The sequence below is a fragment of the Mytilus galloprovincialis genome, chromosome 10 (genome assembly GCF_965363235.1).
Source record: "Mytilus galloprovincialis chromosome 10, xbMytGall1.hap1.1, whole genome shotgun sequence".
Taxonomy (NCBI): Eukaryota; Metazoa; Mollusca; class Bivalvia; order Mytilida; family Mytilidae; genus Mytilus; species Mytilus galloprovincialis.
The window spans coordinates 12,111,480-12,220,902 of record NC_134847.1 but is presented as its reverse complement, the minus strand read 5'-3'; the positions used below and the strand labels follow the sequence as shown (position 1 = coordinate 12,220,902).

General features: G+C 33.6%; 1 long non-coding RNA gene across 1 annotated transcript; it reads right to left on the bottom strand.

Moving 5' to 3' along the window:
* Nucleotides 1-3,497: 3,497 nt before the first annotated feature.
* LOC143049856 (uncharacterized) lies at nucleotides 3,498-82,206 on the bottom strand. Its single transcript, XR_012970336.1, has 5 exons — nucleotides 82,077-82,206; nucleotides 44,410-44,697; nucleotides 12,351-12,572; nucleotides 10,611-10,770; nucleotides 3,498-4,355 (listed from the first exon to the last, which is right to left on the bottom strand). It is a non-coding gene; the product is annotated as an uncharacterized LOC143049856 (long non-coding RNA).
* Nucleotides 82,207-109,423: the final 27,217 nt, after the last annotated feature.

The window sequence follows — 109,423 nt, the reverse complement described above, 5'->3', positions numbered from 1 at the left end:
GAGAATATATTGTTTGAATCAGAGTGATCCTTTACAAAGTAGGATTTATCCATTCCTAAGACAAGATACTTGTATCTACGTTGGCCATTCTTATTTATGAAACAAAGCAATACCAACTCTTTCAATTTGTCTTTTAGTTTGGAATGTGGAATACTTGTGTAAAGTGTAGAAAAGTCAAATGTTTTAATACTATTACAACATGAAAGAGAGTTAGATTGTATGTACTCTAAAAGATCTTTGTTTTTTTAAGGATCCACATCTGATTCACGCCACCTCTAGAATAGGCAGTTTCACAATAACTTTAAAGCCTGTCTTTGATTGCTGATAAAATAGATGTTAATAATTTAGAAACAGGTTTCGTGGAGCACTTTGAAGACCCAGCAATATACCGTTGTTTTTAACGACACTTATGTAGTTTATGTATCCAATACAGTGATGGAAGATCGATTTCTTCATCTTTGGTTGAAATCCCAAAGGAACATAGAACAGACCTGCGATTATCCAGGATTTCCTCTTTGGTAAGTTATGTGAGGGTATATGTTGAGTTTCCAAGTGAATTGTTAATACCTAATTCGTTTATCAAACAGTTAATGTAATGCGTTTTACAAACAAAAACGATGTTGTTTTGGGCTTTATCTGCGGGGACAACAACATATTTGTCATGGAGGTAGGATAAGTGTTTTGCAACATTTGAGTCTTTAAGATTGACGTAGCATGGGCATTGATAGACACATTCAGTTTCTTAATTCTAATTTGTATCAACGACCTCACTGCCTTAATCCATTCAGAAAGAGTGTCTACGTCTTCCTTCTCGCGTTTTGCCCATTGCCTGGCATAATCCTCGACTGAATCCATCAAAATTTTAAAGTTGTATTTCCAATTGATGGATTTAGGCTCACGGTATTTCGGACCTTTTGATAACACATTTCGTAGAGAAGTGTTATTAACAATGTTGAGGTCACCGTTAATAACGTGGCCAGCCGGATTATATGTGAATTGGGAACTAGCACAAGTGCAATCAGGAGGTTTAGACTTGAAGTCGTCAATATTGAGATCCTGCAAAACATGTTTGTAATTAAAAAAATTAGTTGCAATAGGTGTGGTATAGGTATAAGAAATGACTGGTACAGACTGATCTTTAAAATAAGGAGGAATTTTCGATTGAACTAATTTATGATGAAGGATATTGCCTATTTGACGCCATCGAGACCTTTGTTGGCAAAGGAAAGATTAAGGAAAGATCTTTTCTCTTTTTCATCTTTTTCAATGCGGACTTGCTTGAAAAGTCTGTGACTTGCAATATCCGAAATTATAGGTGTAAGTTTGTATTGGTTTGAATGAGGGTTTGTAACAGTTGTTTCCGAACATAAATTGAACAAAGAATGAAGTTTAGAAAGGGGTACTAGTAATGAATAAAGTTTCGTACGAATGTGATGAATACCTAACGGCTTTTGTATAAATGGCATCAAGTCTTTAATAGAAACATCATGCAGAGTAGGTGATGTATAATGACGATGACCATGACTGCGTCGAGGAGTAGAGTTGAAAATATTCATCACATTCACCGAGCTACACAAAGGACTAGATAGAATACCTATACCACAAACTTTGACATTGCAACGATATGGTGTCGCAGTTCCCAATTGTCTAATCAAGTAGTCCTTTTTTGTCTACGGAGAGGCGTTGCATGATTAGGATTGTTAGAGCTATGGTATATTTTTTCGATAATGCGAACTGTCATAGAAACGATGGAATGATCGGGCTGAAAAATGATGGTAAAGAAGGTCATTTGTATAGAGAATGTCGGATTCACATACGTTTGTTTAGCCTTACTTTCGTTTCACCCACGGATACCAATCCGCAAAGGTTGCACTCTAATCCGTAGACGACATTTATTGATTTACAATTTAGATCATCGTAACTTCTGGTAAAATATGACTTCTTGGTTAAATTGCTAGTGAATTCAGCATTTGTAAATTTCACAAGTTTTGCAGCCTTTGGTCTCACATTTCGAAATGCTACAGTGTTGTTGTGAGTCATCAAAATCCATAATGTCTTTAAGGAGAACTGAACATGGCTGTATATGTGAAATGTTGCTATTTTCACTTGTATGATGATCTGAATGTGTCATATTTGAGATATTAGTCAGGTCTGGTGATGAGGGGACACCTGCCGTATCAGACGACACCGTGTCCATGGAGACTTCGGACCTTTTTATACTTTGCGACGTCCGAGCCAGTATCCTGTTTGGTCTTCGTAATTTCATGCAATTGTAATTTTGCTACTGGGCGGATGAAAGTCTCGGGGACAAAAAGTCCACCAGCAGAGACATCGACCCATTGGTTTTAAAAGAGGTATGAAAGATACCAGAGGGACAGTCAGTAGTAGACGAATATAGTAGACGAAACACGCGTCTGGTGCAAATTTAAAATTTCAATCCTGGCATCTATGATGAGTTAATTGACAACCACTAGGTCGATGCAGCTGCTGGTGGAGATTTTATTCCCCTAAAGCATCTCCAGCCAAGTAGTGGCACTTCTGTGTTGACATAAATATGATATAGTCATAATTATAAATTAACTGTTTACAAAACTTTGAATTTTTGAAAAACTGATGCTTTTTTACTTCAGGCATAATTTACCTTAGATGTATTTGGCAAAACTTTTAAGAAATTTTGGTCCATAATGCTCTTCAACTTAGTACTTTATGTAGCCGTTTTAACTTTTGTTATTTTCGAGAGCCACAGATGAGTCTTTTGTAGACGATACGCGCGTCTGGTGCAAATACAATATATCAATGGTTACTGTGAAACATAGATTAAAATTTACATTGTACACGAAATATTATGAAATATGTTATGTCCCACACTTTGCATGATTGGAAAACATACATATGAGTTGTCTCATTGGCACTCATATCACATCTTCCGTATATCATGTTTTAGCATAAAATCGTCAAAAATGTTTTTGTCTCGCTATTAGCGATGATATTTTGTTAATTTTAAGGAATTACGAACCTTTCAAAATCCAGGTTCCGCCACTAAAGGTAAGAGTAATTTTGAACAGTGCAGTACACTTTTGCTGTGCATTATCCAGATTATAGAACAGTAGGGACAAAGAGATTTCACCCATGTCATGTGTTAAATTGGGCTATTTCTGGTTTTATTCGTATTTTTTATTTTATACTTGCCTCAAACGTTTTACTGTATTGTATGAAAATGTATAATATAACCTGTTCCTTTTAATTGTGTTTATCCTACTAAACAATTTCCACCCTATCTATATTTTTTACTTTTAATATCAACATTGTTTGTAACTACCTTGCATCTGATGTTTAACATACATCCTCATTATTGCGTGAGTGTTTGATTTAATAATCAGTGAGATTCCATTGCACTCTTCATAAAACTTGCCCTTGAATTACATCGTCAGACTTCTTACAGACTAACACATCCTAACCATGGTGTTTTTAAAACATCTAGAAGCAGTCAATTCAAAGCAAACATTGGTTATTTTATTGTAAAAATGATATGCACAGTTTACCATAGTTGTTATATATTTAGAATAAAGTTGATAACCATGGATGATCGGATCAAAACATGATGTTAAAAAGCTGATATTTCTTATCCAAATAATTTTAAATAATCAATTAACATACACTCTATATAAAATGCATTATCAAAATCTGTTGTTATCGAGCAACTATTACTTGTGCCCCACTACAAATGGATGACACTGCTATAGGTTGATATCCAAACCACATCGCTCCCATTAATGCTGCCTCGTTTGCTCTATCCGATACAACAATTTGTTTGCTTGGGAAAGCTGTTTGTACAGCATGTACCAGAAGACCAGATCTGGCCATATCTCCAGCTAGTATTAACGTAGTGACCTCCTTGTCAGATTTGGGGAGAACATGTTCTATATCATTAATGATTTTGGAGAGGCACTTGTCAAATAAGGTCTTTATAAGACTTGACTTCACTCTTAGTCTTGCACCTGAAAATCTTATGCTTGATGCAAATTTTGATTTTTCTAAAATTTGTTTGAGTGTCATGTTTGTGTGTTTATCACAAATTTCATTCAAAAAAATAAAACGTGTAGAAAGTGTTACCATGCATTCAGTGTCCATCTTATATTCATTCAAAAAGCCAATATGTGTAACAATGTCTGGCCATAAATCGTCACAATTCTGTTTTCCAACTTTCCACAACCAGGAACCAATAAGATCCTCAAAGAAACTGTCGAATGCTCTCATTATAAGGCACTTTGAACTAGCTCCACTGAGAAAGTTGACAGCCTGTTTAAATTCCCGATTTCCCTTCTTCTCGTATATATTAAAACTATCAACCTCATCTGTGAAAAAAAATCTAGAGGCTTTTGTTCAGTTAATGATAATATTAAAAAGACGCAATATAAATGAAATAATATATGCTGCAGAAAATTTCTCGAGGAAATATTTTCAATTATCTTTTTTGTGCACACAACATGAATGGGATAAAAAAAAATCTTTTTTACAACGAGTCACAGCTAATAGGAAGTCAATCAATTTATTAAGTTTTTGAAGAGCGGTAATGCTCGATCACTTGTAAATAATCATTAATCAATATTGTATAAACAAAAATTGCTACAGCATAATCACGACAGTGTAAACTTGATTCAGAAAATATGTGCATGTTGCAAGTTGCATGTTGATTTTGACAATGCGGTCTTACCGAGGAGAAAACTTCAGGTGAAGGTACATTACTAATGTTTATTGTTTAAATCATTTAGTCATCTGAAACGATTAAACTAGTTTTGAAAAGAATGGATTGTAAAATTCAAAAATGATTCCACAGAAAATGCATAACGTTCCATTTTAAGCTAAATTAATCCGGAATATTTGTTCCAAAAATACATGAAATATGAAAATTGGTTTGATTTGAAGAAGCAGTTAATGTTTTGATAAAAAATAAAATAAAATAAAAAAATACGTAGAATTGTTGCTAATAAACATGATAAATTTGTATGCTTATTCAATAATCTATTTTCATATTTGAGTAGCAGAAAAATATACTTTTTCATTTTTTTGGTCTTTTGGAAAGTGTTGTTTGTTCTGTATTTAGACCCCTCTACAACGAAATTTGTTTTGCATGCACACGTATAAAAATTGCAGGTCTAAATACAGCACAAACAACATTTTCTAAAAGACCAAAAAAGTTGACAAAGTATATTTTTACAAAACGCATTTGACTAACAGGTCGAACAACTGATTTTCTTAAACTCCGCTGACTGCCATTGACGATTGCCAAATATAAATTGATCAGAAGATGTAAAAATAGATCTTTATATTAATCTAACACCAAACAGAAAACAATAAACTTGTGGCAAAGATGGTAAACCACAAACATGAGGTGCTAAATGTTTTTACACGATATCCGGATTTCGACAATTAATGTCTCTTCAGTGATGTTAGGGATCGAAACAGTATTTGGAATGCCATATAATTTACCTCAATATAACATAGACTCTTGAATTTTAAAGAGTCGAAATAGGATAAACGGATTGTATAAACCGGAGGAAAAATATAATACAAGCCCAATCGAAATAAATATAAACAAGTCTAAATTGAAAACAATATTTCATTTGATATACTGTTGAATGGTCTATAATGATTTTGGCTGCTTATCTGCAAAATGTTACTTTCTTGTGTAAATCACATTACATAAACTACTTGACAAGGTGTTTACAGTTAACATCAACATTCAACATATACCCGTGCCACTTACCTTAGAGAAAACCTGAATTATTTAACGCAAGAGGCTCATGAGAGCCTGAAATCGCTCACATGGCTGTAATTTCAGTTTCAAGCATTTGACTGATTTGTAGATCTGACTTTGCTGAACAATTTTGTCATTTACACTTTCTCTTTTTCTTTAATATTATTAAAGGTAATACACAACCCAAAACTATATAATTTCCTAAAACTTAACTATTTCTGGACAGTAACCCAACAATACTTGGTCCTATTGGTCGGAAGATTACTTGACAGGTAGATCTAAACCTGTTTAACAATTTCACCTATGTCAGTTTTGCACTTACTGCTTTAGTTTTTGTGATGCCAAAAACTCATTTGACCCTTATGTTTTATTTTTAGAAACTGCCGCCATTTTTTTGAATGGATCTAATCCCCGAATACAATCTATAAACAAGATACCCTACGGAACATTCAATTAAAGTATTTAAGTATTTGGCAAATTGTTACAGAGAAGAAGATTTTTTTAAAAGTAAGAGGAATTTCACAAAAAATGTAAAAATAAACTGTCATCACAGAGATATGTCTCGCCTTTTTGTAATTTCAATAATGCAAATGATGAAATTAAAATAGCAACACTTTAACATGCAAGTTTTGTAAATATTCAAAGTCAATGAACCATTACTGAAGGTACATGACTAAACAATCTCCATGGAAATGAGATATGTCTGCACACCAAATACCATTGACTTGTCATAAGGAGTTCCCTTTAAACAAACCTAAACACAAATTTATAATGGTAAATTAAGCAAAATTTCATAGTCAATAAGCCATAGCTGAGGGGACGGGGTCAAATAATCCCCATGGTAATGAGATGTGCCAATGCTAATACAACTGCAAACAAAATATCATTGACCTACCACTAGTGGTTCCCCATAACCGACCTAATCACAAACTAATACATACAACTAAGCAAAAGTTTCAATGTCAATAGACAATAACTGAGGTGGCGGGGCCAAACAATCTCCATGGAAATGAGATATGCCAATGCTTATACAACTGCATACCAATTATCATTAACTTACCACTAGTGGTTCCCCATAAACTGACCTAATCACAAACTAGTACATAAAAACTAAGCTAACATTTCAAATTCAATAGACCAGGACTGAGGGGGCAGGGCCAAATAATCTCCATGGAAATGAGATATGCCAATGCTTATACAACTGCATACCAATCATCATTAATATACTACTAGTGGTTCCCCATACACTGACCACTGACCTAATCACAAACTTATACATTAAAACTTAGCAAAAGTTTCAAAGTCAATAGACCATAACTGAGGGGGCGGGGCCAAATAATCTCCATGGTAATGAGATGTGCCAATACTACTACAACTGCATACAAAATATCATTGACTTACCGCTAGTGGTTCACCATAAACTAGACATAATAACAAACTAATACATTGTTGACGCCGCCAACGCCGCCGTCGTCGCCGTCACAGACTGCCGCCGACGCCGGAAAAAGCATACCTATGTCTCAGTCTCGCTTTTTGACTCCGTCAAGCGAGACAAAAACCCAACGTTTTAAGGGCAATTACTCCTCAAAGGGTCAATTGACTATTTTGATCATGTTGACTTAAAACTAGATCTTACTTTGCTGAACATTTATTGCCATTAATACTTTCTCTGTATTTATTATAATATTAAAGAAAATAACCCAAAACAGTAAAATTTAATAAAAGATATACTATTTCCAACAGTTTTCCAACAATGGGTTGTCGAACTCGTGTGAAAATTTTAAAACAGATTGTTCATGACCCATTTATCACCTTAACTCTCTTTCACTTTTGGTCTAACTGCTGAAGTTTTTGAAATATAGGCCAAAAACTGCTTTTGTCCCCTATGATCTATTTCTAGCCATGGCGGCCATGTTTGTTGATGGATCAAAACCTCGGATACAATTTATAAACAAGATGCTCTAAGAAACATTCAATTTAAGTTCTTGGCCCAGTAGTTTCAGAGAAAAAGACTTTTGAAAAAAGTAATAGACTTGAATGAACAAATTTAAAAAATAAACATGTCAAGTGCAATAACTCCTTCGGAAGTCAAATGACTTTTTTGATCATTTTCCTTATTTGTAGATCTTACTTTGCTGAACGATTTACACTTTCTCTCTTTCTGTTATAATATTAAAGATAATAACCAAAAACATTAAAACTTCATAAAAAATAAACTATTTCGGACAGTAACCCTACAATTGGTGGTCCAATTTGTCTAAAACTTTCATAGCAGATAGATCTTGACTTATTCATCACTTTAACTCATGTCACTTTTGCTCTAACTGCTATAGTTTTTGAGATAAAAGCCAAAACTGCATTTGACCCTTATGTTCTATGCTTTGCCATGGCGATCATGTTTGTTAGTGGATCAAAACTACGGATACAATTTATAAACCAGTTAACATAAGGAACATTCAGTAAAAGTTTACAAGTATTAACCCAAGTAGTTGCAGAGGCGGAGATTTTAAAATGTTAGCAAACTGTCTTTAAAGGACAATAACTCCTTAAGGAGTCATTTGACACTTTTGGTCAGAAAACTTTTTTGTAGATCTTACATTGCTGAACATTTTTGCTTTTACAGTTTATCTTTATCTTCAATAATATTCAAGATTATAACCAAAAACTGCAAAATTTCCTTAAAATTACCAATTTAGTGGCAGCAACCCGACACTATGTTGTTCGATTCGTCTGAACATTTTAGGGCTAGTAGATCTTGGCCTATTAAACATTTTTACACAGTCAGAGTTGCTCTAAATGCTTAATTTTTGAGATATAAGCCAAAAATTGCATTTGACCCCTATGTTCTATTTTTAGCCATGGCGGCCATGTTTGTTGATGGATACAATTTATAAACTAGTTACACTAAGGAACATTCAGTTACAGTTTGAATGTAGTTTCAAAGCAGAAGATTCTTGAAATTAGTTTCGACGACGACGACAGATGACGACATACGACGACGGTGACGGAAGACGACGGACGCCAAGTGATGGCATAAGTTCACATGGTACCCTTCGGAAAGCACTTTTAGTTACATACGTATCCTTACAAACAACGTTTCGTTGCAGGGTCTTCCAGGTACTCGACGTAATCTCTTTCAAAACTTTTATCGTCAATTTTGTCAGTAAGTAAAGCCGGGCCTCAGAGAAATTATGTACTCTATGGTGGTATGAATGAGTTGGATACTTAAAGATTCCAAAACTCTGTTAGAGTACACAAACTATAAGTATTTTTCCTCTTGAAATAGTATAAAACATTTGACTTTTTTTACCCTTTATGCAAGAATATCCCGTTCCAAACTTTAAAAAAACTTAGTATACCCGTGTATGTAGTGACGTTTTGAATTTGTATGAGCGTAATTTATATATTATTAGTAAATTTTTAAGTCAGATATTTCGTTACCACAAATTACATAAAACCCTTACTTAATTTTTCCATAGATACAAATATTTGCTTTGCAAGATTGGCTGTACCTGTAGAAAACTCATTTCAAATTGAATAGCACATCCTAAATTTTACGGTGATGTTATTTACCGAATACGGATTTAAATACGATCCGGATAAACCGGATCAATCCTTTACAATACTTTATTCTAAAAGGTTACCAATTCCACACTGTAATTACATTTTGGAATATTGTTTTTATTTGTATAAATATTGATTTTGTAAAATCAGTAAATTAAAGCCGTACTTAACTTTATTGTTATACACAAATGCACTTTTATGGTACTACAATCGGTCTATTCCTATACTTTGGCATTGCACAATGTCAATGTTTTTCTCTTAATGTTAATGTAGACTTTAGCAATTGATTTTTGTAGTTTGTTCTTATGTTGTACGGTCCCAGGTTAGGGGAAGAGTTAAGCGGCCACAGACATATTTAACCCTGTCATATTCTTTATTTGCCTGTCTCATGCCAGGAGCCTGTAGTTCAGTGGTTGTCGTTGGTTCATGTCTGTTATATATGTTTTTCGTAAATTGTTTTGTTATAAATAAGGGCCCTTATTAAATCGATTAAATATTTTCATGTCGGGGCCTTTTATAGCCGACTATACGGTATTGGATTATCTCATTGTTGAAGGTTGTACGGTTACCTATAATTGCTAACATCCACTTCACTTGAACTTGGATGGATTGTTGTCTCATTTGCAATTATGCCACATCTCCTCATTTTTATATGTAAATTTTAATTCACAGCCGAAGCTCGTCGACAATATAATCAATTTATAAAAACAAAAACGGATTAATTAAATAATTTTCAATGTATTGCACAATAATGGTTAGAGCCGCGCACTTTTCCTTCTGAACTACCGAACGCCTAATTACCCTGGATTAAAACTCGCATTTTTCGTCGGAAAACCTAAAAAGATCTTAAGTGAAATACTTATGAAACACAACAGACGCTAGGGGGGAAATTTACAGCCCTCCAGACCACTTCAAATCATCCCGGAATCTTATGTGATTTGTAATACACAATATCTTGCTTTATGGCTAAATCCAACCTTTCAATACCCCTTTGACTTATCACAGGATTTGTTCTTAAATGAGAAAGATCTGCTAAACTTTTTCTGAAAACCTGAGATAACCTCGATTTGGGTTGATTTCGTGTTGCTCAGTCTTTAGTTTTCTATGTTGTGTTTTGTGTACTGTTGTTTTTGATTTAGTCGTTTATCGTCTTTTGCCATGGCCATGGCATTGTACTTTTGTGTTCGATTTATGAGTTTAAATTTCCTTTTGGTATCTTTCGCTTCTCTTTTGCTTTCGTCTTTACTTTTGTAATGTATTGATATTAAACTATGTCAAAAATAGATACCTTCAAAGCAAATTACCATCACTCTTTCTCCAGTCCGAATTTTGTCGATACATATTCCGTTACATTGTTCTGGTGGTAAATACAAATAGTAGGTTAGAGCTGCATCAGGAAAGACAACTATTGCTACATTTTCTCTCATACAAGTGTCATTCTTGAATACCTGATTTAATTGTGGATAAAAGAATTATTTTAGAATAGATGCAATATGATTGTGTTCCTTTCAATAGTTATACAATTCAATGTATGTAAAATCTTGTTATACTGATTTATATATGTTTATCTTTAAATGACTGCATATCGATGCAAATTACATATACACAAAGGACCTTATTTTCGTTCAAGACCTTACTTAACAGTACTATGGTATCATTATATGCAATTTTATGTATGTATCCTATAACATGTATAAGCTGTGTTTACTTTTAGAATAAAGTATTATTATTACAAATGTCTTGCCTTTTTTACTATGCATCTTTATTTGATCAAATTGACTGGACTGGCAACCAAAAAAAATCTTGATGAATGGCTTTCACTTTTTTTTAAGCTTAATTAAGTAAACTCCAAGTTTCGGTTATGGTGATGCATTTGAAATTAATGTCTTTAAAAGCTTCTACAATTGTTAATAAAACCATGGTACCGATATTAATCCTAACTATTAATGCATACTAAAAAAAGACTGCAATTTAACCTTTAAAATCTAAAATGACAAATATTTAGTGCGTAACCTGATGAATCGGTATACCCTCTCTAATAAAATTAAAAGCGTTCTGTTGCGTGTTGCTAAAATGAAATTGGAAAAAAATCACGTAATAAAAAAAAAACAGAAATTCTTTCCGTATGCCAAATAAAATAGTTTTTTTCACATATTCAACAGTATGGTATATTTCCTCAAAATCGACATTTTTTCATAACAATTGTTCGATTCCGCCATTGTCATGGGACCTTTAAGAATAAAGTAAAATGTTTGTGTTATAACTATTTGATGAATATGTCACTTAAGGTGAAGAAATCAAGAAAGAAATCAAGAAAATATTTTGAAAATAGCGATTTTACTACTGTTATACGTGACTTTAGGGCAGCTCTTCTCAAATATCGATCACGAATGCGATGTTTTCGCATTAAATCTTATTGGAATAATATTAAAATGTTCGTCTGAATTTGCCAAGTTACTGCAATCAAAAGTGTGTAACGTACTGACCCATTTTTATAAAAACAATTCCTGAACACATTTTTGCTCTTAGTAATGGCACCAATTTTTTGGCACCAAATACGCATTTCCACAATAAACGTCTTTTCAGTGCTGATCGATGCTAAATATTTGAAATTCCATAACTTATTTACAACAATGAAGAGCTTTTGAACCAAACAGTAAAGAAATATAAGCAAATAGGAGGAACCAGAGTTTAAAACGGGGAATTGGCGTATTCCAGTGAAGTATAAAGATAGTAAAAAAATATTTTAAGTTGGAACGAAAGGAATTCATACCAATAAAACAATTTCAGTTCAATGTTGCCGATAACTCCCTAATCCTGTTTTCTTCATCACGTACTATATCAAGACAGAACTAATATTTTAAATGGTAATTTTGTTTTTGTTTTTTATATTGTTCACTATTGTTTTTGTTTTTTGTTTTTGTATTGTTCATGATTACTATTTGTTAAGGCCGGTTTCTTAAAAGCGTCCTCGCGGAGAAAGCTCAAAACATTACCACTATTTTTGTGCAATTTTATTTATCCTTACCTCAGTCCATGCTTTCTCAAAAAATGCCTTTACTCCTCTCCCAGCCCTTACTGATGGAAACATCAACACCCATTTGATTTCAGAGAGGATTAAACCACTTTTTCTGCGACTCAATTCATGCCATACGTAATCAAAAAGTATTCGAAGAAACTTTCCACAGATATCAAGTGCTTTATGTTTACCCCCTCTTGAGTCTTTTATAAACGTCTCATCATCAAAATCCTGAAACAAAGTAGTTTGAAACGCATGCTAAGAACGACTAAAAAGTAATGATTTAACCTACTTGTCAGGTGGCGGTTAATGAAATCAAAGGTATCCTCTTGGATTGTAACCAGTCCTGATTCGCTTGTATGTGTTGCAATAAAAACTAGAGGCTCTGAAGAGCCTGTATCGCTCACCTTGGTCTATGTGAATATTAAACAAAGGACACAGATGGATTCATGACAAAATTTTGTTTTGATGATGGTGATGTGTTTGTAGATCTTACTTTACTAAACATTCTTGCTGTTTAGAATTATCTCTATCTATAACAGTAGTTTCTGTGGAAAATGTAAGTGGAAATCTACAAATTTTATGAAAATTGTTAAAAATTGACTATGAAGGGCAATAACTCCTTAGAGGGTCAATTGACCATTTTGGTCATGTTGACTTATTTTTAGGTCTTACTTTGCTGTACATTAATGCTGTTTACAGTTTATCTCTATCTATAATAATATTCAAGATAACAACAAAAAACAGAAAAATTTCCTTAAAATTACCAATTCAGGGGCAGCAACCTAACAACCGGTTATGCGATTCATCTTAAAATTCCAGGGCAGATAGATCTTGACCTGATCAACAATTTTACTTCCTGTCAAATTTTCTCTAAATGCTTTGGTTTTTGAGTTATAAGCCAAAAACTGCATTTTACCCCTATGTTCTATTTTTAGCCATGGCGGCCATCTTGGTTTGTTGGCCGAGTTACCAGACACATTTTTTAAACTAGATACCCCAATGATGATTATGGCCAAGTTTGGTTCAATTTGGCCCAGTAGTTTCAGAGGAGAAGATTTTTTCTAAAAGATAACTAAGATACGAAAAATGGTTAAAAATTGACTATAAAAGGCAATAACTCCTAAAGAGGTCAACTGACCAATTTAGTCATGTTGACTTATTTGTAGATCTTACTTTGCTGAACATTATTGCTGTTTACAGTTTATCTCTATCTATAATAATATTCAAGATAATAACCAAAAACAGCAAAATTTCCTTAAAATTACTAATTCAGTAGTTTCAGAGGAGAAGATTTTTGTAAAAGTTAACGCAGGACGACGACGGACGACGACGGACGCCGGACGCCAAGTGGGCCAGGTGAGCTAAAAATGCAATCCTGGGATCTATAATGAGTTTATTTGCATGCATACAAGAAGTTGCTTATTTTGTTGGTCTTGCTCAATGAGAAATAATAAGGTTTTTTTTGTTTGTTTTTTTTTTGTTTATATCGTCAAAAATTTGGAAGAATAAAAAGGGATAGTCAAATCCCTTTCACTTAGCCTCAGTACACGTATTAACAGCTCACACTTTCTATATCTCAGTCAAAATCATACATGCGTGATTATGATTCAGATCAACGTATCTTATACAACTTTAGTATCTTATCTTACCATTACATGGAACAATAAGATGATTTATTGTTCGCATCGCCGATATTTATGACGTTGCGTTGCACTGAAATGTTGAAACACAAAAAAATCAACAGGATATGTTCAATGTGTATAAAACTTCTTATATGAACATAAAATGATGAATTTACCGAGTATTTTGACAGTCATTCAAAAAGGAATCAACTTTCTGCACTCTGGCTTTATCATAGCGGCCATGTTTTATTGGTGTAGGTGTCATACCACCAATTAAAAGTCCCTATCTGTTCAACCAAATTTTACAATTTTCACAGCTTTCTAAATATTTTACCTTAACTTAAGTTTAACTTCATAGAAACCAGGTATATCCTGAATTTTACATGTATCAGTTTTCTACATGCCAATTTTTAACAGGTGTTTAAAATCATATAAAAAAGAAAAGGTCTTCCGAATAGAGGTATTACTAAAAATAACCCCTGGTTTTCTGGAAATCTTAAATTAGTATACTATGGAGTGCATTAATCCTCAATTTTGAATGCAAACTCATAAACATGTAAATTTTAGCTCAAAATGGTCTTAATATATTTCTCTTTCACCAAAAGTTTCATTTCTGCCAATTTTTTGGTTAGTTTAAGTAAACAATGACATCAAATGCACTATTTTTTGTCCGAGTAGGCCTACTTTCACATACGTTCTAAATTTGAGGGAGTAATTGGTGGTATGACACCTAAAGAGACAAAAAAGTTTCTTAGAAATCTTTTATTTTGCTTTATTTTTAATCCTTAGTCAATTATACGTTCTAAATTTGAGGGAGTAATTGGTGGTAAGACACCTATAGAGAGCCGGATTGTCCAGAGATAAATTTCTACCTTCGACATGAAAACTGGCAATCCTACTCCTTATATCTTAATGTTGTGTTTCTGTTGTGTCGTAGTTCTCTTATATTTGATGCGTTTCCCTCAGTTTTAGTTTGTAACCCGGATTTGTTTTTTTCTCAATCGATTTATGAATTTATAACAGCGGTATACTACTATTGCATTTAGTTATATCAACTTTTAATTATGAAACATTATCCACCTTTCTAGTATTCTTTTTTGATATTCTCTTTTGATAGACAAAAATGCATCAAATCCTTTCATATTCTGGTCATATAAATAATAAGATTTATTAATAAATTGAATATCCAATAGTATTTATGAGATAGTTAAAACCACAGTAATTTTTATCTTGACAAATTATTTTTTCGCTATAGAATTACTAAAAATACCATTTTTGTTAAAAAAAGTTATTGTGCATCAAATTTATATAAAAAAAAGTTTTAGCCTTCATAACATATCTTTATTTATTATTATCGAAAAATTTAAGATTGACGTGTTATTTTCTCCGTGTAAAAATACTGTTCAAAAAGGTACTGCAGTATTAAAAACGATTATCGAAAAAGCCTTTGTTTCATACTTTTTGATTGAGCCAGCCATTCTTTTATAAGAAAATGAACATATAAGAAAGGGTTACCGTACAAATGTACCAATATTGTAATTATATCTCTGAATATAGTTTACATTGACACTAATATCGATTTTGTCATTAGCAAATTAAAACATAACTAAATTGTATCTTCTTTTGAGGCGGGATGTATAGAGACACAGACACGTTAATTTTTATCTCTATAGAAGTCGCTCCTCACTATCCTACTACCTGTCGATACATTTATTTTTGGCATTGCACAAGTCATGTCTTCTCTGACTGTTCATGACGTTAAAATACTAAAACCCTGGGATGTGTTTGAGTTGATTTTAGTCTCTGATGCATTTTTTATTATTAATTGTTTTTGGCTTTTAACTAGCTGTCAGTAACTGTGAGTACTCTCAAATCGTATTTTCTTGTTAATTCGACCTGTAGATACTGTTTATAATGCTTTTTTGTTATTTTATATTAATATTGATCTGGTCTATATACCAGCTTTGATTATTTGAATATCTTCTAATTTTCACTTATTCGTACTACATTTGTATATAAACTTCAAGATTTACCTGTATTATTAAAACCGGTTTTTTTCAAAAGTGATTATTTTCGACGGGTTAAATATTTCGCAGTAGTGTCTTGCCATGGCTTTGTTTGGACTTGTTTGTTGGTTTTTGGCCTTGAATGTTTGTCCCTAATATTTTATTAACTGTGCATTTGCATTCAGATATCGCCGATCAAATTTATTCGTTCATAGTGTTTTAATTTACGTTTTTTGAATGAGTTAAGCCTGCCAGTTGATATTTTATCGGGTGTTTTTCTATGTTGTATGTTGTGATGTTATGCTATTGTTAAATCAAAGAGCTGATAGCTGTGAGGTGGAAGAAGGTGAATAAAAGGTAACCAAATTACCACAAAAGCAGCCCCACTTACCAAGGCTGCTTTGATCCATTATCGTTATGATGTATTTTTTTTTCTTCAAACAAGAAAAGGTCATAAGTACATGGATTTCCCATCCGTACAATCATTTTCTATGTTCAGTGGACTGTGAAAATTAGGTAAAATCTTTAAATTGGCAGTAAAATTAAGAAGATCATATCATAAGGAACACATGTGCACTAAGTTTCAAGTTGATTGGATTTCAACTTCATCAAAAACTACCTCGACCATAAACTTATTACCAGAAGCAGGACGAACGGACAGACCAGAAAACATAATGCCCATAAATGGAGCATAAAAATAGTAAGGCTTGTTACATACCCGCCAACTTTTGAAAGTTCCCATAAGGGTTTTTAGTGCACAACAACAATTTTAAGATTACAATTTTAAGCAAAGTATTTTGCACGATCTGGATTGTCTAGAAAAAGTGTCATATTTGTATGATGAACTTACATGCCTTTTTCTTAAGTCTGTTTTCATGATTCTAGTTATTAAATCGGTAGAAGAGATGAAGCTAGCAGATCAGTGTTTATTTTCTTGCGTAAGAATATTAGATGCTTGTTGAAATTTCCAATTTTGAATTATGCACACAAAGATGGACCTTTAACAGGTTGGGAACAACACTCCAAATGAGGGGTAACCTTATTGGAAGAACATTACAACCCACTGTAAATCAAAGTGCTGGATAGCACCTCTGGAAAGTTTGCAACTGTAGCTGCGTATTATTCCAAAAAGGTTATAGACGTGTATTATTTCAAAAATGTATTTCATCACAGCTTGGATGTTTTAAACTAAACCATTGTCTCGTCAGTAATTATCAAAAATAATTTTTTTTCATGTTTGTCATAAAAAGTTTTGATATTTTCTATTGCAACCTAAAACTGTAGATCTAAAATATTGAAATATACAGAAAGCTCTTTTAATTTCTTTTTAAGTACCCATGACATGTCAACATCAAGGGCCTGTGAATTAGTATTTTTCAATTGGTTTAGATCCTTCATATTTGTTTTTAGTAAATTAACACGTAAGTTTTTTTGTTTGATAAGTGCTCCACATATTTCCTATCGGGGCCTTTTATAGCTTTCTTCATGTATATGGTACAAATGTTTCTCATTATTGACGACCATATGGTGGCCTATAGTTATTAATACATTTTCCTCCTTTGAACTCTTTTGGATAGCATTGGTTCTTTGCAAAAAATACCGCATCCTTTTTTATAAACAAGACAGCAACAGTAACTTAAATCAATACAACTGTAATGAAAGTGAATTTATATTAAAGGCTTTTATCAAAAATTGGGAACGTGTCCATGGGACACAAATGATGCCCTCGCTAGAATTAATGTTATAAAGGGTCACAACTCAAGAACTGTAAATGTGACGCTACCAAAATGTGTACTTGATCTGAGTTATGGGGTAATAAGCATTGTATATACATTCTAATTAGACAGTATTGCGCAATAGATTTGTAAGATCTTGCCATTTGTTTTGTGTCAGAAACCTATATATTAAGTCAAAAATTTGATCGCAATCCAAATGCAGAGCTATATCAAGCTCGAATGTTGTGTCCATACTTGCCCCAACTGTTCAGGGTCTCGACCTCAGCGGTCGTATAAAGATGTGACAAGCAGAGCATCTGGTTCCATTTGTAACAAGACACAACCCTAGAGCAGTTAAAATTGACTCCACCAAAATTCAAACTTGATCTTTGTTTTATTGTTAAAAGTATTACAATGTATAAGTTTCATAACATTTGGTTGAGCGAGCTAAAGTTAGATAACTGAAACGAAAATAGTCAGCAATTTTTTACATATGTAAAGGGGCATAACTCTAAAATGGTATAACTATCGCCACCAAAATTCAAACTTGATCAGTGTTTGTGGTAATGAGCATTGTGTATAAGATTCATAGCATTTGGTTAAGACAAACTAAAGTTAGAGAACAGAAACTAAAATTTCCAGCATCTTTCCTATTTGTAAAGTAGCATAAAACACTAGAATGGTAAAAGTGACGCAACTAAAATTCAAACTTAACTTGTCAATTGTGGTTATAATCATTACCTATAAGTTTCATGCAATTTGGTTCAGGCAAACTAAAGTACGAGAACAGAAACGAATTTTGGGATGCACGGAGGTACAATGTAAATGTACATACAAGTAAGGGAAGGAGGTACATACTTACAGCATAACAAGGATAAAACTCAATGCGGTGGGAGCATAATAACAGCAGTATGACCACAGGAATAAAAAGTTTATAATCACTAGATTCATAGAGTGCTTACTGTATAACCTGTAACACATTTTAGTTGCTGTTGTGAAATTAAGCATTGTCTTATGAGTAAATAACATTTGAGAATTTTTGTTTTAAGTCATTCATTTGATATATTACGGTAATCATTGCCTCTATGTTTGGATGACAAAGCAATTGAAATCTATTTATATAGGGCATGGTATGCCTTAAAACTTTTCCAGTTGCACAGGTTTGTCTGTCATCTATCTAAATTTTGAGGTGAAATTGATGCAGCCATTTTAGCCAAAGGGTACACATCATGAACCTTAATCATTTCTACAGAACTTGTCTTGATACCCTGAGCTATAATATTCGATGAAGTAGATGCTAACTCGGTTGCTTTTAATACGGATGCTATATGATACAAATTTACAATAATACACCAGAAGTGGTATAATGTAAATTATTGGAAGAAGACTGAAGAAGAACTGACGTTGGGTCAAAGTTTTTCTGCTGTAAGTTTGATCCACTTGAGCATGCTAAACGAGTAAAGTTCCTTATATCCACATTGGAATGTGAAACAATTAGTAACTAAATAACGGAATTAAGTTTTCAAATGATTTTTGGCAACAAAATTTTCCGATCGATGTTTTGACAAAAACAATGCATTTTTTTAATTTTTTTTTAATCAAAGCGAGTATTTACCTTTACTCGTCCTTGGCGTGAGACGTTAGACATATTATATAATTATCGAGTATTTTATATTCTTTCACCTGTGTTTTGTTTAAACAAACCGTTATCACTTTTCAATTATCCGACGTCTTGGTCAAAATGTCAACTTGTTCTCGCATTTTTATCAGTCATTCCCGATTCTTTCGATACACTCGGGATTTTACCACGTTAACGTACGTACATATAGTAAACAGGTAAAAGTAGAGCGGGAAAATGTTCATTCATGAAATATTCATGAATGAATGAAAACGTAATCTCGCGTAGATTTCTTGTGATTTTCTCTTCAGTGTTGCGAAAGTTCGCAATTATAAAGACATTGGACTTTTATTTTGACATTGTGTATATAAAATTACATTGTTATTTTAATTATAGTAAATGAATCATACTAGAATATTCTAGATGGATAGTGAAAGTACTTGTGTATATTTATGTTCAAGAAAGTGTTGGCAAATTCCGGAATTTACCCTGTTACTAAAAATAGATTATTTCCCATTTCTCTAGTTAATTATAGTTTGTTCTAGATTTAGAATGTTCTTATGATTTTAGTATATAAGTTAAGGGTTTTTATGGATAATTATCATTGTAAAAATAGTAGTAACAGAAATAAAGAAGTATTATCAGTTGAACTAGAAAGAAAAAGACGGATTATTCCAATGTGGTATTTATTAACTGTACATACTGTAAATAACTGTTAGTTATTTGGATTAAAGATATAAAACGATTCCGTGTTAGACTGATTTCGCCACATTGTATGGTGCCGGAACCCGGGAGTTACAGAAAAAGAAATTTATAAAGAACACGGAAAAGAAGTATAACCACAGAAAAGATGGCAGTCTCATATTTGAAAGGACTCTGTACAAGGTACAATTATTTGTTAGCTAAAGAATTAGATAAAAGTGGAGGTATAATAGCACAAGGGATTCAAGATGAAAGTGTGACAACACAATTAAGGCAAGTTTTATCAGCAGAGAGACGATTAAAGGATTTTGCAGCAAAACTTGAAGATAGTATGAAAGAAATTTCACTTATATTAGAGGAAAAAGAAGATAAAGAAGGTGAAATTGTAAAATTTACAAAGGCAAGTGAAATATATTTTAAATTGCTTGACGGTGTAACACAGCGCTTAGACGAATTAAAAATATTCGAGGAAGAAATTCAGGATAAAATTACAGATACTAAGAAAACAGAATCGGCCACGGACCACAAGGTGGAGCATTTATTACAATTACAGACACAAATGCAAGAACAGATATTACAGTTTCAACAGTTACAACTTCAAGAATTACAGAGGAAAAGTCAACCTTCAACAGTAAGTGCAGTTAAACTTCCTTAATTAGACCTAGTTTCGTACAATGGAGATAAGTTAAAATGGACAGAATTTTGGGATTCATTTGAAGCAGCAGTGCACACAAATCAAAGCTTGACAAAAATAGAGAAATTAAATTACTTGAAAAGCAAACTTTTTGGAACAGCTAATTCTGCTATATCTGGCTTAACGCTCTCCCATGAAAATTACGATGTAGCAATTTCAATACTAAAGGAAAGATTTGGAAATGTTCAATCTGTTGTCAACAAGCACTATTCAGATTTAATAAACCTTCAGTCAGCTTCAAATCAAACTACACATTTACGTAGACTTTATGATGACTTGGAACGACACTTACGTAGTTTGGACGCAATGCATCAAGATGTAACCCAAGATGTATTCATCTCGATGATAACATCTAAGCTACCAAAGGAAGTCCTTATTCAACTTGAAATACAGAAAGGTAACAATGAAAGATGGACAGTAGGGAAGTTAAGACAGTTTTTCAATACTTACATAACTGCTAGGGAAGCTGCAGAAAGTCAGTCTAAGGAAACACATACTGGTCCCAGTTCTGAAGAAAAACAGCAGTCTAAAATCCAGTCGAACAACAGTAATTTTCAACCAAGAAAACACTTATCTGCAGAAGCTCTGATGACAATAAAGCCATTTGGAAAAAACTCAGGCAGTGGAAATTCAATGGTTTGCCGATATTGTGATGGACACCATTGGAGTGATGAGTGCAGAAAGTTAAGTACAATTGAAGACAGGAAGCAGAAAATCAAGGGTAGTTGTTATACATGCATGAAACCAGGACATGTTAGTAGAGACTGTAAATTTGAAAAAGCATGCTATCATTGCAAACAGAAAAAGGGTCACCATAGAAGTCTATGCCCAAAGAAAATTCCCTCTCAACAGAAAGAAGTTTCACATCTAGCTGATGAAATGTGTGAAATAGCTTCAAGTGAGGAGAACGTACCAGAGAATAGCTTGTTGTCCTCCGGAGATATAGTTTTGATGCAGACAGCTCAAACAACTGTGTCAAATACAGAAGTTAATGAAACAGAAGTAGTAAGACTATTAATGGACTCCGGATCTCAGCGAACATATATAACAGAAAATTTGGCCAAGAGATTAAACTTGAAGAAGAAAGCTACGGAGGAGATAACTCTTGTAACATTTGGTGCAGATAAGCCAAAAACATTAAGAACGCAAAAGGTGTCATTAAAGATCAGACTAAAAGATGGAGTTTGTATGCTTATTGATGCTAATGTTGTTCCTAAGATAACAGGATCAATACTAAGAAGACCTTTACAAATGGATGTATGTGAAAATGTGAAATACTTATGTAACAATCTGCAACTTGCTGACACGCTGCCCAGTTGCTCAGAAAGTTCAACAATAGAGATTCTTATCGGAAATGATTATTATTTGGATATCATATTGACACAGCAAATAGAAATTCAACAAGGGCTTTATCTACTTGGCTCTAAGCTAGGATGGATCCTTACAGGAAGGTCACAATTAAGTGATGAAGAAAGAGAGAACAAAATGACCATGACAGTAAATGGCTTATTATTTATAACAGAATGCTGTCTCCACTCTACAATTGACACATGTCTACAAATCAAGCCTTCCATTGAAGATTTCTGGAAATTGGAAACTATTGGAATACAAGATTGTCCATATACATCAGACGACGAAAATACTTTGAGTAACTTTGTCACCTCACTCAAAATGGAAAATGGAAGATATCAAGTAGCCTGGCCATGGAAAGAAAAATTACCTGAACTTCCTGAAAATTGGGAACTTGCATACGGAAGACTAAAGTCACTTTTTCAGAAAATGAAGAACAATCCTGACCTATTAAACAAGTATGATGAGATTATTCTAGACCAGTGCAAAAAGGGCATCATAGAAAAGGTGTCAAACCAATGTAGTAAGGATACCGGAATCAAGCATTACATACCACATCATGCTGTAGTTGACCCAACCAAACCTACAACTAAAGTAAGGATAGTTTATGATGCGTCTGCCAAATCAAAACAAGAGAATAAAAGTTTGAATGATTGCCTGCACAGAGGACCTGTAATGTTACAAGATTTATGTGGACTCTTGTTGCGTTTTCGAATGAACAAAATTGCAGTAGTTGCTGATATTAAAAAGGCATTTCTCCAAATTGAACTACAAAAAAATGACAGAGATGCAACTAGATTTTTTTGGCTAAGAAACATTAATCATCCAACTGTAGAAAACAATGTACAAGTTTACAGATTTTGCAGAGTGCCATTTGGAGTTATATCAAGTCCTTTCCTACTTGCAGCAACTTTGGACTACCACCTTGACACATACAAAAATGCAACAGCAGCAAATATTAGAGAAAACATTTATGTGGATAATGTAATTACTGGAGTAGATTCAACAGAGAATGCAGTTACATTATATAAAGAGGCAAAACAAATATTCAGTGATGCATCAATGAACTTAAGAGAATGGGCATCAAATTCACAGAAATTTTTAAAATGCATTCCCAAGGAAGATCAGGCGAATAGAGAAAAATTAAAGGTTCTTGGATTAACTTGGACAATAAAAGATGATACATTAACAGTGAACAGTGCAAGAAATGATAACATGTTTCCGGTCACCAAAAGAGAAGTATTACAGAGAGTGGCTTCTGTGTTTGATCCACTTGGATTTTTTACACCTGTAACTTTAAGAACCAAGCTTTTCCTCCAAATGTTGTGGAACAAGAAAATGGAATGGGATGAACAACTGACAGAGGAAGATATTCAGCAATGGAAAGAAATCTCTTTTGATTTAGATGAAATTCAGGAATATCATATTCCTAGAGCTATTGGGCTACCAGGTACAGTTACGTTCAGATTACTATGCTTTTGCGATGCTTCAACCAAAGCCTATGCTTCTGCTGTTTATCTACATCAACTCAGGGAAGACAACTTATGTAAAATTGATTTACTGTTTTCCAAGACACGCTTGGTACCAAATAAGAAAATAACTTTACCACGACTTGAGTTATTAGCAGTTGTCATTGGTGTCCGTTGCATTGACTTTGTTAAGAAGCAATTAAAACTTCCTATCTGTGAGACGATTTTGTGGACAGATTCTCAATGTGTTTTACACTGGATAGGATCGAAAAAACCTCTAGCAACATTTGTTGATAATAGAATAAAGGAGATTAGGCAGCAACAAGACATTCAATTTCAGTACGTCTATACGAAGGAAAATCCAGCTGATATTGCAAGCAGAGGCACAACAGTATCACTGTTAAAAGAAAACAGCCAATGGTGGTATGGTCCCTCTTGGTTAACAAAACACAGAACTGAGTGGCCTAGATGGGATCCTCACAATATAAGTGTTGACAATCAAAATTCGATTGAATCAAAATACAATGTAGCAAAATTGCTTGCTGGAGAGGGTCCTGACGGAGAAACAAACAGTGTTGGAAATTCGAAATCTAGTGTTGGGTATCTGTTAGACATTGATTGTAGCAGATTTTCCTCATTTATCCGCTTGATCAGAGTATCAGCTTGGGTATTGAGATTTGTTAAACGGTTAAATAAAGAGACAATATCTGGTCCTCTAACAGCTGCAGAGCTAGAACACGCAAAGTTATTGTGGATAAAATCTGTTCAAAAACAATGTTTTGGTGAAGTGATGATAGCAATTAAAGAAAATAAAAGACACAACTTAGTAAGTCAGTTAGGGCTCATTTTAGACCAGGAAAATGTGATCAGGTGTGTTGGTAGATTAGGAGCTGCTCAACTGTCAGAAGGGGCAAAAACACCAATATTACTTCCAAAGAAAAACAAAGTTACTGAACTGTTAATTGAAAGCATGCACAGAAAAAACTTTCATGTTGGTGTCTCACAAACTTTATCAGCGATGCGTCAAACGTACTGGATTCCACAAGGACGTTCAGAAGTAAAAAGAGTTTTGAAAAAATGTACAATCTGCAAACGGTGTGAAGGCGGACCATATAAAATGCCATTAATGCCTCCACTACCAAAGAAACGAGTGAACGAGTCAGCTCCATTTACATATACAGGAGTAGACTATTTTGGACCAATTTTTGTGAAATCAGACACTGGAAGCAAAAAAGTATGGGTTTGCTTATATACATGTCTAGTGGTTCGAGCCATACATATGGAATTAATGCAAGACATGTCAGCAGAGGAATTCTTACTAGGCTTTCGAAGGTTCATTGCTCGCTGGGGTAACCCAAAACAAATAATTTCAGATAATGGATCCCAGTTCAAGTTAGCTAGCAAAACTTTAGAAGAAGCATGGAATGGTGTAACAGTCGATTCAGGTGTGCAAACATACATGGCAAATGAAGGAATTCAGTGGCAATTCATTGTTGAGTTGGCACCTTGGATGGGTGGATTTTATGAAAGATTAATTTGTATTGTGAAACGATGTTTACGGAAAACAATTGGAAAGTTATGTCTAACAAATGAACAATTTAGAACTCTCTTAGCTGAATCTGAAGCAGTGGTGAATTCTAGACCAATTGTTTATATTGGAGATGACATAAATTCCAATATTATTCTTACACCAGCACACTTTCTAACTCTGAACCCTAAAACAGGATTTCCAGATCATAACGAAGAAGATTCTACAGATCCAGAATATTTACCGCAAATCAGTAGTGCTAAAAAATTGCTATTGACATGGAAGAAAGGACAGAAACATCTAAATATGTTTTGGAAAACATGGAGAGATGAGTATCTCCTTAGTCTACGTGAAAGAACTGCCAACAAACTAAGGAATGGAAGAATTCAGAGCAAAACTTTAGCTAAGGTTGGTGACATAGTGTTAATTAAGGAAAACCTTCCACGAGGAAGTTGGAAAATTGGCCGTATATGTCAATTAGTAGTCAGTCGAGATAGTCAAATAAGATCTGGAAAAGTTATGCTACCTAAGAAAAAGACATTAAACAGAGCTCTGAATATGCTTTATCCTATAGAATGTGAAGAGTTAGATGAGGGCTTAAAAATCTCAGATACGGAAAAAGATACTGAGTTGATAAATGACAATACTAGTACTACACGAGAGAGAACACAAAGACAAGCAGCCCGAACAGCAATGAAGAAGATACAAGAACAGTTGGAATCATGATAGACTTTCTTTGGCCTCTGGAGTGTTGCGAAAGTACGCAATTATAAAGACATTGGACTTTTATTTTGACATTGTGTATATAAAATTACATTGTTATTTTAATTATAGTAAATGAATCATACTAGAATATTCTAGATGGATAGTGAAAGTACTTGTGTATATTTATGTTCAAGAAAGTGTTGGCAAATTCCGGAATTTACCCTGTTACTAAAAATAGATTATTTCCCATTTCTCTAGTTAATTATAGTTTGTTCTAGATTTAGAATGTTCTTATGATTTTAGTATATAAGTTAAGGGTTTTTATGGATAATTATCATTGTAAAAATAGTAGTAACAGAATTAAAGAAGTATTATCAGTTGAACTAGAAAGAAAAAGACGGATTATTCCAATGTGGTATTTATTAACTGTACATACTGTAAATAACTGTTAGTTATTGGATTAAAGATATAAAACGATTCCGTGTTAGACTGATTTCGCCACATTCAGCGCATGGCAGATCTGCGAAGTAGTGTTTGTGATACTCATTTTAAAAAATGAAGTTAAATTTAAATTCATCTGAATCGTCGGTGAACATTCATTTCTTTTTTATTCAAGCTGTAATCTTTTCATTCAAAACAGTAGTTACTCAAAATTTAAAAAGAATCTTCCAAGAATCAGAATTCAAACACTAGTACTACATCATCTCGGAGCAGAATATATTGCGATAATCTGTCAACCGGAAGTTTGAGGCCGACGCCTAAGGAAAGTAGCAATAGCAAGCTATAGCAAACTTTCCAAAAATGAGCATTTTTATTCATATTATTTGATGAAACTTTCTCCCAAGAACTATGCATCTATTAAGTACTATTTGTAAATGGTCAAAATATGTCAAAAGAATTTTCTGTTGTTTCTAAACTTATATCTTCTTTATTAACTTGACCCCTCATTCAGAAAAGTTGTACCAAATATAAGAATTTTCCCACTTTTGAGTTTAATAAAAATCTTAAAAATGTTCTTTCTTTTTTTTTCAACAGTAAAATGACCCCTTGTTTTAGGAACAGTCCCTTATTTAAGGGACACCACTTATAATTGGGGGGGGGGGGGGTCCCAACCTGAATACAAAAATAAAATATGTTACAACCAGTATAATATGTCAATAAATTAGTGAAGAAAAAAAACTATTTACTATCTTTATCATGTTTATGGTAGTACAGTAGGAATCCGGGTCCGTCCGCCCTGATTCTGGTTCGCCCTAGTTTCTGTTCGCCCTAATACCTGTTCGCCTCGAGTCCGTTCGCCCTGATTTTATTTTTTAGTATAGTGTTGCGTTGTGTGTATATAATTGAATGTGGTGAAGTCAGTCTACAATTTGGCCGAATATTTACAATATTTTTAAATGTGAAACAACTGAAGACTAAATTGTTGTCTTGCTGCTACGAGGATAAGTTTCTGTGAATTCAAAGACTACAAAATATTTGACATAAAACAACTAAAGACTAAGTCTAAATTTAACTTTATTGATACATTTTAACAATATAAAAATATTCAGTAACAGTTATACAAGATCAATTCCGAACTGTACTTCGCACACCTTTATTTCCTAAACGAATATTTAAAAGCACTAATTTGAATTACTATAAGTGAAACAAATACCAAAAACACAGTCACACTGCTGTACATTGATCACTTGTCATCAGTGTTTTTACCCATCCAAGCTGACTATTTTATTTGAGAAAAAATGTTATTTTCATTATTAATCCATCAAAGACAATTCATATAACAATCAGTGATATCAAAGATTTCAAATGATACCTTATCAGCAATCAAAATTCAATCAACAGTAATTAAAGGTAATTATAAAATAAAGTGTAACAACGCAGTCAAGAACTTTATTTAATTAATATAAATTTGGCAAATATTCTGTATTTAACTTTTAATAGATATAGTTACATAAATTTCAATATATAAATAAATATATATTATATTTCGTTCGTTAATGTAATATAAACATATCATAAATGCATATAGGGCGAACGAACCCAGGGCGAACGGACTATCAGGGTAAAGGGGGGTTCCAACTATATGCTCCCATTCAAATGCATTGATCGGCCAAAAAAAAGGGGGGTTCCAACCCCCGGAACCCCCCCCCCCCCCTCTTCTGGATCCGCCACTGACCCGATATATTCAATTAGACGATGAATGTATATTCAATGAATATTCTACAATAATAAGTAGATCTATTGCTTAATATGTGAAAGAGCTGGAGGATTGATGGAGTGATTTTTATCAGTAACATCACCACGATGTTTGCGAGAAAAATTATCAGCTGATTATGTAGCTAATGATTAAATTTGTTTCCACTTGCATTTTTTAAATCCTATATTTATTAAAATCAATCAAATGTCCTGAAATATTTATGTAAATTATTATCTTCCATCCATAGTTTGTCTTTACTTGTTTAGTAAACAAATTATTTACATTTTCACACAGGTAAACTAATTTGGCTATAAATAGATCATTCACAGGATGTCTGAGTAGAATCTCTTATCTAAAATCGTAATTGTTATAATTTTATTTCTTTAAATAATCAAATTTAAATTTATGAAAATAATCATGAATGATAAAATAGTATTGCATAAAGTTTATGCTTTCAGAGACTATTTATGTTTAGGTCATGGTACTCAGGCTTCTTCACATATTTGTAAACAAACCAATATGGCCGCCACACGTGATTACCTTTGCACATGTGAAAAAAATATTTCTGACAAAAGTCAGATTTCTCTTGTCAAAAGGGATTTATATTTATATTGCAATAAATAATTCAGAAGGAGGTACATTCAGTTTCAATTATATTTCTTATTCTATGAGCATTTAGAGTTTAATCAAATTCTCCCAACAGTAACGTACTGCTCTTGTCAACTGAGTCTTGAATAATTTTTTAAATAGATTCAAACCATTTGAAGTAGAAAGGCATCTAATTCACATGACAAGGAAAACAATGAATAAAAACACCAATTTAATAAGAAATAGATCCTTTTTATTTATTAAAAACAAAATCTTCTTGTCTGCAAGATTGCAAATTCGTAACTTCAAGGGCGAACTTGTATCAGGGCGAGTTGTCCCGATACCAAATCCACGCATGCGTACTACAAATATCTACAGTAAAAACATCCGGTTACAAGTAAACAAATAACGTTCATGGATTTCATGTGGATGAGATGAAATCTATCAATTTACATAAATAAAAAGGTCATATTTACGATAGTGATTGTTTTTCAATCCTAATTTACAAATTAAATGATTCAGATGCTTAATCATGTGCAAAAATCGGTGTCAGGAATCTTAAGTTGTTATGAAATTGTAATACACAGAAACGAATGCGGCATACGGAGGCTCAATGAGTTTAAAGTCGGTCCCATAGGTCTTCAGAAGACTTGACGTCTTCTTCCACCAAAAAAGGGAGAAGGTTTGGTACCATTAAAATGTTTAATACCGCTGCAAATGTTTGCACTTGTCCTAAGTCAGGAATCTGATGTACAGTAGTTTGTTTATGTACTTTATACGTGTTTCTCGTTTCTCGTTTTTTATATAGATTAGACCGTTGGTATTCCCGTTTGAATGGCTTTACACTAGTAATTTTGGGCCCCTTTATAGCTTGTTGTTCGGTGTGAGCCAAGGCTCCATGTTGAAGGCCGTACATTGACCTATAATGGTTTACTTTTATAAATTGTTATTTGGATGGAGAGTTGTCTCATTGGCACTCACACCACATCTTCCTATACCTAGTGTTTGTTTTACGTTTGTTTTTTTGTTTTTTGTGTGAGTCATTGTCAACTTTTCGAAACCTACCAGCAATACATGTAGAAAAGCAACATGCATATACCACTTAGGTTCATTTGTTCCCGCCAAAAAATCCTTATTGGATGGGTTTTTTTTCAAAATAGTTTCTGATATATTATTTTTGTATTACACCATCAAAAATCATATGGATTGAAAAAAAAGCTTACTTATGTAATAGGAAGGAATTGGTTCATTTGGGACAACATCCCTAATGCGCCTCGAAATGAGGAACTAATGCGCCTCAAAATGAGGAACTCAAAAGTCACGTGTAAAGAAAAAATCTCTGTGAAGTGATATTGGACATGTTTCTATTTTTAACAAATGACTGAACTTAATTATTTGTGGTGATTAGGAAAGAAGAGGAACATAGATTAAATGTGTAAAAACTATGGAGCTATTGAATGTGTTCAAAGTATTAAATTTTCAAAGAACTTATTGTGTTTATAAACAGCTGCGCCATGAGAGCATGATACGCCCGACGTCTTAAGGTGTGGAAGTTTTATGCAATAATCATAAATAGTTTCTGAGAAAGTTTTAAGCAATAACCATATATTGTTTTTGAGACACGGCGGGACATGTGAAACCCCCAACCCTGTTTTTTTTTACAAAAAACTAAATATCACTAAAATAAAATTTTGAATCAAAACCAAAAAGTATACAGATCTTTAGATTAATATAACAAAGAAGTGTGTGAAGTTTTAACTTTTAAGCAATAATCATAAATTATTTTTGAGATACTGCGCGACATGTAAAAAAAACTCCCCTGTTTTCAAATACTCAATAACTCAAAAATAAAATTTTGAATCATAACCAAAAAGTATAAAGATCTTAAGATTAATATAACAAAGAAGTGTGTAAAGTTTTAAGCAATAATCATAAATTGTTTTTGAGATACGGCACAACATGTTAAAAAACCCTCCCCCTTTTTTACAAAATACTCAATAACACAAAAATGAAATTTTGAATCATTACCAAAAAGTATACAGATCTTTAGATTAATATAACAAAGACATGTGTAAAGTTTTAAGCAATAATGATAAATCCTTTTTGAGATATGGTGCAACATGTAAAAAAAACCTCCCCCTTTTTTACAAAATACTTAATAACTCAAAAATAAAATTTTGAATCATCACCAAAAAGTATACGGATATTAAGATTAATATAACTAAGAAGTGTTTAAAGTTTTAAGCCATAATCAAGAATCGTTTTTGAGATACGGTGCGACATGTGAAAAAAACACACCCCTGTTTTAGTTACAAAGTGCCGTAACTCAAAAAGTTTTAATCTTATTTTCACCAAAAAGTATACAGATCATTTGACCATCATAAGAAACAACTATCTCAAGTTTCATAAAATTTGGATAAGTCGTTCTCAAGTTACGGTGCGACATGTTTACGCCGGACAGACAGACAGACGGACGGACAGACAGACGGACGGACAGACGGACGGACACCGGACATTTGTATACCATAATACGTCACGTCAAAATTTTGACTGGCGTATAAAAAGGGGATATTTTACCACAAGGAGCCGCATCACAAAAGGATGTTCGGGGTTTGCTAATTTACGGGAAAAGTAATCTCACTTCGTACCCCGAAAATTTAACCACATATGTGAAAATGTCACAGCTTCGAAACGAGCTATCATACATATCCAAGTTTACGATATGGACTGAGCTACAGGAAAAAACGTTTCCATTACCGCCTATGTAAAAACAATTAAAGATATTGAACCATTTCAGAACAATAAACACCTTTAATTGCTACACAGTTTTAGTATTTATTTTCACCAACACAAATGACACTTTGTTTGTAAAGTCAAACATTTATCCAAATCGTTTTAATATTTTTTAGCTTTTCTAATTTGTTATATTATAACGTATATGGCTAACATCCTGTGAAATCAGCGTTTATCGATGTTTTTAAACCTTAACTTTTATTATCAAATCTATTGTATTTATCACCAAAGAATTTATCCTTTTTTTTTTCTTAAAAAGATTTTTGGGTCATCCTTTTGCTTTTATCCAGCTCTTTAATACGCTCCTATAACATTTTGGAATATTTGGTAAATATTGATCGACTCTCAAATTGTTATAATTGATATTCCTTATAACTTTAAGTAACTGTCATACAAGTGGGAGGTTTAGCTAGCTATAAAACCAGGTTTACGCCACCATTTCCTCGGAAAACGCATGTACGAGGTCAAGAATAGTGTAGTTGTTTACCACTTGTTCCGTTGATTGATATTGTCTGGTTTTGTCAGTTTTTATGGACTTCCCTTTTTGAATTTGCATTGGAGGTCAGTATAATCAAAGATTTCATTATAAAAAAATTTCCTAACATAGTGAGATCCCGCTTTTTCCAAAGAAAGTAACAGTTTGTCCAACTTCTCTATTTTATTTTCAATATTTGATATTTCACTCTCTTCTGATCATGTCAAAAATAAATTCCTAAAGATTTATGGTTTATCTGTCCACATGAAATTAGCTATTTTATTCTTACAGTTGTTTTAGTTTTATCTATAATCCTGAGTGAGTACAAATATTTCAATTTCATTCAATGTTAGTTCGGTGTCACTTTCATCATTAATATATATAAAATATCATATGGCCTTTTTCAATATCACACCTGTATCAACCCGAGACCTAAATACTCTGCTCATATTGATTATATTGGTTTAGTATTGATAAGGAGTTTGATATTGAAAAGCCATGTGATATTTTCTATATACAGATTACAGATAAGGGTTTTATAAAGCGTTTGCATATCATTACGGTACGATTACCATTAAGTGTATTACATATACAATTTACTTGTATTATAAACTAAGTATATAGCAAAATATTGTTTCATCAGCTAATTGGCTTATTTTAGTATCATGTGGTTTCGTATCAATTTTATCTGAAACCCTTTCATATCTGTTATTTCGAAGTCTCAGTGTCAGTATCTCAATAGATAAAACAAACGTAAAAAAGACAAAGGACACCCTTGGCACCTCTTGAATTATTAACACTTCTGGACTTCATTCATTCTTTGTCAATAAATGGATTTTTGACCGAGAAATTGTTTAATGAACAAATGCTTAATTTTTGTACTTTATTGCTCGTTATTCAAACAGAACGTGATCACTAACACCATAGATAGGTGCATGGATCTCAATAACATGTCTACATCTGTAGTATTAATATTGTTTATAGCTGTTGTAGCGTATCTGTAACTTTTGTATGGTTATAGCCTTTTTGTTATCAACCATCAACATGTTCTGAATGAACCAACAAATGTATTATCTACCTGTAACATTATAATCTCTATTAGAAGTATAGCAGGGTTCCCCTTATTTTCTGTACTCCTTTTCCGGGCCATTTACTCGTCAAAGGAATCTATTGAATCACATATTACAACGATTTCTTTTATAGTATTAATAAATGCAGTGATACATGGTTCATCAACCATCCTTTATATCAAATGATATTTTTCATTTGGTGTATTTCGTGTTTGAGTTATTTCTTTTTGCTGATATGTTATAGTGTAAACTGTTTCATATTTTACTTACCAATTTTAGTACAAGCAAATCTGATGAAAGAACCTGACTAAATAGCAGAGGACAATTATAAAAGGTTTATTCAAATGGAAATTGTTCCCAAACTATATTTTGCAAAAGTGTTGCAGTCAATATAATAAGTTTAATTTTGTTGATTTTATATAAAGGAATATGTGCATGGTGGCCCTTCCCAACATGGCAGCAATGGGAATACAATTGTTTTTCTACCAAACCAATTCGCATGACTGTTCATCTATGCATTGCAAGAGACATTTTAACTTTCGACGAACACGGTCTTTTTCCATTTTATGTATATTCGATTCCCTTCGGTGTTTTCTATCGATTGTACATTTAAACAACAGTAGACTACTAATACTTTTACTTTTCCTCTTATCTACTACTGCTATTTACGTTTTACATCACTATATTCAAAATATGTACAATGTTTATAGTGTATAATTTTTCACACAATCGATTCAAAGAAATATATAAGTTAACCAGAACTAAGCTGTCAATTACATGTCAGCAAACTAGGTTTTATTTTTTTGAAAGCGCTTTCAGGCTTAGAAACTATGACCTTTCATAGACAATATGAGTACTGCGAAAAGGGGTCATCTACATATTGGTGCAAGAAAGGGTCTTTGTGACTTTAAATAATTAAAAATTTGGGAAAATGTATTAAAATTAAAGTGGTACTTAATCGTAAAAAAAAATCATGTTTGAGTCCAAATATACATTTTACCTATATCTTTTTACATCGAATATGATTTTCATTTGTGCGGTTCGAGTTGAAGATCAATAAAATTGAGAAAGGAAATGGTGAATATGTCAAAGCGACAACCACCCGACCATAGAGCAAACAACAGCCGTTTGTTCAAATTAAATTTTAAGGAATATTTCTGACTATACTGAGCATGTTGTGTGTTTTAGTCGAAGTTCGAAATACAAATGAGTCATAGTTCCATTAAACAGTCAGATGATACTTGTAAAACAATAAAAAACAAGTGAAACTGCGAGCTACTGCTCACTGATGATACCCCCGCCGCAAGTGGATAATATTAATAGTGTAAAAATATGCAAGTGTTCGGTAAACAGGAAGTTGTCGAGTGATGATTCTGAAAACGCATCACACGGTATAGTTGACTTATATAAATCCTGAAACCAAATTTCAGAAATCCTTATATTGTAGTTCCTGAGAAAAATGTGACGAAAATTTTCAACTTGGCTATCATGTGTAAAATCATACAAGTGTTCGGTAAACAGGAAGTTGTCAAGTGATCAATCTGAAAACGCATCACACGGTATAGCTGACTTAATTTAGATAAACCCTGAAACCAAATTTCAGAAATCCTTGTATTGTAGTTCCTGAGAAAAATGCGACGAAAAATATTCATGGGACGGACGGACTGACTGACGGAAGGACAGACAGAGGTAAAACAGTATACCCCCCCTTTTTTAAAGCGGGGGTATAAAAAATCATACATTGAAAAACAAACCGACGAAAAGACAGTCTATAAAATTCATCATAAAAACTAAAAACTGAGCAAAATGAACCACAAGATTTTGCGGAAAGGGTACAAATAAATACAAATATTTCATTGGCACAAACTCAATTACAATAATTGGCAACGGCCCATACAACTAGTATACTAATAGTAATGATGCAGCAATTATAAATATCAATATATATATATAGGTTAATTTGTAAGAATAGACTACTGACATAAGTATATTGTATGTTATAGCTTCAAATTGTTCATATTACTCATTTATAAGTACATTTTTCTTTAATTCAAATGATTGATTAATAAAAGATGATATTAATCTAAGTGTTTTTCTACACTTGTTATTAAGTAATAGTTTGATATATTCATCCTCAGTTTTAGATTGCTTGTCATAATTTTTAAAATTGGACAATTTTGATATAAGAACATTTCTTTCTGATTCATATTTTGTGCAATGCAAGATAAAATGTTTTTCGTCTTCTATATTTTTATTATGACATAATTTGCACAACCTTTCTTCTCTGTTAACTTGCATGTATCTACCTCTTTCAATTTCAAGATTGTGTGCACTTAGCCTTAATTTTGCCAAAGGTGCCCTATCTTTCAACATATTCAATTGGTCAACATAGTGTGCACGTTTATTTGAAAAACAAAAATTTCGAAAAAATGATAGTTTTGATGGTTCTGTAATATATGAATTCTGTTCTTGTAAAATTTGGTCATGAATTCGTTGTTTTATTTGAGCAAGCATAAGTGTAATAGGTACATTAAAAGATGTTAAATATGAGAAACCCAGATTATGGATACATTTCTTCATATTACTTGTCCATAGGTTGTTTTCTCTTGTTTGAATAAATATGTCATGAGCTAAGATTTTATTAGATGAGATTAAATGATCTAAAAATTTCATGGAAGACAACAAAATTTTAGCTTTTAAGGGGACGGACGGACTGACTGACGGACTCTGACGGAAGGACAGACAGAGGTAAAACAGTATTCCCCCCCCCCCTTTTTTTTAAAGCGGGGGTATAAAAAATCATACATTGAAAAACAAACCGATGATTTTATGATTTTATTATTTTATTATTTATGTATGTCCTATTCCGCATGTAGCATCCATCGTATTGCTCATGGCCAATACAAATTCGGTGATAATTATCATTCAGTGATGTAACAATCGAGGAAAATTGGAAATAATCGAGGCAACGACAGTGAGAGGATATTCATGGTCATCGGTGAAATAGATATTTCATAACGCTCAACTAATACGTGATAGATTCTGTTAAATTTTTTACAGTGATCCGTTATGAAATATTTCATAGGGGCTAAAACTTATACTCATTTTACCACGGGTTTACACATTATGCAAAATGTTTACCATGCGCGATAGCTGTAGCATCGTCTTTTCAAACACAATATAAAACATGTCATTAATTCAGTTTTTGTGTTAAAATATTTGAAAAAAAGGATAAAGCTGTGGTACAATGAATATATATACAATTTCCCAATGTATAATTATTAATTAATTACAATCAGAAAGTGAGCTGGCACTAGGTTTTGTTCCAACAAGTATTTGTGCAAATAAATTCCTTACCTGAAAATATTTAATAATTCTGAATTTTATTTAAAGGGCATTACCTATCAAATCCATGTTCTCAGATTTGACTCAAATATTTGATTTATAACATACTAAAACGTATATTCAAATTTTAAAATTAATAAACACGATGAAATGTATCAGCATTTCCTGTGTACTTAAGTTTTGACGCTATCTAATTTACCATCGAGGTGACCTCCGAAGAATGACAGTGGTCATATAACGCAATGTCAATATAAATATAGATATAAACGGATAGCTAACACGTGCAATTGGATTTGTCTATGTCTGTTTGATTTCATATTTATAGAACAAATATGCTACTCATCGTTTTTACATGTATTTTGTGTAAAGGACCTTAATATCGTCCCCGTCAATTATTAATTGGAATGAGTGTCGTAATATCATCCACGGCTCACTCCGTACTTACTGTTTGAAATTGATAAAACGAGAAAAAGCTGACAAAAAATCTTTGAACTCTTTTTTTAATTCAGTAATGAACATAGTTGATATACATATACAACATTTTTTGGAACATTTTACTCTTAACAATAACCATAAAACCCCTATTTCTCGTATCAAACATAAACTAAAAGAACTCGCCAAGAAATTTGTTTTTGTCCCGGCTAATAAAGCTGCTAATGATATCATTATTGTTTGACGTTAATTTAACATTGAAGTTCTGCAAAAGGAAATAACGACCTTACTAACATTCCAACTGACTCCATTTTCGGAAAACGACATTTGTATCAAATATAAACTTTGAGCTACTTATTTACAAGCAGAACCAAATACAATGAAAGTTCCAACTATGTACTGGCTTCCAAAGCTACACAAAACACCTTTCAAATATAGATTCATTGCGTCTTCAAGCCATTGTTCCACTACTAAATTGTCTATTATAGTTACTAATACACTTGGTACAATCAAATCCCTAATAATGAATTGTTCAAATAAGGCCTTTGAAAATAGTGGTATTATCACTTTTGGAGTGTCAAAAATTCGTCGGAAGTACTTGATAAATTGCATGCTTATATTGGTGATTTTGAATCTGTTCAAAGTTTTGATTTTTTTTACCCTATATACCACTTTGCCTCATATTCTTATAACGATAAAATTCACACACCTAATTGAATGGGCATTTAAAAAGTCAGAATGCGAATATATATGTTCTTACTCTTTTATGTCATTTTTTAGTAACAACAAACAAAAGAATTATGTCAATTGGACATGCTTTGATACTTTAACTGCCCTTGGATTTTTATTAGATAACATTTTTGTTCACTTTGGAGATTCCGTATATCGTCAAGTTATCGGAATTCCAATGGGAACTAACTGTGCACCACTTATTGCGGATCTGTTTCTGTATTATTATGAGTTACAATTTATGACTAAAATCAGCAAAGTGTTTAACCCCGCCACATTATTTATGTATGTGCCTGTCCCAAGTCAGGAGCCTGTAATTCAGTGGTTGTCGTTTGTTTATGTGTAACATATTTGTTTTTCGTTCATTTTTTTACATAAATAAGGCCGTTAGTTTTCTCGTTTGAATTGTTTTACATTGTCTTATCGCGGCCTTTTATAGCTGACTATGCGGGATGGGCTTTGCTCATTGTTGAAGGCCGTACGGTGACCTATAGTTGTTAATGTTTGTGTCATTTTGGTCTTTTGTGGATAGTTGTCTCATACCACATCTTCTTTTTTATATAAAGACCCATCGAAACAACATCTGATACAAAAATTTAACAATACTTTTATATATTTGGATGATATATTGGCTCTCAATAATGACGACTTCAGTATGAATACTAAAGGTTTTTATCCTGTTGAACTAACTTTGAATAAAGATAATACTAATAATGAACACTGCCCTTTCCTCGATCTTGATATCTATATCATTAACGGGAAACTCAATACTAAAATTTATGATAAGAGATGATTGATCATTTCCTATCATTATATTTTAATTATCCATTTTTAGAAAGTAAAGTTCCCTTGGTGTTTATATATCTCAACTTATAAGATTCACTTGTGTATTAAACACCGTATTAGATTTTAGCGAGAGAAATTTGTGTTTTTACTGAAAAATTATTACACCAGGGTTTTCGATATCACAAACTAGTCAAAACATTTACTAAATTGTATCATCAGTACAAGGACATCATTCGTAAATATAATTCAACATGCAGACATCTTATACGTTCAGGTATTTCACATCCAATTTTTATGGTAATATTCTTTACAAAGCACAATAATGTCGGCATTTACCTCAAAAGCTGACAAACCTTTTAACAGACTTATTAAGAAGGGATATAGTCACGATACTGTTGTCAGGTAACTAAAGATTGTATATTTTGGCTTTAATATTGATTCACTTATAGGGTCTTTCCATCGGAAATAAACACATTTATTCTAAAACCAGTTGTTGGCATGATATGGGTTATGTTCTTCTCATATACTTTATGATGGTATAATACTAAACCCCTAACGGGAGGGATTGTATTTGATATTCATATAATGAAGAAATAATCTTTCAATCAGTTTAATTCAGGTTTAGAGCTGGCATGTCAGTAACTGCTATATATGGCATGAAGATAGAATTGTTACAGATCAGCTGAAATATCTATTGTATATCTATAATACTAAAATTACGAGGTCAAATTTGTCAGCCGTCATCGGGTAAAAACGACAAATCAAAGAATTCAACTCTATATATAACTAATATAGGACAATGGTGTAGATTAAAAATTACACCACTCCAGACCCTTTTGTTTTCCACAGAATTTAAATTGCCAATAATTAACAAGTTCCGGGTCGAATCCGATACCGATACCAATAGTATATTCACCTGTTAGCTATTACCTTATCTGTACGTTTCACATTTGACAGGCGCACCACCAAACGGTGTATTTAGGATTTTGCTATATACACGGGTCATAATCAAAGGGCTGACACTACTAAATTCAATCATTGTCAAATTGTTCCCTATTGTAGTTTTATTAGGCAATCAGCAAGACTTTCTAAGATAACTAATATACGACAATGTTGTTGATTAAAAAATACTCCATTCCTGGATAGCCAGGACCTTTTGTTTTCCAAATAATTAATATTACCAATAATTGATTTGTTCCAGGTCGACGGGTTCAAACAGAAAGATTTGAAAGCAGAGAAAACTTTGTATCTTATAATCGACATGACTTTATCAGTTGACAATACTAATTGCTAAAATAAGGCTTAGGCATAGTTATATACTTTAATTCAATCACGGACCCGCGATATCAAACAACATTTTCCAAAAGACCAAAAAAGTGAAAAAGTATATTCAAACAAAACGCATTTGACTAACAGGTCGAACAACTGATGTTCTTTAACCCTGCTGACTGCCATTGGCGATTGCCAAATAAAATTGATCACAAGATGTAACAAAATGGATATTAATATAAATTTAATACTAATCAGAAAACAATTAACTTGGGGCCACGATGTTATGCCACAAATATAAGGTGTCAATATTTTTTAGTACACCAGATCCGGATTTCGACAATAAATGTCTCTTCAGTGATTTTAGGAATCGAAACGGTATTTGGAAGGCCATATAAAATGTACCCTCATTTTTAGATAGACTCTTGAATTTTAAGAGTCAATATAGGATGAACGGATCATATAAACCGGACGGAAAATATGATACAAGCCCAAACGAAAAAATATAAACAAGTCTAAATTGAAAACTACGTTCAAACCTATGATTGCGTTGGATAAAAACCGCAATTTTTATATGTGTGCATGTAAAATATATATAAGTGTCTAAGAATGTAACTTTAACACACTAATAAGTGGTATAAAATTAGTTGTTATATTTTATTTATTATTCACGCAATATTTCGCTAAACAAATTTGCTTCATCGGACGTTTTTACTAAATTTTATCAACGTGCACAGCCGGTCGATTTTACTTACTTCCAAAACTCCACAAAGAAGGGATTCCAGGGAGACCTATAGTATCAGCTAATGGCCATCCCACCGAAAAAATTTCAGAATTTGTTGATTAACACCTCAGACCACATGTTAAACAACTACCATCTCATATTCAAGATACGACTGACTATTTGAAGAAAATGAATTCATTAAGTCCTTTGGTACCTAACAACACAATTTTGGTTTCAATGGATGTGTGTTCTTTAATATACACTAATATTCCAAAAGATATAGGAATAGCCGTGTGTGAAAAAGTATGGAATACTCAAAAGGATAAACATCCCCAAACTGACTGTCTAGTTCAATTGCTCAAGCTAGTGCTTGAAAATTTTACAACTTTATTTTCAACGACAAGCACTTTTTACAGATTGACGGGACTAGTATGGAAACAAAAATGGCACCTTCTTTTGCCAACATTTTTATGGGGAATCTCGAAGAACGCATCCTTTTGAGTGAGCCATACCCTTGTCATGGCTCCGTTTTATTGATGATATTGACATGAAATGGAACGATACTGCAGAACATTTGCAAGATTTCTTAGATCATTGTAATCAGTTCCATCACTCAATTAAATTTACATCTGAATTTTCAAGCGAGAAAATTGCTTTTCTCGACACCACCACATTTGTAAACTAGAGGCTCTTAAGAGCCTGTGTCGCTCACCTTGGTGTATGTGCACATTAAACAAAGGAAACAGATGGATTCATGACAAAATTGTGTTTTGGTGATGGTGATTTGTTTGTAGATTATACTTTACTGATCATTCTTGCCACTTACAATTTTCTCTATCTGTAATAAACTTGGCCCTTTAGTTATAAAGGAAAATATTTTGTAAAAACTTACCAAAATTTACCAAATTCATGAAAATTGTTAAAAATTGACTATAAAGGGCAATAACTCCTTAAAGGGTCAACTGACCATCTTGGTCATGTTGACTTATTTGTAGTTCTTAATTAATTTTGCTGAACATTATTGCTGTTTACAGTTTATCTCTATCTATAATAGTATTCAAGATAATGATCAAAAACAGATAAATTTCTTTAAAAATTACCAATTGGGGGGCAGCAACCCAACAACCAGATGTCCAATTCATCTGGAAATTTCAGGACAGATAGATAATTACTAAATAAACAAGTTAACCCCTTGTTTAATTTGCTTTAAATGCTTTGGTTTCAGAGTTATAAGCCAAAATCTACATTTTACTCCTATGTTCTATTTTTAGCTATGGTGGCCATCTTGGTTGGTTGGTTGGGTCATCGCACACATTTTTTAAACTAGATACCCTCATAATGATTGTAGCTAAGTTTGGTTAAATTTGGTCAAGCAGTTTCAGAGGAGAAGATTTTTGTAAAAGATTACAAAATTTACGAAAAATTGGTTAAAAATGACTATTAAGGGCAATAACTCCTTAAGGGGTCAACTGACCATTTTGATCATGTTGACTTATTTGTAGATCTTACTTTGCTGAACATTATTGCTGTATACAGTTTATCTCTATCTGTAATAATTTTCAAGAAAATAAGCGAAAACGGACAAAATTTCCTTAAAATTACCAATTCAGGGGCAGCAACCCAACAACGGGTTGTACGATTCATCTGAAAATTTCAGGGCAGATAGATCTTGACCTGATGAACAATTTAACCGTGTCAGATTTGATCTATATGCTTTGATTTTGAGTTATAAGCCAAAAACTGTATTTCATCCCTATGTTCTATTTTTAGCTGTGGCGGCCATCTTGGTTGGTTGGCCCGGTCACGCCACACATTTTTTTAACTACATACCCCAATGATGACTGGCCCAAGTTTGGTTTAATTTGGCCCAGTAGTTTCAGAGGAGAAGATTTTTGTAAAAGCTAACGACGGACGACGACGACGACGACGACGGACGACGGACGCCAAGTGATGAGAAGAACTTAAAACGGGGTCATGACAACTGATCTCCACACAAAGAAAACTGATAAACACCAGTTCCTTTCTCCAAAAAGTTGTCACCCGAAACACTGCTCCAGGAGTATACCTTACAGTCAAGCCATCAGACTAAAGCGAATTTGATCCTCGGAATCCAAACTTAACTATCGTTTGGGACAACTAAAAACATAGCTGAAATCAAAAGGATATAAAACCAAAAACATCACAGACGCTTTTGATAAAGCCAAAGAAAAAGATCGAGTTTAAATTACAGGGCTCCATTCACTCGGGATGGATGTATAAGTACGTAGCCACGTTCAATTATGTTACCTCATTACATAAAACTTATTTTTCTTATCATTATTGGACTGCTATTCGTTTGGGAGGCTTAAATATGTAGTTTCTGTTGCAATTGCCCTACCGTTGTCAAATTTGAAATATTATACCAACTTGGATCGGTTAGGACATTTTTGATTTTTTTGTTTGAGGACTGCCCTCAATGCAGTTATAACATCTAAACTGTCACAACCTTTGGAAATTTAGAGTTGTGCCAGTTCACACCGAAAATAACTATTTTCATTTGGCATATCTTTGTAATCTTTGCGCTGTGTTTGGAAATTTTTAAATTGTATCAGCGTCTGTGGTGTTCGCTTAAATTGTATAAATTCAAGATTTAGAAAAAGTTTCTCAGTTTGAATATATTGACATGATTCATTTGACATCTTGCTATTATTGAAGAAGGATATCTGTTATCAGAAATATCTAATATTTGTTCATTTTATAGTTATTTAATGGTGATGTTGTACCCTTTTTGACTTGTTATATATATATATATATATATAAATGCCCCTTTCAGAAATCGTGCTTTTGATATATTTGTATCATAATACACAATAAGAAGTTTGAATTTGCATTTTGGTCCCGGTCAATTTTTAAATATGAAAGCTTTTTTGCATAAATTGTTTGCATTTTGCATGTTTTATGGGTCATTTTCTGTTTGACAGTCCGTATTTTCAAATCCGTACCGCACATAGGTCGAGAAAATATTGTAGTGATTTCCAACAAATATTTCATGCTCGAACTTTTTAGCTTTTGATAGATAAATGTCAAATGTTTTAGAAAAGGTATCACTCAAATGGATTCAAATTCTACTTTGGACCAAATTTTGTGGAATTTCATGACATTTTCACCCAACCCCCTCCTTTTTGCAATATATTGTATCAAATAAATGCAGATTGCAGATTGTTGCCATGTTTACACCAAAAATATATCACATTTCACCATTTTAACATTTGGAAATCAAATCTATGGAGATGCTGTTTCCATACATATGTACATACATGATACAAACAGAAAGCAAGGTAAGAAAGGTGGTTAATAATTATGAGAATCAATTCTTTAAGTTTTATTTTTCCAAGCTGTGTAGTGCTACCTATGCAAAAAATAGAACCTACTATTGACATTATTGATGATCCGTGTTAATGTTTTGAAGGTCAGATAAGCCCTGTCAGACGGACATGTACGCATTACAATCATTCATACACTTAAAATAGTTAACTTATGCCTTTTAGTGTCTGAGAAACAGACTTAACCAAAGGAATCAGAAAATTGATCAATGAGTTTAAGGTCAAATGAACTCTGCAAAACCTTGCATTAATTCCGTAGTGATAGACCACACATAGTAACCTATCGCCTGTATTGTCTAAGAAACGACTCAACCAGAAAAACACAAGGCTGATTTTGGAATCACGAAAATGAGATCAATGTCAGACTAACCAATCAGACAGATATGTACGCCAAACAATCATTTCATACACCAAATAAAGTTGACCTAGTGGTCAAAGTACACGGGAAACGTTCCTTACAATGAAAACTGAACTTATGATCCAATAAAAAATTTGCAGGGGGTTCCGCGGAACCCTGTGTCTCGCCTACGATTGCTGTTGTCAGTGTTAAAGGGGAATGTTGACTTAAAAATGTGTTCATTTATCAAGAAAATACAGAATTTAAAAAAAATCTAACCTTATCTTTAGATGCTATTTCTTTGTCTAGAGGATTATACTCAGTCAAAGTTTCAGACCTTCAATAATGAGCAAATCCATATAATATATTGACTTACAAAAGGCGTCGACAATACAAAAAGTAAAACAATTCGAACAAGAACACAATGGCCTAATTCATGATCAAACAATAACTAAACAAAAAGAATTATAACATAGTTAATGTTTACAGTGGAGAGACTATTGTTTTGTTAATTTATTAGGTTACTGAAACTTAAGGATTCCAACAAACCTGACTAATATAAAGACTTTCTATAACATTTTCGAAGAAAACACAGTCTTCGTTGTCACCTTCCGTTTCTTCGAATTGTTCAATAGCTCGGTATCCAAATTCCTCTGCCTGGCCTTCTTTTGAAAGTATTAATGCTGAAGGGAAATCTATTCTTGCCCTCACTCCATTTGAGAACATAAACGCCTTTGCCCAAGGATTGTCATCATGAAAATCGCTTCTGAATTGTTGACCAAATCCACATGACTTTGTTCCTAGTTTTATGGTAGTAACTAACAATTGGGCACCCATCTGAAAAATATAACATTGTCGTAAGATTCATGTTTTAAGTGATATTTTAAGTATTTTCTCTACTGAAATGATATTAAATTAAATTTTAAATTATATTAGGAATCGGTGTAACATCGCAGCTTTCTTTTGTTTGTCTTTTACATGAGAATTCCGAATATGTCCACTGTTATTGTTCCTTACTAACAGCATTGTTGTTGCTATATGTTCATATACATCAAATCGAAATAATGTATGAAATTGTTTTTAAAGATGTAGATATTGTAGTCATCCAGTGAATTCAATAATATTAACCATGAATGTACCCCCGGAATATGGTAACATTTTTTGTTTATTCAAGGTCTGAAATACCTACATGGACTGGAACAAAACGTAAAATATTTACCTAAATTGGTAAAAACGCAAAAATGAAACTTGAATTTCAAATGTGTTTCGATCACAATTTTGTATTTAAAAATATCTTTAGACAAGAGAATGTGTGCCACTACATTGGATGTTTTTGTTGTTGTTGTTATGACCATCAGGTATCTGGTCTTTTTTTTTTAACTTTTGATTTTTTTATTTCCAATTACAACATATACATGACATACATACAATATAATACATATAAGATAAATACAATGTCATTTTTATAAATAAGTCTTAATTGGAAATATTTTACATTTTCTATTGAAAAGATAAAAAAAATTAAAAAAAAATAAAGAAGAAAAACAAAAAACAAAAAAACAATAAAAAAACACAAAAGGATTATCCAGTTACATCCCTATCTATATTTTAAATATCACATAATTATGTTGAAAAAAAAAAATATTTTCAAAATTAACGAGACATATTTATTTCGTAACAATCATCAACACAAATCAAGTACATAACATGACAATAATATTTTCTTTAAAATAGATTATAGTTAAGTAGTCATAAGTAATTGTAACAACAACAAAAAAAGACATTAGCTGGTATTCAATAAAAGTTTTTCAAAAACATTCCATACATTGTCAAAATCTTTTGATTTTTTACAGCTATCACACTCTCTAGTTTATACATATCTTTCAGCTTTATTATAATTGCTTGCAATGAGAGATTCTTTTAAAGCATCATCTAGAATTATACACATATTGTTTAATATAAAGAAAAATCATGTTATATGGGTTGTTGGGATATATTTTGGATAAGTCTCCAAAAAGAAAGTTTAATTTATTCATTGGGAGACTTATTCCACCGGAAAGGAACCAGTTATCAATATCCTGTAGAAAATTTTGTACAGTATTGCAATTCCAAAATAGGTGTTCTATAGACTCATTATCTGATTTACAAAATGTACAAAAAGGATCATCCCTCAATTTATTTTAACTAAATACTGATTTGTGGCAATAATGCAATGGTTAATCCTATATTGCGACCACTGTAATTTACTATTTTTAGTAACAGCAAAAGGCAGTCTAAAGATCTTTTTCCAGTTCAGATTTTGTTCACCTAAAATGTTAACCTACTTAAGCTGTCCAGTAGGTATAACATTATTTCTTGTCAGTACAGAATACATATCTTTTGATCCTTTACAATGTTTTAAAAATATTTGCAGACATGATGGTATAAAAGGACAAACTAATTTGTAAGATCCTTTAGGGAAAGATTTTGATGCCTCTTTCACTGCCGAAATAACACTATTAAATTTAAGAAAATCTGTGTTAATGTTATATTTTTGCTTAAATTGGTCAAATGAAATATACGAACCATTTTGGTCAACAATATCATTTACAAATCTAATACCAATTTTGAACCATTCTTGATAAATTACTGATTTATGACCAATCTTAATATTATTATTCAGCCATAGTGGATTTGATAAAAATGAATCATAAGTAAAATTTCTTTCTTTTTGAATAATCATTTCCCAGGATCTTAGTACATCTTTCCAAAAATGGTTGTTAACTATAATCATCTGAAGGATTTGGCAGAGAGATAATGAGATGGTTTACAATAGGCAAGACTAGAGTCTTAATCACAGTTATTCTACCTATAACAGTTAGATTCCTTTTAGACCATTGATTTATAGTATTTTTAATCTGTACAATTCTTTCAGAATAGTTTATCTTAACAATTTTTTCAAGATCTACATCAAAATTGATTCCTAGTAATTTAAAAGTAGTTTCACCCCAGGACAGATTTCTGTTGGGGCATAAAGTATCTGTACTATATTTTTTGCTCCCAAAACAAAATAACTTGTGTTTTTATGAAGTTAATATTCAGTCCAGATATTTTTGCAAACCAGTCTTATTCTAATAATGATTCTTGTAAAGATTTTTCACTCCCATCCAAAATTAAAGAGGTGTCATCAGCAAATTGTGACAATTTATGCTCAACCCGTGTGACCTTTATACATGTACCACTTATGTCACTATTTCCCCTTATTTTCAATGCCAGATTCTCAAAACATAAAATAAAAAGATATGGAGACAGGGTGTCCCTTTGTCTACAACCTCTTCCAATAGTAAAAAAATTTGAAAGGTTCCCCCCCCTGGATGACAGCAGAGTTGATATTATTGTAAAAAACTATCTTACTGTGTTAATCAATTTGCGCAAAATTACCCTTTTATAAGATTCACTTTCTGACAGCAAACGTAAACCCGTTTTTTTTTAAAAAAGCCTTAACAAAACTAACGTAATTGAACATTGGATTGATAAGTACATGTACATGTATGTTTTATTGCGTCTTCAATTTGTTTAAGAACAAATGACCAAACAAATATGAAAATAAACAAATTTTAATGTTCCAAGTCAGGAGCCTGTAATTCAGTGGTTGGCGTTTGTTTATGTGTTACATATTTGTTTTTCGTTCATTTTTTGTACATAAATTAGGCCGTAACTTTTCTCGTTTGAATTGTTTTACATTGTCATTTCGGGGCCTTTGATAGCTGACTATGCGGTAATTTCTGTGTCATTTTGGTCTCTTGTGGAGAGTTGTCTCATTGGCAATCATACCACATCTTCTTTTTTATAAATATAAAAAAATTAAATGCCATTGTTTCGTATACAAGGCCTTTCTCGCGCTTAGATTTGTCCTGTTACCCTAGTTACATTCTAATACAAGTGTATTTAATATCCTCTCCATAGTAATTACAACAATTATCCCTTTCACTTTCTATATAGTCCAATATTCTGCAAACATCAAACGGCCAAACACATTTATTTAATCCTGACCCACTATGGGTATCATTGTATGTTTCTTTTTTGTTATTCTTATTAGGATTATTATACTTAATTACCAAGATTAATACATTAACGGCTTGATGTCCTTAACATTTGTTCTACGTTAGCCTTTTCTGTACATTGTATTGCATTTTCTTTTTCTCTAACTTTTACCGTTTCGTTTATCCCATAACGGTTTCAATGTGATGGCCAATGTGAAACGTCATGAGGACCTTATCCTTTAACCTTTTTGACTTTTATCATGACCACATGTGAGAAAATCTTATGTGGAAGAAAACAAAAAATACCGAACTCCGAGGCAAATTCAAAAAGTCCATAAAATCCATAAAAAAAACCAAATCAATAAGACCCTATGTCTCTACAACTGATAGGTTCTGAGTTATGACCACTTACGACATTTCTGGTTTATCTTCCTTATGGAGGGGTCGTTGATTTTGGAATAAACATAACGAAGTTGGTGCATGATGAACCAGGTATTTTCCAAAATATTTGTTATCTAGCTTTCTGACTATTATAGTTTCCGAGATTATCCCATAACAAAGTTTCAGGTAAAAATGTCACGGTGATGTGTTTACCTCTCGACCTTTGTCAAGGTATTGTATCAAGAAGACCAATGTGAACCCATAACAATTTTTTTTATCTTCCAAGAAGATAATTCCATGACTAAAAGTTGTTCGGTTTTGTCAGATTTCGAATAGTTTTGTTGCTCTATACTCGATACCGAAGATCGTTTTTGTATGTTTGCTACTTTTATCTTAAAGAAAATAAAAAAAATGGCAAAGACTAAAGTGTCAAATGTATTTTGAAAGACCTGAAAATTGTTCAGCAATTTTCACAATTTTCAGGTCTTACCGTGACCTTTGACCCCGATATTTAAACTTGAAGATATTCCGGCTCAATCAGGACAACATACAAAAACAAAGACTTGGATTGATTTTACACACCAACACTAAAAATTAAATGAAAGAGCAAAGATAAAATCAGGTGCGCTAGTTTGACTGCACGCATCCTGCTTCTTTAAAGAAACAAACCATGTAAATCGTGTCAGGTCCTCAAAAAGGTTACATCCGTTAAAGGTAAAATAACTGAGCTACAGAGTGATGATTTGTATTCATGAATAACACAAATATTTCATACAAGATTACCAACACGGTGGGTATGGTTGTCCTGCGAGAGAATGTTCTGTGCTGGTGATTCGGTCCTGACGGGTGCTGGTGATCAATGAAAAAATGTAAACAAAGACGAAAATGATGATTTTTGACGTTTTCACTCATAAAAAATCGAAAAAAACAGTTGAGATTTTTCAATTTTGCTTCTTATGGGTTCATATGTAAAGCATTAAAAAGTTGACCCTCTAAACTGTTTCAGTAAGCGTAACACAAAAATGCTCATTTTCAGAAAATCTCGAACTGAAAAAATAAAACAAAAATGCTCATAGAGTCCGCTTTCTATACCGCAATCCACACGACAAAACTATTTTGTGAAAAAACATTGCAATTTATTAAAATTTAGCATTTTTTCAATTTATTCATGTCCTGATACTGTGCTGGTGGGTCCTGTCATTGTGCTGGTGGGTCCTGATACGGTGCTGGTGATTTTGGATAAGAAGTTGCTCATATTTGAAACAAATGTTACAAAATCAATAAAATTGGGCAGATAATTATTGTCAATAGGATCTATGACTCCTATTTTAGCTCTTGTGCATCCATTTGGCTGTTTAATATGTGTTTTCAAATGATCGTTACTTATATTACACAATTACATAAAAGGGCAACCTCTTTCGTCCAATATCAGATAACAATATATACTATCTGAAATAAAAATAGTTTTATTAAGATATTAAATGCCCCTTACATTGATGCTTCAACAATGATCAAAGCCCATGCTGCATAGACATGTTTGTTAGCGCTCCGCATACCCCTCCCCCCCCCCATTTCCTCCTTCATTGTTACAGTGGTGTAGCAACACAACAATTTATCACAAAAATAATAACACAAAGACACACATTATTGAACAACAAATGCTCACAGGTACTGAAAGCTAGTTCAAAGCCGCATTTTCAACTAATAGATAAAACATGTTCTCATATGCAAAAATCCCAATCGTGTCGATTAAAAAAGTCTCAAAACTTAAGTTCACATTTTAATGTTTGATTAAGCAGAACTTTATTTAAAAGTGTGCAGTGGATCTTGTGCTCACAAAAGTTATTGTCATAATTATGTTTACATAAGACTTATAAAGGAATTAAGAAGGTACCAAGAAATATTTTACAGTTCAATTTAATGATCATGAATGGAAGGAAATGGTACGGAAGTTTACATAGGACAAAAAGAAATTGATAGTATTTTTTGGCGAAAGACTTAAACGCTTCTTTGCATTATATAGTAAAACTCTTCTTTAAAAGCATGCAAAAAATAACTTTGATTGACTTGCTTGCTATGTTTGCTCCAAGGATATTTTCAAACAATAGGTAGGCGGAGTTTCAATACATACTGGGATTTGATTGGACAAATACAAACTGACAGGAATTGAAGTTAATGTTTAATGTCCAAACAAATTCTAGTATATAGTAAACATACTACTTACCTGTCGTTTACAACCATCCAAACAATCATAGCAAGCAATTTAAACAAGGTTTGCTTTGCATGTATTTATAGAAGAGCTGTAAATTCTAAAAAAAAAATCTTGTTGTCGTAGATGGTTAAATCCTCAACAAAATATCATTAACTCTGTTGGAACGAATAAAGGTTTTAAATCAAATTTTCGTGGACTTTTTAGCTTCCACCCTGACGAGGCATGTTAGCTGTTCGTATGCTGTTGCACCTGACGCACCGAAACTTTCACATTTCCATCTTCTTTTCTGAAATATTTTACCCAGCTCATACTTGCCAGGATTGTTATTCTAGTAAAAGGTGTAACCAATGAATTGAACACAAGTTAAAAATTCCACAATACTATATAATTCAATTTATGTGTCAATTTGTTCGAAAAAAATCGAAAAGAAGAGAGTTTTTTAATGTCATGGTTATCTGTCGCTATCTAGATATATGCTTCACAGTGTAGATACTATTCTGTACGCTATCCGGAAGTCGCGATTTTCGAAGCGAGGATTTCAAACTGGCTAACAGAACGGTTTTTTTTTTGGTGCTTTTTCTCATCATTTGTTTACTCCTATATCTATAAAGTGCTTTGCACATCTTAAATGTATGTATAACATCATAAATATGAGCAACTGTAACAAAAACATGCAGTAGAATATAAAATATACGCGTGCATCACACCAACTTCATAGAAAAAAGTGAAATCGATTGACAATTTTGCTCTCGTAGTACAAAGCAAATAATCTTTTATTGCAAATATTTGCATCAGTTTACAGTAAAATATATACTGTTTCAATATTCATACCGTATTTAAGTAGAATGTTCGTATTTCAAATAAAAAAATATGCTTTCCTTGAGGATCCCAAAATAAATTACTGTACGATCAGTCTAAAACTGACTGTATTCTAGTAGCGATTTCAGATTTTTTGTCTGTATGACCAGTCGTGATTTTGAAGAAAAAAACAACAACAAATGGAAGTTTTTAACGACCTTGACTGAAAAACAATGGCAATTTGAAGGTATAGACGTGTCTATGTGATATTATGATTGTGTCCATGGAACTATAACGTGTAATTTCTTTCTTTAGACAATACAAATATATTTCTGATGATTTTTGTAGACGGCAAAATAATCATATTTTTGTTCCGTCAGTCTTACTTAAAATCAAATGCCTAAAAAGCAATTATAATACATGATTCGCTTGTGGACTTTGTATTAGTGTGTCGTTGCAGTTATCTGTTTGACTATTACATTTTTAAAGACTATTTACACCGTCTACCGTTGACCAATTGGTGATTACATACATCAAGACTGTCTCTTTTAAAATGACAAAAAATAGATAGAGAAAGCTTTGTTTAAAAACTTTAGGTATTGAGGAAAGAATTAACGAAATTATACCCCGCCACTTCTATAGTCCATGTTTTGGAAAAAAATAAACCACCAGAAAAACTAAATTATAGGTGCACAGGGGCATCATTTAATAACGAATATGAGAAAGTTTTATTAATACTAGTATATGGTAAGTTTTTTGAAAGTTGCGTATAGTAAGCGGGTACCACCCAATAAGGTAGTGGAAAAGTCCATATGGAAATAAAAAACTGATGATTTTTCGAAAAACCAAAATAAGAGGTACACAATTGAATTTTAAAAATGATAAGGAATCTGAGAAAGATTCATTAAGTTATGACAAGTGTCTGAAGGAAGTTGTGGATATAAAATAGGTACGCCCAATATAAGGTTATGACAAAGTCCGTATTTTAGATAGAGAAACATCAAAAATATTTTTACAAAAAATTCGAAATAGAAGGTCCATAGTACATAAATAGATTAAAAATGGAGCAATTTTAGAAAAGTTTAACAATTGGTTTTGGAGGTCACGGTTGGAAATACCTGATGAGTGCCCCATATAATGCAACGTTCAAGTCCGTATCTTATATAAAGAAACCCCATAAGATATTTTTAATAAAATAAGAAATACATTCCTTTTTTTTTATATAAATAAGGCCGTTAATTTTCTCGTTTGAATTGTTTTACATTGTCATTTCGGGGCTTTTTATATCTTACTTTGTGGTATTGGCTTTGCTTATTGTTGAAGGTCATACGGTGACCTATATTTGTTAATATCTGTGTCATTTTGATCTCTTGTGGACGGTTGTCTCATTGGCAATCATACCGCATCTTCTTTTTTATATTATAATTTATGATACGGAATCCGAGAAAAAAATAATTAATAGTTTATACTTATACCAGTGACGGATTCAAGAAAATTGGGATCCGGCGGTTTGAAACTCTTTTTTTAACTTTCAATGCATTTGTATGGGAACATATATTTGGAATCCTCTTTTCTCCTGGATTGGACCCCCTCTCCAATTAAAAATGTCTGGAAACCCCAATGTATATTAAGTGGTTTATGAGGAGATGCGCTTGCAAAACCGGCGAAACATGTTGTACCGGTCCAACGGACGAACGAAAAGACGGACTTCATTATCACTATAAACCACCGCTTTACAAAGAGGTGTACAATTGAGTGTGAAAGAGACAGATCTACATCCAAAACAAAGTGAAAGAACTGTGGTCAATTATAGGCTACAGTACGGCCTCGAATGTTTGTAAATTCATGCATTTTTATATAGTAACAATTAAATCTGTGTGTTTGTACAATTTTAAGTACAGAGGACATTTCTGAAACTTCTATTAACAAACAAACCTTCTTCGTATTTCAGCCACATTCAAACATCCTTATACTTAATGTAGTAAGTCGAGTACACCCTATCAAGCTAAAACATGTTTGAAAAGTTTACAGGATGTGAATTTATTAAAATATATTTGTGTTATTTAGAAAAATGCCATCTTCTAATGTATCGTAAATAACTTTGAAATCACTACTAGAATACAGTGAAATAAAGACTGATCATACAGTTTCAAAATATACAAGCGAGACTGATCGTACAGTGAGAAATTCAAACAAGTGTAATTTTCTTATTTCTGGCTTCATAGATCTGGCTGAAACTTTTACCACCACTTAAAATATACTTTATTTAGTAAGTTAAGTCTAGATTTTACGTTAATTTGTACAGTAAGAGTGCAAAAAGATTGTTTTTAGGTTCACCGACTGATTTTCCTTAGTGATGCACTTAAAAATCTCTTAATTAAGGCAAAGATACGAATAATGAATGTGCTAAATTTAATTATAAACCATTTGTGAATATCGATGTCAGCTGAATTAATCATTAAGCAATGTACAGATGAACATCTTACCGTTTAATATAGTATATCTGACAAATTTAAAATGTGATCCAAAAAGTTCTCGCTTCGAAAATCGCGACTTCCGGAAAGCGTACAGAATAGTATCTACACTGTGTGCTTAGCATTTATTTCAGATGACATGAACTCCTCACCCAGGTGACCCTGCTGCCTTTCATATCTTTATCCGTATACAATTATTTTTAAAATGGATAACCAAAGGCTGCAACTCGTATTTTTGTATTTAAATGATTCGTTGTAACGAGAATATTTGTGGTGAATGGAAACTGTGAGGGTCAAAATCTTAAATTGCTTATAAATGTTGCTGGACCCAGTTTCGTTAACTGATCTGAATTTTCTAAAATGTGCAAGGTAGATAGACATTTTGATTTTTTTTACTCGGTAAGTTTGCCCCTATCGCTTGAACTTTTGCAATATTACAGCCAATTTCAATGAGTGTGTAGACAAAGGGATTACTTTGGTTATCTTGCTTGCTGAACAGAAAAGTCATTGTAAGTTATGTAAACTACCCTACTTTAAGAGTAGACTAGTCCGACAAATGACACATCTTTCTGTCTGTAGGACCAGGCTACTTCGAAAGGAGGGTACTTTACCTTACCTAAAAATGACCTCACGGTTTAGCTAACAAGCTATTTTGGAATTTTGAAATGAAAAAGCTAAGAAATCTTAGTTTTGTTAGTGTGTACTAGGTTTTCGAAAAAAAATACCTGATAACCCTTCAGACAAAAAAAAAAAGATGTTGAAAATATCTTACAGATACAGCAAGTGATTCTTAATAGCTTTAAGATACATTTTTCTTTTAAAATACAACTTTTAAATCTTACGGGAAACTATTCCAAGCTTAAAACTTTCACTGTAACCTCGCTTTAACTTATCCCCCATCCCCCCCCCCCCCCCGAAAAAAAAACCAAAACAAGCAAACCCGCAATACTATTGTCTTTCTTATAGTTGGCACTCAATTGTTCACAAACAAATGTGTTTAAAGCTGCTAAAGACATATGATTCAAACGCTCAGTAAGTCCTTTGTTCTATATTTTTGCTCTCCATTTTTATGCAAAACCTTTTACATTTTTATTTTATCGGTTATTGTTGAAGGTCGTACGATGACGTATGGTTGTTAACACATACTTTCTTTGGTTTCTTACGGAAATTTTTCCATTGACAACAAACATACCACATCATCTGCATTATATAAGTATTGTATAAATTACAACGTATTTTGGTAATCTTGCAAAATGATCGTAATCCCGAAAATCGTTAACATATTTTCTTATCTTAAAAGGGACAAGAAGGTTTCCATCAACAGGCCAATAAATAAAATTACAGTTAATTTAAAAAAAAAAATAGGTGTATTTTTTCTCTCATAATAACAGTAAACAGATTCACATGCAACAATGTCAATTTCAAGAAAGCAGACAACAGTTAATTAGTCAATAACAATGCAGCATCAATGATCTTGAATATATGCTTCTTTTAACTAAAATATAAAGGCACAGAACCAGGACATTGGAGCACAGTACCAGGACCGTTTTTCTTATCACCAGCACAGCGTCAGGACAATTCCGTTTAACGAACTTGTACGACTTTTGCATTATAATATTGTTGTAATATACTTTGCATAGTACTTATGACGCATCAGAGAAAAATAAAGCAACAAAACAGTCGTTTTATTGCCGTTCTGATACAATGTAAACAAACCCACCAGCACAGAATCAGGACCCACCAGCACCTGACAGGACCAAATCACCAGCACAGTACGTTCTCTCGCAGGACAACCATACCCACCGTGAAGTTTTGTTACGATTGGTACTTGGATTTATTATGTAGGGCATAATGCAAAACATGATAATATTACGAATGTTACAATTGTCTGCATCCCTCTGTTATAGAATGATTATAAAATAAACTTCGTGCGTCCGAAGCTCATATTAGAATTAACATCAGGACCGCTGAAGCATAAATATTAAGTTTAAACTTATTTCATTTGCTCAAAAAGGAACAGACACTAGTAAAACATACTTATAAAGTCTTCTGTACAATAAAATATTTATAACAATACAAATTGAATGTGAGCCTGCATTATATAATATAAACAACATTAATTGATTGATTGATTGTTGGTTGCTTAACGTCCAGTGGCAAATATTTCATGCATATTCAGGACGAGAACAAGTTCACAATAAATACAATAGGTAGGTTGTTGTAATAGAGGCCATCTATGATGATGGTCGGGGAAATTTGGACTGCCACTGGAAAATGAGGGTATATTGGATAGGGACACAAATTTTGCCTTCAACAGGCCACCTACGGACCCCTCAAAGAGTTGTTGCAAGGGTTCTTTACGTGTAAAGAGCGTGGCACTCTCTTTATACGAGGCATCGGATTTAACGTCCCCCTTCTGACCGGACGTGACTGCGAACTTGATACATCCCGCACAGCCAAACGGACGCCCCACTTCAGCAAGCGTTTTACTGCCGGTCGGGAGAAGACCAAGTGACCATATTTCTATACCCCAGTCACCCTTGGGGAGTAAACAACATTAATGTTACTAAACTATACTGAAAAAATTAAAGGGTATGAAGAAAGAAGGACATAGATTAGGATAATGATGATGATGTGCGTTATACCAATGTTGATATTATACTACGAGGAATCGTTTTGATCTCTTTATAAAGTTGAATACTAGTTTCACAATTTGCACATTTTGATAAAAGGAATGAGTTACGTTTCCAAAAACCAATAGTTTTAAGTCCAAATCGCAGCCCTCAGGAAGCCATCTGAGACTTTTAAACAGAATAGCCCTTTCATTTAGATAGAAAGGACAATCAAAGAAAAATGGGTGCATGTCCTCAATATTCAAACTACATTTACATGTTGGATCAGATATAACGTTAGCTCCAAAAAAGTCACAATTCAAGAAGAATGCCGAACATATAAATTGGGTTAAGTTTATATTCAATTTTCTATAACAATATAAATAATGTTGAGATTGATTCTCATTTCGAATTTCGTGGTTTTTTAATTCTACTTTTGATAATTAGTCTACATTTCGAACTGACATGTTCAGATTATTCCAAAGTTTAATAAAGAGGATAAATTATTGGGAAGTCAGTGTCAGCCTGCAAAATGGTAAAATAATATCTTGTCCGTTTTGCAAGGTATATTGTGTTGTACTTTGAATTTTAGGAGCATAAGACTGCATAAATATTCAGGGGCATTATTATTCTGAATTTTGAAAAACAATTGTGGTTTTCTTCTTTTTCTTCGTTCCTCTACAGTTTCCCAACCAACCTCTTTTAAGACGGAATCAGAATTTGTGAAAACATGTATACCTGTTACAATTCGTGCAGATCAAGTTGAAGCTGGTCTAATTTAATTGAATACCCTTTTCCGTAACTGTCCTATACTTCAGTTGCATATTCAAAAATTGGTCTAATAAATACTAGATATATTTTTTTCCAAATGTTGTCGACTAAGTTGATATTTGAGTTATTGCAGTATATTCAGATTCTTTTCAACACTATTTAATATATTTTCAACATGGTTGTTCCATTTTTGCGTCACTTCTAAATGTAACCCCTAGATCCTTATGAGATCGCACAATTTTATTTTTTGTTCATAGTAAAATTAAGATATTGTGTCTCGTTATTTGAGAACGTCATTATTTCTGAGGTCACGACGAACAACTGATTGTATAAATTAAGGCAACAGTAGTATACTGCTGTTCAAAAGTCATAAATCGATTGAGAGAAAACAATTCCGGGATACAAACTAAAACCGAGGGAAACAAATCAACTATAAGAGGAAAACAACGGAACAACAGAAACACTGGTGCAAAAAAAAAAAACGCCAACATACATAGAAACGAACATTTTGATATCAACTGCCATATTCCCGACTTGGAACAGTACAATTTAAGAACAAATTGTTGGCTGAACCTGGTTTAATGGCTAGCCAAACCTCGCTTATATGGAAATGCTAAAAAAAATATCGCTAAAATGACAACACTACGTGACAGTACAAACAAACGCTAGAACACTCAGCACTGAGAAACGCATAAATAAATAATATAATATTACATTACATTTCAAAATGTAAATGACAGAGTAATAACAGCACACCACACCACAAACAGTGACGTATTTTTGTGACGTATATATAATCATGAAATACCTACAATTATATGAAACGAGATAAAAAAAAAATACAATTGTTTTCACAATACTAGTCAAAAATTATTATCATAATTATGACGGTCTTGAAAGGCTATTTTAAATTAATGCTGTGACGACGTCATAATTATTTGAACTAAAGCAATACGTTATCCACGGAAAATTGAAATTAACTCGACTATATTGACAAATAAGAGACATATGTGAAATTTACCAAAAATACAGAATTCCAACCAAAACCGATAAGACATAACACAATATCAACATGATCCCACTAAAGAAACATAACTAAATACATGAATGTTGGATGTATAAATACCGAGACACGTCGTATAGCAATGCAAATTTACACGCGACAAAACAGTCATATTCGGGAATAGGTTACGTTCGGTACTTAGCAGTCCGACAACATAGATGGTAAACCACAATCTAAGATGTGGTAAAAAGATCGTTAGTCATTTTAGACACAGACACATCGTATAGATCAACCAATTCGTGATGGTGTACATAAAATTTGATGAGTGTCATTTTTGTCGAGCCTGTCTTACATTCCGTTGTCGGCGTCGTCGTCATCTTCGTCGGCATCGTCGGTGGCGTCGTCGACGGCGTCCACAAATATTCACTCTGTGGTTAAAAGTTTTTGAAATTTTAATAACTTTCTTAAACTATCCTGGATTTCTACAAAACTTTGATAGAAGCTTGTTTATGATCATAAAATAGTATCCAGATGTAAGTTTTGTAAAAAAACAAATACTGTTTATACGTATTTTCATTATAAATGGACTTAGTTTTTTCTGCCAGTCAATATTACTTTCACTCTGTGAATATTAAAGTTTTTTAAATTTTAATAACTTTCTTAAATGTCCTGGATTTCTACAAAACTTGGACAGAAGCTTGTTTATGATCATAAGATAGTACCCAGAAGTAAATTTTGTATTTTACTTACAAATGGACTTATTGATCAGTCAGTTAACATTGCATTTACTCTGTGGTTAAAGTTTTTAACATTTTAATAACTTTCTTAAACTATCCTAGATTTGTAGCAAACTTGGACAGAAGCTAGTATCTAGAATGAAACTGCTAATAAATGGGAAATTGATAATTGGTAAGTTGAAATCATCCTGTTTGTCATAGATTTTAATGTGAAGTCGTCCATCTGGGTCTGCGTCAATATTGAGGAAAAGATCAAGATATAAAACAGTCATTCTAGTATCAGTAGTATCCTTAATTGCAAGTTCATTGCATTTGGGAAATATGAGATTCAAGTACTGACTGAAATATGGGTTATTCAGTGATAGGACATCATCGATATATCTGAAAGTAAATGAAAGAATTTCGCAAGGTGCTTTTTCTTTTTGTCGTTTACAAGGTTCTGCATGAATTCTGATTCATACGAGTTCAAAAGCAAATCGGCCAGAAGGGGTGCACAATTAGTATCCATTTGAATACCGACTGTCTGTTAAAGCATCAATCCTTCAAACTCAACAAATATATTGTGGATTAAAAAGTCCAGCATTTTGATAATATCATCTTCACTGTATTTTCTAATAGAATAAGTGCACAAAATAAGAATTATTATAACGCAAAACAGGAAACTTATATCTATGATTCCCATTTTTATAGAAAATCTCTGTTAAATGAGATGGTGAAGTCGACCTCTCAATTCAGCATGGGGAATAGTAGTGTAAAGAGTAGAAAAATCAAAGGTCTGAATGTTGTTGCAAAATTGCAGAAATTGTGATCTAAGATTTAGCAGTAGATCTTTAGAATTTTCGAGAATCCACATCTGATTGACACCACTGGTTGAATATATCTCATCACAATATTTTTTAAGGCCATCTATATAACTAATACTGTAGAAAGAATAACACTTAAGAAAGATGTTTAGTCGAACATCTTGATGATCCAGCTATGTATCGTTCTTTATACGGAGTTTTATGAAGTTTTGGTATCCAGTATAATGACGGTAGATGTTCGTCATTGTGAGACATTGCAAATAATGGTTTTTACATACGAAGACAATATTATTGGAGGCTTTATCTGCTGGAACAACGACATATTGTTCATGCAAAAAGGATAAAGCATCCACAACCTCCGGGTTCTCATAGTACATCGTAGTTTCTGAATGCGCTTTTGAATGCATGATCGATCAGTTTTGATCCATTCAGACAAAGTGTCCAGTTCTCATTAGTCTGGTAAGCGTTTACCCATTTTATAGCATAGTCCCCAACTGCATCTATCAGTAACCTGAAGTTCCTTTTCCAGTTGATGGGCTGGGGAATTCTATATTTTGGTCCCTTGGCTAACAACTCTCTTATTTGTTTATTGGTTACGATGCCAAGGTCGCCAGTAATAACATGACCATAACTGTATGTTGACGATGCACATGATATAAGTTCCTCGGCATGACCCGAGTAACTGAATGATGTGTCATCAGCAAATAGTCTGTATCAAGAAATTAACTGTGTAGCAATATCATTAATATATGTGATAAACAATAAAGGACCAAGAACTGATCTTTGGGGTACACCAGCTGAAACATTGCAAAAAGTCGAGAATGCTTGATTAATGATAACCTTTCGTTTTCTTTGATAAAGGTAGCTAGTGAACCGATTAAACAGATGTCCCTCAATGCTATATGCTTTCATTTTATGTAACAAACTAATGTGCCACACTTTTTCAAAAGCCTTAAAAAAAATCACAAAAACCAAAACAACAAATTTCTTATATTTCTAGTGCATTTAAGATACAATCATATATTTCTAATAGTTGATGTACTGTTGAATGTTTTGGCAAAAAACCTGATTGGTATTCATAAATAAAACTGATATTAAAGAGATAATAATATACATTAAAGCAACTCGTTCCGTAACTTTCCGCATTTGCAATTTTCCAACTGGTTGGATATAAACATTGACTAAGGGACTTGTTGAATATAATTTGAAGAGGTAATGAAATTTTATCTGGACAGATCTTGAGCATCCTGTGGCTAATCACATCTGGTCCCGAGGCTTTATTTGAATCAAAAATATTACTTATGTCTACAATTTCTTGAAAAGTGACATGTAAGTCACACATTTTATTGTCATATTTACTTTCAAATTGTGGTAAGTTGATATTTTCCTCAGCTTATTTGGAGATTTGTTCAATAGCTCACATTTTTCTTCATCTTCGTATAAATTTCGTCTATTTTTTCCATATTTATAATATATTTGAGTGGGGGGATCTTATTTGATACATTGTTTGACTTGATTAACATTTTCAATAAGTTTTTGTATTCAATACATTATTCAGAATCATGTGGTCTAAATTATAAAAAAAAAGTAACAGTAAATATTTGAAAGCCAGCGATGTACAAATACCAGGAAACGTTGGGAGTTACACGACCAAAAGGAACCTTAAAATAACACCCAAATTCGTATAACTTAAAGGGAAACATTGTCATAATAATGTCTTTATAAATTGTTTATCAACGAGAAATTGTCATTATAATAATAATTTTGTTTGCAAAAATACACCCATATGGGTCAAGCAAACACAAATACAACATTTAATACAGACAGTGAAGAATTACAAATATAAACATAAAAAAAAAACCATAGTTATAAATGGTAATTAATGTAGCCTTTGATGGACATGGACCTCATTTTCGCAATTCTAATGATTGCTTTATAAAGTCACCAATTTCTGTCAAAAGCTCAGATTTAGGATTTAAAAGTTGTTTTAGCTTTAAAAGTGGTTGATAATTTGTAAAATCCGGATTTAAATTATTAATCTTTAAAAATAAGCAATCTCTTAAAGTTGAGTTTAGTTTGCAGTATAGTAAAAAATGGTATTCATCATCAATTTTATTACAAAGTTTACATAACCTTTGATCTCTGGGTACATTTTTATATCTTCCCATTTCAACTTCTAGGTTATGGTCACTAACCCTTAATTTAGAAATTAATTGTCTGGTTTTAAAATTTGATTCTTTTAATAAATAATTTTCAATTTTTATCTCAGTTTTTAATTGACTATATAGAAATAATTTCGAACTGTCTGTTATAGAAGAAAGTTTATTCAAGACTTTTTTTGTATAAAATTCATGTGATACCTGTTTAAACTTCATCTTTAAGGAATATTTAATTTTATTGTATGGTTTATCACAAGTTTCAAAATCTTTAGCATTTAATCCAGTCTCTTTAAAAATATTTAGAGCAAATGTATACCAACTATGAAAACCATCATTATGCAGGGACTTATTTAATTCATAGGCTTCTTTTAACAGAGGATTAATATCATTGGTATGAAATCTACAGAAATATAGCATAACTTGTGGTTTAATAAATGAAGCCATAGAAAATCTGCCCAGTTCTGTTTTGGCTGAAATATTACATGCAGTTTTTCTAAGTCCTAGGACAGATTTACAGTATTTATTATGAATCATTTCATAGCAAAATTTATCTTCTAACGACAAAGTATCACAAACAGAACCATGTTGTTCTGAACGTTTCAAAGATTTAAACATGGATAAATAATCTTCCATAAACCATACCTCACTATTATATAATAAAACAGGTCTTATTAAGACATCAAAAAGTTTGCATGATAAATTAACAGGGATGGATTGAAAGTTAGAAAATCTACTTTTTAAAGCAAAAAGGACCTTCAATCCCTTTTTTGATAACTCTTGGATAGCATTTTTAAAATTACCCTTATAGTTAATAATGTTTCCTAAAAAATTGTATTCTTTAGTCTCATTTAATTGGATGTTTTTATAGCATACCACAGGGGTGGGAGAAAATTTATTCTGAAACGTCATAACTTTAGTTTTTTTAGTATTAACTGTTAATTGCCAGTCATAGCAGTACTTCTCTAGTTTATTTATTGCATTCTGCAGTCCTATATGTGAACTTGACATTATTACCAAATCGTCTGCAAAACTCAAGCTGGACAATTCAGATTTTTGAAGGACTAAAGGTTTACAAGTATTGTCAAAAATGTGATGTATATCATTAATAAAACAATTAAAAATAGTAGGGCTTAAACTATCCCCTTGCTTAACACCTCTTTCCAATATGAAGGATTTAGAAATTTTATTATCAATTTTAATAGAAGATTCTGTTAAGTTATACATATCACTAATTACCTCATAAAATTTTTTCCCTAGCCCATTTTTTATGAGTTTGTATCGTAACCCATTATGCCACAAAGTGTCAAATGCTCTGCGTAAATCAACAAAGCAGGCAAATATCTTTTCTTTCTTTTTATTAACATATTTTGAAATTAAAGATTTTAATATAAACAAACTATCTGTGGTTCTATGATTGACTCTAAATCCAAACTGTTGATTTGCAAAAATGTTTTCATAATGTAATGTTAGTCTATTATTTAATGCAGAGCTAAAGAGTTTTGCAATACAATTTTGGAGAGATATACCCCTATAATTATTAAGATCAGTACAGTCTCCAGATTTAAAAATTAATATTGTGTATGACTTTCTCCATTGAATCGGATATTTACCTGTCTTTATAAATTGTTTATCAGCGAGGAAGTGTCATAAGAATGTCTTTATAAATTGTTTATCAACGAGGAATTTTTTAAATAGTTATCAAAGGTACCAGGCTTATGACAAGATACGCTAGACGCGAGGTTCGTCTACATAAGACTCATCAATGACGCTCAGATCAAAATAGTTAGAAAGCCAAACAATTTTTAAGTTGAAGAGCATTGAAGACCCAAAATTTCAAAAAGTTGTGCCAAATACGGGTACGGTAATCTATGCCTAGAATAAGAAAATCCTGAGTATTTCGAAAAATTCATACTTATGCAAAGAGTTAATAAATATGACCATTTAGTTGATATTGCTGTCGACACCGAAGTGTTTACTACGTTACTGGGCTGATGATACACACGCTACCAACAGCGGCATCGACCTAGCGCTACAGAATGAGAACAAAACTTTAAAAATTTCGTCTGTCAAAAAGTCCACCTCCAGCTTCTTAGTTAAAATGTATTGGTTTTGAAACTAGTTTTTCATCAAATATAATGTGTCGCTCGGGAAACCTTGATCGTTTTTCTCCGCTTCAAAACTGCCACCCCGTATCAAACATAGCCGACAACCCGCATGTGGCGTTCAACACGGTGATAATGGACTCATAGAATACAGTTCATGCCAAAAATTTCTTTTTACTCAAAACACATAAGAGGGTTAAATATGTCATCAGTTAAGGGCTATCAATCCTATGGAGAATTACAGTCACTAATCGGCACAATTTGACTTGTTTGTGGAATTCGCCTTGCTGATCATTTATGTTATTTAAAGTTTCTATATATCTATTATAATTTTTATCATATAAGGTAAATTGTAGAAATTGTCATTAAAAAGCAATAACTCCAATAAGGAGTAGTCAGAAAATTTCCTCCATTGGTCTTCAATGTAGATCTTGTCTTGCTGAAAATTTTTGCTTATTTAAGTTTATATCTATCTATCTATTATAATTTTTAAGATGAAAGACAAAAACTTTAAAAAATGTTAAAGTTATCATCAAAGGACAATAACTCTAATTAGGAGTCGACTGACTGACGACTTCAACTATGCATACTTATTCGTAGATCTTGTCTTGCTGATCATTTTCGCAATTTTTTAAACGAGCAATTACTCTTATTAGAAGTCGCCTGACGGTTTTGACGTCAATAAACAATTGTTTAAGTTCAACATTCTTAACAATTTTGTCCTGTCTTTCTCATTGTATAACAGTTTTCAAAATAATGGACAAAGCTTGCAATTTACGCCTTTGCTCTATTTTAGACATGACGGCCAGCTTGCGGGCGAGATTATCGGAGACATTTGTTAAACTAGATAACCCAATAATAATTGTGGTTAAATTTAGCCCAGTAGTTTCAGAGGAGAAGATTTGTGTAAAAGTTAACGACGACGGACGATGGACGACGGACAAAGGACGACAGACGCCAAGTGATGAGAAAAGTTCACTTGGCTATTCGGCCAGGTGAGCTAAAAATGATGGGAAAATCATCATTATAGGGCAATAAGTAGTCCAATGTCGTTTCCGGCCATGTTATCTTATTTGTAGATCTTGTCTTGCTGATCATTTTAGCTTGTAAAAGTTATTACTATATATTATACTTTTTAAGATACAAGTCAAAAACGAAAAAAAATGGTAAACAATCATTATTGAAGGGCAATAATTCCGATAACAAGTAATCTGACGATTTTGACAATGATTTATATTGTAGACCTTATTGTGCTGATCAGTTTTGCTCATTAAAATCTCTATCTCCTTTTGTTTTCAGGATGATAGGCAAACATGAAAAAATGGTAAAATTTGCTTTTTAAGGGCAATAACTCCTATAGATTAGAAGTCATCTAACTGTTCTGGCTTGCATGCAAAGAAGGTAGATTTGAACATTCTGAACTTTTTGCCCAAGTTTGATTTTCTCTATTAATTGCGGTTTTCAAAATAATGGAGAAAACTTGAATTTTACCCCAATGTTCTATTTTCAGCCATGTCGGTCATGTTGGTTGGCAGACTGGATCATCGGACAAATTTTAAACTAGATACCCTAATGATGATTGTGGCCAAGTTTGTGATTAAACTTGGCATAGTAGTTTCAGAGTAGAAGATTTTTGTAAAAGTTAATCGGACAACGACGACGGACGACGGAGGTCAAGTAATGAGAAAATGCCCTTTAGGCCAGGTGAGTTGAAATTATGGATAGCTGTTAAACATCTAGTGGCAAATGACAGGCATGTTCGGAACGAGAACATGTTATTGTGATATGAATACGAACCCTGCTGTGTACTAGACTGACACGCTGTGAATGTTCACAAGGTATCTGTTTGATATCAGACATGTTATCCTAACCAGACAGCCTTTTTTGACTTATTGCCACCCGGACTTTGCTCTTACTGCGAAATCTAGCATGCTTAACAGAGAATTATTAAATATCAATTTAAAAATCTTTGGCTTGACCAGGCTAGGGATCAAATCAATGAAATCCAGTACTGGTTGTCAGCATGATACTACGAGACCACTGGAGCAGTATATGTAGGTTAGGTATGAAGTATTTGTATAAAGGATATATTGGGCCATACTAGATTAGTAATGTTGCTTCAAGAACTAACACAAACCACTAAAACTATCGTTAAGGTTTTATGCTTGCATATATTTGGGTATGTAAATATTTTGAACCTTATTTCAATATGAAAATAATTTGTTTGACATATACCATTTCATCTTCTTCATTAAAAAGAAATGTAGTTCACTACTATTTAATTTCAGCAAACATTTGTTTCAATATGAACAAGTTTCATGTTTTGAATCAGCAACGTAGTCTGAAATGACAACAGTTAGCTTATTTATCTTATTGCGAACAGTTGTTGTATGTTTCTTTTTCCGTGAATATTGTGCTCCTTTTCAGAAATTGATGAATTGAAAAGCATTTATAGGATGTACTTAACATAAAAAAACCAAGAAAGTTGCGACAACTGCATACAAAAGCAGTATCAACACTAACAATTTGACAGAATGTCCTGCTGGAATGTTAATAAACATACAATACATATATTTCTTCAATTTTCCAATTTATATTCTTTGATGAAGTTATCGAACTTTTCGACACCTCTCTTTAAATTGTCCGGTTTTCACTGTATTAGTTGTCGCTAATAAGGTACTGTGAGAGAATATATATTAGAAAATTTGTAATCAGCTATTAAATCTATCCCTTCAAGAAAGTCAAGCTCAGTATTTTTACCAGTTGACCATATCATCGCTGTTGCGATTTATTTTAATGTCCCAAGAACCTGTAATCTAAAAAAACAAATATTGCCAAAATTATCGATAACGACCTGAGTATGCATAGATAGCCACTGTACCAGATTATGAAAATGTTGGTAAAAAGACGGATATTCACTAATTAATGTCATCATGTATTGTGGTTACGCTTATAAGATGCTTATAAAGCATTTGGAATCACGGATATGATCTGAGCCAAAGCATAAACAACATTTCTTTATTTGTTGGATAAGTTTGTATGGCTTGTCAGTGTTATGCACGAACATTTCATTTTCAATTTGTTTCAACATGTCAAAAAAGGTTTTAGTTCTTTTTCAAGTTGTATGATGTATCAGTAAAATTTAAGAACATTGTTTCCCCTCCCAAGTGTCTACAGCATCGTCTACAATTCTATATTTAAGTTCAAGTAATGTTTCAGGGAGAAAATTCCTTGCTGGAACTCTTATCCAGGGATGAAGAAAATATTTTAACGAACATAGACGTCCTGCATTGTAAGAAGAGAGCGGGAAACGCAAACGTCATACAGTGGGAAAAGAGGGCGTGTAACCATATATAGCGCAACAGCTCGCACCTAGTGCCCCAACAACAACAAAAAACTGATTCAAAAAAGCATATCATTGATGCAGCTAGTTAAAAGGAAACTGCGGATCTATGAGAAATTCGTAATTAAGAAAATTTCTAAAATGTTGAAGGTTTGAGGGTCAGCTTTATTCTGAATCAGACGATAAAAACAGATTATGATCTTTGCTGCAATGAATTTCCGTGATATTCCAGTGAAATAAAACCCGAAAATTTCACATGTCAAAAAATATATTGTACATGTTCTACTATGTTGCCATTAAAAAAAACGTTTTTAATGCACTAATGTACTAACAAATTTAAGAATTCAAATATCGAAAAATATTTAACCTGTGGCATAACACTGGTGCACGAATCTGATCATGGGTCACATCAAGGAATTGTATATTTAATGATTTATCACTTAGCTACTTTACCACGTTCGTACTACACAATGTAAGTACCGTTACTCTACAATAGAATGTGTATTTCGAATTATCTTCAAAAATAACAATAATATGATTTATTTTACGCCAAGCAAATTGAAACAGAATGCCGCTTAGAATGATGTTTTAGTCATTATTTTTTATTACAGAAACATGCCTAAGAAGAAAAAAAGATCATTGTCAAGTTAGATAACTAGTGTCAGATTAAATGACTACGTTCGATAACTTCTACCAGATAAGTAATGAGCCAGTTAGAGCGATGGGGTGTAATTAACACCCGGTCAAAGCAAGAGATGCATCATAATATTTTCGTTGAAGTCGGCCGCGTTTCCATTCCTTTTAAATATACAATTCCTTGGTCACATTATGTTTAATACAGAGTATCTGAAAAATAAAAGTCATTTAATCACCAATATTATGGGCTATGTATTTAGCCCAATATCCAAAGTAATTGTTTCCAAATTTATAGAGCTGTAGAAAATCTGTATCTTACTTTTATTTAATGTGAAAAATATTTTTTATGTTCATAACCAGTGTCCTTATTTGTTCAAAATACCGATACCAGGTCAACTTGAGTAGAATAATTGGTGTGTATACTGTTTACAAGAACAACTTTAACACACTATTATCCACTTTGTATTTTTTTTGGCAAACAGTAATAAATAAAATACATAAAAAGTTTGGACACCGTTATGAACAGAAATATTGTTCTCAAATCTATCATTATGTTCCCTGTGTGAATAAACAAACATTTCAATCGCTTTATATGTGAATTTATTGTATCAAACAATACCAAAGTATAGCTTAAGGACTAAACAAAAAGTTACATTCTGTTAATAAAACCATGAGTATAGACATTTTTAAAACGTTCATAACAATATTTCAAAACTGTGCTTCCGTCGTTATCATGGTTATGAACAAAAACATTTTCCCAAAATTCAAATGAAAGTCGCAAATTGCTAGCAATTTCAACAACTCCTCTTTTAAATACAACATAAGATTTCTTGTAAAAACAACTAATTTATCATTTATTACTCAAAATCATATAAAAATAATCAAATGATAATCGTTCATAACAACAGACACAAAAATAGTGTGTCTTCAAATTATTAACAATGCTGATATCGAAAATTTAATCTTCATGCCAAAAGTTATAAATGTGTGACGTGATAAAATAAAATCAGACATCAAATGTTCTCGAATATGTTTAAAAGAAGCACCAGTAATCCATTTTATTTATTGAAAAACAGATTTATAACATTTGTTCATAACTCCAATACTGTAAGCTAGTGTTAGAGTTATGAACGGCATACTTTACTCTATTTAAAGTTTATTATACACCCTAGATTTACAATTTTGACATTAAAATATTATTTAGACTTAAAGGGGATGTTGTGTTTTCGATTTCAATGTTGAACAAGTTTCATTTCAAGTTTAAATTTTAAAATATGTCTTGTTCAAAACTATGGAAACCATGACCTTTTCCGCCAAGCCGGTATAAAAAACTGAATTTTTGCAGACTGCAAAGACTATAACACTGATAATTACATTACATTTATTTAATAGTTACTATACTTTTATAAAAAGTTCATTTGACACTGATACTGTTCACAAGAATCTTGAAAATTCATTAAAACTAGCTACTCTTTCTTTTCTTGCGTTCATAACTACGCATTCTATGGACGGACACCAACGTTGTGTAGGTGGTCACATCTCTGTGTGTAGTCACATCAATATGATAACTATGTCTTTACCTTGTGTGTACTAGAATGTTCCATTCCATATTTTGGGGGAGCACATTGTATGGCTAACGACGGATTTATTACGTATTTTTACGTTCATAACAACTGGACACCTCGAAAACCTGATTGACAATTTGGCCAATGATAGTTGTTCTTTTAAGACTACGTGCTTAATTCAACTGCTTGCTCGATAATATTCGATTAACAATGATTTTTTTTTAGTTGTAACTTTTTAGCTCTAATTAAGAATGTAAACATTAAGATAATTTTGACATTTTCTTCCAACGTTTTATTGGACACCGCTGTTATGAACATGATTAGTTTTTTTTGACGATATATTCTGACTTAACTAAATGATAGAATATGACTGTAGTACAAGAAATGACAATTCATGTGTCAGTTTTATTCATTTTTATAAAGCGCTGTTCATTATTCACAAACATATTTAATACAGAGCCTTCTAAAAATCTAAGGTGGTGGAATGTAACATTTCCGGTTCGAAATTTAGCCATTTTTTTGGAAAAAATGTTCAAATAAAAAAACATGGAAGAATTATTTCTCCCATCTTTGGTATTATCAGATTCCTTGGTTTCTAATCTTTTTTGCCATATACAGTTATCCAGGTAACAACATATGGAACAAATAGAAATTGACAGATTTTTAGTCACATGTAGTGATGTATCCATGATCAGATTCGTGCACACTGATAATTAGCTCATGCATATGGCGCGGGAATAGTGTCGCAATGGCGTATATATCACGAATTAGTGTGTTGTTTTGTCCCTCGTTGAACTTTTTTTTATATATATGAATTCTTCGATTAGTTATTCTGTAACTAAATACTGTCAATAAGTTGCCGATTTTATTCGGAATTAAAAATCTTTTCTCTCGTTATTTTTGCTTATTAAGCATGTAGCCACATCTTCCAGGACATTTTGTATTTTGAGATGACGAAAATGTCTATAGTGTCTAACAAGATTGTGTGAGGTAGACGAAAATAACAGTAAAACGATCGTATTGACTTTTGATGTTTAAGTCCCGGGCATTGATGTCACTATGCCGCGCGTGCGTGTGATATATATATATAACAGTGAATTTGTATAATCAGTGATTATGTCTCTATACCTTGTCAAAATGATGGTTTATTGAGAATAAAGATATATAGAATCACTGGCCAGTTTAGGGATTATATATAATCACTAAAGTTTTCAGGGATTATGTATAATCACTAGAAAAAACGTCAGGGATTATGCATAATAACTGAAATGAAGAATAGTCTATTTATAAAGAAAATGAATAAAAGTCAATTAATTTATGCTATAAAATCATATTAAAACAGCATTACACTGTATAAACATAAATTGTAAAATGTTAAGAACAAAATATCAAAATGTGGACGTCAAGTTGGTTACCTATTCCCTATTCCCTATTCGTTACCTATTCCCTATTCCCTATTCGTTACCTATTCGTAACATATTCCCTATTCCCTATTCGTTACCTATTCGTTACCTATTCCCTATTCCCTATTCGTTACCTATTCGTTACCTATTCCCTATTCGTTACCTATTCGTTACCTATTCCCTATTCGTTACCTATTCGTTACCTATTCCCTATTCCCTATTCGTTACCTATTCGAACAAAGTTTGGAGACTTATTGTTTTTGCTCAGTTCTTATTATTTTTATTATTCTTCTTCTTCCTCTTTTTCCTCTTCTTCCTCTTCTTCTTCCTCCACTTTAAAAATGAACTTGTCCGCAGCATTTCTCCAAAACTACTTGTCAGATTTACTTAGGGTTTCATAAAATGTTAGACTAATATGTCTAGGTGAGCCATCAATCGTTCATTTGTGCATTGGGGTCTATTAAGGATATTTTTTTTGGGGGGGGGGGGCAGAACGAAGGGAGGGGTTTACTATAGAACCCTATGGGATTTTATTTTCTAAAATTTTCAAATGAATATAACTTGAAAACTGTAAGTGATAGATACACGCAGTCTTCAGAAATGATTAAAGGACAATAAAACAAATCATCCCTACCCCCTTCAATTCGAGAATACGCTTTTAACTTGTAAACGGTCCAGATCCCCACCCCTAAACCATATATATTCTTGTATGGGACAATAAAACTAATCAAATGAAATTAAATAAAAGTTCCTGGGGGTCACCCCCACCCCGTTCAATTTGAGAATGTACTTTTATCTTGTAAACGGTTCAGATCCCCACCCCTAAACCATATATATTCTTGAAAAGGACGATAAAACAAATCAAATGAAATTAAATGGAAGTCCCTGGGGTCATCCCCATCCCGTTCAATTTTAGAATGTGCTATTATCTTGTAAACGGTCGAGATCCCCACCCCTAAACCATATATATTCTTGTATGGGACAATAAAACTAATCAAATGAAATTAAATAAAAGTTCCTGGGGGTCACCCCCACCCCGTTCAATTTGAGAATGTACTTTTATCTTGTTAACGGTTCAGATCCCCACCCCTAAACCATATATATTGTTGAAAAGGACGATAAAACAAATCAAATGAAATTAAATGGAAGTCCCTGGGGGTCATCCCCATCCCGTTCAATTTTAGAATGTGCTATTATCTTGTAAATGGTCCAGATCCCCACCCCTAAACCATATATTGTCTTGTAGGGGACAATAAAACAAATGAAATTAAATAAAAGGAAAGTCCCTAGGGGGTCACCCCACCCCCTCTTGTTTGAAAACTTATAAACGGTCAACATCCCCACCCCTAAACTATATATATTCTTGTAAGGGACAATAAAACTAATCAAATGAAATTAAATGGAAGTTCCTGGGGGTCACCCCCACCCCGTTCAATTTGAGAATGTACTATTATCTTGTAAATGGTCCAGATCCCAACCCCTATACCATATATATTCTTGTAGGGGACAATAAAACAAATGAAATGAAATAAAAGGAAAGTCCCTAGGGGGTCACCCCACCCCCTCTTGTTTGAAAACTTGTAAACGGTCAACATCCCCACCCCTAAACTATATATATTCTTGTAAGGGACAATAAAACTAATCAAATGAAATTAAATGGAAGTTCCTTGGGGTCAACCCCACCCCGTTCAATTTGAGAATGTACTATTATCTTGTAAATGGTCCAGATCCCCACCCCTAAACCATATATGTTCTTGTAGGGGACAATAAAACAAATAAAATGAGATAAAAAGGAAGTCCTGAGGGGGTCATCCCAACCCCTCTTGTTTGAAAACTTGTAAACGGTCAACATCCCCACCCCTAAACCATATATATTCTTGTAGGGGACAATAAAACAAATAAAATGAAATGTAGGTAAAGTCCCTGGGGGTCACCACCACCCCCTCCTGTTTGAATACTTGTAAATGGTGGAGATCCCCACCAGTTAGCCATATATATTCTTGTATGGGACAAAAAATCAAATCAAATGAACATGGGACCATATGAATAGCGAGTTATGGGAGCTTTATTTGGGAGACTTCGTAACAGCATCCTGTTACAATTATTTTTGTTGTGTATACTCTTATATCTGGTAATAGTTCTAAATTTGTTGAGGTAAAATGATCTTTTTATGACCTATTTATATGTGTTTGTGCTCAACCGATCCTTTTACTTTATGTTCGATACTCATTTGTTCCTTATTTGATTTTTATACGTTCTACCTTTTAACTGCTTTATGTCCGTATGTTTGAAGATGGATCTTGGTTCGAAATGATGAAATCACCGTGTTAGCGCTTGCATAAAAAAAAAGATGTGGTATGATTGCCAATGAGACAACAACCCACAATAGACCAAAATGACACAGAAACTATCAACTATAGGTCAATGTACGGCCTTCAACAATGAGCATAGCCCAAACCGTGTAGTCACCTATAAAAGGCCCAGATATGACAATTTCAAACAATTCAAACAACAAAACTAACGGCCGTATTTCATATACAAAAAAATAAACGGAAAACAAATATGTAACACAAAAACAAACGATAACTAGATTTGCCATTGCAAGCAATAGCGGATGGCACCCTTTCCCCATTGCCAGGCCAGCGGCAGCCATTCAGAAAATTTTTGCTGTTTCCAAGGCAACGGCGGCCATTTTGAAAATTCGAAACTCAAAAGTTAGACTACATAAGCTAGGCAAAATTTGTTATAAGTTTTATTAAATTTAAAGCATTTTGAAGTTTTTCATAATTTTGCTGTTACCATGGTAACGGCGGCCATTTTGAATATTTCAAAGTCAAAATTTTTTCCCTCCATAATCATATATACCATCATATACCATTTAATGTCTCTAGAATAAATTTAACATTGATGTTCTGGAATGTTCTGTGAAAATTCAAAGTTTTGACCTTTTTGCATTGTTTCCATGGTAACAACAGATATTTTGGAAATTCTGTCGCCAAAATCCACATCTTCTAATGTTGCTCATCGTTACTGTGAAGTTTCATGAAGTTTGGAGCATTTTGATATTTTTGAAATTTTTGGTGCAGTTTCCATGGCAACATAGTAGTTCCAATGAGTACCAAAATCATCCAACACCTGTATATAGTGGGCACCTACATTGTATTAAAATATAATGATTCTGAGTTAAAGCATTGGACAAAAAAGTGTGGAAGAATAAATATAATAAGACAAAAAGAAACGAACAATAACAATATGTCACCCCAACTCAGTTGAGGGTGCCATAACTACTTAATTTCAGGCTTTTGTCTAGGGACAGGCACATACTAACATAATGTGGTGGGGTTAAACATGTTAACAGGGTGTTCATCGTTGCGGAGCATGCTATTACCTTGATTAATTCGTTCCATCACTCGCTTATAATTCGCTTATAATACGTGTATCATACGTTGCACCTTTTAAAACATGTTTTTTAATTGTTTTGTTGTCTCTGGTGGTAGATTTGGGTTCTTAAAAGTGATATAACTCTATAAGCGCATATGTACCCGTTCCAGCGCTCGGATAATACCCTGTTAAATATTCGTTACTTATTCGCTTTTAATACGTTTGTTGTACTTTGCACCTTTTAGAAAAGGATTTTCAATTGTGTTCATATCTCTGGTGGTAATAATGTGTTCTTATAGATGAAATATCCCTATTAGCGCGTATGTACCCGTTCCAGCGCTCGGATAATACCCTGTTACTTATTCGTTCCTTATTCGCTTTTAATACGCAGGTAAGTATACGTTGCACCTTGAAATAAATCGTTTTTTAATTGTGTTCATGTCTCTGGTGGTAACAATGTGTTCTTAGAGAAGAAATGACACTATTAGAGCGCATGTACCCGTTCCAGAGCTCGGTTTCTTAAAGGTGCAACGTACAACAAACGTATGTAAAGCGAATAAGTAACGAATAGGTAATGAATAGGTAACAGGGTATTAACCGAGCGCTGGAACGGGTACATGCGCACTAATAGGGTCATTTCATCTCTAAGAACACATTGTTACCACCAGAGACATGAACACAATTGAAAATCCTTTTCTAAAAGGTGCAACGTACAACAAACGTATTATAAGTGAATGGGTAACGAATAGGTAACGAATAGCTAACAGGGTATTAACCGAGCGCTGGAACGGGTACATGCATGCTAATAGGGTCATTTCATCTCTAATTACACATGGATACCACCAGAGACATGAACACAATTGAAAATCCTTTTCTAAAAGGTGCAACGTACAACAAACGTATTATAAGTGAATAGGTAACGAATAGGTAACGAATAGGTAACAGGGTATTAACCGAGCGCTGGAACGGGTCATTTCATCTCTAAGAAGACATTGTTACCACCAGAGACAAAAACACAATTGAAAAACGATTTATTTCAAGGTGCAACGTATACACTGCGCATTAAAAGCGAATAAGGAACGAATAAGTAACCGGGTATAATTCGAGCGATGGAACGGGTAATATGCGCTAATAGGGGTATTTCATCTATAAGAACACATTATTTCCACAAGAGATATGAACACAATTGAGAATCCTTTTCTAAAAGGTGCAACGTACAACAAACGTATTAAAAGCGAATAAGTAAAGAATATTTAACAGGCTATTATCCGAGCGCTGGAACGGATACATATGCGCTAATAGGGTCATTTCATCTCTAAAAACACATTGTTTCCACCAGAGACATGAACACAATTGAAAATCCTTTTCTAAAAGGTGCAACGTACAACAAATGTATTATAAGTGAATAGGTAACGAATAGGTAACGAATAGGTAACAGGATATTTTCCGAGCGCTGGAACGGGTACATGCGCGCTAATATGGTCATTTTATCTCTAAGAACACATTGTTACCACCAGAGACACGAACACAATTAAAAAACGATTTATTTCAAAGTGCAACGTATACCCTGCGCATTAAAAGCGAATAAGGAACGAATAAGTAACCGGGTATTATCCGAGCGCTGGAACGGGTAATTTGCGCTAATAGGGGTATTTCATCTATAAGAACACATTATTTCTACAAGAGATATAAAAACAATTGAAAATCCGTTTCTTAAAGGTGCAACGTACAACAAACGTATTAAAAGCGAATAAGTAACGAAAAAGTAACGAATAGGTAACAGGGTATTAACCGAGCGCTGGAACGGGTACATGCACGCTAATAGGGTAATTTCATCTTTTATTACACATTGTTACCACCAGAGACATGAACACAAGTGAAAATCCTTTTCTAAAAGGTGCAACGTACAACAAACGTATTATAAGTGAATAGGTAACGAAAAGGTAACGAATAGGTAACAGGGTATTAACCGAGCTCTGGAACGGGTACATGCGCTCTAATAGGGTCATTTCTTCTCTAAGAACACATTGTTACCTCCAGAGACATGAACACAATTAAAAAACGATTTATTTCAAGGTGCAACGTATACTTACCCCGCGCATTAAAAGCGAATAAGGAACGAATAAGTAACAGGGTATTATCCGAGCGCTGGAACGGGTACATATGCGCTAATAGGGATATTTCATCTATAAGAACACATTATTACCACCAGAGATATGAACACAATTGAAAATCCTTTTCTAAAAGGTGCAACGTACAACAAACGTATTAAAAGCGAATAAGTAACGAATATTTAACAGGGTATTATCCGAGCGCTGGAACGGGTACATATGCGCGTATAGAGTTATATCACCTCTAAGAACCCAAATCTACCACCAGAGACAACAAAACAATTGAAAATCATGTTTTAAAAGGTGCAACGTATGATACACGTATTATAAGCGAATTATAAGCGAGTGATGGAACGAATTAAACAAGGTAATAGCATGCTCCGAAACGATGTACACCCTGCTAACATATTTAACCCCACCACATTATGTTAGTATGTGCCTGTCCCTAGACAAGAGCCTGAAATTAAGTAGTTATCGTTTGTTTTTGTGTTACATATTTGTTTTCCGTTTATTTTTTTGTATATGAAATACGGCCGTTAGTTTTGTTGTTTGAATTGTTTGAAATTGTCATATCTGGGCCTTTTATAGGTGACTACACGGTTTGGGCTATGCTCATTGTTGAAGGCCGTACATTGACCTATAGTTGATAGTTTCTGTGTCATTTTGGTCTATTGTGGGTTGTTGTCTCATTGGCAATCATACCACATCTTTTTTTTTATGCAAGCGCTAACACGGTGATTTCATCCCTTCGAACCAAGATCCATCTTCAAACATACGGACATTAAACAGTTAAAAGGTAGAACGTATAAAAATCAAATAAGGAACAAATGAGTATCGAACATAAAGTAAAAGGATCGGTTGAGCACAAACACATATAAATAGGTCATAAAAAGATCATTTTACCTCAACAAATTTAGAACTATTACCAGATATAAGAGTATACACAACAAAAATAATTGTAACAGGATGCTGTTACGAAGTCTCCCAAATAAAGCTCCCATAACTCGCTATTCATATGGTCCCATGTTCATTTGATTTGATTTTTTGTCCCATACAAGAATATATATGGCTTACTGGTGGGGATCTCCACCATTTACAAGTATTCAAACAGGAGGGGGTGGTGGTGACCCCCAGGGACTTTACCTACATTTCATTTTATTTGTTTTATTGTCCCCTACAAGAATATATAGGGGTGGGGATGTTGACCGTTTACAAGTTTTCAAACAAGAGGGGGTGGGATGACCCCCTCAGGACTTCCCTGTTATCTCATTTTATTTGTTTTATTGTCCCCTACAAGAACATATATGGTTGAGGGGTGGGGATCTGGACCATTTACAAGATGATAGTACATTCTCAAATTGAACGCTAGGGGGTGACCCCAGGATCTTCCATTTAATTTCATTTGATTAGTTTTATTGTCCCTTACAAGAATATATATAGTTAAGGGGTGGGGATGTTGACCGTTTATAAGTTTTCAAACAAGAGGGGGTTGGGTGACTCCCTAGGGACTTTCCTTTTATTTCATTTCATTTGTTTTATTGTCCCCTACAAGACAATATATGGTTTAGGGGTGGGGATCTGGACCATTTACAAGATAATAGTACATTCTCAAATTGAACGGGGTGGGGGTGACCCCCAGGAACTTCCATTTAATTTCATTTGATTATTTTTATTGTCCCCTACAAAAATATATATTGGTTAGGGGTGGGGATCTGGACCGTTTACAAGATAATAGCACATTCTAAAATTGAACGGGGTGGGGATGACCCCCAGGGACTTCCATTTAATTTCATTTGATTTGTTTTATCGTCCTTTTCAAGAATATATATGGTTTAGGGGTGGGGATCTGAACCGTTTACGAGATAATAGTACATTCTCAAATTGAACGGGGTGGGGTGACCCCCAGGAACTTTTATTTAATTTCATTTGATTAGTTTTATTGTCCCATACAAGAATATATATGGTTTAGGGGTGGGGATCTGGACCGTTTACAAGTTAAAAGCATATTCTCGAATTGAAGGGGGTAGGGGTGACCCCCAGGGACTCCGCTATATTTCATGTGATTTGTTGTATTGTCCTTTAATCATTTCTGAAGACTGCATGTATCTATCACTTACAGTTTTCAAGTTATATTCATTTGAAAATTTTAGAAAATAAAATCCCATAGGGTTCTATAGTAAACCCCTCCCTTCGTTCTGCCCCCCCCCAAAAAAAATACCCCTTAATAGACCCCAATGCACAAATGAACGATTGATGGCTCACCTAGACATATTAGTCTAACATTTTATGAAACCCTAAGTAAATCTGACAAGTAGTTTTGGAGAAATGCTGCGGACAAGTTCATTTTTAAAGTGGCGGAAGAAGAAGAGGAAGAAGAGGAAAAAGAGGAAGAAGAAGAATAATAAAAATAATAAGAACTGAGCAAAAACAATAAGTCTCCAAACTTTGTTCGAATAGGTAACGAATAGGGAATAGGGAATAGGTAACGAATAGGTAACGAATAGGGAATAGGGAATAGGTAACGAATAGGTAACGAATAGGGAATAGGGAATAGGTAACGAATAGGGAATAGGGAATAGGTAACCAACTTGACGTCCATGTTATATGGACAATGATAACCCCAATTTTGAAAATGGATATTAAAATGTTAAACACAATATATTAAAATAAAATGCTTCATATCTGTTTTTACCACAATATCCATATTAAAAAAAACCCTTTCCTTCACATATTGAATCAGATATTATGACCCGCCCAAGAGAAATAAAGTGTTCAGTAAAAACATCTGTCGGTACCCCCAAACAAAAGGGAATTAGGAACCTCGAACTGGTCCGGGCAAGATACCATGTCTTTTTTTTTGCCAGGCGATATCCTTTTTCAGACTTTTGGTGAACAATTACCATTATATTTTTTGGGATTCCCTTTCCTTTTTTACCCTGTGGAATTGCTTCCGCTAAAATTTTGTTCTAATTGTCAATCCTTAAATTTTCTATACATTTATATGTGCAAGTTCTCTCTGTTTGAATTTCTTGTTCATTTGAACAAAATAAAAAAAAAATAAAAAACCAGATATTCATAATCTTTTTCACCATTTGCTTTACATGTACCACAAATAACATGCTCCTTGGATTTACAAATAGAACATGAATATTTATTTAACGCTGGTTTTTAATAAACACACACTACATGTAAAGCTATCGCTAAAAAGAGGGAATCTTAATATTACTAATTTTGGAGTCTTCAACTTTATCTAGAAACCCTGTGTTGGTTATATCTTTAAGATCATCCTTTGTGTTTAAAAGCAAAGTTATTTCATTTGGCAAGGAATATGAAAGTAAAAAATCATAATTTGTCTATGTTTTTTTTTATCAAACAAAGGATCCTTAAATTATTCATATTCCCTGAAATTATATTAGGGAATTTGTGGAATAATAGGTAAAGTTTTCAGTGATTATGTAAAATCACTGGTCATTTTCAGGGATTATATATAATAACTAATGATTTTAGTGATTCTACATATTCCCTGAAAAATCAGGGATTCTACATAATCCCTGATTATACAAATTCACTGTAACATATATATATATAAAAGTCTATAAAAACGACCAACCAGCAAATTTACTATGTACCGGATCGTCTAGAATAGGCGATACTATGCAGATAAGGAAAAAATTATATCAGTCTAAAGATTTGCACAACGGTACTGATATAAGATGTTATATACGAAAATGTTATTAAATCGTGTTGACAAATATTTCGGCTCAACAAATGGCCTTCTTCAAGAATTACTATGTACCGGATCGTCTAGAATAGGCGATACTATGCAGATAAGGAAAAAATTATATCAGTCTAAAAATTTGCACAACGGTATACTGATATAAGATGTTATTATACGAAAATGTTGTTATTAAATCGTGTTGACAAATATTTCGGCTCAACAAATGGCCTTCTTCAAGTGTCACAAGTTTTATATATACTGATACATAATGTATAAGGTGTAAAAATAGATCAGTAATAATATAGGTAAGTTTTGGTCGATTGATTTTAATCCAAACTCCTGAATATCATAATATAAACAAAACACTATAATTCAATATACGTGACTGTGTATATTAACAATAAAAATAAGTGAAAAACAAAACTGTTAGTATTTCTTATTGATGCCGTTTGGATGATGTACATTAAGTTCCTTTATCCAAAAGCTTTCCCGAACCTGTCGCTGGGCATCACTCCAGTGAATGTTTGTCAATGTATATTTGTTCCACCTAACAGAAGTTCCAATGGAAACTTTGTTATAAACATTGTCATAATATCTATCCCTGCTAAAACAAATATTCTATATCATTTATTCCGTTAGGAACATATACTGTAATATTTATTCCTGTGGAAATAATATTCCAGAATATTTTTTCCTTTTGGAACTTATATTATGAAGGAACTTCTATTCCGTGACATGCACTTCAGACAGTCGGGTCACAAACCTGATGACTTTAACCGCATAAAAATTCTAGTGATTGAACAGAACATTCACTGGAGTGATGCCCAGCGACAGGTTCGGGAAAGCTTTTGGATAAAGGAACTTAATGTACATCATCCAAACGGCATCAATAAGAAATACTAACAGTTTTGTTTTTCACTTATTTTTATTGTTAATATACACAGTCACGTATATTGAATTATAGTGTTTTGTTTATATTATGATATTCAGGATTTTGTATTAAAATCAATCGATTAAAACTTACCTGTATTATTACTGATCTATTTTTACACCTTATACAGTATGTATCAGTATAGTTAAAACTTGTGACACTTGAAGAAGGCCATTTGTTGAGCCGAAATATTTGTCAACACGATTTAATAACAACATTTTCGTATAATAACATCTTATATCAGTACCGTTGTGCAAATCTTTAGACTGATATATATAGCAAAAGTAAATAAACACGGTGTACAGAATGTATATAATAATATTTTTAAATTTGCAAACTAAATGTAGTTTGCAAATTTAAAAATATTATATATATATATATATATATACAACTCGTCTAAACATCAACCCAACAATGTTAGATCTGTAAATTTGCTTTCGCAAATTTTTGGTTCTTCCCTCGCCGGGATTCGAACCCATGCTACTGTGATATCGTGACACCAAATCGCCTGCACACGACCACCTGGGCTCTCAAAAAAGAGCTTTCGCTGGCCGTGTGGTACCTTTCCTCGTCAGTTTTAATCTAGCGGCGTACTACAGTACATGATATATAAGGCATGAAGATGTTATTGTTACAGATCAGCTAAATTATCTATAGAAAAGGATCCTACAAATTAATGTAATATACAGTCACAGAAAATAATTATATTTATAAGTACGTCTGAGTCAGTGACGTAGATAATTTCTATCTACAGTCAAATGTATACAAATAAAAGTTCAAAGTATTTTTGTCTTCTTCTGTTTTGCAACTAATAATACACAAGATACAACAAGCTGGAACAAGTTCAATGATTAAAACTAGACAGTCACGAATTCCAGGTCGTTCAGCCTTATTATTAAAGTTTTGTGAACGATGTTAAGAAAACTAAAAAATTAACCAGTCTTCCGTTAAAAATTTGACAATTCATTTTTAAAACTTAAAATTTGTCATGCGATCTATTTGTTTTTTAATTACTTCCTGATTTAATGTAACTTCAATAGGATTTAATACTTACGATTTTGTAGAAAATGAGGTATTCTATGAAGATTCATATATTTGAAGCTAGCGGGAATATAATATATCTAGATCATATAGAACCAGGCAGAAGCTAGCGAACAATAGCTAGCGAACAATAAGCCAGCGAACAATAAGGCGATATATCGAGAAACCAAAAAACAGAATAAGACAACAACGGCCGTTAAATAAAAAAATATTCAAAAAGGCAGAAAATCAGTTAAAATAGAGCAATTTTAACTCAATTTTGAAATGGTTTTATCCAATCCATTGATTTAACAAGTCGCATAACTTTTTAGGCTAATATTCAGTACCACAATAACTCTGCATCTATCAACGGATTATTTGTAGGTGTAGGGCCACCAATGCAGCCACTTCAATTAAGAACGTATGTAAAAGTAGTCCTACCCTGAAAAATATAGCACCTTTTATGTCATTGTTTAATCTAGAGCTCAAAATTTGAAAAAAAATGTCAAAAAATTAGGGGGGTCGGCCTATTCCAGGGCTTCTAGAGAAAAATGATGAGGGGTGTCACGGCAAATGACTATATAGGTCTTGTAGAAGAGAAACAGGCGCTTCTTTTGCGCTAGGTATCGAAGGGCGCTATGTTCAAAAATCTGAAATTAGAGCTCAAAATTTGAAAAAAATGTCAAAAAATTAGGGGGGTCGGCCTATTCCAGGGCTTCTAGAGAAAAATAATGAGGGGTCTCACGGGGAATGACTATATAGGTCTTGTAGAGAAGAAACAGGCGCTTTTTTTGCGCTAGGTATCGAAGGGCGCTGTGTTCAAAAATCTGAAACTAGAGCTCAAAATTTGAAAAAAATGTCAAAAAATTAGGGGGGTCGGCCTATTCTAGGACTTCTAGAGAAAAATAATGAGGGGTGTCACGGGGTATGACTATATAGGCCTTGTAGAGGAGAAACAGGCGCTTCTTTTGCGCTAGGTATCGAAGGGTGCTATGTTCAAAAATCTGAAACTAGAGCTCAAAATTCGAAAAAAATGTCAAAAAATTAAAGGGGTCGGCCTATTCCAGGGCTTCTAGAAAAAAATAATGAGGGGTGTCACGGGGAATGACTATATAGGTCTTGTAGATGATAAACAGGCGCTTCTTTTGCGCTAGGTATCGAAGGGCGCTATGTTCAAAAATCTGAAACAAGAGCTCAAAATTTGAAAAAAATGTCAAAAAATTAGGGGGGTCGGCCTATTCTAGGACTTCTAGAGAAAAATAATGAGGGGTGTCACGGGATATGACTATATAGGTCTTGTAGAGGAGAAACAGGCGCTTCTTTTGCGCTAGGTATCAAAGGGCGCTATGTTCAAAAATCTGAAACTAGCGCTCAAAATTTGAAAAAAAATGTCAAAAAATTAAAGGGGTCGGCCTATTCCAGGGCTTCTAGAGAAAAATAATGAGGGGTGTCACGGGGAATGACTATATAGGTCTTGTAGAGGATAAACAGGCGCTTCTTTTGCGCTAGGTATCGAAGGGCGCTATGTTCAAAAATCTGAAACTAGAGCTCAAAATTTGAAAAAAATGTCAAAAAATTAGGGGGGTCGGCCTATTCTAGGACTTCTAGAGAAAAATAATGAGGAGTGTCACGGGGTATGACTATATAGGTCTTATAGAAGAGAAACAGGCGCTTCTTTTGCGCTAGGTATCGAAGGGCGCTATGTTCAAAAATCAGAAACTAGAGCTCAAAATTTGAAAAAAATGTCAAAATATTAGGGGGGTCGGCCTATTCCAGGGCTTCTAGAGAAAAATAATGAGGGGTGTCACGGGGAATGACTATATAGGTCTTGTAGAGGAGAAACAGGCGCTTCTTATGCGCTAGGTATCGAAGGGCGCTATGTTCAAAAATCTGAAACTAGAGCTCAAAATTTGAAAAAAATGTCAAAAAATTAGGGGGGTCGGCCTATTCTAAGACTTCTAGAGAAAAATAATGAGGGGTGTCACGGGGTATGACTATATAGGCCTTGTAGAGGAGAAACAGGCGCTTCTTTTGCGCTAGGTATAGAAGGGTGCTATGTTCAAAAATCTGAAACTAGAGCTCAAATTCGAAAAAAATGTCAAAAAAACGGGTGGTAGGGTCGGCCTATTCCAGGAGTTCTAGAGAAAAATAATGGGGGGGGGGGGGTGTCACGGGATATGACTATATAGGTCTTGTAGAGGAGAAACAGGCGCTTCTTTTGCGCTAGGCATCGAAGGGTGCTATGTTCAAAAATCTGAAACTAGCGCTCAAAATTTGAAAAAAAATGTCTAAAAATTAGGGGGGTTGGCCAATTCCAGGGCTTCTAGAGAAAAATAATGAGGGGTGCCACGGGGAATGACTATATAGGTCTTGTAGAGGATAAACAGGCGCTTCTTTTGTGCTAGGTATCGAAGGGCGCTATGTTCAAAAATCTGAAACTAGAGCTCAAAATTTGAAAAAAATGTCAAAAAATTAGGGGGGTCGGCCTATTCTAGGACTTCTAGAGAAAAATAATGAGAGGTGTCACGGGGTATGACTGTATAGGCCTTGTAGAATAGAAACAGGCGCTTCTTTTTCGCTAGGTATCGAAGGGCGCTATGTTCAAAAATCTGAAACTAGAGCTCAAAATTTGAAAAAAATGTCAAAAAATTAGGGGGGTCGGCCTATTCTAGGACTTCTAGAGAAAAATAATGAGGGGTGTCACGGGATATGACTATATAGGTCTTGTAGAGGAGAAACAGGCGCTTCTTTTGCGCTAGGTATCGAAGGGCGCTATGTTCAAAAATCTGAAACTAGCGCTCAAAATTTGAAAAAAAAATGTCAAAAAATTAAAGGGGTCGGCCTATTCCAGGGCTTCTAGAGAAAAATAATGAGGGGTGTCGCGGGGAATGACTATATAGGTCTTGTAGAGGATAAACAGGCGCTTCTTTTGCGCTAGGTATCGAAGGGCGCTATGTTCAAAAATCTGAAACTAGCGCTCAAAATTTGAAAAAAAATGTCAAAAAATTAAAGGGGTCGGCCTATTCCAGGGCTTCTAGAGAAAAATAATGAGGGGTGTCACGGGGAATGACTATATAGGTCTTGTAGAGGATAAACAGGCGCTTCTTTTGCGCTAGGTATCGAAGGGCGCTATGTTCAAAAATCTGAAACTAGAGCTCAAAATTTGAAAAAAATGTCAAAAAATTAGGGGGGTCGGCCTATTATAGGACTTCTAGAGAAAAATAATGAGGAGTGTCACGGGGTATGACTATATAGGTCTTATAGAGGAGAAACAGGCGCTTCTTTTGCGCTAGGTATCGAAGGGCGCTATGTTCAAAAATCAGAAACTAGAGCTCAAAATTTGAAAAAAATGTCAAAATATTAGGGGGGTCGGCCTATTCCAGGGCTTCTAGAGAAAAATAATGAGGGGTGTCACGGGGAATGACTATATAGGTCTTGTAGAGGAGAAACAGGCGCTTCTTATGCGCTAGGTATCGAAGGGCGCTATGTTCAAAAATCTGAAACTAGAGCTCAAAATTTGAAAAAAATGTCAAAAAATTAGGGGGGTCGGCCTATTCTAGGACTTCTAGAGAAAAATAATGAGGGGTGTCACGGGGTATGACTATATAGGCCTTGTAGAGGAGAAACAGGCGCTTCTTTTGCGCTAGGTATCGAAGGGTGCTATGTTAAAAAATCTGAAACTAGAGCTCAAAATTCGAAAAAAATGTCAAAAAAATGGGGGGTAGGGTCGGCCTATTCCAGGAGTTCTAGAGAAAAATAATGGGGGGTGTCACGGGATATGACTATATAGGTCTTGTAGAGGGGAAACAGGCGCTTCTTTTGCGCTAGGTATTGAAGGGCGCTATGTTCAAAAATCTGAAACTAGCGCTCAAAATTTGAAAAAAATGTCAAAAAATTAAAGGGGTCGGCCTATTCCAGGGCTTCTAGAGAAAAATAATGAGGGGTGTCACGGGGAATGACTATATAGGTCTTGTAGAGGATAAACAGGCGCTTCTTTTGCGCTAGGTATCGAAGGGCGCTATGTTCAAAAATCTGAAACTAGAGCTCAAAATTTGAAAAAAATGTCCAAAAATTAGGGGGGGTCGGCCTATTCCAGGGCTTCTAGAGAAAAATAATGAGGGGTGTCACGGGGAATGACTATATAAGTCTTGTAGAGGAGAAACAGGCGCTTCTTTTGCGCTAGGTATCGAAGGGCGCTTTGTTCAAAAATCTGAAACTAGACCTCAAAATTCGAAAAAAAATGTCAAAAAGTTAGGGGGGTCAGCCAGCAGCGGCATAACAAAAAAACTCATCATAAATACCAGACGCGCGTTTCATCTACAAAAGACTCATCAGTCACGCTCGAATCAAAATAATGGTTGAAAGGCCAAAATAAAGGACGAAATTGAAGAGCATTGACAACATAACATTTCTAGCAGTTTTGCCAAATACAGATAAGGCAGTCTATTCCTGGTGTAAAAAAACCTTAGTTTTTTCAAAAATTCAAAGCCGTGTTAATTTTTAAGGTTATATCAATGGTAAGCCAAGTCAATACAAGTGCTGACTACTGGGCTGGTGATACCCTCGGGAAAATAAATCTCTACTAGCAGTGGCATCGACTCAGTGGTTGCATTTTAAGTTTTAATTCATCATAGATACCAGTATTTAAATTTTATATTTACGCCAGTCGCGCATTTCGTCTACAAGATATCAGTGAATGTCCTGTGAAGGGAAAACAGGCGCATCGTTTGCGTAAGACTTCAAAAGGTGCTATGTTCAATTTTGTCGAAAGGAACTAAAAAAAATTAATGAAAAACTCAACTGTCAGACAAGAACGCGAAAACCAAAAAAAAAACATATCATAGTTAGCAAAGACTAATTTTCAATTTCTTGTCGAATAAAGTCATTATTTCCCCATCCGAATGACATGATAAAAGAGTTTGTAGAATGTGTTATGTAAATACTGATAAAAAGAATGCTGATTACTGGCTGATTTTCTTTGCCAAGGGTATGTCGAAAAGAAAACGACGAAGATGAAAGAACTTTAGTGCGAATGCCAGCTGGTATATAACCAAATTGGAATTGAAATTAAAAAAAACACTCTTTGTCTTTTTCTGATATAATTTGTTAAAATAGAACTAGTTAAAAACACTATTTAAATTTCACCTGAGTTTGATCAATAATTATCGACTCGATAAGTTCTTATCTGCACATGCAGCTCCTGTACCCGTACACAGCAAAACGTGTGTTTCATCTTCATTGTTTTCAACACTTTAAATAACCAAGTTTATAAAGTTATGTGATTGACACCTTGAAATAGGTCCTCCACAACTCATAACAGCAGCAAGATGGCAGATTATCAGCATGAGAGAGGCAGTAATGTCGCTGTGTCAATTGCACGTATTGTCGGTCATCATTTTTCCACTATAAGTCGTTTAGAGAATAAAAATTAGGCAATACACGATATATAAGACTATCCGAGATCAAAAAGACCCCCTATGCCACCTGCTAGGGAAAATCAAGCATGATGAAGCTTAGTCAGAAAGAAACCCATTGCATACAATACAATCCTAAAAAGAGAGGGATGGGCATACAGGAGCCTTTTAACAATAATTGTTCGAGATTGAATCATCTCTACTGGTTATTGTGCGATAAGACCATTTCAGGGACGTTTGCTTACGAACAGACACACAGTTATCCGTATCCAATGTAGTGCAGAGCTCGCCAAAATTGGAAATTAGCATCGTGGAGGAAGATCCAATATGTTCAAATGGAATTCGGTTCGTCTTCCTTGGCCAGATTGTAGCCCGGATTTGAACCATATCGAGCATATTTGGGACACTATTGGGCGGAAAGTGCACAAAACGACACACCAGTTCAAACACATCATGAAATAAACAATGCCCTTCATCAGAAATGGTTAACAACATATTAGCCGATTTATGGCAAGAAGCAGAAGACGTTGAGATGCGGTAATCCGTTAGATTGGAGGCTGCGCACAAAGTACTAATTCTTTGGCGTATAACGACCAACCATGATGCGAACAGTCATCTGAAGATTAATTTTGAAATACCTGACATTGTAAAGTTCGACTACAGTAAAAGTTGACAAATGCATTTTCTGTACAAAAAACACTACATTTTGTTATTAAAATTGTGGTTGCCAATGTTATCATAAACTATGTTTCAATAATATCATACACATATTTTATTATATTTCATAAAAAAAAAGAGGATGATTTTTCAAGTTTTAAAAAATCAAGGTGTTGCAATACTTTTTTCCATGTGTATATATAATACAGCCGTTCTAAAGATGGGCCCATTAGGTTTGTTAACTAAGCGTCATTTTGAAATAAGTCACTCGTCTATTGCAAATAAGCAGTCGATGCTCAACATAAGAATACAACGACTCGCAACTATGTGAGTTAAAGAACATGGGTTGATAACTATGCACTATATAACCGACTTCATCTAGTCAGCCGTTTAACAAACCTCATCTTCACAAAAGTACAAATCGGTCTAGGTGTCTCTATAAAAAAGTTTGTTAAACGGATAAAATATTTCGACGTAAATTCGAGAAACGATGCTTAATCGGTGTTCGTTTGAGTGAAACTTGGATTACAGTTCTGTTTCAACAGAATAAAGAATTCACGTTTATTCTTCGCATCATTTATGTTTTACTTGCCAATATGACTAAGTGCCGCCCAAGACCAAGAAGTTGTGATGATCCAGGTTGCTTTTCATACCATATTCAAGTCAAGCATTTTCATAAAACTATGGACGGAAAAGATTACCGAATTCAACAACAAAGAGATCAAAGTACTATGTATAAAACACTGCGTTGATGTCTACTCTATCGATCCCGCAAGAATTGAGGAAACTCGAGTTTTTCTCGACCACTGAGATCATACCATGATGGGGAAGATGAACAAATACTTTAAAGCCAAATAGATTCGCACTTGCGTAATTGGTACTTTAGATGATCTCATTAACCAACAAAAACACCACCGAACAGAGATCGACTTAGGACATGTGGCCGCAACTTATAAGAAATATAAAAGATAATAAGGTGAAGTGTAACTTGTATGCAGACATACTAACTATACAGCAGTTTCAGTTCCGCGTGATTACCAATTCCAAAATTTTAACAATGAGAAAAAACAGGGTTCCCGAACTTCTGAATACCTCGTGTCGCATCTATAATCGTATAATTGGGGTGGTGTAAATGATCTCTTGGAGGAATGGAAAGGTATTCTCAGTCATTTATTTCTTGGTTCAAACAATAAGACATGGAGTCACAACCTCTATTTTCAAACACAAAGGTTCGTGGTTTCATCTCCGTTTCTGCGAGACAATTTCAGGGACCAAATTTTCGGCTCTTCCTTCACACCATTTGCGAGTATTGTCTTCTGGAACAACGATAGTCTGTCGGAAGGATACGCGACTGATCACGTGTTAAAAGAGAGCCATACCACTTGCACGTAAAAGACAACTTGTTAGCTTCCAAAAAAGAGCAGGCTAATGGCGCTACAAGGCATCACTCGCACAATAAAAGTAGAAAGGGGTATGATTAATTTAACTCATAATAACTTGTTTCCAAATACACTTAAAATAACTATGCTTAAACATCTCTAGAAGGTCTATAATCTTGATGATTCTCCAAGGCTGTAAAGGTTATGAGAATGTAAAGGGTACTACTAGTAACCAATGATTCAGCGGATTTCTCTGATAAATCAGAGTAACTACTATGAATATATGCTGCATTCTATTAAACAAGAGATGTCGACGTGCATCAATTTAATTGGCGTGCCGGTGCTATTGAGAGCAGTGACTTGCGGGTACACATTGTCTGTAGGTGAATTTATGATATGTATTTGTGTATTAGAGGCAGTAACATGGCTACCTTGAAAACACGATAGTATTGACGGGTAAGTTATAACTAGATGATTGTGAGGATTGAATTAAAAAAATCTAATTTGACGGATTTCTTAATCTTAACGAACATTTACTGATTTGTTTACAAAATCTCTTCCACCACCTTTTTATACGAGCAATCTTCTGCAATTTTATCATGATGACCTATATAAATATCACTTTTTTGTGAGTATGAATCTAAAATTCCTCAATTTTTATATCGAAACTATCCAGTTATTTATCCAAAATTCTTCTAAAGTCTTGTAAGTGCTCGTTCATTTCAGGAACAAATGGTTTTAAGCTTTGTATTACTTTTCCTTCCTTGAAATAGAAATAAAGGACTTCTTAACTATGTGAGAGATGTATTAATCATAGAAAGATGTCAAAGTGACGTGCCATTACATTGAGTGCGGCACATAGTAAACGCCATGTGTGTGGTATTTACGAGAGGTATGAGTATGATGCAACGTATTACCCTCAATTTTTAAGGTTTCGATATCTACTCTAGTTTGTCTCAACACATCTCACTCCGTGAATCTATTCAATTTCTCTTTCTTGTTCTTCTTGTTTTGCTTACCAAACATTCATCACCTGGATCTCAGCTGCCGTTTTATTTTCGTGAAGTTAACAAATCAATGGTTCTGCATGTTTGCATTTGTGGTCATACTTGGCCAGCTTCTTCATTATTTTTTCTCATGTTCTTTTATTGCTGCATCATATTCTTTTTGCATTCATTTTATATCCGTTTCATACGTGCTTTTGAATGAACCAACATTTCAGTACAGCATCCGAAATGGCCCTCGGAGATTTCAGGAGGGTGATATTGTGGTCATTCATGTTCCAGTATCTGAAGAAACTACACTTGATCGTCCCTTTTTATCAACGACCCTTTCTGTTGTTATTTTCCCTGAAAAATGTTTTTCAAGTTGGATGACCGTTTCCGATGGATTTGGGCTCTTTTTGGTGAGTCGTCCAAGTTCGTCCCACAGATGTCCCATTGGCGATAACCTGAAGACATTACTGGCCACGGCAACATTCGAATGCATGCGATTATTCTCCAAAACTCATTAAAATGTGTTTACAACGGGCGTTTTCTGTTAAAAATGTAGTTTAACGATGCCTTCGGAGAAACTATAGCTAGTGGACCCAGAATTTCGTTCCTATACCTTTTTGCAGTTAGGTTTCCTTCACTAATTGTCAGATCGGGGCGTTCCTTGTAGGTTGTCCATTAATTCGCCACCCTAAAGCCAATTTGTTTCCTGTACGCACGCATCAAAAAGCATGCCTTGCACCTGCGGCAGACCATGTCTCTGCCGTCGATAAATGTCAAGTTGAATTTCGATTCAGCAGTAAAAAGGATTTGACTCCATGTTAGTCTATGTCATCGAATCTGTACCCTCTCCATTTAACTCGCGACATCCTTCGATTCTGCGTAAGGATAGGTCACTTCAACGAACGACGAGCTCTTAGGCTGCCTAGATGAAGTTAGTTACAAACTGTTTGCGCATATAGCCTATTTTTGTTTCTTCCATGAGTTTCTCCAAATCGATTACGGAGATGAATAATGCGGATTTGCCAATCTTCACATAACTGCGTTTCACGTGAGTTACAACCTCGGGGACGTTAAAATGTTGTACCAGTATCTCTAAGACGAGTCTTTAGCGCCTTTCAAAGTCATTCTAGAGACATTGAATAGTGCTCGATACATTTAATTATCAAAAGGACAACTCAGTTCCATCTCTATAAAGGTAAATGGTTGAAAAAAATGCGTATTTGTTTGAAATCGGAAAATGGCGTAAAGTTATCTTCGAATTTAAACAAAAATACTAAATGATCATGAATAAATTATTCAGGTTATTAGTTTTAATCGTGAAAATATTACAAACTAATATATTAAATATATTTTACTTAAAAAGCAAAGTAATGTTTCTCTTTTTATATGTACACATGGAAAAAAGTATTGCAAAATATTGATTTTTTAAAACTTGAATAATCATCCTTTTATTTTGGATGGAATATGATAAAATATTTGTAAAATAATATTGAAACATAGTTTATGAAAACATTGGCATTTTAACGAACAAAAAATGTTTGAAAAAAAAATATTTATCTAACCACAATTCTAAAAAACAAAATGAGGTGTTTTTTTGTACAAAAAACTGCATTTTACAACTTTTACTGTAGTCGAATTTTAAAATGTCAGACATTTCGAAATTAATCTTAAGATGATTGTTCACATCATGGTTGATCGTTATACGGCAAAGAAATAGTACTTGTGCGCAGTCTCCATTTAAACGGTCAGCCGCCACTTAACGTCTTATGATTTCTGCCATAAAACGACTAATTTGTTGCTTAGGTAGCAGCAACCATTTCTGATGAAGGGCATTGTTTATTTCATAACGTGTTTGGACTGGGGTGTCCTTTTGTGCAAATTACACCCAATAGTGTCCCATACATCCTTGATATGGTTCAAATCCGGGCTATGATTGGACCAAGGAAGATAAACAGAATTCCATTTTAACAACGGATCTTCCTCCACGATGCTTATTTCCAATTTTGGCGAGCTCTGCACTACATTGGATACGGATAACTGTGTGTCTGTTCGTAAGCAAACGTCCATGAAATGGTCTTATCGCACAATAACTAGAAGGGAAGATTCAATCTCGAACAATTATTGTTAAAAGGCTAGTGTATGCCCACCCCTCTCTTTTTAGGATTGTATTGTATGCAATGAGTTTCTTTCTGACTAAGCTTCATCATGCTTGATTTTCCCTAGCAGGTGGCATAGGGGGTCTTTTTGATCTCGGATAGTCTTATCTATCGTGTATTGCCTAATTTTTATTCTCTAAACGACTTATAGTGGAAAAGTGATGACCGACAATACGTGCAATTGACACAGCGACATTCCTGCCTCTCTCATGCTGATAATCTGCCATCTTGCTGCTGTTATGAGTTGTGGAGGACCTATTTCAAGGTGTCAATCACATAACTTTATAAACTTGGTTATTTAAAGTGTTGAAAACAATGAGGATGAAACACATGTTTTGCTGTGTACGGGTACAGGAGCTACATGTGCAGATAAGAACTTATCGAGTCGATAATTATTGATCAAACTCAGGTGATATTTAAATAGTGTTTTTAACTAGTTCTATTTTAACAAATTATATCAGAAAAAAATAAAAAGTGTTTTTTTTAAATTTCAATTCCAATTTGGTTATATACCAGCTGGTATTCGCACTAAAGTTCTTTCATCTTCGTCGTTTTCTTTTCGACATACCCTTGAAAAAGAAAATCAGCAAGTAATCAGCATTTTTTTATCAGTATTTACATAACACATTTTACAAAATACTTTTTTCCATGTGTATACATCTATTTTTATCAGACAACACCCGCACGTGGACGAGGGTACTTATACCGTCTTTAAGGTTGTGGCGCTTGTATTGTCATTGATAAAGTTCACTGGTCTGTATGTAGTTTTACTATCATACTTTTTTAACAATGCAGTACTCTTTGCTGATTTTGGTTATATGGTACAAAACCTCTGATATGAAAAAACTGTTGAAAGAATAAAAAGTAGACTGTCTATTAAGTCTGTAGGTGTATATAAAACTTTAGGTTATATACCAGCTGGCATTCGCACTAAAGTTCTTTCATCTTCGTCGTTTTCTTTTCGACATACCCTTGAAAAAGAAAATCAGCTAGTAATCAGCATTCTTTTTATCAATATTTACATAACACATTTTACAAACTCTTTTATCATGTTAATCGGATGGGGAAATTATGACTTTATATGACAAGATTTAGAAAATTAGTTTTTACTGACTCTGATATGATTTTTTTTTTTTTTTTTTTTTGGTTTTCGCGTTCTTGTATGACAGTTGAGTTTTTCGTTAAATTTTTTAAGTTCCTTTCGACAAAATTGAACATAGCACCTTTTGAAGTCTTACGCAAACGATGTGCCTGTTTTCCCTTCACAGGACATTCACTGATATCTTGTAGACGAAACGCGCGTTTGGCGTAAATATAAAATTAAAATACTGGTATATATGATGAGTTAAAACTTAAAATGCAACCACTGAGTCGATGCCACTGCTGGTAGAGATTTATTTCCCCGAGGGTATCACCAACCCAGTAGTCGGCACTTGTGTTGACTTGGCTTATCGTTAATATAATCTTATAAATTAACACCGCTTTGAATTTTTGAAAAAAAACTAAGGTTTTTCTACACCAGGAATGCACTGTCTTACCTGTATTTGGCAAAACTGCTAGGAATGTTTGGTTCTCAATGATCTTCAACTTCGTCCTTTATTTTGGCCTTTCAACCATTATTTTGATTCAAGCGTCACTAATAAGTCTTTTGTAGACGAAACGCGCGTCTGGTATTTATGATGAGTTTTTTTTTGTTATGCCGCTGCTGGCTGACCCCCCTAAATTTTTGACATTTTTTCAAATTTTGAGGTCTAGTTTAAGATTTTTGAACATAGCGCTCTTCGATACCTAGCGCAAAAGAAGCGCCTGATTCTCCTCTACAAGACATATAAAGTCATATTCCGTGACACCCCCCATTATTTTTCTCTAGAACTCCTGGAATAGGCCGACCCTACCCCCATTTTTTTTACATTTTTTTCAAATTTTGAGCGCTAGTTTCAGATTTTTGAACATAGCGCCCTTCGATACCTAGTGCAAAAGAAGCGCATGTTTCCCCTCTACAAGACCTATATAGTCATATCCCGTGACACCCCCCATTATTTTTCTCTAGAACTTCTGGAATAGGCCGACCCTACACCAATTTTTTTGACATTTTTTTCAAATTTTGAGCTTTAGTTTCAGATTTTTGAACATAGCGCCCTTCGATACCTAGCGCAAAAGAAGCGCCTGTTTCTCCTCTACAAGACCTATATAGTCATATTCCGTGACACCCCCCATTATTTTTCTCTAGAACTCCTGGAATAGGCCGACCCTACCCCAATTTTTTTGACATTTTTTTCAAATTTTGAGCTCTAATTTCAGATTTTTGAACATGGCGCCCTTCGATATCTAGCGCAAAAGAAACGCCTGATTCTCTTCTACAAGACCTATATAGTCATTTCCGTTGACACCCCTCATTATTTTTCTCTAGAAGTCCTAGAATAGGCCGACCCCCCTAATTTTTTGACATTTTTTTCAGATTTTGAGCTGTAGTTTCAGATTTTTGAACATAGCGCCCTTCGATACCTAGCCCAAAAGAAGCACCTGTTTCTCCTCTACAAGACCTATATAGTCTTATCCCGTGACACCCTCCATTATTTTTCTCTAGAACTCCTGGAATAGGCCGACCCTACCCCCATTTTTTTGACATTTTTTTCAAATTTTGAGCTCAAGTTTCAGATTTTTGAACATAGCACCCTTCGATACCTTGCGCAAAAGAAGCGCCTGTTTTTCATCTACAAGACCTTTATAGTCATATCCCGTGACACCCCCCCCCCCCCCCATTATTTTTCTCTAGAACTCATGGAATAGGCCGACCCTACTCCCATTTTTTTTGACATTTTTTTCGAATTTTGAGCTTTCGTTTCAGATTTTTGAACATAGCACCCTTCGATACCTAGCGCAAAAGAAGCGCCTGTTTCTCCTCTACAAAACCTATATAGTCATTCCCCGTGATACCCCTCATTATTTTTCTCTAGAACTCCTGGAATAGGCCGACCCTACCCCCAATTTTTTGACATTTTTTTTCAAATTTTGAGCGCTAGTTTCAGATTTTTGAACATAGCGCCCTTCGATACCTAGCGCAAAAGAAGCGCCTGTTTCCCGTCTACAAGACCTATATAGTCATATCCCGTGACACCCCCCATTATTTTTCTCTAGAACTCCTGGAATAGGCCGACCCTACCCCCCATTTTTTTGACATTTTTTTCGAATTTTGAGCTCTAGTTTCAGATTTTTGAACATAGCACCCTTCGATACCTAGCGCAAAAGAAGCGCCTGTTTCTTCTCTACAAGGCCTATATAGTCATACCCCGTGACACCCCTCATTATTTTTCTCTAGAAGTCGTAGAATAGGCCGACCCCCCTAATTTTTTGACATTTTTTTTCAAATTTTGAGCTCTAGTTTCAGATTTTTGAACATAGCGCCCTTCGATACCTAGCGCAAAAGAAGCGCCTGTTTATCCTCTACAAGACCTATATAGTCATTTGCCGTGACACCCCTCATCATTTTTCTCTAGAAACCCTAGAATAGGTCGACCCCCTAATTTTTTGACATTTTTTTCAAAATTTGAGCTCTAGTTTCAGATTTTTTAACATAGCGCCCTTCGATACCTAGCGCAAAAGAAGCGCCTGTTTCTCATCTACAAGACCTATATAGTCATACCCCGTGACACCCCTCATTATTTTTCTCTAGAAGTCCTAGAATAGGCCGACCCCCCTAATTTTTTGACATTTTTTTCAAATTTTGAGCTCTAGTTTCAGATTTTTGAACATAGCGCTCTTCGATACCTAGCGCAAAAGAAGCGCCTGTTTATCCTCTACAAGACCTATATAGTCATTCCCCGTGACACCCCTCATTATTTTTCTCTAGAAGCCCTGGAATAGGCCGGTCCCTTTATTTTTTGACATTTTTTTTCAAATTTTGAGCGCTAGTTTCAGATTTTTGAACATAGCGCCCTTCGATACCTAGCGCAAAAGAAGCGCCTGTTTCCCCTCTACAAGACCTATATAGTCATATCCCGTGACACCCCCATTATTTTTCTCTAGAACTCCTGGAATAGGCCGACCCTACCCCCCATTTTTTTGACATTTTTTTCGAATTTTGAGCTCTAGTTTCAGATTTTTGAACATAGCACCCTTCGATACCTAGCGCAAAAGAAGCGCCTGTTTCTCCTGTACAAGGCCTATATAGTCATACCCCGTTACACCCCTCATTATTTTTCTCTAGAAGTCCTAGAATAGGCCGACCCCCCTAATTTTTTGACATTTTTTTCAAATTTTGAGCCCTAGTTTCAGATTTTTGAACATAGCGCCCTTCAATACCTAGCGCAAAAGAAGCGCCTGTTTATCCTCTACAAGACCTATATAGTCATACCCCGTGACACCCCTCATTATTTTTCTCTAGAAGCCCTGGAATAGGCCGACCCCCCTAATTGTTTGACATTTTTTTCAAATTTTGAGCTCTAATGTCAGATTTTTGAACATAGCGCCCTTCGATACCTAGCGCAAAAGAAGCGCCTGTTTCTCTTCTACAAGACCTATATAGTCATACCCCGTGACACCCCTCATTATTTTTCTCTAGAAGTCCTAGAATAGGCCGACCCCCCTAATTTTTTGACATTTTTTTCAAATTTTGAGCTCTAGTTTCAGATTTTTGAACATAGCGCCCTTCGATACCTAGCGCAAAAGAAGCGCCTGTTTATCCTCTACAAGACCTATATAGTCATTCCCCGTGACACCCCTCATTATTTTTCTCTAGAAGCCCTGGAATAGGCCGACCCCTTTAATTTTTTGACATTTTTTTTCAAATTTTGAGCGCTAGTTTCAGATTTTTGAACATAGCGCCCTTCGATACCTAGCGCAAAAGAAGCGCCTGTTTCCCGTCTACAAGACCTATATAGTCATATCCCGTGACAACCCCCATTATTTTTCTCTAGAACTCCTGGAATAGGCCGACCCTACCCCCCATTTTTTTGACATTTTTTTCGAATTTTGAGCTCTAGTTTCAGATTTTTGAACATAGCACCCTTCGATACCTAGCGCAAAAAAAACGCCTGTTTCCCCTCTACAAGACCTATATAGTCATTCCCCGTGACACCCCTCATTATTTTTCTCTAGAAGCCCTGGAATAGGCCGACCCCCCTAATTTTTTGACATTTTTTTCAAATTTTGAGCTCTAATTTCAGATTTTTGAACATAGCGCCCTTCGATAACTAGCGCAAAAGAAGCGCCTGTTTCTCTTCTACAAGACTTTATAGTCATTTGCCGTGACACTCCTCATCATTTTTCTCTAGAAGCCCTGGAATAGGCCGACCCCCTAATTTTTTGACATTTTTTTCAAATTTTGAGCTCTAGATTAAACAATGACATAAAAGGTGCTATATTTTTCAGGGTAGGACTACTTTTACATACGTTCTTAATTGAAGTGGCTGCATTGGTGGCCCTACACCTACAAATAATCCGTTGATAGATGCAGAGTTATTGTGGTACTGAATATTAGCCTAAAAAGTTATGCGACTTGTTAAATCAATGGATTGGATAAAACCATTTCAAAATTGAGTTAAAATTGCTCTATTTTAACTGATTTTCTGCCTTTTTGAATATTTTTTTATCTAACGGCCGTTGTTGTCTTATTCTGTTTTTTTGGTTTCTCGATATATCGCCTTATTGTTCGCTGGCTTATTGTTCGCTAGCTATTATTCGCTAGCTTCTGCCTGGTTCATATAGATCATAATAAAATTCCGTCTCATATTTCAAGGTTTTCAGGTTCAATATTTTACTTTGTAAGGTGATCATGACCTTACCTGGTGTATTAAGAATCATCTATATTTAGTAACAAGTAACTGCAGGATTCGTGGTTTGCAATATCTGTGCTATAAAATGAAGAACATGAAGCAAGTATTGATTCCGACGTGTTTCAACACTGCATTCGAAACTGTCGAGTCAAACTTTATACAGAATACAAACAATACAAAACTAAATACACTGCAATAATAGTGACGATTATAAGTCCGGAACAAAATAAAGTGCTTCCTCAAAGATGTTCTTCCAAATCTTGTACAGCTAGCTTTGTTGTCACTTTTACAATCAAAGACCGAATTTGGAAATAACCTTGACAATACTCATGGAAAGTGTTCTGCACACGGAAAATGCTATGTACAAGCAAATGGAAAGGTTGTTAAAATATAAATTATAGGAAACAATGTTCAGTACAAAAGATAAATATTTCATAGAAAGGGAACACAAAAAGTTAATGAAAGCAGTGATTATTAGACCACTTTCATCAGAACACACAAAATTTATAGACCAACTACGAGAGTATCTCGGGACAATCTCGACATTTAGTTCACTTGTTATGATCTATGAATAACTTTTACTAATTGTTTGACTTATAATACTATACGTTATGGAAGTACACCACTAATTCATGGCCCAATTGCTTTCTATGTTATATTCCTCAATTACAAGCATGCATAGCTCTTTTGTTTGAATCATTGCATGTCAAAGCAACACTGTATGGTGTCTTGTACTGAAAAAAAAACAACATACCTTTAATTGAATATAAGAAATAACTGGTTTCCGGAACTTTGGATGTACCAAAACAGGTACTTTAAATCTGACAAACAGGCAAAATGTACCCTCTTTTTAAAATTTGGTGCAGTTTTTTTTTAATATTCAAAATTATGTCAAAAAGTATTCTAAAATGATCACAAGTCATTAAGCTTTCATTAGTGGTGTTACACCTTATGAAAAATAGCTCTCAGAGTTTGCGTACAATGTCCTCTTTAATACCAATTTTACTGCAGCAGATGACCTATGGATCTATAGAATAGTTAAAATTCAACGATAATTCGACACATTCAGAGTTGGCCAGTAATGCCAAGGGATTCTGAATGACCCATGTTGCATAGCATAGAATTAACTTTGTCAAACCTTCATGGAATTTTATAAAATACAGTATCCAGAGCAAAATTTTGAAAAGATTTATTTTCATTTTTCCATCTTTTAATGATAAATGAACTTAGTTCAATTCACAGTTAACAAGTAGATACAGTAGATATCTTAAGAAAAAGTTTGATTGTTTTTTAAATTTTGTATTTTACTGATAAATTGACTCACTTTTTAAGTCAACATTACACTTTTACACTGACAGCAGCAATGTTAGGCGGTACAAAGGGTTCCGTGGAACCTTAGACGAATGTTGCAGTTTACAATTGTTCTTTATGTACTATACAGTTGGCAAAAAATGAAATAAAAATCGTAAGTAAATGGTAATAACGCATATAAAGAGTCGACTGTAGATTTTGGGCATGTTTTCAAATTTGTTGATCTTGTCCTTTTGATCGTTTTCGATATTTTCTTTTTATCTATCATAGCTTTCTAGATAATAAGCAAAAACACAAATGAATGGTAAAAAAACTTCATTTAGAATGGCTCCTATGAGGAGTCGACGATTTCAGTCATTTGACTTCTTTATCCTTTTCCCGAATGTGACCTATCGAATAAGACTTATTATTAGAATTATAATCGAGTTTGTACTAACATGAGCAACATGACGGGTGTCAATTTTGGAGCAGAATATGCCATTCCTTCCGGTTCCGGATCACCTGAGATCATCCCCAGTTTAAGGTGGGGTTCTTGTTGCTCAGACTTTAGTTTTCCGAGTTGTGTTTTGTGTACTATTGTTTGTCTGTTTGTCTGTTTTTCTTTTTTAGCCATGACGTTGTCAGTTTATTTTCAATTTATGAGTTTGACTGTCTCTTTAGTATCTTTCGCCCTTATTTTATAGATGTCTTAATTGTCGATCAGTTTAACGATGTAAAGTCTCTATCTTATAAAGCATACGGGATAAATGGTAAAAAAAATGTACAAATATCTCATAACTCATAGAAGGAGTTGTCTTAGAGTTTTGATGTAAATAAACAGTAGTTAGATCTTAACATTCTAAATATGCAGCGTCAAATTTTCTATATCTATGGCAGTTTGCAAGATAATAGACTTATATTGCATATCTTGTTCCCTTTTTATGTCATAGCCACATGTTGTTCATGTTGGCAAGTAGGCAAAATCATCGGACACATCTTTTAAACTTAATACCTGAATGGTGATTGTGGCCAAGTTTGATCTCAATTGGCCAAATTGTTTCTGTGAGAAGTTTTTGTAAAAGTTAACGTCGATGATGGCGACGGACATCAAGTGATGAGAATAGCTCCCTTGAAACTAAACTTACTTTTACTGTTTAGTCTATTTTTGGTAATATCTATTTGACATGGCTCTGTACTTATACATCCCATCATTGTGTTATTGTGTTATGGTAAATTAATGTATTCTTCTCGTTCGTTTTTGCTAATGTGCTTTGTCTATATTTCTTTCTGTTTTTTAAAGTGATTACGACTTTTACACAATGTTGACTGATGTACTCCTATTTTTGACATTTTTACCTATTATGTCTTGTTCACACATCGTTGTCAATATAATGAAAACGTTTAGCTAGCTTTTAACCCAAATTTAATCCAAAATTTTCTACATAAGAAACTGCCTGTACCAAGTCAGAAATATGACAGTTATTATATATTCGTTTGGTGTGTTTGGGCTTTTGGTTTTGCAATTTGATTAGGGACTTTCCGTTTTGAATTTTCCCCGGAGTTATTTTACGTTCTGTTGATGAGATAAAAACTTCAACCTCGGACTGAATCTGAATGATAATTTAAAAAAATTAAGTCCATTTATCAGTAAAATATGGAGAAATGAAAATAAATATGTTCAAAATTTTGCTCTTAATACTGTATTTTGGTCATCAACAAGCTTCTGTCCAAATTTCATAAAACTCCATGAAGGTTTCCAAAGTATACGTAATTGATGTCACAAATCACAGACTGAATCTAAATGACGGAATCTAGGATCGCTCTGCATAAAAAAGAAGATGTTGTATGATTGCCAATGAGACAACTCTTCACAAGAGACCAAATGACACAGAAATTAACAACTATAGGTCACCGTTTCTGAAATATTTTAGCATGGCCGAAACTGCCCTTCGACTTCTTATAAAACTTAAAGTCATTGCCCTTTAATGATGATTTTTTTTTTAACCCAATGTTTGCATATTATGAAAAGAGCGTTCTAGTAATAGATTAAGAAAAACTGTGAAACGCAAGGCTGATGAGGAAAAGAGCTGCAAATAAGTCAATATTTCCGAAATTTCAGTTGGCCTATTTTATCGCTGTTTGTCTCTTTTCAGTACTTTTACAATTGATTGAATGTTCTTCAATTTAAATATTTGTATTCGTTACAGGAGACCGCACACTCATCATTCTGTCCGAGGTTGTTAGCAACAGTTAGAGCAAGAGTAACGTTACTTTTTATTTGTATATACTTTAAATAGTAATTTAGGGTACGACCATTTCTTGTCAATATCTATATGTAAGTCAATTTATGAGGCAGACTTAACTGTATCTGTTTTAACGTAGTGACTCCTCAGGGGCGGATGCAGGAATTTTCGAAAGGGGGGGTGCTAACCCAGGGCAAAGGGGGGGGGGGGGGTGCAAAACATATGTCCCGATACAAATGCATTGATCGGCAAAAATAAATGGGGGGGTGCGCACCCCCGGAACCCCCCCCCCCCCCCCCCTGGATCCGCCACTGCTCCTTTATCTCGAGTTAAATGAGATGGATGCGTTCAACATAGTCATCAAATTTTGAATTTTTTAGTTGGAGAACATCATCATAGCGGAAAGTAAAATTAAAGGATACTGCTAACTTCTTTTTATTTCCTCCTATGAAGTCAGTCTCATATGAATAAAGAGAACAAGTCGGCAAGAAGAGGAGCACAGTTGGTTCCCATGGGAATGCCGATTGTTTGTTGAAAAACACATCCTCCAAACGTAAAAAAATATGTCAAGAAGTCAAGTATATAAATATTGTACATTATTCTCTATTAATTATATTATAGTACCCCAATTTTATCTATTCTTTATTGTTTGGCCCTTTTTTCAGTTTTAATGGCCCGTTATTCTATATTCTGTAAACCCCATCCAGACTCTTAGCCATTCCTCCACATCGGTACCGTCAAAGCAAATACTTTCGTCTGCAGCCAGGACTGTTAGTTACAAATTAAGTTGAAAACCCGACTCCAACCAGACAAAGTTAACAAAATAATACTTCTGAATAAGAACAAATTCGATGCACCCTGTTATGATCGAAAGTGAATGGTTTAATAGATATGTGACCTATTATCAATAAGCCTTTATAAATCATCATATGTCTTTTCTTTACGATTACTAAGTACTATTGTTTGATCGGGTTTGACTTAGTAATTATTTAACAATAGGTGTTTATCAATTTGAATTGATTAGGTTATTGTTTACTTAATTAGTACTTGACTAAGTTGTAATAATGTAGATGTTTTATTTGCCCATTCGACCATGACCCACAAAAAAGAAAATGCATATAATTGTGTGTCCGTTTCGTAAATTGCGAGCAAGTAATCGACTATTGGTCGATAAAACTAACGAGTACTCGATAAGCTATTCTAAGTCAACGAGTTGACATCCCTGATCTCTTTTTTTTTATTCTCATAAACCAAATACATAGTTACAGAGAAGATAAATAAATTTTCTTCCATACCCATTTACTTCAGTATCTATACTATTTCTAAGCCTTGGTCACGGCCGACACTCGGCTAACCGAGAGATTGGTCGGTTAATCTATATTGAGTATGCGGCTATATCGGCGGTTGGTCTGTTAATCGGGTTGGCTAAAGTCTGTTAATCAGGTGTTATCGAGAAAATCATTGAAAGTTCAGCATGTTTCATTGTATAACTTTTTAAATATATTTTCATCATAAAAAGTATTCATGTCTAACAAAACAATTCAATGTACTGAATTCAGTGGTGTAATTATTATTTTTCTAGCTTCGATGTACGATATATAAAATGAAAAGGCGGGTTACTCATCAATAAATTTATACACATTTTACACACATAAAATGTACACAAAATGACACATTGGTTAAATTTACTTGCATTCAATATTTTGAACATCGAAAAAAGAAAGGCATTATGTTTGTTAACCATATTAATATCATAGTGTGAAAAATCTACACGAAAATCTGTATTTTGGTGAAATAAATCAATCTTTATTTAAAACCTGGTCTGTTAATGGGTCGGATGTATAAAACCCGGTCTGTTAATTGGTCAGTTAAGAGTTATGAATGGCAATAAAAGTATAATTTTATTACTGTATGGGGTGTTATCGGATCAAATGAGTAGGCTCAAGACGAGCGGCTTAAATATACGAAAACAACACATGAGCAATGAAACATAACATATACGGAAACAACACATGAAATTGAAAATTGATAAAAATGGTTTCAAAAAGTGTAATATTAAAGTAATATTAATTTCATCCAAGAATGATCGCATATATCATGTTGATTCTGTTTAATTGTCATGAATGACACAAATTTGTCATCTACATTGGTAACCAGTATATAAATCAGAGATAAACGTCGTAATGTAACTAAACATCAGTAAGTAAAATATATTGGGATGACAAAATAATAAGAATAAGAATAAGAATAAGAATAAGAATTTTATTAGTATAAAATCCAAACAATAGGATTGTTACTAAAATATACAACAAAAACAAACAAACAGACAGTGGCAAAAATATGAAAAATAAAGAAAGAATAATGAGTAAGATAAATATAATGTAGAAAAAAATGACATAACAATTTAAAGAATACAGAAATAAACAGTACCCCCAATCCGGACCCTCATGGTATACACGAGAATCTGGATGGAAACGCAGAATATAGAATAATATATAAGGACAGTAGAGAGTGATACATTGCTAAAAACGAGAGAAAAAAATACTTGTTTAAGAATACACACATGAAACACCGGTGGCTGTTGAAACAGTAACAGATTGCGATGTACTTATATTGGTGACAAATTCTAGAAGTTTACATGCGGACAACTATGGTGGCAGATTAATGCCATTTTGCGTTTTAAATAGCGCTTTAGCGTTTTCGCCTTACATATTATATAGGGCGAAATTGCGAAGTCGAAAACGCGAAACCGATTACTCGTTTTCGACTTCGCGTTTTCGCGTTTTTGACTTCGCGATTTCGCCTTTTCGCGATTTCGCCTTTTCGCCCTATAGAATATGAAAGGCGAAATCGCGAAAACGCGAAATGGACTTCACCGGCCACCATAGAAAACTGTAGTTCTCCTCTGCACTTATGTAGAAAGGAACTAAACGGAATAAAATGAATTGAAACTTAAAATAACCAAATGTAGCTGCATTCGCTCTTTTCCGTTTACTTCTTTAGAGTGATTTGTAAACAACATATGATTAAGTAATAGAAGAAAATAACCAATTGGATGATGCTGACGAATTAGGGTTTAACGTCCAGTGACAAATATCATGTTCATATGTGAACGAGAACACGTTATATGTACCCTGTGTTGTATTAGAAAGACACTTTAGGAATTGAGAACGTGCTACTTCGAACAGACACAAAAGTTAAGGCTGATTGAAAACGTCAATAAAAAATTCATGCATATTCCAGAGGCCAATCCATATCACGCTATATTGAAGTGACACATCCTTCAATAAAATGCGAAGAAAGTCAAAATAAAAATGCTCTTTCTAGGATACTGTGGCACCGTATTGTCATTTTTGTTTACTCAGGAACATCTCATTCTTAAATTTTTCAAGGGGAAAATATAAAGGTAGCAAAATTATTGTCGTGGCTAAATAACTCTTAACTGACACAATTTCAATTGTCCAACCCATTAACAGACTTTATTCCCATAATTTTCACTAAAACGTGGTATTGTTCACGTTATTTTACAATTATGAAATATTTACTAATGTCAATTTATTTTTTAGAACCACAGTACTATTTTTGTCCTTTAAATGATATCTAAATTTGTTTGTTTCGCCTTTTATTAAAAAAAATGCTATGCGTATAAGCATAAATACTACATACCTGCGCGACGCCTTTTAGTTTTACTGAAAACTGCGCAGACTAAGAAATGTTTTTACAAGTGCAAAATGTTCTATGATAGATATCCTTTTGTCAGACACTTTTCTTTTTTTGATTTGGTTCTTATAACATGCCAAAAATCTGTATATTCAATAGAGTTTAATATTAAATTAAGCGTTTTACTCTTAACGGACGTATAACCAACCCGATTAACAGACCAATCGCCCATATAGCCGCATACTCAATATAGATTAACCGACCAATCAACATATCACTAATTCATTATAATCTGTGAAATTATTTTCAAAAGAACTATCTATATCAATGTTATAAAAATCAGACAAATTTCCTGTGCGACTATTAAAATCGCCAAGCATAGTAATATAGTTTGTTTTACTACAAGAATTTTGTAATTCAAATTCAATTTCAGTAAATGCATCTTCTGATGTATATGAAGTATTTACCGGTGGGATATATATAATTCCAAAAATAGATCTTTTGGTAAATCTAAAACTTTTTTGTCTATACTAAACCAAAGTACAAATTGGCAGTCTGACTGAGTATATTTAATATATTTGTCTAAATATTTTTTAAAACCCAAAGCAATACCACCAGATTTGTGATTTCCCTAGATACAATATTTTAAAGGCAATGATTGAACGGTTCATAATTCATTGCAAAGAAACATTAACAATGTCATTTTCAAAATATATCAAGGACCATGACTCTTGACCGTAAAAGTGAAAATTGTCATTGTCGAACTTAATTCCTCATAAATTTGATAAAGATATCGATGTGTTTAGATATTTGTTCTTGCTTTGGAACTAGGGTGCCAGTCCCATTAGAACTCTCGACTAAGAACATCAATTTCAGTTGTTAAATCCTCCACAAAGTTATGTGCGTAAAGCAGCTTAACAACATGTGAAAATTATATTTGTAAAAAAAAATCCAGAGTCCTGACCCTTCACCCTGGTTATCAAATGGTCTCCGTTGCTTTCAAGACAAGCAAAAACACCAAAAGTTGCCTATAAGCATTTGACCGACAATTTTGGCCATGTTGACTGATTTGTAGATCTAAGCATTTTTATATTCTTGCTCATGGACATTGTCTATAGTGTGTCTATATGCCATTTTGTTTTAACTTTGTTGAAAGTTTTTTTAAGGCAGTGGCTATTTGACCGGTGTCATATGGTATTTTGAACCCCATGGTAAAATGACCCCGGGGTCAAAATATCGCTATGGTAAATTGACCCCCCCCCCCTGTATGGAAAATTGAACCCCCCTGGTAAATTGAACCCCCCTGATTTTTTTCATTCTAGATGATTAATAAAACATTTAACATTATATAAAAGCTAATCAAATATATAAAATCATTAATACATGAAGGGGAGGTCAATTTTCAATGATTGGTTAAAAGAAAAATATTTGCTTGGTATACTTGAAGTGCTCTGAAGTCTTAACCAACAAAATTTCAATCAAAAAACTTCTTAAAGCATTATAACTAAACCATGTAGCTTGGACACTTTAATTCTTTGATATTTGAAATATTTATATAGAATGGTAGACTTAAGTTTTAATTCTCCATGGTAAAAAAGGGGGAGGGGTCAAATTACCATGGCTCAGTTAATCTAAAAATTTCAAAACATCTTTTCAAGCTACTAAAATAAATACAAACTACTTATTGAAGTATAATAAATATGTCAAGGAGTTACAGTAGCTAGATATTTTAGCATTAAAGGTCTTTAGATGTATAGTAGGGGGTTCAATATAATATAGTTTTATAACTATGTTAAGGAGTTTGAAAAGCTAAATTTTTTTAAATATAAGGTCCATAGTATGTGGTTCAATATACCGCAGGGGGGTCAAAATACCATGGCTAAGTAAAATTTTCAAAATATCTTTTCCAGTATGTTAAAAACATACAAACTACTTATTGGAGTATTATTACTATGTTAAGGATTAGAATAGCTTAGATTTTTGAAATTTAAGGTCTATGGTAGGGGGTTCAATATACTGCAGGGGGGTCAAAATACCATGGAAATAATTTTTTCCCTTATATCTTTTCCAGCATGTTAAATACATACAAACTACTTATTGGAGTTTTATAACTATGATATAGCCTATATAGGTATTTAGAACCCCCTGCAGTATATTGACCCCCCCTACTCAAAATCTCAAATTAAAAAAAATAATAGCCAATAAATTGTAAATTAGATTATCTGCAATACTATTTCTCAAAAACAGGGGGGTTCAATATACTGCAGGGGGGTTCAAAATACCATATGTGAAAAATGACCCCGGGGTCAAAATACCATGCGGTATAATGACCCCAGGGTCCTTTTAACGCATGGTATTTTGACCCCGGGTTCAATTTTTAGGGGGTTCAAAATACCATATGACACCGGCACCGGCAAAATAGCAAATTTGCTATTTAGCTGGCACTAAATAAAACTGTTCATTGATGTGATTAGTGGAGAATAAAAAAGCTTAATAATAATTTAAAATCACTTTATCACAATATCAAGCATTAAAAATACAGTACAATAAAAAATAAAAGATTTTCATAAATAAATAATTTATAACTTTATAATATTAATTAAAAGCATGAAAACACATTTGTAAATACATTCTTAAATATATTTTTTCTAAAATATTTATAACAAAATGTTGATTTTCAAATTTAAATCTGTGTAAAATCTATGGTTTAAATATTCTGCCAGTGATAAAAATAGTGTTATGCAAAACTGCATCATAAAACAGATATGACAGACAATATTAATAGTTGTTTGCCATGAATTTCAAATGGATACATGATTTAACATTTGCAATTGTTAAAAAACCAATTCTTTGCCTTTGGAAGTTGTTTAGTCTAGCACAAGATAAATGTTGCCACTCCAAACAAGATCTACATATTACACTGGCTTCCTTTGAATCTACATCTTGTGTGCATATGTTACATATGTAGATAGGGTTCTTTTTTTCCTCTTTATATACGCTCTAAACAGCCAGGGGTGTAGCTAGGCCAAAATGATGTGTACTCAAAGCCGGGGTAAGTCATATGGAGAGGGGTCTTGGGGCCCATCAAGGCCCCTGGAAGCTCTGGTGTTAATACTTAGTAGTGAAAAATTCTGCATTCTCGCAATTTCCTGGAACTTAACATGACCTCATAAATATCATATAATAATTTGAAGAAAAAAAATAATTAGAGAAAAACAAACTTCTAATGTGTATTGGGTTGAGCTAGATAGCTAGCCAAAACCAGATTTAATCCATCATTTCTACATAAGGAAATGCCTGTACCAAGTCAGGAATATGACAGTTGTTTTCCATTTGTTTGATGTGTTTGAGCTTTTGATTTTGGCATTTGATAAATGATTTTCTGTTTTAAATTTACCTTGTAATTCGCTTTTTTTGTTGTTATTTTGATATATTATGGTTTTAACATGTCAGACAAAAATTATCTAGAGGCTCTACAGATTCAATAACGCTTACCTTAATCTATGTGGATCTTTAACAATAGCCACATTCCAACATTGGAGGTCACCGTACAGCCTTCAATAATGAATAAAACCCATAATGCATAGTCAGCTAATAAAAGGCCCAAAATGAAAAATGAAATACAACTGAAACCAGAAAACTATGGCCTGATTTATGTACAAAAACCCTTTAATTGCATATTAGAGCATACTGGTTCAGGAAAAACAAATACTGGTATGATATACAGCAACAAATGACAACCAATGAACAACCAATGACAGTTGTTTCCCATTCGTTTGATGTATTTGAGCTCTTATTTTGATATAAAGGGAT